At 36.2% G+C, this 144,179-nt stretch overlaps 1 protein-coding gene and 2 long non-coding RNA genes across 3 annotated transcripts; 1 reads left to right on the top strand and 2 right to left on the bottom strand.

The window, feature by feature from the left end:
• Positions 1–42,266: 42,266 nt before the first annotated feature.
• Positions 42,267–50,487, bottom strand: LOC109022591. The gene is made up of 2 exons (XR_002001608.1): positions 50,392–50,487; positions 42,267–42,316 (listed from the first exon to the last, which is right to left on the bottom strand). It is a non-coding gene; the product is annotated as an uncharacterized LOC109022591 (long non-coding RNA).
• A 6,846-nt stretch (positions 50,488–57,333) lies between these two features.
• Positions 57,334–127,041, top strand: VEGFC (vascular endothelial growth factor C). The gene is given in 9 exon segments (XM_015624651.3): positions 57,334–57,558; positions 57,560–57,891; positions 57,893–58,064; positions 109,427–109,640; positions 111,604–111,794; positions 118,950–119,101; positions 121,757–121,866; positions 122,101–122,431; positions 126,520–127,041. Coding segments are annotated over 9 exon segments (1,842 nt in total). The 3' UTR covers positions 126,635–127,041.
• On the bottom strand, positions 109,309–110,667 carry LOC117244231. The gene is made up of 2 exons (XR_004496904.1): positions 109,748–110,667; positions 109,309–109,633 (listed from the first exon to the last, which is right to left on the bottom strand). It is a non-coding gene; the product is annotated as an uncharacterized LOC117244231 (long non-coding RNA).
• Positions 127,042–144,179: the final 17,138 nt, after the last annotated feature.

The raw sequence follows: 144,179 nt of genomic DNA, 5'->3' as shown, positions 1-144,179 counted from the left end.
TTCTGCTTATTCCCTGTTTTGGGTTCCCCTTCTGCCTATACAAACAAAAACAAGTAAAACTGGAATCTATCACCTTGCTTCCAGGAAATGAGTGTACAGTTTATGACTACATTATACTTCGTCAGTTCAAGATATAATTTTATGATCCTTCTTAATGCATATAATTAGGTAAAATGTAGCAGTTACTAAAATCACTAGGTAATATCTACATCAAAGTTAGTGGACAGCTGTATATTTCAGAGCAACTTTAAATTGAAATATTCAGATACATATCTGTCTGCTTTGAAAATCAAATATCTTAGATCAAATTTAAAGGTAGATATGGTGAATCATTAAGAGAATTTGAGAGGACCGAGAAAGCAAGAGGAACATAGATATTGAATTCAAAGCCATTAGCTCATTCTTTATAGGACCAGAACTAAAATTAGGATTAGCTATATGCTCTGATTTGATGGATGCCTTTTTTGAAAAGATAATGACCATGTTTTCAAAAATGACTAATTTTCAAATTATTTTGGATAAAATACTATAGGAGTGATTTGGGTACCTAAGCAGAGATGTCTGCTGCCACTGACACTGTTCTTGTTCTTGTCTATAAGGGCACTCCCCAATTAGCCATAGCCTCAATGTCAAATCTACTCACCTTTGATAGACAACACTCTTCCAAAATTAATAATTTGACTTCATTTAATGATGGGCCCATTTTTCCTTCAATAACCTCAGTGCTCTTTCCGTCTTCCTCCACATGCCACTCCATCAATCTGGACATATTACTCTTCATTAAACATCTCCTGGAGCTGCTCTAAACTAGGATTCTGGGGGGAGCAGAAAATGGCACTTAACACCATTTTCCTGGCATGAAGCTTAGTTTTAATCCACAAAATTCAGTCTGTCTATGACCTTCTTTCTATCTAATATCTTTCCTCTTCAAATCACCCACCTTCCTTCAGGAGGGGACAAATGCCAACAAAACAAGCAGCTTTGCAGAGCAGCTCACAGACCATTTATAGTGACCTATTCTGGACTTTACCAGTATTCACTGGAGACACCAAATATCTGGAGAGAAACTTGATGTGAAAGATTTTTCTGTTAGGATAGAATTTTGGCTAGCATAGCTCCCAAACTCTGTAAGGGAAGATCCTGTAACATTGCCTGAAGTACTGAAAAAAACTGGCTTTGCATTTACCACTGAGACAGAAAGAAAAAATTTCATTAAAAATGTCATGCTGAGGAAATAACTTAAGTACTTCATATTTTTGTTATTAACTTTTATGTCATTTCTGGTATTGTCCCATTCTAACAACATGCAGAATACCCCCTTACACAGACTGAAGTTTAGTATGTCTGCATTTCCCAGCTGATAACTGAATTCCATACTGGTGTACTGGTAAGAGTCAGATATGGATGTGACAGGAAATTATGTAGATGTCCTTGAGAAGATCTTATTTTAGAAACAACTGATGCTTTGGAAGGAGCATGAAAACAGGCTAGACTATAGGAAAAGGCTCTTGTTTTGTTTTAAAATCACTAAATATTCAGATATTTAGACATGCTAAGCAGATGTGTTTTAAGACAACAGTATCTACTTTAAAATAAATTGTTGACTTCTAATATGTGGATCCTACAAGCGATTCCTGAAGTAGAATGAAAAGCCATCTTTTAATGGAAAAATGTAAAATATGCATTTGCATTGCCTAACAGAGGACAGCATGAAGGACAAATGAGGCACATGGAGTCTAATGTGTTGCTTCATCTACAGTTCAAAGAAACATTAACATTTTTTCTTATACTGTTTTTTTTTTTTAAGTCACTGTTGGCTGTTGCATTAATATCAAGACACAGTTTCAGCCTTATTTATAATTTGTTATTTAAATATATGTTTCAGATGCAAGCCTTGTTCCACCACTTGTCATATATTACATTGCTCTAGAGAGCATGGATATAATGTTTTAATATTCTGTGACAAGTTTCAATGATTCAATAATATTTGCTAGAGATAAAGACAGCATTCATTTTCAGTCCAGTTTTTATTGCTAATCCACTAATAGTGGAGATATGTTGGCTAATCCAAGCAGCTCTGTTTCAGATTCAGATACCCTTGGAAAAGGCATTATTTTCCATTTTTAGCTTAGCATTATGGCTTCTAAACTGAATCTTCTCCATGGAAAACATTCATTGACTAACACAATGACTGACAAACACACCTACACATGGCTGCTCTCTGATTTTCTCTTCAGTGAATCAGGGCAAAACAGCATTTTAGGTCAAGCAAAACATGTTGATATCAAAATCTCTCTGCAAACAATTTTACAGCAAATACTTATCATTAGTTGAAATTATCAGCTATTTATTTTGGGTTTTATCCACAAAATCTCGCCATTAGTATTTGAAGAATCAAATTGGCTACTGCAAAATCCTGCCAAAGACTACTTATTGCAGAAGTTGGTTTGGAATTAAAGGCAGGAAATGAGATAAAAGAATCCTTTGAAACATGCCAAGTGCTAAAACAAGTTTTATTTTTGAAAGTTGTACTTCAAACCCTCATAAAAATGAAGAAAATGAAAAAGAAAAAAATTAAACCACAATTTTTAAAGATATAATTTCCAAATATAATCGTGATTTAATTTTCTCAACTAGAAATGATGTGAGTTGTTCCATGAGAAATAGTCCAATAATAGTTACTTTGTTTAGACTTTTATTGGTCTTTTCAATAAACTAACAAATATCTTGTTAGGAAACAAAGAATCTTAATATAGTCCAGAAATATAATATATTTTAGAGAAAAATGTTTGAAGAGGCAATAGCTGTTTCTTTTCCTAATTCAAAAGTTAAAAATGTATCAAATACAAATAAAGTTATTATCTGTCAAAAGAAATTCCCTGGTGTTTAAAAAACCCTAACCACAGCTAATTGCACAATCTTTGTGCCATTGCTAGATCTTAAGTTTAACATTTATATAAAAGTGGACTTTGAGCAAAATGACAGAAATCCCATCCAAATGATGTGCAAACTTGATCAGACACAGAATTATAAAAACATTGATGGAGCTGAGCTAGAAGTCCTTGGAGGTTTTTTCTGTCTGTAATTCTGGGGACCTCTAGCTAAGAGGAGAGATATTTTTTTCTGTCTCTAAGAAAAGTAAGTGAGGTCTCTGGAAGCTAACCCCTTTTTTTGAAAATTAAATGCTATTATGGAATATCTTGTCCATTAACACTGTAATTCCTTGTCTAAGATTTCTGTATAGTTAATTTGGAATATCTTTGTCTAAAATAATTATTGAAGCAAATAAAAGATTATACTTTCTGAAGAGTCAGCTTTTATTTTTCCTGATTCTATGAGTTGTCTGTACCTAGATGAATAGTAGTATCATATATCCTACTATATTCTATTATGTACATGTATGCACTGTGTATCTTAAATATAGAGTATATAGATTATTACTGTAGACAGCTGGATATCCATAATTAATAGGCACATTTTGATATTTGACTATAATAATTTACAAGTAGATACCCGTTGGGTCATGCTGAGCAATACCAAGCCTAAATTTATTATATATCTTGCAGAAAAGCAACATGTAGTAAGTAATATGAAAATTGCTAAGCAGCAAAAAAACCCAAACTGATGTCACAATAAAATGAGCAACAAAATATTGTAGTCCTTAATTTTTATAACTTCAACTGATCTCAGTTAGAACCATGAACTACAGTACAGAAAAACACTCCAGCCTATTTCCTGAGATAAGAGTAATGTAAACAGACATATATACAGCCTTGGGAAAAAAAGTAAATGCCAATTTCCCACTGAAAGCCTGGCAAGAACTGCCAGCAATAGTGTCACTAAGCCTTTCAAAATGTGCAGCTATCAAAACATCTCCAAACTATCCCCAAAATACTGTAACCTTAAGAATTTTCAATGATGGATTACAAATCTACAATCCGGTTCTCAATCTCCATTGGATAGTAGCAGAAGTTAAAATACAAACTGAATTGGGCTGTTAGATAAAAAAAGCAAAACACACTTTGTCATGAATTTTGAAAGGCATATGTTTATACAAATTCATGTTTTCATATTGTATCAAAAACCAAAAAAAGAACTGTGTACTTGCTTCTGTTTCAACAGCCATCTAAAACTGAGATATTACATTATGCTAGAAATATTCTAATTTTTACTTAAAGATAATTTGTTTTTCCAGCAGTAGCAGGCATCTTGTTTCTATAGAAAGATGGTTTTTCAGAACATCTTGTCCAATATACTCATTTTATGAGGTAGAATAAAAACATATTCATTACTTTCAAGACTTTATGGTTCACTCCTGAAATTTTTACAGGAGTTGAATTGTTTGAATTTGGGTATTATTGCTATATGGATTAAGCAATCCTGTCTTTCTTTTCCAGAAATGATAAGTATCTTGCATTAAAATAAAATAAACACTATTTTACAATATTGACACCATTAAAATTAACTGTACTATGTTAAAAATATCACAAAAGTTAAAATTTAGTCTAAAGTTTCCTAGACACTCTAAAATCGCTACAGTCTTCAGTCTAAAAATAAGTTTTATGTGAAGTATTATTTTCAGAGATTAATTAGGTATGGAATTAAGTTCATATATAGTTTTTCATATGAAAGAATACTTGTCTGTCAGATTAAATGCACCACTGTCATCTAGGAATGCCTAACACATAGGAAATTATTCCTCATATCTAAGTTTTCTGATAGATGTGTCACAGAAGATTCATAATTTAAGGAAATTTGGATGTTGCCTTATTATTTAGTGAAATGAAAGTTATGAACAGTGTAAAATCTATGGCACTACCATTTAGCTTTTTCTCATGCTCTTCACATATTTTGCTGTCACATACTATGTACATAAATAACAAAGTAGTTCTAGCAGAATGTTCAAGATTTATCAGTACAGTTAATAGTTAAATTTAAGCAATAATTTTAAACACACGCTTTCAGAAAAATTCTGGGGTTTGTTTTTGTAAAAAAAAATATTGCTATGTTTGTCTTTTAGGGAAATACTTTATCAAAAATTCAGAGTACACAGTTTCTGCTGCACACAAAAATACTTAGTTTACATGTAATTTGTCACTCTATGTAAATTAAGATTTTATTTCAATTTTGAAAGTTGTCTTCAGCATGAGATCACATAGTCTAAGATAGAGAAAAAAGAGTGTGTGCTTGCTTGTTTAACTGATGCCTTGGACTGGGTCATTATGTTGTACTAGTTATAATAAAATTATTCTAACTTTTGCTTAATGAAAATCAGTCTTCCCAGGAGGGTTCTCTTAGGTGGCAGATGACTTGTTTATCTAGAGAAAGCTAATTCTTCAGATCATTTTGCCAAATACAGTCCTTTTGTGGGTCATAAGGAGATCGTCAAATTTTACAAATAAACTTCTGGATTACTTCTAGCTTCTGAATAAAAGCCAAAAGGCAATGCACTCAGACATTAAATGTTCTGAGAGAAAAAATTAGTAGATACAGGAAGTAATTAGAGTGTCTTGATAAATTTCAATACCCGCTAAAATATCCTGCTTGTTCAGGTTGATGTTTTCAAGGGTAAGTGATAAAAGAACTTGTCAGTCTTCAATAATAACAGCATTCAGTCAAGTCATTTTTCTGCATGTATCAAATCTATTCATCAAACTTGTTTACTGAGATTCACATGTTTTATTTTATATGCATATAGATATCATGCCAAGTATGAAGTGGACAACCCTTTGTAAATAACATGAGAGAGATGATAAATCAGCTCTTTAACCAGACTGAGGTTTCTAAACAGGCCAGTGGATAATTATGTGGGATACACATCACAAAATTAATGTGAAACTCATAGATTTTTCATGCTAACAGTCACAGTATCAAAAATAAACATTTTGCTTTCAGGAAAGTAATAATTTGGATACATTTTGTCCAGATTCAGAGTCTGATAAAATGTTCATTAATATTAACAAAATCTGTTGGTTGACTTAACTATTTGTCTATCAGGTTGCTAAGTTAGAGTTTTCATCTACAGTAGTAAAAATTAAATATGAAATATGAAATATTTTACCTTATTTGCTTTGTTCATCCCCATGTACATGATCTAAAATAGCAGAAGCATTCTGAACATTCTCAGTGCTGGAGAGTAGAAAAATATATATACTGAATGTATGTATACTGAATATGTAATATGTATACTCAAGAGGAATCGCTGAAATACTGTGCAGTCTTCCCCTCTCAACACAACAGTTGGGTTTGAAGCAGTAACAAAACATTTTGGAGTTCCCCCCACTAGAGAATGTTTTTTAGCTGAATGATGTAGTGATGTTAAACCAGGCCAGATAATGTTTCTAAGAAATAGTGATTCTTTCTTAGAATAAGAAGAGCTCATATTTTCAGCACTAAAATTTAAGAGAATATTTTTCAGTAAGTTTCTTATCTAGAAGTAATAATTTAGGTTCTGCTTTCCCTTTTTTAAACTTGTGATTTGATTAAGTGAAATTTGGATGGCTTTGATATAATTGAGAGTAGAGTTTGACCTAGCTGGGTTTTTTTCTACATTACTGAAATTTTGGCTAATCTCTCATAAACAACAAGAAAAATCTAGGGAGTAATAATACAGATAGGAATACTGAAAGTTTCATAAATCATGCAACTTCAGTCTGTATTTAAATTTGTTACTTCAGATACTGCTTCTCACTCAGATAAATTGTTCTTTTCCCACAAAGTTAAATTTAAAAATTATGGTTAGTACAATACACAATCATTATCTAAAAAGCACATACTATAATGAGATCTAGAGGTCCAAGAAATTATGTCATCAAATTACTGGAGATATTAAACATCTGTGTTAGTTATGCAAAGTTTATCAAGAAGCAGTCTCTAAGTAGAAAATGGAAATAAATAAGATTCAGTGGAACACATACAGAAAAAATTTAAAACCTATGTTCCCAATAAGAAGGTAAGATTTTTAGGCACATTCTCAAAACACTAATTATGTGACTAGATAGGATTTAGATACCTAAGTAATTCTGATAATCTAGATATTCTTCTGTGGAAATAAATCATGAGAATAAAGATATCAGAAGGATAAAAAAAAAAATTATTTAAAATATTAAAATCCCATGGTATTTAAGTTAAATTAATGATAATCTGCATAATGCTTTATGGAATCTCAGTAAAATATGAAAATTTTGGGCACTATCAGGATGAGAAGTATGTCAGTTTAAACAAAATTTGGCCATAATCTTTGGAAGTAAACTTAGACTTTGTTTTTTCCTTCATTCCTCCATCTCTTTTAACAGTTTATTAGTATACTACATTCCTGATGTGTGTTGAGCTGAAACAAATTTTAGTGCTAGAGCTTTTTCAACTTCAGAATGCTTCCTTTTCTCATGATGAAGAAATATCTACTTACAGATCAATCAAAGGCCACTCTGTTTTCCATCACTGCACTGGTTTAGTTGACTGCTCCCTTTTTATGTGTGGAGCACATATCGCTTCTAGTGCCTGGTTTTCTTTTATCATAAATCCAAGTCCCCATAGATTCAGAAGATATTTGTTCACATTACTTATGTTTTCAAGTAGGAACATGAAGTTCAAATTCTGAAATATGTTTGCAGAGAAAAGTCAGAGCTGTTGTTATTAGAAGGAATTCAAACTTCTTGTAACACTGACATGAAACATTGCACTCATTGTTATGGGAGAAGGTCAGTAGTTCAGATAGAATCTGTATTACAGACAGTTCCCAAAAAGAAATTAAACGATAATATATTTTTAAAGCACCTTTCACTGTGCTCACTTATATGTTATTCATAAAAATGTGGTGGCCTTGCATCATAGAGACAATCAAGGCAGTGATTTATATAACAGCCTTATCATAACATGCATTACGGAGTGAAATGAAAATGTAGTCCAAGATTTCATAGTCACTGCTGGCTTTTTAGGTAGTGTACAACAGTGAGAGGTTATTAATGGAGGAAAATTTGCTTTTAATGGATGGGGTCCTGACAGGAGAGGATGGGCATTTAGGAAAGCACTCGAGTGTTACAGACAAAATTATACCACTGGAATCCTACTAACAAGAGAGTGTAAAATATCACTGCAATGACTGGCTTACAAATGTGATTTGATCATATTATTAAATAATTAAATGCATTAATGATGTTTGGCCTTTCTTCTTAGTTATAGGAAACTATAATATGATATAGTTATAATAAAGTTAAAAGATCATTGCAATTCTTGGGCCAACAGAGATTATCTGAACTTTTCATTCTGTATGAATTTTTAAATATGTACACTAGGTTAAATGCTTTGTCTTCTATTTGCCAGGGAATTTTGAACAAAGATAGTAAAGTATATTGCAGTGTGCTCAACACAGGCAATTTCTACAATGTTTTGTTGATTTAGGCAATTCATCATATGTGAACATTTAATTACACCTGATATACACATCTCTGTCACAAAGAGCGGTGAGACACAGGACAAGATTTCCTAAGCAGTCAAGCCAAACAACTCTTGTTTCCTTACCTGGCATTATGACATCCTGTTCTCCTGTGTGTGCAGTGATCTGTTGCACCTTCAATTTTTTAAGTACCAGCCTATCACCTCCCCTTGGGTAAAATGATTGTGTTGATAACATTCTTTGTCAAACAGTAAAAAGATTAAATTTGATATCATGCTATAAAACAGTAATTATTTTTATGAGGGCTATAATTCATGTTGCATCAACCAACACAGTTGCGTGGGCATGTAGTTGAGGTGCAATAATTGGAAATATAACTAATTTTAATAGCAACTGAAACGTCTTACCAAAAAACTAAATTGCTGGATAACACATGACAACAATGTCTGTATGTTCCAAGTTCAATTTAAATGGAAAGATTATCTTTTACATTCTTTAAAAACCCACTTCAAACCTTTAATCCAATTACCCAAGCATCAGTCAGATGTATGCTCATATTTTCATTTCTGTATACTAATTGTTGAATTCTTTTGCTGGTAAAATACATTAATTGCAATTTATCAAAATCCTAAGTTCTCAATTCTTTTATTATTTTTTTTTCAAGTAGATAATACAGAATTAAGTTTAAATAAGAATTTTTGACTAGTTAAATGTGACTCTTCTAACCAGGCACTAGTAAGTGACTGGGGCTTTTTAGGTCTTTAAATTGATTAAATGGATCTCACTACTAAAAACACATTGTTTGGACTTACAAATGCCTTGGAATATTTGACAGTACACACTGAGTGTATGAGCAACACAGCTGTGGAGCTAGGTCTGGATCTGGAAAAATTTAAGCATTTCTTCCTTTAATGTCAAAATAACCAGCTGTTTTAGAATCTGTTACACATCCAATATTACTTAATGATGCAGAATTAAGTGAACAACTGCAGGCAGATAATTGAATGAAGTTGGGAAGATATACCCTATCATCTCTAGCTACTGTGACTATCAATAATACTAAAGAGAGAGCAGCATATGCTTTATCTTATGGCAGCAGTCAGTGTACATGTGGACATGATTTCTGAACCTGAGAGAATTTCGGCTCTCAGGGACCAACTGTTCCCAAGGGAAAGTCTTGGGAGCCCTTTCTCGCTCAAGGATTATTTGTGTAAATAAGGAATTACTTTCCCAAAACAAGACACAGATGTTCTGAGAGTGTTTTCTCTTTTATCCCACCAATGGGATGAGAGAGGTGTTGTTCCTTCTACCAATCAGGGTGACTTGGTTGTAACTGCTTATAAAAAGGGGTCTAAAACCCTGCAATAAAGGCTTTTTTTCACCTCAGGAAAAGCAGCTGTGTGTATGATTATCTCAGAACCCTCAAAATACTTTGTGTCCTCTAGAAACATGTACACTCTTCCCAAAGCCTTAGTTTGCTGGTTTCTTGCATGTCCTAAAGCTTGAGTTGCTGGTGGTTTGTGTTTTGTTACCTATATGAAGCTAGCTGAGGCATACATCAGAGTCACGACATCCCATGCTCTTGGAGATGCCCTAACAGGACTATTACAGCACCTTCACTGGGTAGGGGACTACACAAGGAAGAATGGCAACACCAGAGACCACTCTGGTGATGGTTGAGGCCACTTTCATCCTGAAAGTGATTTTTCCCAGATGTAGACTCAGACCTGAAGAATATTCTTCTCAGTCCCATACTTTACAAAAAAATCCAGACTAGTTAACTCAGGTGCTGAGCTATTCCCAGCCCTATAATGTTGCTTCTGACATGCAAACTCTTAATAAGTCTGCAAGGCACTGCACATTCACAGGTGCAAAGCTTAGAAGACATCTCTCTCTTATCCTGTCCATAGTTTAGGTGCCAGTTTAGGAGAGAGTCCAGAGTCCTGCAATTAGGTGTGCCTGAGCTGTTCTCACTTCAAAGGGAGGTTGTGCCTAATGCTCAATGAGATTGCACATCAGAGACTTAACACTGAAGTAAAAAAATACTCACAAACTTCTTTTTCCACTGCTTATTAGCCAAAAAATGGTCTTCCCTGGAGATTAAACACAAGAACCTGTTTACTTTTATCTTTTCCTACCTCCTAAGCTATGGTTTTCTCAATTAAATTTTGGCCATTTCTAAGTATTGCAAAGCCCTAATTTCTCACTACATAACTATCTTCATTCACAGAAGCTTAAATATTCAGTGATTTTAAGCACCCTCAGGGTTAGAACCTGAGACTGAAATTTTGGTGAAAAATTCAACCAAAAGAAGTTTAAATGCACAAATAGGTCATCTGTGTTCTTTGTGTACCCTTTCTATGAATCTAGGCCACAAATAACATTTTATCTTTCAGTAATCAACAAAAGTCATAATGAGTTGGAAGCTACTAACCTCACTCTCGTTATTTTACTGTTTTGCTTATTTATCTTTTACCAATTAGTCTTAAGTGGAGGAAAGAGTAGGAGGATTGAAAATCCATAAGCTTTCATTAATTTGGACCATTTCATTACCAATTGTAGATGTCAAAGAAATTTTCTTTGTTATAAGTAGAAATGATTTTTTTTTTCAGATTAGAGTTTTCTTTCTATTTTACTAACAATTTTCTTGTATTATAAAAAAAGTACCAGAAATTTTCAGCAAAAGTGTGAAATTTAATACAATTTTTTGTAGTATTAAATGACCCTTACTCAAAGATACATGGCCAGGTTAACACGTCTTCAGAAGGTTATATTGGAGTTGCTCATTTGCTTTCTGCTAACGCAGGACTCTGGCCAGCAGAGGTCATACTGAGTCAGTGGGATTTCATATTCCTACTTTTCTTAGTATCTCTTCAGGAAAAGTTTCCAGTAAAATACAAAATAATGCTTCCAACAAAAATATCTGATGGCTGTGAGACTATTCCTAGCATGGACTGAGCACTTCCTCCCATAGCTGCACGTTGCCAGTTATTAGTCTGTACTCTGAAGGTAGTGTCTTGTGATACTAGCAAAAATCCATTTGTTAGGCTTTGTTTGACTCCATTATTAATGTCAAGCTCTTCTCCATGACTGTCCATCCACACAGCTCAAATGAACTCACTGGCAGATGCCAGTCCTACAGCTAGCAAAACACAAGTCCATGGCAATGATGACTTTCTCAGGGCAACACAACAGCAAGAGACACAACTAGGGGTAGAACTTTGCCTCTTAAACCATAAATGAACCTGGAAATTACCAACCTACACAAATTTTCATCAGACTGCACAGCCTGGGTAGTTTGCCTCAAACTAAAAGACAAAAGAAATAGTCTAGGACTGCATAGACATCGGAAGACATTACTCCTTTCTCTGCAATAGCAGAGAATGCTTTGGGGGAGGGATGGATTGATCAAATGCATGGAACTGTACCAAAAATGAAACACTTATGCAAATTACTTCACAGTGGAGTAAAGGCAGGGATAGTGGTATTGCAAGTTTCTCTTCATAACTCTAGGGCAGCACCCAGGAACCAAGGCCAAAGCAAAGGTACCTGCTAGATCATTAATTCCAGGAGGCAGCTATGTCAGAAACTGAGAGAAGAGAAAAATGAGTACATAAGCTGATAAAAGAAAAGGAAAATGAGGCATCTGTGACCCCTCCTGAAAGGTGATCAGGGGAAAATCACCTTGAGCTATTTTGAACAGCAAAATAAGAAACAAGGCTAGAGTGGAGGGGCAGAAGTGTCTCCTTGTTTTTAAAAATAGATTAGTAGATACTATACTTATTTGTCCAGTCACTTTTAAATCTTGCTATTTATATTAGATGCTGCACCAACTCAGAAGATTCAAAATGTTGTTTTGAACATATGCAACAGTAAGCTTTATTATGATTAACTTAGCTCACCAGGCTGACCTATGGCTGCAAGATTGTTTACTGTTTCTTCAAACTGTGAGAGAATTCACACAGTAGTAGAGCAGTCTAGTCACTCAGAAAAAAAAAAAATCCTTCAGAAATGAAGGATGAAGAAGTTTTAGATGGTTATGGTTCTCATTCTCTTTGACAGAACCTATTGTGTATCCAGGAAAGAACACTTTTCCTACCAGATTTCTGACTGTAACTTTTTTTTCTTAAATTGTTTTTGGCAAGCTTTTGCTTTCATGACTTCCCTGTTGCCTAATAGTATAATTTTTGATCTCTTTGCTTGCACACCATATGTGAGCTGCAGCATGTGTTAAATACTTCTGGACTTTAACTTAATATAAAAGATATGGATCTCACAAAACACCAGTTATGGTTGGAATTCAGTCTGGTGCTAACTGGTTGGAACCCATACGAATGTCAAGGATTTCTTCTGAACATGAAATCTCCATTTTCTCTCATCTGGTGACCCTCAAAGCACCATTCATGTTTTGTTTATCTAGTTTATTGATAACTTGATCTTGAATCAAGTTTATTTACAGAAACTTCATTTAAGAACAATTACTGTCAAATGTTATGGGCCAACCTATATAATATTTATACTTACTAGTTGGTCCATCTCCTATGTTCTGTATACCATAAACTCTATACTATATTCTCTATGTCACATACACCTTATGAAGTTAATAATTAATCCTTTATACATGTATCTGTAGTGTTAATGATATATACAATATCTCAGTGAAACAATGGCTTTTTGGAATTAGAAATTTATGAATGCATGTGAATCATCTTGAATACAAAGACTTCCATTGAGTTTTATGATCAACAGAATCCAGCTTTACAGATTTAGGCTCCTACAGCAAATAGATTACTTTCTCCAATGTAGAATTTTTCCTGTAAGAAACTCATAAGTTCAGAACATAACACCAAGGGATGAAATTTTATATTCTGGTACTCTTATAGGACATACTACATGAAAAGAAAATACACAAATTTACATTTCAAGAAAATAGATCTGTAAATGGATCACACAGTCAATTCAACAAATAACGGTCCAGTACAAATTGTTTCATATTTGGTGTACAGCCAAAATATGCTGAAAGTATGAACATTATTTTTGGCAAAGCTTGAATGCAGCTTGGAGCATGCTACTGATTGCTTACTTTTGTCTTACCACAGTTCACATAACTACTGCATGCACTGAGTATAGTAGATAACATAAAGAATTGTAAACTGCATTGCTTGCTTGTAGCCCGCTAAAGAAAAAAACAAAGAGGACACTTGGAATGTGTGGGCTTTAAACTTCTCAGTCATTTCTGTGTAGTGCTGGCCTTTGTGGTATTCTGGGACATGTTAGGATTCAATTAGCAGGAGTCTGCTTTGTTTTCATTTTTAGTATAATGTAGAAGCATGACATTATCTAAATAAAACTTTAGTAGAAAAATAACCTCTTTCATAGTCAAATGATATGAACGTTGAAGAGTAAACAAAAGGAAAGAAAGGAAAGGATGCTGAACACAGAGAACAACTTCAGGAAACTCATTTCTATAGTATGGAAGCATTTTTGTTTCTATTATGCATATTAGGTCACTTCTGAAATGTCCTTTTTCTCCGGATAGCAAAATTATTTTAAGTACAGAAAGTACATTCTATTTCTACAGATGGCATTATACCTCAGAGCCCTGTTCAGGCTGAGGCTGAAAAATATTTCTGAAACAAAAAAATAGATTTTTACTGGAGATGACTTCTAACTATATAGAAACTAATTAAGTATATATTTTTATTTCCTTTGTGAAAAACAGATATTTATCTGTAGCCTGAAACATTATTTGAGTAGCAAATTCTTGGATAGATTTTTAAATTTCACTAAACTTATTGTCCATGTTTCATTTTGTTCTGAGATTCAATGTGGTCTTTACTGGAAGAAATTATGAGGCTTTTGAGGGTAATCTCTGAAGTGTTTTAAAGAGGTAGTAGTATAACTTTGTATCAGTTTGACCTACCACAGTTTTTAGTATTAGTCAGCAATGATTCTAAAGCAATCAGGTATAAATAAAAGGGCAAAAAGACAGGTTTCTCTGGCACCTCTTGTAGATTACATAGTAAAGGCATTCCATTAAAGATTACTGATAATATGTAACAGACAAAAATTCCTGTTTTGGTTAGCAAGAGAATTAAAGATGTTTGCTTACAAGCAAACTCAATTAACTCAGAATATATTTTCAGTGTGGACTAAACCCAGCTGTGTTTCTACTGTGCTAAAAGTGCCTAGTGGTCAGCTATCTTTACTTATAAAAACACCCATTTCCCAACAGTTGCCACACTGTGGGGTTTAAGATAATGCCTTTTACCCTTTCATTATTTCAGATACCACTTTGAACTGACTTAGTAAACGCAGACTTTTAGTGCTCAGCTGAGCTGTCCAAATATTTAATTGATCAAAAAATCATCTCTGTTTTCTTAGTTTAGTGGTATTTATATAGTACTAATAAATGAGAACCTAGGAAATTTCTCCAAGAGTTTTGTGCCATCTTCAGAATGGGAAGGAAAATTACAAACTATAGAGCATAGCTGTCAGCATCAGTAAATGAACAGCAAAACATGCTGTAATATTGGGTCACTGACAGCTTCTTGTCCAACTTGTGAGATGCAGACTTTAGAAGTCATTTCATCTAGCCAAACTTTAGCATACTGTGAGTATTCAACATCTATTTTATAAACATTTTTAAAATAATATTCTTGCAAAAGGCTACTTGCTTTATGCAATATGGTAATATTTTTGAAATATCATAATAATGAAGCTTAAATTTTAAGGTAAGAAGTGTAAGAAATGGCTTTGTTTATTTTTGGACCTACTGTATACAATTTATAAGAAATATATTTTACTTAGAACATTCCTAGAAGTTTCTCTGAAACAAACAAAATTAAGGAAAAGACATAAACCAAATTTAAAACATTATTGAAAAGTACAAATTAACATAAGTAGAATGTGACAATTTTTAAATGAGAAGGTAAAACGTTACTTTGCAGAACCACAATCACAGTGACTCATGTCTGTTGTAGCTCCTCATTAGAAACGTCTGTCTTGTGGTTATGGCAAGGATGTGTGACTCAGCAGATACACATTCAGTCTCTGGTGCTACTGGTTTTCCTGTGTAATATCTAGAATGGAATTTAAGGCCAGATTAACAAAACCAGGCAAACACAAACACACTTGATGCTGCAGTGCTGAGCAGCTTTGTGCTTAACTCACTTCATTGCCCCCAGTTTCTACACAGTGTTCAGCCACACTTTGAGCAGAGAAGCACTTTCTGCTGGCCCAACTAATCCTGAAAATGAGAATGTGGTTTAATTTAAACCCTTGCCCTATATTTAGATATTTTTCAAATTGCTGTAGAGGATGCCTCCCATTCCAACTGTACAGTCCAAATTCTACCTTCAGATAGCTGCCTGTATCCTTTGTTTCAAAACCTGTGTAAAAGTGGTGATAATGATGCCCTCTCACTTTTGCTTTATACAGTACCTTACTAGTTAAAGCACTCTCTTAAGATAACAAAGACCCAGGTTCAATACACTACTGACTGAGAAAACTAAAACAAAGTTCCTTTAGCCTTTCAATCTCCCTCCTAATGACCAACATAAAGCCCATGAAAAGATAAGTACAGTTTCTCCACACATGTTTTACCTATTCTGTTAGGGGAGGGAAAAAGAAAAGTTGTTAACTAGATCAGAGAATGCCACTAAGGCAAGCAGGCCTTCTAGCCTAGTAGTGAAAGTCTTTAGCTAGAGGCAGTAAGATAATAAAATCCTTTCTAAGACTTGATCCCTCGTTCTGCTGTCTGTGGAAAAGATTTCTTTCTCTATTTCCACTAGCCTGACCACTTTTGACAAGAAAGTCTACTGCCTATAATGGGAGTGCAGAAGCTACAGCAGTGCGCAGTACAGGGTACTGTACTGCAAAACTGTTATCACAGTTTTGTAGTCACATGTACCCCTACAGAATACGGGCAGAAATCACAGATAGAAACTGCATTTACATTGCATCTTGGAAATAAGTGAGAATACATGATTCTTGATAGATTTGAACTGTCTCTTTTGGCTCTAGTAATAATGCTTTACCAAATTGTTACAGATCTCTTAAGTTTATTCTACAAAAGAGATGAGCTCATCAGTGAGAAGTTTTAGAGTGGAAAGAAAGAAAATTTTACAGACAGCAATCTTAAGGTAAAAAGATGAGAACATCAGTTTCTTACTCTTAAAATCTTTTTAACTTGGAAATATTTGGTACTTTATATTAGATGTTTCTTAAAAGCTTGCAAAATATTTTTTTTAATCACGGTATTTTGATTTATGCAGTCTTTAGCATGGAGCAGTATTTATATTGCTGTACTTTTTTTTCTTTCTCTACTAATACTTTTCAATAAACACTCACTTACTTTCTGCTGATAACTATTAATTTCCAGTCAAGAATAGCTTTGCTGCTGGCAACAGTGGATTAATCTGACAAATAGAGTCCTATCAATAATACTTCAATAACAGCATGGGAATAGTCTTAAGTGTCTTAAGTCTTTTACCTAAAGAATTTTGACAACTCTATTGCATCTGAATTCTTCCACCAGAAATGCCTTCAAAAGGTAGGTTTGAGCAATGAAGGACACACCACAGAACTGAACTATATCTGATTCATAAAACAGAAAGTGTATTATATCCATTGACACATCTGGGTGTTCTTTCCTGAGGACAGTTTTTCTGACATTCTGCATTAAGCTGTCTGCCTCACTTCTTTCATTATGTCTTACTCAAATAACTGAATATCCTTAGACACCACAGGAGTCAGTGGGAATGGGGATTGTATTCTTTGAACTTCACAGAATTGCACCAGATTCTTTTAAAACTGAGCTCATTGTTTTCATTGCTTATTACATCCAACTTAAGTGCAAAGTGAAATGCAAAAAAGACGAATGTATATAAGCAACTTATTTATTTTGAAGCTTCAAAAGGTTGTTATTGTTTTAGAGAAGAGTTGGGTTATTTAACCTCTATATTCTACTTCTCTATTTTTTTTTGCATGATAACATCATATCTAAACTTCAACTTTATTAAATTTACCTATGCTTATGTTTCCTTCTTTGCTGCCAAACAAGGTTTTTTTTTTCCCAAGCAGGTAATTTGTAGATTTTTATCTCCACTCAGCATTATCTCACACATGCATCTCTTTTAAAAAAACAAACCACCTTTGTCATGAGAGCAATGCTATACCTAACAGTGATAAACTTCTTGTTGTTTAATACATTATCTGTTAATGAGGATGTACAGGTCTATAATGACAGACAGAAAGGATCTGCAACTTTATTCAAGTCTTGAAGACATAGGAAAGCATAATAATCTTATCTAGTAATGTGCAGCTGTATTTACTATATTTACTGTATTAAAAGTGTCCTTGCTACCCAGATCATTCAATCTGTTCTTACCTTGTTTGGGATGTTTCAGGCACACATAATCTGGAGAGGTGAAAATGGTGTTTTTATTCCCACTTCTTTCTATATGTATACCAAAGTAAGAATGCCACAAAGACAGGGATATGTTTCCTACTATTGCAAATGAACACTGCAAGGTTTAAAGATTCAAGAGAGCTCTCTTTTGTCCAATTGAATACTGTTCCCGTCTAATCTGTGGTTTATAAGATTACAGGAAACCACAAAGAGCATATTTCTCCTTAAAAATCTCCTACTTGGTAAATCAATACTTTTATATCAGCACTTAAAGTATTACAGAAACCTAAAACCCAAATACTATGAAACAAAATAATACCGTGTAGCTTGTTGACTCATAGCATTTATCATTTTCACATACATTTGCTTTGCATTGCATTTGAAAAGTGAACACCAAAAAGTTCTTGTAAAGATTGAAGGTTAATGGCATTAGTCTGCCCCTTGACTATAGGAAGCTGTCTATCTAATTTAAACTGACAGATGTGCTTTTACAGCTGGACCAATACAGAGATCTTTGAGTTTTGGCCTTCTGGGAGAAAGTACTGGGTAAAATAGCAAGAAATGCCACTGAAAAATTTTTCCAGAAAAGATTGATCTAAGTTTGGAATGTAGCATGACCTGAGAAGCCCCAAAAATTCACAGGAGTCTCTCGAAAACAATGTTTTTTGTTGACTGAAAAGTCAGTTTTACAAAATACAATAATGGAACCATATGATTATTGTATTATATGAATTTATCCAAACAATATTTATTTTGTTGATGGATTTTGTGCATTTGACAAACCCACTGAATAATTTCCTCTCTATATAATCTTTTTCAGGATTTTTTTTCTTAACTTAGAATGATTAAATATATGGGAAAAACTTTTAAAAATGAAAATTTTATGTTAATAAAAGAGTAAGTAATATGCAAGTTTTGATGTCAAAGCATGTGTTTTTCTGTCCAAGTTTATTTCCATGAAGGAGCTAAGTTATTTCTGCAAGGCTTTCTAATTTGTGTTTCATCTAAGAATCCTGAGATAAGTTTTATCTGATAATGGCTTCTATGAATTAAGTAAATTACTTTAAAAACCACTTTTAAGATGTAACTTCCTTCATTTGTGAAAGAGGTTATACAATGTACATTATATTACAATAGAAATGGTCTTGGTGTCCCAGAAAATCTAATTCAGTCCTGTCATATCCCAAATACGCATAAAAGTGGCTCTGAACTGAGAATTATTCATATCATAATGACTGAAATATTGCACATCTTATCTTCTCAGAAATAATTTTCAATATAGAATTTTTGCCTAACTTGGACTGTTCCCAGAGAACCAATAATTACAACTTGGAACTTAATGGATTTGAGAGTCATTTCCTCATTCTCTGTAGAAAGTGAAGAAAGTGGTGCAAAAAGTGCTACTGTTGATCTCTAAGGGCTAGCACTGAATTCCCCCGAGATAATACATAGATAGCATCTAAAAGTTTGTTTGGAGTAGAATTGCACTGAGGTCACTGTTCAAGACAACAAACTGTCTGCTGCATTCTCTGACCCCGAAAGGTTAGAGTTTAGGAATTTCCTGGAGAGATTCTGTTTGGTCTAACATTTTTATGAAAGTATCAAGGGGATAGTTAAGAGCAATAGTGAGGTTATTTTCCCCAGAGCTGTAAAACTCTTTTATCTAGCCAAAAATACTTTCAGGGAGATGCCTGATAGGTCTGTGTGAATGCAGAGGAGAGATCAGAACAAGGAAACTGTTTTTTGCAGGAGTCTAAGAATACACCAATTAAAAAAAAAAATAGTTTTGTGTTTACTTTAACTAAGTATATTAAGTACATTTATTTAAGTAGCATAGCACTTATGTTTATGTTTCATAACACATGAAAAGAAAGTTCTTTAACATTTACTCATATTTTTAATCTATTTTCATGTACAAAACTCTTTAAACATGGAAGAAAACAGATACATTTTTTTATTGATGTAATGAATTTTCTAATGATGTGTCCTGAAAAAACAGCTGGACACAGCTGACTGGACCCTTGATGATACAACTATATTCATGATAACTGGGAGGAAGTCAGAAGAAAGTAAACTTTGTCATAATTGCTTTTGTTCAATTTTCCTCTACTTGATTTGTGGAATATTTCAATCCTAAATGCGTATGGCACATCATGCCATAATGATATAAAAAATCTTTGTGAAGAAAGGAAATTATTGTAGCTTTGTACAGTCCATACTGGTGGTTTTACAGCAGAAAAATTGATTCTGTCTTTCAAGAGCATCCAAAAAGATAAATTTTCTGACAAACTCAGCATGTGTTCTTTATCAGTATCTAATTTAGGGTGTCTGTAATAGCTCATTAGTACATCTCCAGGCAGAATGTTTAGTGCAAATACTGACAGGTCGAGGCAGACAAGTCCTGAGGAACAGGACAGTGCCGGAGTCAAATGCTGATATGGTGGATAGCAGTTGATAGTGTGACTGCTGGGAGCACTGTACAGCCAACACTGGAGCTCAGCTCAGCCGAGTTTCACACGGACACACCACAGGTGCGTGCTCTAAACGAGGATACAGTGTGGACTTTCAAAGGACAAGCTGGGTGTAGATCCTTTAATGGACACTGTTATTCAGGAGCATCCTAATAACAAAGTCAGAAGAGGTTCTCAAAATATTGTTGTCTATTACACTGGCTGTGCCTGTTAGTAACCATTCACCTAAACTGTCCCACTGCTACATTCATTGTCTCCACTCACTGATGCACCTACAGCTTGAGTTATATTCGCATTTAACAAACTCTTCTTGATTAACTTGCAACGTGGTCTTGTTTTCTTTGATAACTTATTATTTATTGCTAAAGGCCTCTTCAGGTTGCAACTATATGTAATTTTGCTCTTGTTCACAAGTTTGCTTCATTGTTACCCTCAATCCATTAACCTGTTTTCCTTTTTCCATCCCCTTCTCCCACATTTTTCACTTAGGGCATTACTGAAGGCTGTTCTTAGAATTGAAATAGTTTCTTCAACCTTACTGCTTCATATGAATTCTCACATTTTGATTTTTTTCTGAGTCCTATAAATACAAATAATGAGCAGTAGTAGGATTATTCTCCATATAGGTTTACCACTGAATATTAATGGAATTCCGTTTCCTGTAGGCCTATTATTATTTCATTGCTTTCTCCTGGGGGTTTTGTAGGTGGTCACTTTCAATAAAAAGTTTCTTTGGAGGAGAAGAACTTTGTTTCTCAGTATCTTGGAGATATCTATAAGATCCTCAAGGCAGACACTATGTCTGCTTTCTATGCAGTCAAGCAAATCCCAATAAACTCCATCTTACAGCCATGCAAAGGGCAGTCCAGATTTCACACATAACAGAAGGAACATTTTGCTAGTTGGATCCAATTTTGGTTATCAGGACTAAAAACAAAACAAATGGTCCTTGTCCATCATGATTTTTCTCACTCCCCACAAGTGAAGGATGGTTAGATCAAACACATCTGATTGATCCAACCCAATGGAGTCTGTTCAGTTTAAGTCAATACTGAAGATCTGAGGTGGCTGTTACACAAAGAGAATCACTAAGCTTGAGCAATAGCTTCTTTCATGTCTATTTATTCCAAATAATACACTCATATCTCATTATCATATTATAAATGTAACAGATATTTTGCTATTTCTAGGCTTCTTATTTTAAAAGTATAATACGGCTTTCAGCTGACCAGTTGTGAGACGTTTGTGTGACTTCTAATGTGCTACTTACTGGCAAAAACTAATAGTAAAATTTGGACATTAGTGTGCAATTTGGACTTTTATATACAATAAGTCAAGGCTTGAATTATGTTTCACTCAACTGCTAAATTAATTAGTTCTATAAACCTTTTTAAAAACCTTTTTCTATATAAATCTGTAGAAACAGCCTACATTCTGACAAGGAGCTCACTGATTCAGAAAAGAATCAAGAACTTGTAAAAATAAGATCTGATACTGAATTTCCAAAGTCAAATAATATTCAGTTTATTCAGAGTGCTGCTATTTCTATTCATAAGATCTAAAGAAAAAAAAAATACTTGTGCTTTGGAATAAATTTTTTGTAGTATTTTTTTTTCCTCACCATTTTGTATTTATCAGCAAGGAGAATATTTATGTTAGCCACTTGTATTGATGAGTTCATTAGAGTAGAGTGAGGTAAAGACATTTAGTTTGCAGAAAGGAGAAGGCACAATAGCTCTCTGAGTTTACTCAGAGGGTTTGGGAAGAGGAAGCTGGTTACTAAAAGGTGGATGAAGGTAACCCTTAAAACTAGTAACAGGCAAGGTGAGAATTAGAACAGCCTGCTTACTAAGGACTGTTCGTGAGTATTTATTTTAGCCTCGATGTCTCCTGAGCGCTAAATGAGCTGTTACCATCGGCAATCAACTGCTCAATGAAATCAGACATTTTCTGCAACTGTGATTAAGGATGGAGGTAAGTGCCACTTGTGTACCAAACCAAATTTGGTAAGAAGGGAATTGTGACCTGTTACAGAGTTCTCAGAGGAATTAATGAATTTGAGTAACTGAATCATTAATTCTGAATTTAAAAAATCATGTTCTTTGTACTCCTACCGTATTGCTTTTCTCTCTGGAAGTGAGATTCCATTCTGCCATTAAATCAGTATTAACACACTCAATTTTGGTTTTTGGCTGCTGCCCCCAAGATTTCATGGCTCTTAAAAGACATTTTTGAAGACATCTTTCCTAACAGGAGACATAACAACTAACTGGGAAACTACAGGTTTTCCTAATGACCTTGCACTTGAATAGCTACCTTTGTCCCCAGGGATTTAGTGGCTCTTAAACTTAATAGCAGTGAAGTGCTTTAGAACAGGATGAAAAGAATCCTCCACCAGTTGAAACTGCATGATAGAAAGAGATGTTAAGTACTATTATTTCATAACTCCACCAATTTCAACAATTCAGGAAAGCATTCTGTAAAATATATGGAACAGAAAAGGAGATTGCTTTTTTCCTAAAATATGCCTGAGGAATTATGGATTTTAGTTGTAGTTGTCAATATCTGTTTTGTAACTTAGGTTTTGTCATTGATCCTTGCTTAGACTTTTTATTCTAAACAAAATAAAACCAATCTGCTAAATTCAAAATCAGCCTCAAAGACATACGTGAAAATTTAAAAATTCTGTCTTGCAAAAAATGTACTATAGGATCATAAATCTGAAATAGGTATGAACATCTTTCCCAGTTTGCATATCCAATCAGAATGAGCTCTAGATTTTCAGTTAGAAGGATTATATGTACATTCTATCTGAAATAAAAAGAAGTTCCTTTCCAAACTGAAATTTAACCTCAAGCAGTACACACATAGATGAAAAGTCTTCACTTTTCTGTTGCTGTTTTGTAGCCATTTAATGGGCAATTAAGCTTGGTCCCTAAATGCTGTACTGTGTAGTTTGTCCTTGAACTCTCAAGTGTTGCATTGGCCTCCAGCTGCTGGCAGTGGACCACACTAATATTAGCAAGAGGTATCATTAGGGCTACTAAATGTGAAAAGAAGAGAATTTAAGTTACCATGATCTGGAACATAAATAAACTGTTACTTCATATCCTCTATTCAACTACTCTCTATGGCAGTGTTTACATCTTCCTGCTGGGACTTATTATGGCATCCACTACAGTCCAAATTAGACATGCGTTCAAAGAGTGTCATGGTTCTCATCCAAATCAGAAGTCTGTGAAGAATAAAAACCAGGTCATGAGGAAAAAAAAAAAATAAAAGAAAAAAAATCAGGTCAATTTTCTTAGGTGTTTCTTCAAACACTATGACTGCAGTAACTCATAGGCATCCCAGTTCCTCAATTCTCTTATCTTTTATTTCTTTTTCACTTAGGTACTTTCAGAAATAGCAATTCTAGAACATTTAAATTGTTTTGTTGAGGAAAAAATAATTCTAATTTTAAAAATTACAGTAATTTAACTTTCACCAAAATGTAGCTTTTTACATAGCATAAATTAAGAAATGTTTTTATTCCCTTCATTATTTATTATTCATTCTACTCATTATCTCATAACTTTTTAAAAATTTTACAGTATGAACTTAATGTAGCAAGAGGCAAGATAGACTATATTTTTGAGCACTCCCTAGTTCCAAAAAACAATCCTGCACTCTGTCTCCTTTGAGCTATGGTTAAGTGAAAGTTACAACATGCTGCCCGATTTCACTGTTCCCTCCAGTATGGCATAACTCTGGCAACTTGGGAATGAAAGAAGATGTGAATAAAAAGTCTTGCATTCCAGAGCAAGGGAGTATACTAAAGAAAGGGGGAGCAGTAGGGAGAGGGAAACTAGGGCTTTGTCTTCCAAAGCATAACAGCATGTTTATAATAGAGGAAGCACATACCCTTTAAAAACTGACTTGATTGGAAGAAAATTACTTTTAGCCAGCTACTGAAATCCCTAAGCACATGCTGGTTTGTTTAATGGGAACCGATTTTGAAAGCATTTATGGAATGTATAGAGGGATCCTGTCTGAAAACATATACAAGGAAGGCATACCAGCTGCAGCTATTCCCTTCATCCTCACTGACATTAGCAATTTAAGATTTAGCCAAGCACAAAACACCCATGACCTTCTGAGCCATGCAGTCCCACAGAAAGCAGTCGACCTCTGCAGTTAGGCAAGCCATCATGAAGAAACATCACTGTACCACAGAAGACCTAAAATAAATCTGCAGAAGTATTGAAAACTGTGGGACACTCAAATAAGAAAAGTCATAAATCTGTGTTCTCTCTTGTCTGTTGCAATACTCTATTCTCAGGGTCTTTATCCCTGTGAAGCTAGCCAGAGAACAAGACTGAAGAGGACTATAATTCAGCATGTTTGGTTCCTATTGTTTTCCCTGACATCAATTTTTCTAGCTTTAAAAGTCATCCAAAAGCAAATTTTGAATCATGCTTCTACCTGGTTTCTGCCTTAAAAAATAATCCATGATTTACAGAGAAATCTCCATACTATATGAATTCCTTGCATGGCTGATCAGAAGCTTGTAGAAGTAGTGCCATTGCCATTCCAGCTCTCTAGCCTGCCCGTTTTTAAGAAGTATCAGCTCAATATAAAAATAATATAAAAATATATTATGGAAATAATATAGGCTGAGTAAAGTATTTTTCCCCCCAAAGTTAGTGCAGAATAACTAAAAATATACATAAGGAGGGTTTTTTATTCCTGAATTAAAGCTCCATTTTAGTAGTTGTCTTTGTTGTTGTTAATCAGAGCTTTTTCAGTGATCTAGTTTACAGCATGACTCTCCAGGCAGGGACATCACCATTTAATGAGAGGGTAGAAGTGAACAGAGTAAAGGAGAAAATGAGCTGGTGGAGAGATGGATGTGGGAAATTCCTAAGATAAATCAGTAATTTACAGTTCTAAAACTTACTCTAAACACACTAGTGGGACATTTTATTACAACTTGCTTAGTGGTTTTCTCAGATCGGAAGGATGTCAACAGAAGAAATTGAGAAAAACTCCCAAAGCAGATTTTTGCCTTTTACTTTTGAAAGGCAAAGTACTGTCTAGGAGGCAAGCATTCCTGCAGACTCCTAAGTCCCAGATGAATTACTTTCTCCCTCAGATACCCTAAGGAATATCACAACATGCCAGAATGTTCACTTTAAGTGTAAGTTATTCACCTATTCCAAGTGGAAAAAAAAAAAAAAAAAGGATTTTTTCTGGAATTAATGAAATTATTGTTCACAACAGAGAAAAGAAAAATATCCACCTAAACACCTGAATTAAAAGTTGTAAGCAAAGATTGACTCATTGAAATAAAAAATCTGTAATCTTTGCAAATATAGACTTGTAGGTGAAAATAGTTTTATGATACTTAAAGCAAAAGTTCTAGGCAAAATCCATCTTCATAATGAAACTAAATTTTCTCCTGGAAAAAAAAAAAAAAAAAGGATGGGAATTTGCCCAAATGGTTCTTGTGATCCCTCAGCATAATGCTTTTCTCCTTCCATAGGGAAAGTAGAAGGAATGATGATTAATGTTGCCAGCATTCTTGGCAGAATTGTAACATATATTTAGCCATTAAGTTCACATTTCTAAATAATGTTTTAACAAATGTGCTTCATTAGTGGTGTACATAGCATTATAAGACCTTTGGAAGTGAAAGTTCAAAAAATGCCCAAGGCGTCTGAACATGGGAGATTTGGGGGTGATTTTTTACTCTTATTTTAACAAGAAGTGTTCTTAATTAATGCATTAATCAATTAATTAATACAAAGCTTTTTCTTATCAGCATTTTCAAATACATATTTATTGATTAAAAGCTACAGTTTTAAATTAATTATTTTAGTGTGATTAAATTCACATCCCTTGTACTACCTTACCTTATTTGTATTTATTATTTCCCTTTCTAAGACATGACTGAGAAATAAGGACTTCTAGCCTTTTGCTATTGGCTTGAATATTTGTTTCACAGCTTCATAGCCTGAGAAAATTGTATTTCAAATGGAGAATGGGAAGAAAATCCCTTATCTTTAATATAAATTTCATGCCTCCTCCTATCTTCTCTTTAATAGACAGTCACGTTCTATGTTGAGAACTTCTGCCACAAAGGTTTCTTCATGCTCCTAATCATTTTCTTGAGCTATGACTATGTGCTGTGATTTTATTGTTTTTAATTTGAATGAGTGAGACTTTATTTTAGTAAGCAGCAGACCAGTCAGGTCTTGTTGAATACCCTTACTCCAGAACAAAGTTGATATATAATCTCTAACATGTTGGTAATACAAAAGCAATTTATTGAGGTTACTGAGGTTGGCATATTGGAACAATAGTAATTTCCCTTGGCAAATCTCTTTCACTGAATTGAAAGCAATCTTACTATAGGTATAGCTTCAGAAATGCTTTCAGATGATCCCTCTGTCGTGTGGTTAGGTCAGTCTAAAGCTAAGAGTTTGTAAATGCAGGCAAAGCCCACCTCCAAGGAGGATCAGCAGAGATTACAGTTATCTAACTCAAAGTACATGGAATAATAAGATGCTTTGTTGAATAGTTTTGGTCTGATAGCTGGCACTGATTGAGTAGAAGTTTTCACTGATATTCAATATATCAGTGAAAATATCAATATATATTTCACAAATATTCAATGCTTATCTTTCTAATCATCCTTCTTCCCTGAAAGATTAGCTACTTCTGATCACATACAATGTGAACAACATTTGGTATAGGGAGAAACCAATCTAAACATAAAATCCCTGAATGCAAATATGAAAGGAAAAAGCTGAAACTTTTTAGAGAATATGGAGAGTATTCAAAAATTGCCTTTATTTTTCATGGCATCTGACTAAGCTGCATAACTTAAGGTGTTTATCCAATTTAGTGAAAACTGTTAGAGCAAGGATGGAATCAATGGATCTCAGAAACTCACCAGGCTCAACCACTCTATATAAACAGGGTCAGCTAATCCTATGTAATTCCTAGAAGCTCTAGCCTTAAACATCCCCAGACAGATACACCATATATCTTCACATTCCAACCTGTTTCAGTCCTTAATTATGACCTACCATTGGATTCTTCTAACAACAAATGAAAATCCCTTGTTTCTTCTTTATTTTCTGCCAATACAGAGAATATATTACTCCCTTCCTCTTTTATGTGTCTGAATACTGTTTCCATGCCCACCATTGCTTTTCTCCTCCTCAGCCTAAACAATCACATTTTTGCGGTTTTTTTTCTTTGAAGTCATATTTCCAAAGCATCTGATAGACTCCTGCTGCAACAAGAGTTATGTACAGAATCTGCACTGTGCATTACTCCCCATAAATATAAATTAGGCAAGCAATCACATTGTCAAACAGGTACCACAAGAAGAAGAAAATAAGGAAGAAATTAAGCTTTTTCTAAATGAAGCTACTATACGCTATCTTTATAAAATGCTAGTTCTGTTATGTTGGGGGGGTAGGAGAAGTAGTCAGAAGTACCCATTTTTACATTAAAACCTTCTCCATTTCATGAATTCATTAGGAATTGCACGTGCTCCTCACATAGAAGACAGGAAACATTTATAATGAGGCTCTAAGGAAAGCTGAAGGAGTCTGAGTGCCCCCAGGAAAGCTGCTTTTGACCTATGGCAGAGGCTGAACAATTTTATTACCCTTTGAATTATAGATTGGCTAGAAGATCATAAAGAACAGATACACTTGCTGGTTGCTTTAAAGAAACATGAAAAATATTTCTGTTGTATGGGCCCAGAAACATTTTTGAAGCAATCAAAATTTTTTTAAGTGATTGAGAGTTAAGAAGAGAGATGTACTGGAGAGTTATGTTGTCAAATGTTTTTTCACCACTTGACACGTCAGCAACAGGATTTGGGTAGGTGCTATGGGAAAAACAAAGTATGTGTTTATGCACATTCAACACCCCTCTGCAGGCACTCTTGCCTCACACTGTCACACTGGGTTGCTTTCAGCACGTAATGTGCTTCACAGGGATAAAAATAGCATAGATGTATGATTTTGCAGAACACAGCAATGTTTGACAGGGAAAACTGAATAGCTTTGAAAAGAGCCATGTTACCTGGGCTAATGCTCAAAAAGGGGGAGGAGATGAATGCCAGTCCTCTACAATTGAGACATCTTTTCCTATGTGTGCCAATACAAAAAATAAATTACTGTATGGTGTATGCTGTTGCCAGTATGTCTGCTTCAACAGACAAGAAAGAGATTTCAAAAATACTTACAAATACCCATAGAGAAATTGATTTTTAGGTGCTCAGCAGTAGCTGAAGCTGCAATTCTAAGATTTTATAATGAGATATTTGAGAGGTTTTCTACACATCTCAAGAAATATTTGCTTTTTTTTCTAAGTAAATTTAGATAAAACTCATGTTTCCCAAAGGGAATTTATGACATTAGGATTCTTCTCTTGTTATTTGTTTGGGTTTTTGTTTTATTTTTTTGGGGGGTGGGGGATGGAGGATTGGATTTGATAGTTTTTGTTTGGGTTGTTTGGGGTTTTTTTCTTGAGTTTTTGATTTTGGAGTTTCTTGTTTGGTTTGTTTTTGCGGGGAGTTGGGGTTTTTTGTGGGGAGTTGATTTTTTGGTTTTGGGTATTGTTTTGGTGGTGGTGTTGGTATTTTGGTTTACTTCTGTAACAGATCATTTTCAAACTGAATGAAGTAGGTGGTGATTTTACACTCACTGCATGCAATAAAATAGAGATATCCAAACACAGACACATACCAATTTACTTACTAAGAAACTTTTCCAAATCAGAATTGATATTCAGCTGCATTGCAAAACCTGAAACCACAGAGAAATTAACAAAGGTTGTTGGTACAAGAACTGTCAGCATACTCTCCCTTTTGGAATCTAATATGACTTCTACAGTGCTAACAGATATATAATAATACAAAGTCACTAATTCAAAAAGAAAGACCTGAAAAATAGAAGTACTACCAAGGTCCTTTCTCAAATGAAGGAGGGACAATTTTTATTATGTGATTTATCAAAAGATCTCAGGAACATGATGAAATACGTGTTTAACCTTATACAGGAAGATTATTAAGAACTGAAAAAGCATGCACTTAGTGATCTTAAATAAAGAGTGACACTGAAGAAACTACTGCTTCTTGCCATCCATGCTAAAGATTGAAGTCCAATCAAGCAAAAGAATTCAATTAATTAAAAAGCAATGATGGATGTTTTTATTGATGCCTACATAAATATGAATTTAACCTTTTTGTAGACTGGTCTTAAGTCCTTGGTATAACTTTACTAGGAGTAATAAAAAAAGAAAAAAAACCCCAAAAAGCAAGACTGTGGTGTTTTAGTGGTAAGAGCAATTGTGAGTATTTTTTACTTAAATAAAGTTTGGACGTATCTCCACAAAAATATGATTACATATGTCTTTATCACCTCCTGACTCTACAGCAGATAAAGGCAAATGAATGTTTCTCATTAGAAACTAATCTGCAATTACTCTGGTCAGATAAGGAAGCAGATTTAAAAAAAAGTATCAATGTTTATATCTTAGATATGTAGAAGATTAAGAGGAAAAATACCAACTTGTTATATTCATTAATAACAGATGCATAACAGTACAAGGTCACTACCCTAGAAAGATACCTCAAAATATTTAGATCTTACTGATGTGTTTAGGTCAGCTATTTTTTTGTCTTGACTCATTGAAAAGCTTCCAGTTTCCTTATTGATTGCACAAAATCTTGTGTGCAAGTTGCTCAGGGGCTTAAAATCGTTAAGTCCATGTGAAGTATCCCAAGAGCATGAAACCAAGGCTTCCATGGAAGAAGGAAGGCTTTGCACTCTGTATTTTTTTCCAGTTAATGAAATGTAGAAAATCACCATTAGATGATGACTAATAGTTACAAGAAAAAAAACCTAAGAAAACAATTGGAAAAATCTTAGTAAGAAAACAGTAAATATGTATCCCATAATAATTCTGCTGATGTACCACATAAAAATATATAGTTGATTTGCAGAAGACCACTGTAACAGGTATTGATTGAGCTATTAATTGTCCTGTGTTGCAAGTCTCACATTAATTTTGAAGGAGGGAAAGCTGTGCAGAAACTCTGCTACCAAAAAACTGAGCTAACCCAAAACTGAGAAGCTAATTAACATGACTGGGGCAAGGACAGTGACTGTTCCTTCATGACTTGATCTCATATCTCCGATTTGAACCATGTATATTCATACAGACTTAGCCTGAAGGTTTATGTAAGATTTACCTGGCTTTATTACAAAACTGACAGAACACAGTTCTGTAGCCCTCTTGTAAGTCATCTAACTGAAAGTTGACCTTTTCTGTCTTTAATAAGTACTAATCACTTACAAAAAGCTGTTTGGTTTTTTTTTCCCTAAGGTGACAAGTCCCTGTTTGAACAGGAAAGGTAAAAGTACATTGCAAAGTACATTATTTTTATACAACCTTATAAAAGCTAGCAGTCAAGCTTCTGAAGGCTTATAATTGTGAGCTAGAAATATTCAAGTTTCATTGTTTGACAAACATATTCAGCAGCAAGCCAGACTCCAGTCCAGCCTGGTTCCTAGGTATGACTGCAATTTACTAGAATATATCTAGTAAAGCAAATAATACTAGATAACTGATAAAGTTACGTATGTGTTTACATGTCCTTTGAAGCAAAATCCAGTGGAATAAGGCTTGTGGCTTCCTGGGGGATACAGCTACTCTCACAATGAAAATAAATGCATTACAGAGAAGTTCTAATATAGTGTGGAAAGAATCGTTACCACATCATGAAAATTGGATCTTTTCTTTTAAGCTAAGTGCAATTATTTGGAACTGATACTGAAAATGGAATTGTCAGTTAAGAGATAGCTCACCTCAGCAGAGGGAAGAATGTACTTAGATGGAGGCTGTGAAGAACATCGTAAGTATTTGGAGTCTGCTCAAAGCCATTTCTATAATGGGAGAAATAGAGGACACTGGGAAATCACATAAACGTCCATATGGGGTATTTCATCCCAACAGAGTCTGTGTGGCCTCAGCGAACAAAGAGGGCTCATCTCTCCAGAGCTATACCAGTCTGTAAAAATGGCTACCTTCATACATATGTAAATATGTATGCCTTTTTTTCACTGTTGTCAAGTAGGTCCTTGTTAGAGCTGTAACATCTTTCATATGCTTGAAATGAACAAAATTAATCAGAATTGCTATCATAACAAAATTAATACAAATTATATAATACAATCAAAGCAATTGTTAAAAGGTAATATCTGAATTCTCTTTATCTTCTCTATTTTGGCATAATTTTTTCTGTTAGGGAATTCCCCAGTATCATCAAATTATGTAAAAAGTCCACATACTCCTTCAGGTTAATGAAAAGAAAGTAGTAACTTTGATGATCTGTGTTGTTCAACCTTGTTTCAATGCAAAGTTATTACATTCATTCCATTCTGGAAGGAATTAAGAAACAGCTGTCTTTAATTTTCTTTGCTGTTCTAGTCAATCACTGTTCCCCTCAGCAGCAGGGAAAGGAAGATTCAGGTGTTGACACGTGCTTCTGATTCCTGTGTGCTGATGAAGCACAGCTGCCCAGATGAGGCGCAAGTAGCGTGCTTTTCCAGGCCTGAGTTTTCCACTTGGGTATCATATCCATTGGCTAGTTTCTTGATTAATACAACAAAATTTTGTCATGTTTTTATTTGTTTCTGACAGTCTATGCCTATGTAAGGACAGATTAATATCCACATAAGGCTCGATTGAATGATAATTTCTTTGTATAAAATCTTGTTTGAACTCAAGCATAGTAGTCACATAGGTGAATTTATATTTCCTGAAAACCAGCCTAATTTGTCAGGGCCTTTTGTCACTGCATTTAGCTAAAATTCACTTCCTTTAGTATTACAGTGCTATATAGCATAGAGGCTGTAGGGAGTAAGTAGAAGTGAGGTAAAGAATTTTAATAGGTGTTTCACTTTAAATGTGCTTCAGTATTGGCATTCTCATTTCTCTATAGTAAAGGAATTGGAATGACAGAATCTCTGTTATTATAATAGTCTAATGTTTCAGTACTCTAGAAAAAGAGTGAGATTAAAGGTAAAAAGTCAACACTCTCTGTGAGAGAAATTACGGTGCCAGAAGTGGCTGACATTTGTACTAATTTTATATTAAAATATGGCCAGAAAACATGAACTAAACTTTAGGGACCAAAAAAAAAAAAAGGTTTGGGCAGTATTTTCTTGTTTCCAAAAGAAGTTTGTTTTGGTCCCTGGAAGAATATCAGATTGTACTTAATCTATATTAGATTGTTTTAAATCAGGTGGCTTTTAATTTATAATGTTATAAATGAATGTTTTAATCACTTATAATGTTTTAATCACTTAATGTTATAAATGAATGTGGATAATATTTCTTTTGATGACAGAATTTCTGCTGTAATGAGTGGGAAAAGAGTTTAGAAAAACTTACAAGGACTTAGTTCATAGGTTGCTGAGGAAGTACTTCCTCAGACACACATGTGCATTTAGCACCTGATTTTTATTATCAACTTTGGTAAAGTTCTTATTTGACAAGGAGTAAATCTTATGATGTATAATACCTTATTGAATGCTTGTTTTCTCATTTATGTGCTTTGTTGACTTCATAGAACCTTTAGGTAGAGAAGAAATGGAGCAGCGTGAAATACAAAAATCAAGGAAGAATAGCAATAAGACCACAAACAAGAAATACTTTTATGTTAGAAATCTAATTCACTGTTTCTGAAGAAATAATGTTTCAGTAACATTAAATAGATCAACAGGAGTAAATATGTTCTTATTTATATACCACAAGTTGCAAACAAAATCAGTACAGCTCTGTTATTATGACTAGTGCTGTTTTACAGTCTGGCTTATGTTTTCTCTTCCTAACCACTGAAGTCACTCAAGCTTATTACCTTGTCTAGCTTCTTAGCCAGACAGCTGTTACTGACACCACTTCACCTCAGTGAATTTTTTCCTATTTTCTTATTTTTCCAATTTTCTTATGTCTAACCCTATATAGTTTACTAATGGAGATTGTTCTTAAAAAAATAAGATTTTGCAAATGGAACCCAGTTTTAAATTGGTGCCATACAGAGACTGTGAAAGTAATTTTTTTTTTGTTGCCTTTTGATGGATTTTTAATTGGTGAAAATATTTCTGGAATTAGGAGGGAGATGGAATAAGATCCAGGGTAATTTCTGGAATGGTGAATGGTTATGGTAATCCTTTGGGATTTGGTGATTGGGTCAAAACGCAGGCAATCATACTACTTTGATACACTTATTCTTTTAAAGAATTTTCAATAGGTGTAGCAGATGTTTTCTAATGCAATTTGAGTGCCCCAATTAGTTTTAGCTAGTGGGTTGCTTTTTTTTAAAGTGAAAGGAGTTGGATGGGCAAATGAAAGAAACTATAGCTGACAATCTGTAACTGAAGGAAAACGAATGGAGTAAGTGAAGAGAAAAAATTAAATGAAATGAGATCTTCCTGTGAAAAGTGTTCTTTTTTTCTTCTCAGAGTGGAAATATGGTCATTAGAAAGGTGTTTTTCTTGTTTGAGATTGTAGCATTGATAATTCATTTTAGGTTGTTGTCTCTCTCTTACTAAAAATTTGTGACCTGAGTGTTTAAGTAATTACTGTTTTGTGCCTTACTCAGTGGATTTGGACAATTAATACAAAGCACACTACAAAAAGACAATTTTAAATGTGCAAAACATACTAATTTATAACCTGTAATTTGACTTTCCTCTCTTTTCTTGTGAGTAAAATTTAAACATAGGGAAAGAATACACAGAAAATAGTACTTTGATTTTCCTCATCACCCCTTTAGCACAACTAGCTGGTTAGCACCTAATTAACAAACCACTGGTATTGTTAAACTTTTTTTTTAACCTATTTTGATGTGCAATTTTATATTGAATTTTCTTCAATGCCATCAGATTTCTCAGAAGTAACTACTCCTGATTCCTGGAAAAGCTCAATGGAAGAGATCACAACAAAGCAAAATGTTACATCTTACATTGTCACGCTTTGGGCTGTTTTTATTGGATCTTGTACAACCCAACAGTCCAGGATGTTTATGTGCGGGCAAAATTTTGGCCAAAAATATAAACCAGAAAAAAGTTACCAAAACAGTCAGTCCAAGTGTATTTGCACTTGCAGTAAAGAGAGAGGGAACTGGTATTAAATATAATGAAGAGGGAGCTTGTTTCTTGATCTTAAAATGTTATTATATCATTAAACAACTCTGATATTCTAAAAAAAAACCCAAACCACTGTCAATGGTAACTCTTAAGTGTCTAATTTTGTAATAACTGTCAAAGGAGAAGGCATGATTTCGGTTGCCTAAACCTTGAAAATAAGGAAATGATGTCAGTTTCCCACCTCCTAAATGAGTTTTTCATTCAGTAGATCATAAATCTATTTTTAAATTTTATTCCCTGTTTTTGATCCAATAAGGCTTTATTTACTCTTTCAGGAACTCTCTCAGATCTAGAAAAACAGTTAAAAATACAGTCTGAATTTGGTTAATTATTAGTCTTCTGAGGAGAAGGACAAATCTTGTGACTTTTGCATCTTGAGTAAATGACCACAGCTATGGCTGGAACATACCTAAATGTTTGTTTATTGCTAGTGTTCTAACAGCTTAAGTCACATACCAAACATTAAAACAACAAGGAAAAAAAGGAAAATTTTTGTCCTCGCTCACTCTTTCTATTTTGAGCAAAGTGTTACTGAATCATAGGCTTGTGTCCTGTGACTTCGTTCTGTGTATAACTCGGAATATAGAGTACTGGATGCTGACATATCTCTTAATTCTTAGTGCTTTAAGGTGTTTCCTGAAGACACTGAAGTGAAGGAAAAAATAATAAGAGATAATGCAATTTAAAGGGTGAAAGTCATCATTCCAGCAGGAACCATCCCATTTCTCACTCTAATGTCTATTGAAACAGAACAGGGTTATATTTGCATGTTATTGGAGAAAAGCAATATAATTAGAGCTTCTGTTCTTTTCTTCTGGTGGAAGTGTAAGCTTCAAGTTGCCCCTTCAAACATTTTTTTGTTTGTTTGTTTTAGGCTCTGAATACATAAAATTGAGAGAAGGTACAGAACTTACTGTCAAAAAGAATTTGGCATACCTAGACAAGTTGCCAGTCTAATTTGCATTTTTCTCCTGTTTCATCATATTTTAAGTATTTATTTATATACATGTAAAAGAAATAGAATACTGAATTCATCTAAAGCAAAAATCACTCAAGCAAATTAGAGATTGATAACGGCTGTACTTTCTTTTTCATTTACTGTGTAATATTTCTAATTTAAAAAAAAATCTGAATCAAATATTCATGCTGACTCATACCAGATAAGTCCCTAAAATAACAAATCAGCTTCATTATCAGCAATTCTAGAACTCAATTGCCATGCCATTGATCAGGCATTATTTAAAAGGCTTAAGCAGACTTCCCAGGGAGGCTCATTTCCATCCAAATCAAATCTAGCAGGACTGTAACCTCACCTTATTTGTAATGCCTGGTGGGACACGTAGGGCTCCTGTTGTTTATGAAGTATTGCAGTGTAAGTAATTTGCCTGCGTAAGAAATCTATAGCTTGAAGGTCAAAGGTCTTGATTGCCTGTGACCCAGAAACAAGAAATGTTTAGCCTTTCTGTGTACATAAAGTTTGGCCACTTCAAAACCTTTTGAATGTGCCTGTGCTGTGCCGTGCCCCTGCAGCTTTATGTGGCTCTTCTCTCAACAGTAATTGTTTCAAAAATTCCTTTAAAAATATTTCCTTGCAGGAACTGCTTGGCCTTCCAGACTGTGAATAAAAAATATGTTTGCTGTCACATTTGAGCTCTTGGGAGTGAATGATACACTTACCTAAATATTTATTGCCTTAGGTTACTGTGAAAACAGTAGCTTAAATTGTAATTTCAGACAGTATTTATCTCCATGGTTTTAATTACCTGTGCAGCTTTGAGTATGGCAATTAGCCTTGGGAGTTTTTTTAGAAATTTTCAATAAAATCTCAGTTTACAATAATGCATTATGTATAAATAATGCATCTTGTCTTAAGAAAAGAACTTAGTTTGGTAAATTTCAGGTATCTCTCAGATGAAGAAAGGATTTTGCCAAATGATCTGGAATTTATCTCTGCAGCTGCTGGATCAGGCAGCAAGGGAAAATAATCCAAAAATATGATAAAAATTTGAACAAAACCTGGGATTTTAATGCAGTCTCTTTCCCAGTCTTGAGTGTGATCTCAGCAACATTTTAAATTTTTTTATATAAAATTAGCTAACGGTGGTGTGATGATCTCTCAAGGTTCTTGACAGTGAGATTTTTATAGTGAGTTGAATGTCCTGCCTTGGGCTTCTTTTTCTTTTTTTTTTGGTAGAGTACTTTTATGCCACTAAGAGGCCTGTTAGAAATATCTTAAATCCATTTTGGGGCAGAAAAGTTCTGAAGATGGTCAATCAAATATCCATAGGTCTCAAATTTGTAGATCTTTTCACTAATGAGTGGAGGCTAGTAACAAAATAGGGGTTTAAAAGCAAAAACCTGATTAATATGAAGAGCAGCAAATTGTGGGTTAATGGGAAGAGCGAAGCTCTTTATTCAACAACTGTTCAGGATATACAAATTTACTTTCAATGTTGAGTAGAAATGATATTACCCCAGCAAAGAGCATCTCTTACTCAGCTGTGCTGGTCTCTCTAGCTGAGTACAGGTGAAACATCAGGACATGCAGTAAGCAAGTGTGGGTGGAGTGCAAGTAGGATAAGAGCTAACACCTGAGAGCTGGTAGCAATTCTAGGTTAAGTCACCCAGATTTGGTGTTTAATGGATATTTTGCTGGGATAAGGTGTCCGTATTGCTCCAGTTACATGCTTATTTAGCTGATTTAAGGCATAAGCCAATTAAATTATTCAATTTGACTTAAGATTTTATGTAGGTTAAACCTCTGAGCTACTACCTTCTCAAATTTTCCCAAGCTTCTCTTTTTATACAACCTTTTCTTATGGAAGGAGTGACTAGAGAAAAACATATTTTGCCTATTTAAGCTTTTAAATTTTTTTCTCAAGGGCTGGAACAAAACTAGAGAGAAAACACTATTAAATGTGACTGTAAGCAATTAACAGTAGTCTATGTAAAGCAAATTTGTTGAATTATTGACTTAATCTTGTTATAAATTAGTTATTAGTGGTTCAATTCATTTTTGCTCCAGTTACCTCAATAAAAATTAGAAAAAATATGGCAATTAAGTTCATTATTTGAATTATTTTATTGTGTAAAGCCTTGTTATTGGACAGATGTTTATGAAGCTAAACTAATTCAAACTGTGGGGTTGAATGTATTTTTTCATGGTGTTTTAAAAGCTCTCTGTCCCCTTGAAGCTTTTGTTGTATCTGAGCTGGTTAAGGGTAGGATGGCAGCAGAAAACTAGATGGACAGAAAAAGTAGATACAGTTCTGTATGCAGTTTATAAATTATTCACATTGCCATTTCATTTGTTCTCATGGTATCTTTAAGAAAACTGCTGAAAATAGGAACATTATATGCTTTTCTAACTACATCTTTTTTTCATAGCCTATCACATTTTGGCAGCAAATACTAGTGTAGTCTTACATGGAAAATGTAAGTTACTTAGGATAAGCAGGTTTATTGTAATTCTGAGACAGACACAGGATTCCTGCCTTTACTGATTGTCACAGCTTAGCTAAATTTTATAGCTGACAATGTTTTATCTCTTTTGTACATGGACCTCAGTCTCCCATAGATTAGATCCAACTATTAATTTTCCTTGAAGGGACAGGGACTTACAGGTCAGTGCTGACTTTAAATTACCATTTATTTTGAAAGAAACTCAAGTAGTCAGCAGACCACATGGGCTGCTTTTCACTTCAGAAGATACCCATAATTGTAATGCTATTTGTCATTTTAAGACTAGGAATATGACCTAAGATCCCAGGCCCACATAGCAAATAAACACTCCATGTCTCTTGGGAGCAGCACTACCACTCCACTACTAACTTTGGCTCATTATACTGAGTTTGCTGAACATTTAGCCCTTTCAGTGTACTGTGCATGGTGATACATGAGAATGAGTGAGTGGGTGTTGCTTGCAAATGTCCTCTGTTCATCCATAATATAAACAGGCCATCCTTACTGGTCCTTAGGTAACCAGTTTCTGGCTCAGTGTTTAAGCTGCAGTCTCCTAGAAAGATGGTGTGTTGGACCAGGCTCTGTTTGTATTAGAAAATTATCTAGGATTTGTAGAAATTCTAATGATTTACTGTACATGATTCTAGCATATATAACCTAATTTGAATGCCCTGATAACTCCTTTACCCTATATATCATACATGCTTGAGCAATAGATCATTCTAATTCTTGGGTTTGACCCCTACAACATCTTTCCTTTGTCTTTTGGAGGCTTCAGCAAGCAAACTGAAGTTCATTAACTCATGGTTTAACAGTATTGTGCTAAACGCCTTCTCCATAATGTGTTACCATAATTTTTTAAAATATTTATTAATGATTCATATAGATTCACTATAATGATTTGAAAAAAAATATTTCTTCCCATTTTAAGTTCTTATCTGAGACTCCTAACATTAGAAAATGACAAATTATCAATCTTAGCATAATGGAGCCTTCATCTTACACTTTATTTTCCATTAGAATTTGGAAAAATGGTCAGGCACTTGGGAGAAACAAATTTCTATTTGATTGGAATTTTTTTGTTTGATTTAGAGTGGTTTTTTTGGCATTTGCAGAAAGAGAACTTTCAAGGTGAATTTTAGGACTTCCCTCTTACACTAAATTCTGGAGGTGTCTTCATCTGTGAAGTCCCTCTAGCTGATGTGTGTGATGTGCTCCAGCAGCACATATTACTGCCTGCAGAGTTGTACCAGGCCACTTTGGAGCCTTAGAGTCTTGTCTACTCTTGTAGCCTGTCCTCTCTTCTATTCTGTTTACTGCAGACCACACACTATCCAGCTCTTGTAATATTTATCAAACAAAAGCATTCTTTTCACCACAGAATCAACCATGAGAATTGCTTTCCTCTCTTACAATTGTTATATTGTCTTTTGTATTAGACCTGTGCTTCATCCATCACAAAACAGTACTGTAATTTCCTATCCTGCTCTAGCAGAGATAGATCTCTAGGTAAATGTTATCCTGAATATAATTTTGTAATGTTTCCTGATTTTCAGTAGGAGTGAATACCTCCTGTTTATCTGCACCCCAGGCACCCCTTGAGCACCATGTTGCCTCAGCAATCATGTCTCTGAGATATAGGCATTTCCCTGGAACTTAAAGTGTGCAAGCAGAGTGCACTACACAGTAATCTGGGAATTGGTTGTGATATGAATTTTTGGAAGACCACACTACTAGAGCATTTTCATTCTATTGCAGCTGTTAGATGCTCTTAAATGGCTATATTAGAATAAATGTGTGGGGAAAAAGCTTAATGAATTTCAGCCATGACCACAGATATATATATTTATGATAATTTCTATCATAAAACATTTTACATAGTGGTCAACGTAACAAAATATACAGTTCAACATATATTAGCATTAGTTTACACATATTAGCAACTAATGTCAGAGTATTCCAAAAAACTAACAGATTCCTTTTTTTTAGTTATATTTCACTTCTCTAAAGTTCACAGTTGTAGTATTTATTTCAGAACCCTTCTTGTTAGGTAGTACTTCAGAGACACTTCAAATAATAACCAAGAAGTAAAAAACTGCAAAAATGAGGCTTATAACCTACTTTTTTGCTTACTATTCACTTAGACAAATTGGCTTGTGAGTTCACCAGTGCATGTGGATCCATTTATTTCAGTTGAACTGCATTTGTATGGATGTTCCATGCTGAGCAACTGAAAAGGAGAGGCAGAGAAGTGGAAGTACAGGAAGCCACAACTGGCAGTTTGATAATTCAAGAGCTCTTACATGACAAGACACACAAGAACTCTTACAGGAAATGCACAGGACTCGTAAGATGAACACAGTTAAAATTGTTCTGATATTTCAGAGTCCATATTACTTACAAATTTTGGTGCTGTGACCTCGAAGAGTAACAAATATTTTCTGCTTTATAGCCTTTCTTTCCAAGTATTTTTGATGTCAAAAATACTAATAAATATGACATGTTCATACCTATACCTTCTGAGAAAAGGGTAGTAGGCCTTTCAGATCCTTCCCATGCATTTTGTATCTTTTGGCCTAGGAGAGCAAGGTCATCTGATTAAAAAAAGCACATAGCACTGATATGTAAATACTCTGTTTTTCTAGGAAACATTACAAGGAGTTAGAAGATGGAAAAGAATAAAATATATTTTTTGTTTTTCCAGATTTAAAGCTGATCAGATCAGCATAACACCATATGTAAGAATTTGTTAGCTTGAGTTTTGTAACCTAGAACACATCTTCAAAAATATCTAGATTTAACTAAAGAACTTGTAGTAACAGTTCTTTTCTATGAGCTCTGCATTCACTGAGTACAAGTTGTTTTCTTCTTTTTATTAGTACTTGCTTTAGTTTGTTGGTTGTCGTATATTTCTGCTACATGTTCTCATTTCTACCATTGACTTTTCATTTGTTTTAAGCTTCCAGGAGCCAAAGGTATGAAGTAAAGGCAACATAGGGGTTGCAACAAGACTCCATTTTATTTGTTCCGTTAAGATTTTCTGCTCTTTAACTAACCCTAAGTTCAAAGTGAAGATCACTTAAAATTATCTTTTATTGTATAATAGGAAACTCAAACTGAAAACCGTAAATCTTTTGAGAGCTGGGAGCAGGAAACATCTTGACCACAGCCCAACTGAATGTTTTATCTCCTATATACACATCTTTTCCTATGAATGTAATTTTCCAGAAATGACCGTCAGTTGAATGACTGTGACGGGTGTCACCGCCAGCGGCTCATTGGGCAAAACGTCCTCTGATACACTGACTGATACATCAGCAGCTCTTGCAGAAGATCCCTCAGCTGCTGCAAGCCTTGGTTCACACAGGGCATTAGTACAAATTACTCTCCATTACACAGAAAAATGCTGTGGGGTTTCTATGGGGTGACAGTAGCAGAGTGCCTGATCTTCTTCTAGCAGCAATAGCACTGGTTGTCCCTTTCAGGAGCTACAATGCATTGTTGAGCCGCTTCTTGTCCACAGAATGAAGGCCTAAAGTATTAGTGTGCCTTTATTTCTTATGATTCTGGATGGTCTGTATGAATCAGATAAAACTTTAGGAAGAACATATTATTGCAGCATTAGTATGCTGTCCTGGAAACACTAACACTACTACTTAGCAAGGACAGGTTTTGTGATACTATCAAACTGAGCACTTTTGTTCAAACATTGCTTGATTTCTACTGTAGATCTTTAGTAAAGATCTGTAACTTCACAATTGAGTCATAGGCTCGGCACAAAAAGCTGTATGACTCGCAAAATGAAAGCAAACTTTTGTTTGTTTAGATTTCTCTCCAAGAGCAAATTTTTATAACTATATGGGGAACATTTCTTGACTTAACAATTAGTAATAAAGTAAGAAATCAATGTTAAAAATTATTAAGAATATAATAAAGAAATTAAGTAGAAAACACCACTGTGATCATTTTTATCTCAGCAGACATACAAGAACTGTATACAATTCTTTTTTATTCATTTCAGTTATGCATGAAAAAAGATTTAGAGAAGGATGACAGAGAGAATCAAATATATAAAGCCATCATCTGGATGAGCAAAAAGCATACTGACTAGGACCCTTCACAAAAGAGAATGAAGAATATATGGAAGGAAGTTTACAAAATGAAGTGTGGAGGAGAAGGTGGATAGGGATTTATTTCAGTTCTGTCATAAGAATGAGAGGCATAAAATAATAAAATAAACCTAGTAGTATTCAGAGCAAACCAAGGAAAATATTTCTTCACACAACTTATTGAGCTGCCTCATGGTGTTATGGATAGTGAAAATCTACAGGATCTCAAACTATGACGGTTCTGATTCCTGGAAGAAAAATAAGAACAGTTACATAGAAAAATAGATAATGTTTCTGCTAAAGAAGTTTTTAAGCTGCATCTTGCTGAGGTTTAGATAATATTCTGAGAAAGTATATCTATGTCCTTGCTTTCAACTTCCTCAGGTTCCTGCTGTTGGTCACTGTAAGGGTCAAGATAGCAGGCTAGAGAGACCCTTTTTCCCCAGTATTTTCACTCAACATACAAGCTGCATCTATTCCAGAAATATTTGAGGGTACCTAACAAGAAAACAGAAAGCAGAAAAGCATTTTTTATAATATGTCAGTTAGTTACATCTAGAAAAAAATGTCTTACTTCCCTGAAAAAGAAACATTTCTGTGAGGATACAGCTGCCTGAAAAAGGCTGCATCATTTTCATGTTTATTGCTTCTCAGTCACTTTTGGTTCAAATAAGTTATTATTTCTCACTCAACCTATATAAGCAATATCATCTATGAAGAAAATTATAGGTTGATTTAGTCACTTTTAGAATAACTAATATATTTTATCAGAGAGAATTTTGCATTTTCTCAAAAATATGTGTTCAGATACTTTCATGTCCTTACTGGTTTTCTTGATGGACATTTTACATAGTTTTCATAGTTATTCTGATTGGACAACAATATATTCATATTCACCTTTTTAATTAGAAAATAAAAACCAAAATTGTAGTACTGTCTGTTAAATATGAGCAAAATAGCTCATCTAGTTTGATACATACTGCCTAATCTAGTAGTGTTATTATTTTTCTCTTCTCTTAATATCTTATTTCTTATTCTATAAGTTTTTTTCTAAGTTAAAATACTTTAGTAATAATTGAAGTAAAATAGCTGTTTTATTTAATTTTAATGGAGAAAATAAAGATATTTTCCTCTGTTAACTGCTTGGGTTTTGCTTTCTACTTTTTTTTGTCTTAACTGAGATCACTCATTATTTATTTACTAGTTTATTAGGTCTTTTTATTGTGACAAATGCTTTTGTTTGTTGTTTGTTAGTTTCTGGCATTTCCCCTGTTTTTCGCAGTAAGAAAGTTTGGGATTTTTGTCCCAAATGCAAATTCCTTTCAAATAATTCAATTTCATAGTCACACAAAAAAGTCCTTCAGAAGGATTGCATTTTCTTTGCAACACTGAATTATACATTTCACAATTTTTCTCTGCCTGGTCAAAGCAGTGTCATTAAAATTATTTAATATGAAACCTTAAAACTAAATATTCATTCTTATAAACGCCTGTACCTTCAGTTTATGGGCTGAGGTAGTGCACTGTCCATTATCCCTGAAAATAATAGACTCCCATCTTTCTCAATTTGTACTTATTACATTTTATGTGATACCGAGGAAAAGAAACTTGGTAATATGTGGTTTTGGTTTTTGGCTCATGCTCTATGGTGGTTTACTGTGGGTTCCCAGTAGTCATCTTTAACAGTATTGTTGGAGTTTTACAGAGGCTGGCAAGAATTCTCTGCCTCTGATGGATTTTTATGGCTTTTCAAATCCTGCTAAATCACCTTTACGAATTTTTATTCATGCAAAGTTTAAGAAGGAATTATTACATTTCTTTTAACAGAAAAAAACCGTGATGCTTGGCATCTGAAGAGAAAAATCCTGGGGTTTTATCAAATTTCCCATAGTGTATAGCATTTTATTTTTCTATTCCTCTTCTTCAAAGTTGCAAAACATTAATTTACATGCTTTATTTAAGGGAGGAGGAATATTTTGGTGGTTTTCTGGTTTTGCTTTCAGAACTATGTAGAAATATTTCCAGAGGCATTCAGTGGTATATGAGGTTTTCCCTGCTCCGTCAGCTGTGATTAGAGGGGAGAAAATATAGAAAAAAAGTCCTTTTTTTAACAGAGGGAAAACAAACAGTGGAGCCTTGCCCTCCACTTCTGAACATACACACCTGTAAGCTTCCACAGTTTAAAAAGAAATATTCTTGTGGAAGCTGTTTGTTAAAATAGTACAAACTGTCATGATTCTTGGCTTGTTTTCTTCTATTTAGAATAAGCACTAATTTTTAAAATGAAAACAAAGCCCTTTTGTAATGACAGAATCAGCTCAGTGTAAGCCTCATCTTGTCCCCATGTTACATTTTCATTCCTATAGAATGAAGAAATAGAAAGATATGTTGCTGAGTATGCCAAGTTGGAAAAGGAACACTTCTCTTGCTTTCAATACAGGACCTAACTTGATGGAGAATTAGCAATTGGTTTTGCAACACAAACACTGGTGCTATGTTGCTATCAGTTTTGCCAAGACCAATGCACTTGTAAAACCAAAATGTGTCTAGATTTCTTCATCATATGCTGTTCTGCCTAAAAAGCAAAACACTAGACTAGATGAAGCTTTCTCACTGAAGATTGTGGAAAACTTTTTTATTGATTTTTGGTAAATTTTGGATTTTATTACTATTGGAATATTGCTTTCCCCCTCATCCCCATCCCTGAGGCAAATGAGCACAAGGCACTAAATTATATCCAAAGTGTAACTTATAAACACTATGACTTGAGCCAGATTTTCAGGTAAATACTTGGTATTTTTTTCTGCAAATTAAGTACACCATAGGTGTTATTTCATTTTAACACTTTGGTTTTGGAATAAAAAATAAAATCTTACTGATGGGAAATGGGAAAAATCACAGAAATGGAGACAGAAAATCTTTAGAGTAGGACTAAGTGATTCTTAGAATTCTTAGAATTTTATTGGATGCCAAAAGGGGAAAATAACTTTCAAAATCCCATATTTGCAGGATCTTTACAGTTTTTCTGCAGGTAACTAATCTTAAGCAAAATTTTGGAATGGTTTATTATCTCATTTTAACTATTATGGTAGCATGCATTTGACTGAGCAGCAGGATATCTTTCATGTACACAACACCAAGTATTGGTAAATTGCATTCCTGTCAATCCATTATTTAAATAAAAGCAAAAAGAACTTAAAGGCCCTAGGAAAAACTGCTAAAGATTTGTGCTGCTTTCTACCAATACATGATGATTACAAGTGTGGGATGATATCAAGCTGAAAATTTCTGATATGTAAGTATAAATATTTTAATAAAATATAAATATACTGTAAGATTTTTAGTGTCATGCTTTCTACTTTCCACAGATGTCTTGTGGCCTTCTGCCTGATCTTTGGAAACAATAACTGTGACACTGATATATTCAGTGCTATTGTGCCTGTTGTATTAGAAAAAAAAAGACACTTCAGAATAAGATATTCTGCTTAAGACACATTTGGATGAACCTGGGGTAAATCTGCCTGGGAAAATGGGATTTAAGTGTCTAGAAAACAAGATTAGCCTTTTCCATTTGATCTTTGGTGAAATCATGTTGAACTGAGATGTTTTAGAGTTGACAGCTCCTAGTGAATTAGCTTTTTCTTCACATTACAGAATTGGAGAGCAGAGGCCACAGGCCCTGCTGCCCTTTTATTGTCTTACAGCTCTGTTGTGTCAATTCTCATGCAAGAACTTGTGTTGCATGTATTGAGTAGCTAAAGCTTCACTAATAGTATTTGACATTATAATAGATGTGTAGCCAAAATTATAGAAAAAGATTAGATGGATTCAAATCTCTGTGATTAATAGGATATGTAACTTCATGCAATATTTCTTCTTCTTTGAAGTAGGAATACATAATGAATGTTATAATGTAATTGTAATTTTTGCAGCTTCCTAGAACTGCTTTCTCAAATAGGTGGCACAAAAGGTAAAGACAACTACTTCTTCCTTGTTTTAATAAAAAGTGAAGCAGAAGACTCTGTAGTTAATAAAAGAGAAGGTTAAGTGCTATTTTATTTTCCTAATAATGTTATGCTGAAGGCTACATACATGGTACCATTTAAAAAAAAAATGCTATGTGGCAGACCAGCAAGATTCAGGAGAAAAAACTGCAGTGGAACTATTATCTGTTCATAATTCTTTAAGAGACAGTCAGCGCTCTATATACGAGATAAAAAGTACAGGGCTTGTGAAGAAGAGATCTCTCATGTGGAAATCATATCTTGGTTGGTGCTCTCTTTCTAGCCTGCTGTTAATTCAGTTGAGCAGTTTGGATTTACTGCACAAGAAACTTAGTAAATAAATCTGGAATTTCCTCATTCCCAGGAAGGATTTACCATTTGCAATGAGACTACCTATAGAGAAATTAGACACAATTTTCTGAGTCTCAAATACTAGAGAAATCAAGTGCTGCATTCAGATAAACTAAATTTAGTCCATAAAACACGAGACTTCTGAAAATCAGACCACTTATATGGAATGATTGATATTTAGCTATAAATGAAAGAATACCTGAATACCTGGAACACAGTTGTCTCATTTCCATTTAATTCTTGTGACATTCACAAAGGAAAAATAGTGCTGTTTAAATTATAACCATAAACATGGTTCCAACAGAAGAAATGGATCCACTTGTGGGGAGTTTTCACATGTGGTTTGCTAAAAACACCATCTCATCATACATTTAGATTGCAAGGACTACCACAGTGATCCGTGAGTAAGGGAACTCTGCGTGCTTCTCAACTAGTTAGTGAAAACCTGAGACTCTTATAGAAACCACCATTCCACCACAGTCTTCAAAAACCTGATCTGGACAATAATCAGTCCTGCATAACTGGAAAAGGACCTCGTATGATCAGAGCTTTGTTTTGAATCAGAGGTGTTTTTTTGCAAGAGATTGACATAGGTGATCATTTTGTCTCAGGTACCTATATTTCTAATTCAGAAGATTTCATAATTTTAAGTAAAATGCTTCATGTTTCACCCCTCCTCAAGCAGGGTTGGGGTTTTTTCCAGTTTTGGGGTTTTTTTAACCTTTCTTATTTCTGTTGGGAGCAGAATTCTAAATCTAGTCTGGAAGAGAGGAGATTAAGTGATGTTGGATTTTAATTCTTAATAGGTATGTTAGTCATCCATAATAACATCTAAGAGACTGTGTGAGATTTTATTATTTTTTTTTATCTACAATAAAATTGGACCTTTAAAATACCCAGCTGCACACTTTTTTACATGGCAGAGTATGTTTTGTATGTATAAAGTGATAGACAGCAATTCCAGGAATTAACATACTCCATAAAAACATAACAGTTCAATAGAAATCTCGTTCACTAAAAATAAAAAATAAAAAAATCAAACAGAGTCCAGCAAGGCACTTCACTGTGTTACATTAAAATCCTCATAAAGTTATGATTATCAAAAATACATGTTGTAAAAACTTGAAGCTGCAGTGCAAAGAAAAAAGGGTAGAAAAATGGCATGCTCTCTCTAATGGGAAAAAACAATCAACCTCTAAATGTTGTTTCTCCTGTATAAAATTGTAACCTTTACTTGTTGAGCAGTATCTGTTCACTTTGGTAACCAGAACACTTTGAATTTCATTATTTATTACTGCTGAAAAACCAAAGGAACCATAAAAGAGTCAGTTCCACCTATGTATAATAGACAATGAGATCACCAAAATTGTTAGCAAGTTTGTGTCACAACGTAGATTGCCATAAGAGAGGTTTTTTAACTAGAAAGAGATAAATTGGTTTTTAGTTTCCAGAGTTTAAAAGATTGGCAGGAAAAAAATGTGTGGGGGGAGATGTCAGGTTTTTCTGGGTCTAGGGGTATTAAATGAGAAACTTTTGACTCAGTCTATTACTCTAGTTAGGGTTATTTTAAAAAGACTTCATAATGATCAGATTAAATGTTGTTTCTTTCTCTTTTTTGACCTGGAATCTTCTTAATCTTTTTTTTTTTTTTGGTCTACCTCAACTTTTTAAGCTTTTTCCACACCTGCTGTGTCTCAATTGCAATTTCCTTCATTTAATCTGTAATCTACTTTCATAATTTGTAGATCATGTAGCTTTTTTAGTGGCGTATTTCCCAACAGATGACTGCATCCCAAAATTCAATCAGAATGTCAGACCATCTAGCAATATCCTATTTCTATATGGCTTGATTTTGACAGTCAAATGCCTCAGATAGAAATCAAAGTACTTCAGTAGAATTCACACCATGAGCAAGATGAGAATATTAAGGACATAACAACTTTTTTGTCTGACTTAACCAATTGCAATGTGAATTTTTTCATTCACTCATTTGATAATTCTCCAGTAAAACCTACTGACATGTCTAATCACCTTTTGTCACAACTTTTAATTTTTGTTCAATCAAGAGCTAAAAAGATGAGCAATACAACAAGTTTAATATGAAAGCATTATCAGTCAACAACCAAATACTCCCCTTATTTTATCAATTATGCCACTATAATGTTTTCTGTATTTTGGTAATCAAATGGCCATGCTAAGTTCCTGTCCCTCTTTCCACCTGTATTTATTTGGTGTACCCATATGGCACTGGATCTCCCCAGGTACAGACATTCTAATGTAGATCCTAAACATGAGACTTCATTTCTGTAACTTGAGGGATCTCAAAGTTAGTGTCCTTCTGTCACTAACTAAGAGAAAACATATTTTAGCACATGTCCTAAAGAAAGTGCCAAAGAAATAGAAAACTACTTCCTCCTTGGAAAGAGTCTGTTTTGTTTTTCATTGACTGTAATGAGCCATCAGACACTTGGCTTTAGACTGGAGCCTTAATTCTGGGATGACAGAAGGGAGATGAGATCCTCTCCTATTTGTTTTTCTCTTTCTGTGTACAGCTAGTTTTGATGAATATCTGCCCACACATGACTATTGTTGAAAACAATTTTAGTTCTCCTTTTGGATTGCACATTCTTTGGTCAGTAAATGTTGGCATGATGCAAGAGGAATATCAAGGCAACAATGCCCTTGAGGCATCCTGGCATTTGCTTGGATTTGAAGATTTCTATGTATTCTAAAGACTAAAACAAATATAGTTCAACTGATGACCTTAAGAAAATGTCAAGAAAGCAGAAACATTTCTTTTTTTTTTTTTTTTTTTTTTTTTTGCATGGTAAAAATTAGTAGAAATAGCCTGTAAATGTCTATTTTAAAGATAAACTATCTTTTTAATGAAAAAAAGCATTTAAACATGCTTTGAAATGTCAAACTGACAGCTCTGTTTTGTTAAAAGCAAATGGTTTGGCTTTGCATCTTAGGAAGGGCGAAAAAAGGAGTTTGCTTATAAGGTCAAGTGTTCAAGCCAACCTGAAAAAAAGAGTTGTGTTATAATTACTCCCACTGCTGTGGAAACATGAAGTTGACTGATGAAATGAGTCTTCTTAATTATGAACTTTGATATTGTATATTTCGGGTAAGCTTTTGAAAACTCACTGAGTTTGATCCCAGCTCTTTTTGACCTTGACTGAGAGTAGATTGAACTCTGTTGTTTTATTCCTACTGGCACTCAGCATTATTATTTAACAAGGGATCTGTTACACAGTTTAACTAAACAATAGGTCACACAATGTGCAGAAAATCCTTTGAATCTGCTGTACATCTAGACTTTGAAGTTCTGTTTTAAAAAAAAGGGACTCAAAGCAAATGACTTTTCAAGATCTGCTATGAATATTAACAGCAGCCTTGCTGTGAATATCTTTACATGAATACATCTTTCTCATTTGAATCTTAACCCTTTTGGCTTAGGTGATCAACATATGTGGATAAGGGCAAGAAAAGGAATAGGGATTTAGAAAATCAGATGTGATTTGAAAGAAGGCTATTACGATGTAAAAGGATATTATTTCAATGAAGTATGGCTCCTAACTACCTCCAGTTGTCTAAAGATTTCAGTGCAAAACTGCAGGCTATAAACATTAGCCTGTCAGGTGAATAGTTTCATAATTTTATGGAAACAAATATTTATTTGGACTACTTTGATTTTAATTTAGTTTATTCAGCTAGAATATTAGAACTCTATAGATCCACTAATAAACACCTATTTTCATTCTAAAGTATTAAAAACTTAATAGAAGTAACCCAAGAGCAAAAAGTGTGTGGTCACACCATCTGCTATCTGCAATGCCTTGGAAACAGAAAAATGCTTTTAAAACTATGGCATAACTTGTCTCATCTCTCTTGCTGCTGTCTTTGTAGTCTCAGCAGCAGCACCATGTAGTTAATTAGGGTTCCCTGAGCTTCACCAGGTTACTTACCTAATATGGCCAGATCCCAGAAAAACCATCCCGTCTCTTGTTTCTTCTATTTGCATACAGCTGAGCTCATGGGCTTGCAGAGGTTGTCCTTGACTGTATCCTAGTCCATATAACAGATCAAAGTAAGTTAACAGCAGGTGGTCTGACAGTCCCACCTCCTCTGTAGCTCCTCAGCTGGGGTAAGTCAGAGCCCAGCAGCCACACCAGCATGTTCCCTCATCCCAGAGTCCTTCTATAGCACAGGGGCTGCTCCTGACCGGTTGCATCTCAAGGAAACAGAAAAATATGATGGAAGGATGACTTGGACTTTGCTTGATCCTGCTTAAGCAAGATATCTGTGAGTGGCCATACAATTATATAAAAGGTAATTTTTGACTACTCTGAATTATAAGGCAGAAAAAGCAAGCAAGGGTCTTTGCATCTCTGAAAATTATTTTAATGTAATAATCCACAGTTTGGAACCTATAATTTTTATTTTTTTAATAAAATATTTGTAATTTCTAGTTTTTTAAATATACATGCTTGTCTCTCTACCTCCTCCTCCTCCTCTCTCCAGATCAGCTGGTTGCCCTGGGAAGATGCCATCACTGCAGGGAGTCTTACTAAGAAGCTGGGGTTAGTTATAGTTCTGAATACACTCAGGCTTATGTTCATTATCAATAGAGAAGATTAGGTTGAGTTCCACAGCTGGAACCTGCTCCTGAAAGTGGTCTGTTGATCTACCCTTTGCACTCAAGAATTTTATGCTGGGACAGATTACTTGAAGTGTCCCTGTGGAGTATGGTTGTAGGTTCGTGATGGGATAGGAATTCAAAAAATAGATTAGACCCAGCATGCTACCTGCTTTTTAGGCCAGCAGCAGCTGCTTGAATTCAAGTTAGAAAGAGATAAGCAACCAGAAGGACGATAAATGTGCTCTGTGCAGCCTGCTTTGCCCAGTGATGGTCTCATACCAGTTGCATCAGTTGCCCAGTTCAGCTTGAAGTGTTGAACATAAAGACTCTGGTCAGAGACAGATTAACAGGTTGTGCTGAAAGTAGGAAGTAGCAAGAACTGGTCTAAGCATGTCTCTTATTGCATAAATTCATTAATAATAATGGGGAGAATTAGCATGGCTTTCACTTTATTACAGGGAACTAAGACCTCTGTCACCCAGCTTTAAGTGTGTAGGAAAATGAAATTCTCTGGCTAGACAGTGAAGGAATTAATTATTTGGGGCCTCTGATGCAATCTCCATATCAGTGCCCCTTTGCTCTTTCATTTGGTGTCATTGATTTTCCTTGTTCTTTTTATTTGTTTTTTCTTAGCAGCTTTTGAAAAGTGAAAAGGTTCAGGGTTGAATTTTGAATTCTTAGAGATGTTGGTTCCTCTTCCTTCTAGGTTTGTGCCCAGGATGTACCCTGAGGTCTGATAGTAGCAATAATGCTCTTGATCCAGCAGAAAACATACAGCTTTTTGAAGAGAACGTGTCATGGTTTTTATTATTCAATTGTTTAGCAGAGAACAAAACCTTCTTAGTAACCAAATTATGCATGCTGTAAATTCAAACTTAGTAATGGCAACTTCCTGACTGAAAGTTGGTGTGCAGCTTTCTCATTTTTGTCTTATTTGTTATTAAAAAAAAAAAAAAAAAAAAAAAAAAGGAAATAAAATATCTGAAACTACTGCTTTATTGTTTTCCTGTGAGATGTATCCAAAAAGCTGAAACTTGAGTTTGGTTTAGGTTTCTTCTCTTTTTTGACTGAATGATTAAATCTAGTTTCGAAAGGAAAAGAAGGCAATAGCACTCTTTATTCATTTCATTGAAAATCATGAGGGCTATTTTACAGATTTGATTTCCTGTGTACTTCCTTTCAACCGTATCTATTGGACTGACTTTTGGTGTAATAATGATGTGTAAAAATAAATATTTTTGTTATGACTAAGTACAGTGGTCTGAACATGAGACTGCAAGACAAGAACAAATTTACTCTGTGGTTTGGACCTGAATCAATAAGAAATTGATTCAATATCCCTCAAAATATATGATATGTCCTATTGGCTCAGACAAACTATCTGTCTTGATTGTTTATCTATTTTTTTGTCTCCAACAGTTACAATTGAATATGCTTTTTAAGGAGAGCACAGTGACTGTCTTCTACTGCAGTCCATTTCCTTCATGCTTTTCCAGCATCTGTATTCATTGAATAAAGTATCCAACATTGGACTACTCCTACCTTTCACCCCTCCAGCTCCCTTTTACTTAAAAATCGTTTTCTGGTCCTGATGTCCAGAACTATGTCTGATGCATTTTTAAACCTCACAGTTTAAACCTCTCATAACAACAAATTCTAGAGGCTCCCTACCTGGTCTATCAAGGAAAACAAAAGAAAAACCCAACAAACCAACAAATCCAAACCAATATCAAACCCAAACCACAAATCTTTGGCAAAATCAGGGGAAACTGCATCTCTTTAAAGAAACAATTAGTTCTGCCACTGTTTTAGAAACTATATAGAAATGTGTCTTGCATTGATTTGAGACTGTCTTCCCCTGCTATTATACTACCAAATTTTGTAAATATAACTGAGAAGAAAAAGATTTTGAATATGTTATCTCATAGCTTGTCACTTAGAAAACTACCGCAGGAAGGTATGTATCATGCTAAGTGTTTGTATGTTTAGTGGTCATGTGTTGTTAGCTCCTAATATTTTTGTTGAATCTAAGACTGTTTATTTAGTGACATATCTTCAGCTATATACAGTTTAGATTGTGCACAGCTTTCAGTTAAGAGGCAGCATAAATTTCCCATCAGTCATTTTTTTGTTTATAGTCAGAAGTTGTAACAATGAACATCACCAGTTTACAGGATGCTAAATTAATATTAACAACCTGTTGTTATGTGAGACCTTACATTACAAGAGGGAAGAAAAACTATGGTAAGGAGAAAAATCCTAATGTAAGTCAGCTGGATAAAATTTGTGCTAGGGCTTTCCTCATTCTAAGCTTTAGAGATATGTAATTTGCTTTGGCTAATTCAAACACTTTTCTTGAGATGCAGCCTGGAGCTGTTCATTTTTGCATTATACTAACCTCTTATTATAGCAAGGGTTGGATGGGTTTTACACTACTGAGGTCATTTAGTCTGTAACACAGAGAAATTCTAATGTTAGATGGCAATGGTTTTGATTTTAACAGTTTAAAAAGGGAATCCCTGAGAACAAAGAAATCCCAATAATCCTGTAATCCTTGAATATCAACTGGTGTCAAAAAGCTGACTACTAAGGATTCTTGTCTTGTTAATTAATTTTCAAAAGGGACCAACTTTTATACAAAACAAAAGAGAAATTTCTGGATAACAAAGTGCAGGCTGCTAGGTTAAGCATTGCAGAAAATGATCTTGCAGCAATGATGTCTTTCTCATTGAAGCAAAGTTATTTGTCCTGGCAATAATGCGAATGAATGGATAAAACTACATTTCAGGAGTCCTAGCTGGAAGTTTGGTGCAGAACAGTTTCCCATGGGGTTTTACATATGAGTATGTCTGATCAAAGCCAAGGAAAATACTTCAGTAGCTATTGATGATCTCCAAGCCACCATGCTTATATCCTTTCCTAGGATTATGTAAGGAAATACTAAATGAGGGCCTGTACCAAGAAAAAGATGTGCTTTTGATGAGTGAGGAAGGACATTACTCTCAAAATCAGTAAAACTGGCAGTACTCCTAAATATTTCCATTAAATTATGTTTTATACAAATAAGAAAGGCAAAGAAGTGGACTACAGCCTCAAATCCACTGTACCCTCCTTTTTCAGTAGCCAAGTCTACTGTAAGGTTGGTTACTCTGAGTAGATGAGCAATATGAAAAGAAATGTGTAATAAAACTTTGGGTTGAATGATTCAATGGGAGAAAATGGATCAGTGAACAGTTGTGTTCAGTTTGGCACTGAATCTGAATTACCTTTTCTTTTTTTTTTTTCCCTAAACATTTATAGGTAATTTACGGTATCTGCATCAGATATTGATAGATCTGCATCAGACATTGATCAATACCCTTTTTCTGGTTTTTTAATCATGAGAGGAAATATGGTGGAGTCCCATCTGTAAAGGAACTAAGGAAGCTTACTTAGTGCCTTCATCTTTTGGGATGATTCCAGAATGGCACTTCTACAGCCTTTTGAGTTGCTGCACACAAGGAGCAATGTTTTCTACTTTTGAGTTTTCCATTAAATATAAATTCCACCGAAACTTACCAGCAAGACTGGGTGTATTAAAATAAAAACCATGGTATATGATTTTAACTTTTCAGTATGGCTCTGTCTGTCTGTTTAATAGGAGCATGAAAAGGAGACTGCTTTAAACCAAACATATTAATTGAAATATAAAAATAATGGAAATTACATTCTGTAAAAAGAAAACATTTGTTAGCATTTAATGCTACATTAAGAAAGTAAATCTCATTATGAAAGCATGCTACTGATTTTTCTTGCTGCTCTTAACTCTCTTCTGTTTCCAACTCGGCTCACATTTCTTGCAGTGAGTTTTCACACTGCTAACAAATGGATAGGAAACAGGCATTGAAATGCCATGTTTCAGAAGCAGAATGTATTTGAAAGGAACACATTGGGTATTTCTAGATACAGGAGAGGAGTGTTCTTGGCAGATGTACATTACACCAACTTGAACAAGGAATTGGGGCCTGGATTGTTAAAACAATATTAGAGAATTAATTTGAAAGAATCTCACTTCTGACATAAAAATTGTGTTTTTAATTTTCAACAGTAGCTACTGTTGTCATTGAAGCATATAGGGCAATAAGATCCAGACCTGTCACTATTAGGATATCTCTTTAGTCATCTGTGTTTATAAGGTCACTGTTAGTATACACAGTGTCACTTAGAATTTTAAATTATTTGTCCTGTAAGCTGATTTCTACTTTATTTGAAAACAAGAGGGGAAATATTAACCATTAGGTGGTGGAGAAAGTACAAAATATATTTTAATTTGTTTACCTTTAAATTAGCCATCTTTAATGGGATGGAGAGAAATACAGTATAGATTAAGGAAAACCTTGTTGTGCCAGAGCCAATGGAATATTTATGTCTGTACACAGAACATATAAACTACCATAGATTTCAACCACTTTCTTGTTAAAACTTTGATTAGACTGAGACTTGAGCCGCCATGACTATGATTACTAGCTTTCAATTATGACACTTTATACTTGCTATACAGGGCAGTTGGTAGAAATGCTCTATTGCATAAAAGCCTTTGATCCCATGATGGATGTTCCATGAATTGTGGGGGAAGAATGAAAGTGCTGGAGAACTGGGGAAATAAATAATGAAGCCAGCTGATATTATGATGGCACAGCAGGAGTGGTATGTTTCATCCTGTTTTGTGATTTAGTTACGCGGCTTCTCCTTGCACAGCACTCGTTTATTGAAATAATTATCTGTGCATGATTTGTCAGGCAGGTTTTAATAAAGTGCTGCAAAAGAACTTCCTCTCCATACCAGTCTGTGGTACTTTTGAGAGGTTTTTAATATGTTTAAACTCAAATCAGTAGTGCTGTATTTCTATTTAGATGGATTTTGCATCCTGGACTATGGTCTCTTTAGGCTTTAATCCTATGCTTTGATCTGAAGCGCTGTAAGGGTCCAGTGAAGAACAATGGTCTTTTTAATTTATGTATGCTATTTTGTATCTTCATAGCTGTTCTGTTTAACTTCTACCCCTGTCCTTATTTCATTGCTTTACTCTGTCTTGAAAGTATTTAGAAAAACATTAGTGCTTCAATAATTTTCTAATGACTATACAACCCTCCTAAAATACAGCTCTACTTAAACTATAGATTTCATTGTGATTGCAAATGAAGTGATTGCTTTCTAGCATTAAACTAATTGTGTTGCAGCATGCTGAAATACCATCTTGGAAATTATAACAAATAAATCAAAAAAACAAGGAGGTACCTGGAAGCCTGCTAGAGACACCTTTATGTATAACTTCCAGAATGTCACTCCCAGAATAGTAACATAATGGGATTCCCAAAGAATAAGAGCAGTGTAATATGAGCAGACTGCCAGCATCTAATCAAGGCAGTTAGGGATCTGCCCTCTCACTTGGTTCCCATACAGTATAATTACCAAAAGATGTACACAAGTTATGCAGAAAACAAATTAGAAGCTTTTTAAATATTTACACAAGGTTCAATAATCAAGCAAAACGAGTATAGGGAATATAACATTTTCCTTTTGCATAGCTGAGTTTTGAGCAGGATGTAGAGTGTTACTTTGAAAGCAATGTACATTCTTTTTAAACATAATCACAGTGTAACTGGAATACAGGATCTGTGCTCAGTTTCATTTAGGGCTCTGAATGGGGTGTTACTTCTCTTTGAAAACAGCTCTAAAATGTTATTGATTGGAAGCCTACAAATAATTATGGTGTTCTTTGGATCACTGTTTCTAACATGGCAAAATCTTTTTTTCTGCAGCCAAAAATAGCTGCATACTGTCTTAAGTGAAGCTGCCAACACTGCTCAACAAGTAACTGATTAGGAGTCACAGAAACTTTCTTGCACGATTTGTCTGCGTGAGTTTTACCGAACTTCCACCCCTTGGCTTCCGAGCCAAATTAAACGAGCCGGGCACTTTGCTTTTTCCTCGGGGCTAGGACCTGCCGCGGGCTTCATCTTCGCGGAGCCGAAGCTCGGGGCTGGAGGAGCCCAGCTCTGCGGGACGGGGCGCGTTCGCCTCCCCCTCCCGGCAGAGCCGCGGCTCGCCCCGGGCGGCCTCTTGCCCGCCGTGCGGAGCGATGGCTGCCCGGGGCGCCAGCGGCCGGCGGCGCCGCCGCGGCAGCCGCAGAGGCTGGAGGAGGAGGCAGAGGTGGCGGAGGAGGAGGAGGAAGGCGGCCGCCGGCCCCTCTCGGCGCGCAGAGGCGCAGGCAGAGGGCGCTTTCGCCATGCGCGGCCGCCGCCGCCGCCGCGCAGCCCCAGGCGCCGCGCACCCCCCGGCCGCGCCACCGCTGACAGGCGTCCGCACAGAGCGGCGGGCGGAGAGCGGCGGGACCCCCGGCACCGAGCCCCCGCGGCACCGAGCCCCCGGCCCGGCCCGGCCCGGCCCGCGCGAAGGGATCTCCCCGGGTGCTGCTGGACGCTCGGTCCCGCTCTGCTGCTCCCTGGCTCTCTCCCTCCTTCCCTTCCCTCCTCCTCCCTCTCCTCTCTGCGCTTTCCACCTCCCCTGCTCCTGAGTGAGCGCAGCCTCGGATGTCCGGTTTCCTGGTGGGTTTTTTACCTGGCAAACTCTGGATAACTTTGGTGAGAATTTGCAAAGCGGCTGGGAAAGTTGGGAACTTCCCCTGCCGGCGCATAGGAGCTGCTGCTACCGCATCTTCTCCATCCCACGGATTTTACTGCCTTGGATATTGCGAGGGGAGGGAGGGGGGAAAGGACAGCGAAAGAAGGGGGGAGAGGAAAAAAAGGAGCCTCATAATTTCGGCAGCATTTGTCCGACTGCCCCGCTCCGCGCCCGCTCTGCCATCCCTGCACCATGCACTTGCTGGAGGTGCTCTCCCTGAGCTGCTGCCTGGCTGCCGGTGCCGTGCTCCTGGGACCCCGGCAGCCGGCCGCTGCCGCCGCCTACGAGTCCGGCCAGGGCTACTACGAGGAGGAGCCCGAGGCGGGGGAGGCAAAGGTAAGCCCGTGCCCCCGCTGTAGATGCCAGCTCGCTCCTCTGGGCATGTAGCTGCGACTCCCTCTGAACAGACTGCTTGGGAAGTCCACCAAAGAAAAGATGTGGGAGAAGCCTTTTGAAGCGGAGGATTGCTTAAAAGCGGGGGAAGGAATTTTTTTAGAAGCGTCTTGAGTTTTTGGGGTTGTTGCAGGGTGGGTGGGCTGCACGAGGAACAACTGCGTTTACAGAGACCCGCGAAACACCTGATGAGCAGCGGCAGCCCGCGGGCTGCGCTCCCGCCGTGCAGCGGGGACTGCCCGCAGCGATCCCGGCTCGGCCGGGGGCAGCGGCCCTCGGGCTGCGGCTGCTGCCGGCCCTGGCAGCTGGGGCGCGGGCGCCTCCGAGCGGGGTCCGGAGCTGGGGAGCGCCGAGGGAGGGCGGGCTGAGAAACGCTCAGGGGAGCAGCTGGGCACAAGAGCCAAGCGGCCAGGGAGGCGTGGGAGGACGATGACAACAAAACCCTAGACTTTCCATTTGTTGAAAAGCCTCTTGGAGTTACTGACGCTTTGGGTGAGCTGCTGCTGCGTGACAGAGTTGACGGGAGGTGTAAGGTGACACTCCAGTCTGAAAACCTTAGTTCTGCCCAGACGCATGGCGAAGGTTGGGCTTAAATTCTCGGATTCCAGACACAAATACTTAAAATTCTCGGTTAATTTTTGTTTGCATATTAAGTTTCGTAACATAAAACTCAAGTACCTTTGGTACTTGTGGTTATGCAGTTCCTGGTATGCTGATGCGTAAAAAAGATGCATAGTGTGTGGTTGTATAAGCATGTGGCATTGTTAGGAAGACCTTTGATGTCTGTCTTACCCTCATCTCATTGTTTTGAAGATTTCTGACATACTTATTGAAAGCAATCATGACCTTGCTCATTCATTATTCATTTCACTGTGGGTCAGGGAGGGAGTTGTGTGGATTAAATTTAAACTAATATTCTGATTTTTTTTCCCCCCCTCTATGCTGTTTGTTTTACTGATTAAAAGTTTGGGACATTTTACTGTAACTATGTGGGAAGTCAAGTTTTGATAGTACACATTAGCTGCACTTCAGGTATGCACACTGTTGTACACCCTACATTGTACACAGAAGTCAGACTTTCATACTTTTCAAATAGTAATCTGCATGGAAAAGTTGATTGATTATACTGTAGTCTCACTTAAAATGTTTTAACTACAGCTGAATGCTTACATTGCAATATTCTTAGTGCTGATACGCTATCAGTGATTGAATTGCTTAAAAGTCTATAAAGTGTTTTTCACACTTAAAAGTAGGAACACAAAATCCATTCAGCTAGCCACTCTTACCACTTAGACTATTAATAAACAATAAAATAAAAAAAAAAGAAAAAAGAAAAAAAAAGAAAGTCAAAACTTAGTGAAGGGTAAAAATACCTCAACTCCTTCCAACCCATGACTGTAAGTCAGTTATTTACTGGGTAAAACTGGTGTTTGAGTTGTAAAGCCTCAGAATACCTTATGCTGGAAAAGTAGAAAGAATCCAAACTGGAGCACAGCACATATTTTGTGTACTTAGACTGCTGAGGTAGAACAGTTGATAGGGAAGGTACCCTCCTCAGCTATGCTTTGCATTCCCATACATATGGTGTGGAAAGTTACTCTGTTTCTCGAAGAAACCTCGAAGTCTTTGGGAGTTGCCACTGTAGCACATTGTGTATAAGTGCAAGTGCTCCCTGGAAAAAGAGGAACTGTCAGCAAAGTAAAGGAAGGAAAGGTCAAGAGACCAGGCAGTGGGATAGCATGTGTTAAGCAATTACGTTCATAGGAAAACGTTTTTGTGCCTGACTACTGCTGAGTAGTAAGTGGAGAAAGACTCTGGATCCAAGCAGACTTAGTCATGTTGGAAGTCTTTAGCTGTGAGTTTGTTGCTTTTGTTGGAACTGTTTGAGTGAGTACTGCACATATTTGTTTCTGTGAATGTTGAGATGAGTATCTTAAGTAATTATGAAAGGATTAAATAAGTAAACTGCAAGTAATTGTTTCAAGGAAAATATGATTGTATTGTCAGTATAAAGTCATCTGCTTGAACTTTGTTAACTTCAAAGAAGTTCATAGATGTTATGTTTTTACTTCCCATCAAGATGCCATGCTGCTGCATGTTAAACTGATGCCTAAGCGCAAGTCATGCAGGCCTTTGGGTCAGCTCTTAATACAATGTATTTATTTCTCTCCACTCCTATTTTAAGAGCTTTAGAAAACACTTTAAAAAGTGTGAATGAAGTTGAGGCTCCTCCAGCATAGGAGGAAAAGCTGTCCAGAAAATAGGGGTATTGTGTTTTTAAGCAAGTAATTGTCACGTATTAAACTTGTCTAGAGATTTGCAGTGACTTGGAAGTGTTACAGATATAAATAGTAGTAGTTCTTCATACACAGCTCTTGCAAGGGCACGTTCTGCAGCAAGTGGGCACTGATAAGCTTGTGCAACACTGCCTCATCCCTCTCCACCCCTACCCCCCCACCCCTACTCTTTTTTTTTTAGCCTAAGGCTAAAGTTCGTTATTTAACAGGCTTTCAGGGCCCAGATTAATACATTTCAGCTGAACTGTCAGCTCAGTGGGATGGGAATGAGCCCTGCCCGTAAATCACCTCTTGCGGATTTCCTGCAGCGCAGGGGGCTGTCCCGACGAGCTGACCCCCTGGCAGCCACACCCCGGCCCTGCCGGCGGGGCAGGAGCGCAGCCCCGGCCCCCTCTCTCCGACGGGGTGCCTTGTTGCGGAAGGCAGGCTGGTGCTTCACATGCCTCTCTGCTCAAGGAGGGCCCGGGGAATCAGCCCTCCTGGCACACATTTCACGCCCTTTGGCAGGGACCCGCCGCCCCGCAGGGATGCTCGGAGCAGCTGCAGCAAGGGGAGGGTGAGCTGTTTTACCACACCGGTGGCTTGAAACTTTAGCTGATTGTACTGTCTTTGACTGTTTTAATAATTCTTATGTTTGGTCTCTGGCTTTTGTTCTTTAGGTAATTTTGAATAGGGGATGTTGGGTGAGTATACGCTGTATACCTGGGAGAGTATTATTTAAAATAAATAAACAACTTCTTATTGTTTGTTTGCAGAAAGTTTAAAAATGAACTGAAGGAACTACGTGGGCATTCTATGCGGGAATTAAACTTAAAGTTATTGAAATGAAGATGTGGCAGTAGCATGTATCTAGACTTCATTAATGGCAATGAGATAACAATAGCAGGAATATTATGGTAACAATACCTGGAATGAAACTACACAGCTGGTGGGATTTGCCATAGCTGCACCATCGTTTTGTTGCAAAGTCTTTAGAATTATGTGGCTATGCAAAAGCAGTATTGGTCAATTGTCCCATGTAGTTCAAAAAGGTTTAAAACTATGTGCAAAGATTCTTAGTTTTGTATTGGAATGGGAACAGCAAATGAAAATGTATTTGTCTGTTCTAAAGTGCATCCCTAAAAAATTTGCTGGGGCCTTTTTACACAGACAGCAATAAAGTACAGGACGGTTTGTGCTGAGATTGTGTGATTTGGGTTATATGCAATGTAAATACATGTGCTTACTTGAGCTGCATTTTTCTTGGATGCTACCTGAGATACATCTTTTTAATTTTATTATTATAAAATTATTTGGAATCTGACCTAATGATGCAGTGCTGCTCAGTGATGGCTAAGAGAGTTCTATACTGTTAGTTAGTGGGAGTGTGAGGAAATGCAGAATGTCAGTTTCCCAGGTTTCCTGCTGTCACTGTACCTTCATGGCATAATCTCAAACCCATCAGTTTTATGGTCACCAGTGAGTTTATCAAGTGCCTTACTCTGTGTCCCATGCACAGGTGAGAGATGGGGCTGCCTTGTCTGTTCTGAAAACCAGTGCACACCTTGCTCCCTGTACTTGAGCAGTGCTCAATTGAGCATGTAGGGAGAAAGTTATTTTTTCCTGCTGCTGCTGTTTAGTCTGATGCAGATTTTCTTGTGTGTATGTGTGTAACCACTCTCTTTTCAGACACGTGAACACAAAAAGATGCTGGTCTTTTTTAGAAACATTATTTGTAGCAGATGCAACAGGATGAACATTGGCAGTGGTAATTATTTTAAAGACTAAGCAATGTTTCTGCAAACATAGATATTAAACTTTGGTCTAGCCTTTTGTGCGAGTAAAGCACAGGATTAAACTCAAAGAGCTCACTGCACTTTTTAGTTCTTGGAGTGCATTCCTGGGTGTCTAGTGTAGGCATTCTGGTGTGCCTGGGAGGGACTTCAGCTGTTTGTCAGCAGCAATCCCATGCATTTATGAAGGTTATAAAAAACTGTGGAGGTCATTTTAACTGCAGTGTTAGAGGCATACAGGAGGCATAAATCTCATCAAAAGTATTATTTTTATGCTCACTTAGGTTGTGTGTATTCAAAGTCTTGCCTGTTTTTCAAGGGTTTGTATTGACTTATTTTAGTAAAAACAAACCAGGACTTTGACTTCAGACTGTTGTAGCTGAGGCTGATGGTAATAATATTCTCTCATTCATACCCTGTATCCAGGATAGAAAGTCTGTTGAGAACCTTGTGTTCAGCTTCTCTTTTTTGGATGTGGTCAGTGATTCACTAAAAAAATTTCCTGGAAAAAGGGAATCCAACTAAAGTCACGCTGGTTTCCTATCAAATGTAATATCCTGTTTAATGTAAAAAAAAAAATAAATGTTACAACTGTTTGTAGAAGGAGTTATAAGAAATTCTGAGCAAGATTGTCCCAAGAAAGCTGCAAGCTCTTTCAAAGACTAAGTTGCATCTTAGGAGTTTTGTTTGGTAAAGTACTGAACTTTGCTTAGTGAGTAGGATAGGTATGATTGTTTTTGTAATCTATTATAAATGTTTATTACCTTTTAAACTTCACCTTAGTTCTGTTTAGAGTGATAATTTAATACCAAATTCCCCTCCATGTAAACATGTATCTACTTCAAAGACACTAATGGCCGCATAAATTGCACCAGCATTTTAATTTAAAACATTGATAACTTACAGGAGCGTGGACAATTGTTTGTTGAATTTTTCAACTTGTTTGTCTTGTTTTGTGTTTAGCTGTCTCCAGAAGTTCTTTTGGTGACAATAATTGTTGCTCTCCCTCTTCGAAGATTTCAGATTTTAGTTAGGAAATAGCTACACTGTAAATCATTTATTCTTCTATTCTTCCATTGTAATCATCATAATTTAATCCTTTTAGCTCAGTAGCAGTTTGTTGGGTTTTTTCTTTTGACATTTCCTGACTTGTCTAAGATACCTATAACTCCTTGTAAGTATTTAGTTGCCAGTGGAAGGAATAGATATTCTAGTAAGAAGTTCCTTTTTAGCAAAGTAACCAAGAGAAATGGTGTTTGGGGGAGGAGGAGAAAACATGGTGGAAAACTTCTGATTAGGAGAAGGAAAAAAATAATAGCACTTGGTGTATTTTGAGTCTTTATATTCTAGTCTTTACTGAGTGTAGATGAGTATGTTATTCTTCATTTAGTTACTAAGGCCATATATCACCTGCAGCCAACTTTTGGGGTCTTGATTATAGTTAACTTCAATAAAAAATGATTCCTTGGGGAAGTTAATGACATTAGTTACCTGACACTGCTGTCACCCTAAACCCTGTATTACTTCATACTGTTAACATAATGACTTTACCTACTCAGTTCTGATACATTGACCTTGAGAACACAGCTTAAAGACTGTTAAAGGCATTTTATAACTTGTTCCTTACTGAACTGAGCAGGATTTTTTATACTGGACAAGGGAAAATTCTGGTGAATAATATGAGAGTTTTTGGAAGGAGATGCCAGAAGATAACATTTGTTGGGAAGCAAATGACATGTGTATTTCTGTTGCTGTGAAGTGTGCCATCACCTGTGTTACTTCTCCTACCTTCTTGTGGCAGCACTGAGAAATAAGTAATTTAGGGAATCATGAAGAACAAAGTCCTTTACACCATTTTATGGTTAAATACTTTGATTTTCCTTACTCAATAGTTGTGTTCTGTTGAGAAAGAAAGAAGAGAGGAATTAAGCAGGAGGGTTAGCTTCTGAGAACAGATGCAACAATTGGCTATTTACTGATATTTTTCCCCAAAGATGACCTGTAATAACTCCCCCAACACAAGCATGTGTGGAAACTTCTAACATTTCTAAGATTTTTAGAAACAGTAGATGCCCCACTCTCATGCTGTATTTAGCATTGTTGTGGCCTCACCTGAGTTCTGTGTGCAGTTCTGAGCCCCAGAATGAATGCATCCCCTTGGATGCAGCCAGAGGGCAATAGAGCTGGTGATGGAGCTGGAAGGGATGGGGAGAGCAGCTGAGGACTCTCTAGCTTGGAGAGGAGTCTGAGGGGTGACTTCACTGCTCTCTCAGCTTTCTGGGGAGAGGAAGTTGAGAGAGAGGTGCTGATCTCTTCTCCCTCAGGTGCAGTGGTTGGATGCATGGGAGTGGTTAAAATTGCACCAGTGGAAGTCTAAACTGGACATTAGGAAGCATTTTTTACTGAGAGGGTGTTTAAACACTGGAACAGTCTTCTCAGAGAAGTAGTTGATGCCCTGAGCCTGTCAGTGTTTTGGGGGCATTTGGACAATGCCTGTAACAACATGCTCTATCTTTTGGTCAGCCCTGAAGTGGTCAGGCAGCTGGCCTAGATGATTGGTGTAGGTGTCTTCCAACTGAAATATTATATTCTATTTGAGATTGTTTAAAAGAAGCAAAACTACTGTTGTTGTCCTTCAACTTACTTCAACTGCCAAATTCAGCTGGCCAAATGTATTTGTGGTGAACTGCTCCAGCTGTCTAGAATGTACTTGTGGCATCAGTTACAGTATTTAGAGCCAAGAGAAAAACTGGCCAAGTGAGGCTTTACACCTTATCTGCTCGACTTACTCATGTTTGTGTAGACAATGAAATGTTTGGAGGGCTAGTTAGTTTGTTTCATGGGTGTATTTTTTTCAGAGGGAGAGAGAGAAAGTTAAAGCTGTAAACTTTCCAATCTGCGTAAGGAAAAGTCTCTTTGGTTTTCTTTGTTCCCTAAGAAAAAAAAAAAAAAAGGAGAGCATTTCTTGCCTCAGGTGTTGGAAGTAATTCTGAAAGGGTTTTGGTGGGTTTTTTTGGTAATTTTTTGTTGTTGTTGTTGTTTGATTTTGTGGGTTTTTAATTAATTTATTTTTTTAAATTAATTTTTTAAGTAATCTATTTTCTTTTAAAATGTTGCCTTTGGAGCCTTGTGAATTTACCAGTCTTGACCTGTTGTTCTTCTTGACTAACAACTGCGAAGTGTTGCACACTATGTGTCAGCTTTGTGACTGCTGTGAGTTGGAGGCTATGGTGATACTATAATAAGTTTCACTGGAAGTCAAGGACAATGCTTGTGTTTTGTACTCCTAAAAGGATAATTCTTTATTTGGTGTGCTGCTAAGGAGAGAATCTCTGCTTAATCGCACACTCACTATTACTTAGAATATACCACCCCTATTTCTTCTTAGAAATAATGAACTTAAATCATTCCAGGTCTACATATTTTTAACTACCCACAGATGCACTTGACAGAAACATAATTGGCCTGTAAAAGTAATAATATCAAGAGTCTTGGTGGAGATATTAGTATTATTTTTATAGAATTGCTACTTATGGTTAGATCAGCAGTGCAGCTAACTGTGAAAGGAAAATATAAAATAAACTTGTGAGATGATGCCTTATTGAGTTGGTCCCTTCCCTAGGGACAGATGTTTCCAAATTAAAACAGAGCCTGGGGACTTCCTCTTCACCCCACCCTCTCTCCAGCACATCTTGCATAATGGGCAGAGCGCTGCTGCAGCACAAATACAACAATTTACTTTGTTTCATTTGACTTATAAATGTTTAAATATTCGTGTTAAGCATTCAGTATCTCTGCCACAAGGATGTTTTTAGTTTTACCTTCTTTAATTCATTAGTACTGAAATATTTGTGATTTGGAGGAAATGAGATGATCTTGTTAATAAGCAGGCCTGCACAGTAGATTTAGTAAATACAGAGAATATTTTTTTTTCCAGAAAGGACAATTACTTTGACTTTCCAGTTGGATGTTGTTCTGGGTGGTTAGAGAAGGGCAAAATGTTGGTTTATTTAAAAATACCAAAATCTTGTTGTGCAACCCACAGGGCACGGCTTTCAGGAGAACATTAATAGCTGCTAAAAGTCCCACTGACGTGAGGCCCAATACGGTGGGTATTGGCATGTGTCCTTTGTAAAGTTTAGCTTTGTCTAAACTGCCAGCCAACAGAAGCAGGAGGCTCAAAATCCAATTCTCCAAGGGTTTCCTTGCTTGCTGGAGTGTCAGTGATGCTGAGTTTGTGCCTTCTGCCTTGTGTTCCCAGGCACACTCTGAGAGATGAGAACTTTTTTGAACACTTGCTTTGGAGTGGTCTGGGCTGTTTTTTGTGGCTCAGCAGAGCCCAGCAGGTGAGCAGCTCCTGGCTACCTCAGTGCAATTTGTTTCAGCTGCCGGGAATGCCATGTTAATAGTACTGGGCACATGAGAATGTCCCCTGAGAGGGGTTCAATGTTTGTGTGCCGAGGGAGGCAGTTTAAATTAACAGCTGGACTCAGACTGAGATCAGACCACCTTAGAGTGGCAAATTGGTTGATAAAGGGCTGCCTACAATTATGGCTCTCTCCAAGATTGTGGTGCTCAAGTCAGATGATAGGCAGCCTGTACAACTAAAAGTTGTAAAGTCTTTTGTGATAAAATGTTTTTTATCCAAGAAGAGCTGCTGATTTCTCTCTGATTATCAGTTATGAAAATTATGAAGATTTTTAAGATTAATATTTTTATTTTTTTTTTGTCCTTGTGGCAGGTGATCAAATCACTAAAAACAAATAAAGGAGTAAAAATCTGTAGAGGAGCTCTGAAGTACTTTCCTTTTTGAAATGTATGTGGATGGGCTGTAAAGCAGTAAAAGCACAATGAACCATGAATTTGGAACAGGAAGTAGGGGAAGGAGCAGAGAAGAATTTTCAGAGGGCAGGGCCATGCTTCAAAGGAAGGAAGAATTAGGCTGTTCTATTGCATCAGGTAGAACTAAAGATTTAGGCAAACTCTAAATTGAACAGTCACTACTAATCTGGATTAACAGCATAAAAAGACTCTTTGTAGTAATGAAACTCTTTGAATATCTTAGCTAGCAGTTTCAGAAAATTAATGAAATTTTCAAATCCTCATCTCATATGACAGATGAATGATCTCTGTTTTCACTTTGAGCCTGTAAGTTGCTGCTTTACTCCATGATTAGTTGGTTTATTCCATATATATATATATATAGAGTATTGAAGTCATACAAGAGTAGAAGAATATGTCTAGCTGGTCAGACAAAATGCCTGATTAGCCCTATATGCCATTCTCAACAACCTTGTTGGAGAGCCCGTGCTGCACAGACACTGAACTTAAACCCTGTGCCCCACTGATGTAGCAGAGGATGATTGCGGAGTGATGATGGAAACCTCACACAGAGTGCATCATGAGAAATGATCTGTCCCATCTTCCCCCTGACACACCCTTCTCCCCAGCTGCTTCCAGGTGAAGGCTGCCCTTTAGCCACAGCCATGTCTAGTCCTGTAAGAAGACAGCACTCAATGAGTCCTGCCCCAAAACGTTCCTTTTTTTTAATCCTCGATCATGTGAGCTGCCCTGACTGATTCACCTGTAGGGAGCTGGTTGCACAGCATCCAGCTGATTTGTCCTCAAACCACCTCATGGAAATGTTTTGGGAGATTTCTATTCCAAGGGTTGTTCCTTCACCCTTGCATCCCACAGACCACACTCAGGATAAATACCTGGTGTGTCAGCATGTACCTGCTGCTCACTCCTTGGCCAGCTGGGGACTTTTGTTAGAAAACTCAGCAGCAGGCATTTGTAGAATCCCCAAACTCATCATGTTTGTGAAAGGGCAGCCATGGCAACATGCACCTGGCTACAAGCACTCTTCTGGTCTTCCAGTACCTCTTAGTACTTTTTGGCTGGCCTTCTTTTCTTTTTATTTATGCCCTTACCATCCAAGGCCCTGCCAAATTACAGGATCTGCTTGACAACCTCCTTCTGAGCAGAGAAATGGAAAAGTGTCACTACATGCTGACAGGCTGTTGGCAGCAGCTTGTGGACTTCCTTGCCTTAAATGATGGGGTGTGTGTGTGTTATTTCGTTTTCTTTAATAGCTTTCAGTTGACTTTTCTCCAGGTGCTCGTTGGGCCCACAGAAGCTTTTCACATCAACACTTTTCTGTATCAACAAGTATGCCTTTAAGTGGATGTTCTGTTTACTATACATAATAGTAAATTCAAAAAAAACCCAAACAAAGGCTCAAGACAATGAAAAGATTGGTTCTGACACCTGCTTATTGAATATGAAACTTCCAGAGTCCCTCCTCTGGACAAGGCAGGGAGCAATTCTGTCCATACCACTTTTGGTTTTATTGAGTCCCCCTCTTCACTGTTCTTTTTCAGACTAAAGATCTTTTACCTATGTGACCTGCTTTTTGAAATAAAACTGTTCTTTACCTTTGATCACCTGAATTCATACCTTCTTAAATCTCTTTAAAACTGCAGAGCAAGGAGAGGGGAGAAGTGCACACAGGATTCCATATGTGGTACACAACATATGTGTGTAGGGACACAATGATGTTTTGTTCTCTTTCCTAGTAATTCCACTTGTGTATTTGTTTTAAAAAGTGTGTCTTGATATGCCAGTATTTTGTAACATGTCAGACATGAGTATGATTAAAATGCCTCCTTTAAAGAACTACCCATATTTATACTGAAGAACAGGATGGGGGAAGGCATTTCATAGTTATTACTACTTCCTCAAAATTCACATAAAAGCTGTTCTTAGGGGCCTGTTTCAAGATGATGTATGATTATTTAAACTTTTGTGTTCATTATGCTTTTAATGTGTTTTTCTGCCTGCCACATGTGCACAGTAAGAGATTTAATGGAACTAGCTATCTTTTGAGTTATAAACCATAAGCTGTATATTTAATGTCCTTAATGATTTTTCATTAAAAATGAGATGTGGTCTCAGTGTGATATGTGAGATATGTCAGCAGTCTTGCAAAGGCTGTTTATGCCTGCTAACAGCAAGATGTTACTGTCAGACAAGATTTGTGAGGGCTTGGTTATGTGCACTAATTAGGTGCATATGACCAAGCAAATTTTAAAACCTGCCCATGCTTGCAAATTTTTAGATAAATGTCAAGCCTAGCCTTAAGCATAAGAATATAGGAAATACCCCACTGGGACAAAGCAATGGTTTGCCTAGGCAAAGTGCCCTTTGTCATGTCAGCAGCACGTGCTGTTCTGTTTAAGGAGAATATTTGGACTTAATCAGTTTCTGCACTTCCCTCCCCTCCTACTCACCTCACATGCACAGTTATTGGATTGAGGATATTAGAAGACATGCCTCTGCCTCTTCAGTACCTCTTTAAGGATGTCTTGTGCTAAGTGTGGTCTGTTTTCATACTGGAGATGCTGTGAGCAGTTAGTAGATTCTGAGCTACATCAGGCCAGGATGGTGCTGGTTTGGGGGGCAGTGGAATGTCTTTGATTTTGTTGACTTGCAATGTGTGTAAAGACTTATTCTACAGTTAATATTGATTAATATTCTAAGATTTTTAATTTGAACCTTGTGTGTTACATAGGCACAGAAGTTATTTTCAGCACTTGAGGAAAAAAAATAGGATTTAATTTGAGGGTCTGGGTTATATGTCCTTAAATTTTTGAAGACCAAACTTAAAAAAAAAACCCCACCATAAATGGGTCATTTAATTATTTAATTCTGTATTTCAATCAAATAAAAATTTCATTCGTTCTTATATTTGTGCCAGTCAGAATGACTGAGTGCATTGGCAGATTTCTCTCACCCTCTTGCTTAAGAAATTGATTTTATTTTCATCTTTAGACCTTTATTAAATGTGTGGTATCTCTTTAGTCGCTGTCTGCCTGTGGCTTTTGCTATCCTGGGGAAATATTTTCCCTCTAGGTCAAAATTAAAATCTATTGCTCTTTTGAGGTGTTTATGGTGCCTGAAACCCTTATTAGGGATTTATTCGTAGGAAATTGCATATTCCAAATGCCATTTGATGAACAGTAGTGTGGTGCTGAGTACAGGGGCAATCCAGGAGAGCCTTTCTCTTGATGCCCTACTCCATAGAAAAGTGCAAGAACAGTTGAAAGGGTATTTAGAGGAAGGTGGTGGAGTTGGGTCACAAATTTCCCTTAATTCCCTGTTCTCATCTTCTAGGAGGAGGGAGAAGATAAGGGAATTAAGAGAAGCCCTTCAGATAAAGATTTTATATTGTGAGCTTTAGCAGACATTAAGTGTTACCCCTTTAGAAATATTGGTACTCGTCTGAAGAAGATTAAGTCACCTGGGGTTAGAATTTTTTTTATTTTTTTTTTTTTATCCTTGTATTGGTTGTTCCTCCTGTTTTGTGATATAGGGACACTTTTTCCTTCTTCTTCACTAGAAAAGTACCATGTTCTGCTGTATTTGAGAAATTTATGCATCTTGCCGGAGGTCCCATTGAAGTGTATTTTTTTAAAGCCTTTTTGTTATAATAGAGATATTATCTAACAAGGGAGATGTTGATTAAAATTGAAGTTCTTCTGGACAATAACATTTTTAAATTTTAAATATTTTTTGATATTTGTGCCAACCTACTGATTTCTGGTTTTGTTCTGCATACTTTATTACAATTGTGAAAACAATTACAATTGTATTTAGTTTTGATTTTGTTCTTTACTTCCTCAAAAGCATTGGTATGTGTATTAGGGGTCATAAAGCCCCTAATTTAGACTATTTAACATGTATTCTTGGAAAGACTTAAATTTTCGTCATCACTATACATATTTTTTTATCTTTAAACTGCCTAATGAGAAAGCTATTAAAAAAGCTTTTTCTGAACCAGAGTAGATTGTGTTCATTAGATAATTAATTTAATCAGAATGGGAATTTCCTTTTCACTTTGAGTTAGTGCAGTAGTGAAAAATTTAAAGTGCAAAGTTTTACTAAGATGCAAAATTAATTGCTTATCTTAAAAAACTTGCGCTGATACCTCAGCAGCAATCTTAAAAGAAAAACTGTATTAATAAATGAAAGAAAAATGGAATTAGTGACTTTGATAATTCTTAAAGTAACTGAAATTCATGTTTCAAGTAAAGTAACTGAATTTCATACAGAATTGCTCTAATCCATTGCTTACCAATTTTCCCATCTGCTTTCATAAAATCAGAATTAGTTTTGCAACCAGCCTCCTGATACTCTGATATGAAAGTGCTTTAGCTGGGCTGCAGCAATGGCTTCAAAGTCTTATAGAAGATTGAAAGAAAACAAAGAAGAAAACCCCACAACCTCTCTGACTGTAGCCAGCGAAGATCACAACAGTTTGACAAGTTTCTACTATCCTCTTTAAGGTCACTATAATATACAGAGCTGTACCTTGGAAGGACAAATTGTTTTATTCAATTATTTTTTCTTACTGAGTTTGCAGTGTTTTTACTCAAGTTGTCTAAAATACATTAGTTTTCTAGTATAATTATGCTCTGTAAACAAAACTGACACAAAGGTGTAATTGACTATTCCTGCCTGGGTCCAGCCCTAGTTGTTGAAGAGTTGTGTTGCATGTGAGTTGTGGAAAGTACTTTGGCAGAAAAGGTGCTCCAGCCAGAAGCCTGTCCCTGTTCTCCTAGTTCTTTCTCCTCTCTCTACATGCATTGGAAAGCTTGTAGTGGGAAGTACTCCTTTTGGTAGCAGCATGGATTTATGCTGGATTTACAGTAACTGTGCAACAGTTCATTTATGAGCACTTCAGGTAAATTTCTTCTAGTGGCTGATCTTGCTTTACTGTGTAGCAAAATTAAGTAAGAGTAGTTGTGTACCTGGATGCAGTGTTTCACAAACTCATCCTCATGAACCCTGACTACCAATGTGAAGATTATTCTAATAAAACTGTCTTCTTCATTTAATCTGTGTAGGTAATAAGGTTCTTATTAGCCAAGCTAATTTCACTGGTTTAGCTTTTTTTTTCTTTTTTTCCCCTCCTTACATACATATAAAATGCAGCAATATTGAAGTGGAGGGCTGGTAATTCTGGACTGATTGCTAATTTAATTAGTTAGCTATGCTTCCTGCAGAACGTGGCTCAGAAAGAACTATGAAGCACCAACTCAGGTTTCTTTGTGATTGGATAGTAACTGTGGTTGTGTTCTGTGTAGCGAGAAAGTGATCTGGCTAATGATATAATTGTAAACAGGTTAATTTTTGCAACAAATTCCATGTAGTTCATGAGCAGATAAACTTACATTGACAATTTTCAAGACTGTCCATTGGTGGGTTGTTTATGTTGAGCGAATTATTTCTGCAGAAATAACTAAATTACCAGAAGGACATATATATATTATTTGTCTTTTACTTTGTACTTGGACTTCCAGTGACACAAGTTTGGTGTCTGGGAATCTTTCTCTTGCTATGATATGAAGATTTATTATCAATGCCTTGCTGTCACTCCACATAAATAATATGTTAGACTAGAGCCAAGATAAATCTGGTAGTGCTGACAGGCATTGCAGTCACAAATGTATAAAGTATATGAATATAAACACTACAGCTTGTTACTTCAGTAAAAATAAAGCATTCAGAATTTGGACAGTGCTAATGTTAAATGTTTTTTTGTAGTGTTTAATGTTTTTTCTGATATACTTCTGATACTCGTTGGAGTTACCTGATGTTTAGGGACTTTGAAAAGATAAACAAAAATGCCTGAAGCTGTATTGTCCAAATCTAGAGGATGGCCTACAGCCTTCTACTGTAGAAGAACTGGGCTGGGAAGAAGCACCAGCCTAAGTGCTTCCACTTAACACCCTCACTTCAGCCCGTGAATTACATGTTGAACCTAATTTGAGGACTATGATTTGATACATAAGCTGTTCCAGCTGAAGAGATAGAAGCCTGTGTCTCTGAAGACCTTTGGGTGTTTTTTGCTCATTCAAGGCTGCTTTACTATTTACTGTAAATAGTAAAGTAGTTGAGGGGACAGCAGGCTTCTGTCCTTTAATATTCTTTGACCTGTGTTCTTGAGCAGTTCCTGTGTTTTAAATCTGTCTCTAGTTTCTCACTGTTTTCTCCACATCTTGCTTCTCATCTTCATCAAACTATGAAATAATCTGATGTCTCCCTTCTCCTCTTTGTGCACGTTACAGTTTTTAATTGCCCTTTCTCATGTGAATAAATGGCAATGAGGTTACACCAGCCTGCCACAGCTCTTTGATTCCTTTTCTACTTTTTCTCTGCATAGCAAATTCGTGCCAACCCGTGTCCCTTATGGAGTGTGTCTCTCCCCCATCTCCCTCACTAGATTCAGATCATAGCTTTCTTTTCCTGTTTCTCCCACTCTCTTCTTTAAGATCCAGGTTTCAGTTGCAAAGTTCAGATCTCTTCCTTGTATCCTTTCTTTTTCTCATTTTATTCTCAGGACAGACTGAGTCTTTTCTGTTTTGTGTTTCTTTACACTGAAGTTCATGCTTCTCGCTGCTGGTGCTTCATGACCTGCTGCAGACCAAAGCTGTACCTGCTCAGCAGGTCTTGTTCAGCAGGGAATATACACTGATTGTTCCTTAAACCTTTTTGTGTTTTAGCAGTGCAGTCTGCCAAAGTCTACTGGAAATTCATAAGCTGTGATGCTTATTTGTTGGCTAAATTTTGCTGGAGATTTTAAAAGTGTGCCCCTGAGACACCCTCCATTTTTTATTTATTTTCTCATCTTTCCATATCATACTTCCCTGTCAGTTTAAGGTGCTTCAGATCTTCAGTGGGGAGGCTGCACTATATTAATGTGGACAAGAAACAGACATTAGGACAGCTCCTCAGTGGGAAATCAAGCTTCAGGTTAAAGTCTGTCAAAACCTTTGAATAAACAGGTAGAAGCAAGGTCTTGAGGGTGGAAAAACCGGAGGTGTTCCAGCTGAAGTTAACTGCCAAAACCTGCATGGTTTGATGCTGATAGCCCAAATGGTATTCTCATTGCTCACTTGCCTTTTTGTCACCTGCACTGTCCCTTTCTGAGTGCCAGTATGTGGGAAGCTGAGTTGGGAACCTTATCTGAGCCACAGCTTGCCTGGGGGATGGGGTGAGAGGTAAAGAGTACTTGGTTGAACTGATTTGTTTTTTTCAGTCTGGTTTACTTTTTGGCTTCACGTGTACCTGTGTCTACCCAGGAGACAAGAATTTTTGGGAGGGCATGAATAAGCAGTTGGGAATAGAAAGAGTGAATGTGGGGTTTTTTTGTAATAGTCTGGGACATTTGTTGATCAATAACTTAGATCACAATGGTGCTGTTAACCCAGCTGTGAGGGCCTGTTTTCTTTTCACTTTGCAAAGTCCCATGAAAAAATAGCCCTAGAGCAGAAAATGCCTTGAAGGAGGCAGTAATTCTTTGAAAAACATCTGTGATTATTGTGCCTTAGCTGCTCAAAGTTTAAGCAGCTGAGTCACACTGTCTGCTCTTGTGCTGTAGGTACAAGACAGAGGCTGGCAGCTATGAAGAAGACATGGCATGGCCTTGGTAACTGCAGTTTCAAAGTATATTCACAAATTTCAGTTTTCAAAAGTTACCTTGATTAAATGGGCAGGCTGATTGTGGGGGAATATAACTGTGTACTTGCACATTTATCCTGTGTAACTAGAGCAACTCTTTTCAGTTGCATTTAATGTTTTCCATAGTCTCTTTGGTGAAATTGCTGAGGAATTTTTCTGAAGTATTGGAAACTTTTGTCCACAGATCAAACTCAGGTTTCTGCAGTATTGAACATTTGCTTGGTGTTTTTTGTTGGTGCTGAGTTATATGTAACAAGTAACTCAAGGAGAAGGTGAAAGGGATAAAGTAAAGCAGCAATGGAGAGATGGGAACTGCTATCCAGTTTATTCCTACTGCTCCAGTAACATTTATGCAGAAACTAAGGTTAATAGGAACACTGCATAACACTTTCTATGCTGAGTCTAGCATGTTTGAATTTTTTAAAAAAATAAATCTGTGTATAGATCAATGAATCTGATTCTTAGCACCAGCTGTTGTCTTGATTCCATTCACTGCTAATACAGTGGAATTAAAGGAGAGATAATTTTAGTATGGAATTTCCTGAGATCATATAGTTTTATTTTAAGGTATTGTTCTGTATCCGGATGCTGTTGCTTAGTTTAGATCTAGCTATAGAATATAATCATGCTGTTCCCACCCTTTTATGTATAGACACACAAACACACACATGTACATTCACAATATGTGTCTATATCTATATATACACATTGATTCTTTAAATAACTTGAAAATAAGAATACATATTTAAATGTGTATTTAAAACTATCAGCTAACAATTCTGCTGTAGCTGAATTAAAATTACTCTATCTTTTCCCATGAATTAATCTTTTCTAATTTTATGGTTTTCTTTCCAATAGGTAGTTGCGATTTAGAAAATATAGAATCCAAAAGCAGTTTTAAAATTAAAATAGTCTGAAAAACTGGTATTTACTTAGCAGCCTATTTTTACACGATGCCCAAAACTTTCATACTGTGTCATAGATTAACCCCAGCTGCCAACTAAGTACCACACAGCTACTCACTCCCCACTGCCCCCAGCTCCTAGTGGGATGGGGAGGAGAATCTGGAAAAAGAAAGGTAAAACTCATGGGTTGAGAACCCAAGATTAGTTGAATAATTGAACTCTTGAATTATAATAACAGTAATTCTAATGGAAAGGAGAAAGAAAGAGATGACTAAAACCAAAGAGACACAAGTGATGCACAGCACAAATTACTTCCCACCTGCTGCCGAGCCCATCCTTGAGCAGTGATTGGCTCCTCTCAGTTTCTACACCGTTTGTGATGTTTTCTGGTATGGAATATCCTTTTGGCCACTTTGGGTCAGCTGTTGTGGCTGTGCTCCCTCCCAGCCTCTTGTGCACCTGTTTGCTGGGAGAGCAAGGGAAACTAGAAAGTCCTTGGCTTAGGCTAAGCACTGCCCAGCAACATAGTGTGTTTTCCATGTCAGTCTCATACCAGATCCAAAACACAACCTGTACCAGCTGCTAAGAAGTGAACTCTGTCCCCAGTGAAAGTAGGATACTGACTCTGTTAAATGGTGAGGAGAGACTCAAATTGCAGATCAATAAGCTGTGAGACCCGAGTCACCTTTCTCACACTCATTGCATCCGAGTCAGAAATGTTTCATCTACTTCATTTTTTTGTCATATTACTTCATTTTTTTTGTCATATTTGCCCCAAACTATGTAGTATAATGTGTCTCTCTGCTTTTAACAGAAAACAAAGTTGCTTTCACTAGACCACAATTGCAATAAAACCCAGCTGACTAGCAGGTGAAGTGCAGTTCTTGCCTCAGCACTCCAAGTGATAGCTTCATAGAAAATGTGAAAAATGAGAAAAAATGAATGCAGCTCCTGATACTTCCCATTAATGTTTTTATGGCAAAAGGCTGTTAAATTTAATTAGAAAGGAAACCAAAAATGAATCAATTAAAACTCTTATCTCAGATCCATTGCAGTACCTTGATTTTATTCAACTTGGTATTCCTGACCCTGTTGGTCTTATGTTTATGATTGCTAATGTGCATTGACAGAAACAAAACATTGTAGAAAATGTATTCTTGAATGCCTGGAAACTGTAATTTGAAGAATGGTTCAACTGTCCTACCATGCTAGTGTAAAATGTCCTTATTAATAAATTTTAAGTGTTTTGTAAAGTGGTCTGTAAAATAACAACCTATAAAGATAGGGAGAACAATAAATAAACGTACATTCCTGCTGCAGAAGAGCTTCCTGTGTGGTTGTTATCTGCTATGTCACATTCAGAACCTTTCTTTACCTGCTGCAGTAAAAACTTGCACTCCCAAGTGTGAAAATTCATGACTCCAGCAAAGCAAAATAATGAAACTTTAAAATCATGATAGTTGACATAAAACTGTGATTTAACTTCTAGTATTTAAGATTGAATATACTTGTTGCATAGAAGACTAAATATTAAATAGTTCTAGAAGATTAATTTAAAACCCCCAGTAAGAAGTAATTTCTACATTCCAGTGTTGTCAATGAGACAGGATCATAAGAATCTTATGAATAAAAAAGGGAACAACAGTGAGTTGTAGCCCCATTCCCTCTTCTGCATGTGGCACTTAGTAAGGCAGGGACCGAGCTACTGTCTCCAATTTCAATTTCTACAGATGAACTTGTATTGAAAAACTGGATTGGGTGTAAGAGATGCATAATAGAGGGAAATAACTTCTAATAAGAGCTTAAAGAGTTTCTAATCAAAAGATGACTGGGAAACCACGTGGAAATCTTTGGAAAGGAGAAAATGTAACATGGTAGAAGGCATAAAACTGAAGTCAAAGACTTTGGTGTGGGCTTTTTTTTTGTTCTGAACTGTGAGAATGACTAATCTTTGGGAAAAAACTGTCAAGGGAAATGATGACTTTAATATCTATTCTGGTCCTTAGGTTTAGATGCTCTAAGACAGGAGCCCTTATGTTTCAAGATGTTTGATACAGTGCTGAGATAACGTAGGTGAAAATGGCTATTGCAAGCAAGAGGATGGAGTAACTTCCTTTGGTGTCTCTGGCTCTCCAAGCAGAAGACCTTTGTACCAACATGTATAGTATAGCATGCCAAAATCCTCTCTGGTATGATGACAAGTATGCCTTGGAAATACCCTGATGAAGTCTGGGTTAATATTTCATCTGCTTTTGATGATAATACTGAAAGATGGCATCTGAAGTGGAGATGATTTTTTTCCAGTTTTATCCCTTGGTTTCTGTCAGGCAGCAGATAAGGCCTGAGCCAGGGTAAGTAGCCCACCAAGTTTATTATCCAGTTATACATACACCCTCCCAAGTTTGTTGAATTCCTTTGTTGTGGCTGCTTGTAGCTGTTGCCTCCACAGAAATGAGTTTATTGCATCATGTAATTGAGTCTTAGAAGGGAGGTGGAAATTTCCTCTCCACCCCCTTAACTCTGTTATTCTATTGCTTTTATAGATTTTAAACAGTTCTGATTTTGTAATAAATAGTGTATAATTATTTTTGTGCTGCTATTCATGTTATTGTTTTACAGCTCTCATACAGAAACAGCGGGGTTGTGGCTCGTTTTTCTTGTCTTTTACTGTTCGCTTGTCAGATCATCTTTACATTTTGAAGTCGGGTGATCTGATTAGTGCAATTTGTGAAGAGAAAGTGGGCTATTAATGAGGTATGATCATACAAGACCAAAATGTAGTTATTTCTTGTTGAGACAGCTGGTAATAGCATTCAGTTTCTTTCAAGTGATGCATCCAAACATTATTTCAGCCCTATTATGCTAATCAGTGAGTAACACAGTTCTCTCCCCATTTTAATGATCATGTATCTCATCACATGATTGGAGGGTGTGTGCTGCCTCTTAAATGTCCTTCTTGTCCTTAATTGTCCTTGTACAAGCACACATGCTGCTTTTATGTAAGTGTATGTTAATCTGTCATAGATCAGTAAACCAGAGCAGGTATCATCCTGGCTTGCCTGTTTCTAGTTAAGAGAGAGAGAGGAGCTGTGATCCTTCCATAAATGTTATGACAGGGAGCAAGCCATGTGAGTAATTCATGCAGCCCCAGCTTGCCCTTATTTACATCTTGAAGTATCTGAAGAAGAGCACTGGATGGAGGAAGCTGTAGCTACGTGCAGAAGGAATTATTCTAGTGAGCCAAATCTGGTCAGTAATTTTGGGCATCTCAGTCCAAATGACCTTTCTGGCTCTGGAAGAAATATGTAATTTTTTAGAGTTTTTTGTCATTGCTGGGTTTTGTATAGAAACATATGTGGAAGTTTGAGTTGTGCCTCCAAAAGTTTAAATAAAACAGTAAAAGTTCTGTTTGAAGATGGAAATAAGATTTGGCAATATTGCTAACAGGAAAAGAAAAGCTTTCAAGCAGTGTATTTAGGAACAAAGATAATTTATTTTATAATTAAATATAAATGCACATTTCCTCGACTGAGCACGCTAAACCTGAAATACACTTGAATTTCAAAAATACGTGGCTTTTCTGATCTGTTAAGGATTATAAAAGTAATAAACTAAAGAAGTTAAATCTATAAATCTAAGAGTTATTTTGGCTTATGTTCTCTTATTTACTCAGTTTTATATCACAAATAAGTGTATTAGGTCAGTAGTTACTCTGGGCTTGCACTTATGTGGAAACAGAGTGCAATCCATGTTTTTGTCCCAGTCTGCAGACTTATGTCAGATCCACACATACAAAGAAACAAAATGTGGAGCCAACATCCACAATACAAGTCTCAAGTCTTTACTTGTGGCTATACTTTTGGGTAAAAGATCAAGGGCTTGATCTTTGTGGCAACAAAGTGGGGAAAAAAGGGCAACAAGGTGCTAAGGGCCAGATCCAGTGATCCAGCATGACTGCACTCATGGCTGGCCTCTTGGCACCGAGATGCTGGGTAGCTGCCTGGTGGGAAGCAAGACACTCTGATGATTGGGTGGCTGCTGAGACTCACTGGGTGGTTTTGAACTTGTGATAGAAACTCCTCTGAGATAACAGATGCCCATTTCCAAGGAAAGCATTCAGATAGCAGGCCATACATAGAGTGGTCACTGACCCCCTCTACTAAGTGCAATTTTTAGACAGAAGCACCCTCTACACCTTGCGCAAAACTCAAGCTTTCAGAGTGTGCCAAAGGGATCAGTTTCCTCAAACTCCTTGTGAGAGATTCTCCTTGTGAGTCCCAAAGAACTTCACGTGTGCAAATGGTGCTAGGACACGCTGTTGTTTCAAACTGGGAAGCAGGTGTGGGTAAGTGTGGTGAAACACCTTCGGGTATTGGGCATGGTTAGACAGAACTTGCAACTTCAGTTTCTTTTCTTGTCCCTGTAAATATAGCCAGATGGAATGCTGTCTTGTGTGGCATGTTATAGAAGTTGTTAGATGTACACCAAAGATGTTAGGTGCATCTTTGGTGTACATAATTTTCTATCATTGGCCAGAAGAAAACTTTTAGGAGGGATTTTTGGTTTTTGCCTTCTGAGAAGCACAGAGATGGTGTAGGTGGGTGGAGGGCAATGGCCAACCTTAAGGTCCTCTACCTCTAATTCACTCTACCAGGCTGTGCAGCAGCCTGCTGAGCGAATTAGAGCTGCTTCAAAATTTCAGGCCAGAGTAGCTCTGGTGTGGAAGTTCTTCCATGAGCATTTGTCCTCCTTCTTTCATTCCCTAAGAGGCTCTACTTAAAAAAACCTGTAGCACTTCATACAAAACACAAAACACTTCTGCTCTAGAAAATGTTCCTTAGAGCCATTGAGTCCCCTTCTCAGCCTGTGAATGCAGCTGCAGTGTCATGTACAGAGGGCAGACCAGGTCAGACTAATTCCCTCTTTGGGAAGCATGGGCACCAGCCAGAGACTTGAAATATGCAAAAAGCTAGTTTTGGAGAAGTCATGGACATGGTAGTGAGAGCTGGTGTAATTCTCTTCTTATTTATGGAAAACAAATGAAAAACCACAAACCCCAAAACTGCTGCATTGCTCAATGTGTACATATAAAGCCATAATAATTGCTGCAGAAAGTGGAGACCCAAAGAAACTCCTTTTGTTTTGCTTCTGTAATTTCCAACAACCTTTTAGTTAAGGTTAACAGTGGGAAGGGAAGTTTAGAAAGCAGTATTGTGAATTTATCAGAGGACACCTGTTCTTGAACCCCTGTTTAGGATAACTAATTGGGTATTTCTAGGCAGGTGGCTGGGGCAGGGTGCATCTCTGGGAGAGCCTGAATGAAGTTTCTTGGAAGGATTTTATCCATGCTTAGTTCTGTGTTGCAGCAGCCACTTCATTATTAGTGCTTCACCTGTTAGTGCCTTTACTAGGTAACTAATTTGCTGTTAACTTGTGCATCATCACAAACTACCTTCATTTTCTGTTGGAACTTGAAATAAGTGCTGTGATCAAATATATGGTAGGAACCATGAAGACAGTGACAGGCTTTCTTAATTCAGGTGTGTCACTACTGGTCTGGAGACTTACTTTGATATTCAGGTGGTGAATTACAGCTGTAATATATGCTTGGAATTCTAGTAAAAAAAAAAACAAACATAAATGTGGAAGTGTACTTCTTATCTCTGTATATGTAGTGTTGGCTATGCAAACTGTAAATTTGCAATATCAGGTTTTTTTCCTGCTTGCAGTCATAATTTTAATATCTGTAACCTCATGTTGAGTTTACGGGCTACATTTCTGGGTTGAACACCTTTGAACTGATGTCCCTGTACTGGAAGATTAGGAGCTCTCTAATAGTTATGAGGTTCAGGGTTTGATTCAGTTTCTGAAGTTAGCAAAAGACAATGGAATTTAGTAGGCTGTGATTTAGTCCTAGTGCACATAAATAGTTATTTTAATGGGAATAAAGTGTGTACTTAAATATCTTATAAAAAATAAAAGATACTGCCAAGAAGTTCTTTTGCCATTACTTATAAGATCAAATTAAAGATTGAAGTGCATTTGTTATTAGACAACTACATAGGGATATGTGAAAGCATGTTAAGCTATTTGTTTTCTTTTTAGTATCCTTTCTTTAGAAGGCAGCATAGAATAATTTCAAGTGAGTGGTGTCAACTTTTTTTCCACAGTCTAAAAAAAACAGTAATCTTCAGAAAATTAGGGATTTGCAAGTTTGTGGGCAAAGGAGTAGTTATTACCATTGGAGGACTTTAGTGTGCTTGTGAACTGAATTGCATTTTGAACACAGTCCAGCATCTGTGGGCATTTAGCCATGTGCTGTATTAGAAACTTGGTCACCCAAAGCTGTTGTGGGAGATCAGGGAAAGGGAACAGCTTCAAAGGATAAACCCATGCAAATTCTAAATTAGCCCCTGGAAGTTCTCTCTGCATGGACTAAGGAAGGCATTGGGAAACCTGAGAATACCTAGTGCCTGAAGTGGAATGTATGGTAATGTTGGATTTTTATTTTTTTTTTTTTTTTTTGCCTTGTTACAAAATGTTCTCTTTTTTGATAATAAAGGTCAAGTTCATTTCCTACATTGCTTCTATTGAGGCAGATTTAAAAATAGTGACCTTTTTGGCTCATGACTTGGATCCATTTTTTATTTGTTTGGATTTGGAGAGGTTTGGAGGTTTTTGAGTTTTTGTTTAATGGTCCCCTATTCATGGGTTTTCTGTGCCTAGATCTCATAGGATGAGTCTGCACAGGTTTCTGTTAATCAAGGTATGTTGAAGAAGCATTTTATCTTGCCCTGGTCTACCTCTAATCTCTTAAAGCAGGATTTTGAGACACCCTGGGCATCCAGTAGTTTAAACTTCTGCTTTCACAGGTATTTCTTCACTTCAGCTGAGATAGATGAGTCAATGAACAGCTTGGGGCTTTACAGAGATTTCTAAGAACTTTGGGTTCCAAAAAAATGCAAAAATATAAGTTGAGGCACTATTAGAGACCCCTCACCGTGTTCTTTTCTGCTTCAGTTCTTCTCCTCTACATAAGCTCTAGAGAGCAGCCAAGACTTCTCTGCTTCCTGGTGGCTGCTGAGATGGAAGTTCCTTCTTCCTTAGGTGGAGCTGTAACAGTCAAATATAAAAATCATTATGCTATGAAAGTATGTTCCTTCACTCTTCTCTGTTCTGTGATGGCATCCTGAAAAGTGGGTAAACCAGGCTGCAATATGAACTTATAATGCCATACATAATCCAACTATTCATTTAACCTTAGTATTTAATGAAACCAGCTTTAGTTAATGTATTTAATCAGATTTTTGTCCATATATATTTGTTTCTGAGATTTTGACCACTATTCTTTTGAGATTTCTTTTTGCAGATAGCTAACTGATCCAACTGCATTTTATGTTCTTTAAAATTGTCATATCTCTACTTTTTTTTGAAAAATCTTTATAAGCTTAAATCTTCTGAGAGCTCATTACCACTACAAACTCAATCACACCATATCGTGAGTTATGTAACAAATTCCAGCTTCTCCAAAGTCAAAACAATCGTATCAGGAATTAGCTTAAAAATTAGTACAGATGCCAAGTAAACATCAACAAAAAACTGATATGCATCACACATTTTAATTGACCTAATTTTATTTACTTTCTAACAAAGATTTATTTTCTGCTTAGTCAAAACCTAGTGGGTTTTTATGAGTGGAATTAATAGAAAGGAAAATAGCTGTTGCTCAGTATTGGAGTATGCACCTTGAAAGAATAAGAGTTTGATACTTTTTGCAGTGGAATTTTTCACATGCAGAAAATGAGATTAGTCCTTGGAATTTCATAATTTAATTTCTTTAGAAACTAGCTAGAGTTAAGATTCGATATGGACCTGTTTCAGAGATAATTTAAAATTGTCTTCAAGAGTTTGCGAGGGTTTAAAATTTTTACCAATTGTTTTAAATTAAAATTAAATTGTATTTAAAGTGGGACCAATAGTAATTTTTTTTTTTTTATTCTCCCTAAAACTATGTGGTTTAAAACAGAAACACATTTGATCTCAGTTACATAAATGTAACCTCAATCAAAGCTGAAATGCTGATGTCTTTATTATAGGGGGAAATTCTTTCTGAAAAGCCAAATGTTGCAGCTTTTTATGACTTCATGATATAAATTATTTTTACTGTAAATTGTCACGCAATTCAAATAAACTGATGATTTGATTTCCATAGCCCTCCTTTAGATTAAAGCCATAATATGGTACTGAGTAGGTTTTGATGGGATTAATTCATACTCTTAATTTTTAAAACTTTAAAACAGTTTTGCTGATTAGAAAATTGTGGTTTAAAATCAACCATGTCAAGTAAATCAAGTGTCTCTAACACAAAGGATTGGCTTCTGGTGAATGTCTGCATGACACGACCTACAAAGGAGGGTCATTTTGTCCCTAAACCATAGATCCATTTTTATATGGACCCAGTGCAGGGATGGAAGGCTTTTATCTGAATTCATGAATGGGAAAGGTAGCCAGCAATGTGTTTCTGCTCACTGAAAGATTACGTTTTGCTCTTGTGGCTGCCCTTGTGTTTTGTCTTCTTAAAGCCTAATTAGATTTCCCCTTTTTTTATTTTTGCTTTTATGCACACATATATGTTGCGTTACAAGATTGAGGTGTATTTTGTCTAAAAGTCATTGTAAATTTTGCACAACTATTAAGGAAACAAAAGAAAAAAGATACCTCCTCCATTTCAAAGTGTTTGGAATTGATCCATTAGTCAGAAAAAAATCTGTATCCCTTTTACTCCTTTCCTCTCCCACATCCTCTTAAACTACTGGGTGGCAATCCTGATTTTGGAACAGGTGTCCAAATAACATTTGTTAGGCTGCTTTGTAACTGCAACAAAAAGTTATAGTTCAGAAGTACTTTATGTATTTTCACAAGGTAATTTTGTTGGCTGGTTATATCCAACACCTTTAAGGAAAAATACTTCTATTGGATTATTTCTTGGGCATTTTTAACCAACTGTGTTGTCCTTTTATGTAATTAAATGTATTAGAGGGAAAGATTTTCTTGGAATCAGATTTTCATGTAGAGGTGTCCACATGAATTTTGCAGGAGTAACTTGGGTCACTCAATCTAGTTGAAGCTTCACAGTAAAAGAAATTTTGAATCAACATGTCCTTATTTTGTTGCATATGCTTGGAATATTTTCAAAAAATGCTAATGAGATATGCTCAGCTAGTTTCATTAGAGAAGTGTGTTGATTGCTTTCCCAATTTCATCTGTACTGTTTTACGACAAGATGAGCAGAAAGCAAGACACTGGTTAGATTCAAAGCCAACAAAAAAGCCTCAAAAAAAGTTTTCGTGTGACACAGCAAAGGGAGACTATTAACAGACAAAAGGAGAATTTGTTTAATATGGCTTCATATATAGATCTCTAGAAAATAAAATGATTCAGCAGAATTGTTTTTCCTAATATCCAGTGTAAATAACATGTGCTCTAAGTATAAATCTGGTACTCTTTGTCCAAGATAAGATGGATATGGAACATTACTTATTTCCTCTTTCCTTATATTTAGCTCTTAACTTCCCTCAATCTCCTCTTCTTTAGACTAAACACCGGTCTCTTCAGTGTGTTTTTAGTTTTTTAACTCATGTTCAGCTTGTGACTTATAGGTGGCTTTACTGGAGAGCTGCTACAAAGTTAGAACTTCTTCAGTTGTGTTTGTCCTTTTGAGTATTGGTGCTTGAAGGACTGAATTTAAAAGATTCTGAAGAGTAGAAGTGTCCTAACGAAATCTCGCTGTCTTTTTTTTTTTTTATTGACAAAGTTTCTTTTGAATTCTGATCCTGTCATCCAAACTTTTTACAGCCTACCACTATGCAGTCAGAAACATATTTTGGTAAACGTCTCTCCTCTTCAGCTACCCAAATCCAGAATGGGTACGTTCAGCTGCACAGCAGCAAGTGTGTTAACTTTGACAGTGAACACAGCTGTGTTCACTTTGACAGTGAAACATTGACAAACAATGTAGGGTACAGTTTTCCAGCAGTTTTGCTTCCCTCTTTGTAGTAACTTCCTCTAGACCATATTTCCTGCGTCTTAGAACATCAAGGAAAAAGCCTTACTAAAGTCAAAATAAATTACAGAGTAGACAAGATGAGGCTTGTAATTCTCACTGAGGTCACAAGCTTTCCAAGAAAACTGAGCTGACAGAAAAAAATTACACAAATTTTTTTTCTCAAGAAAAATCGTAAGAGGGAAGTGCAGCTCCATGACAACTGTTTGTATTTCTTGTACTCCTTAGCCAGTGCAACACATTGGAGAAAAGGCTGATTTTGCTAATCAGAATCTTTTAGTGGGTTCCTTTGACCACAGAACCCCTCAATACCATTCATGGGGCAGAATCATGGGGACAGGGGTTGGGGAAGCTGTTATACAGGTGCAGCCATATCAGGCTTTGGTTTCTGACTTTATTTAGGCTGCAGAAATAGTGAGTTTAAAATTATGCATGACCTGTCTTGCAGCAGAGGCTGTCTGGATCTGACTTGTAGCTGCATATACATGCAGACAGGGTGCAAGGCTGAGTTGCAGGCAAGCAGAGGGAGAGTATTCCTCATGTGACAATGTGACAGTGCTGCTTATTGCCATGTAGAAGGTTTCTCCTAACTCATCTAATCCATATTGCTCTGTCCTGATCAGGAAACCATTTCCCTGCCATAACAGGAAAAGATACTGATACTAATTTGATGTGATTGGTGTGTTACACATAACTGTAACAGATGTTTAAAATCTCTTGGGGGATAAGGGATAAGGACAACTCTTCATTTTCCTCCCAAAGAACTTGCAAATAACTTGTTTGTTTATTGTCTGCTCTAGTGTTTGTGCAGTTGGAATTAAGCCTGGGGTAGGAACTCTGGTTTTTTTTTTCTAGTCTCCTGAAACCACCAGTCCCCCAGGTTGGTTGTTCTCAAAGATGGCAAGTAATAGCCTGTTGTTCCTTCTGAAAAAATTGAAAATATCTTATAGAAAACTAGACAAAGTAATTTGATTTTTAAAGCATCCAGATTAATGCATAGGAGAATGCTTTCCCTATTTCAGTTGAAGCCCTTTGTTACTGTTACCCATGTCAGCTGCCTGGTTACAACTGACCTTTTTTAAACCCAAATATGAAGACTGAAATACATAAATATGTCTTCTCATCACCATCTGTCTATAAGTTGCTCTTCTCCTGACTAGGTAAAAGATCAACTTTACTTTGAAGGTTAATGCTCTATTTAATAGAAAACTGTTTCCTTCTTCACACTCTGGATTAAGTCCTCCCATGTAGTTTGAGTAGGCTTTAGCAATAGTTGCTCTCTAGTGATTTGCTCTATCCTCTGTACTGAAAATTGTGATAAGCACTTAACAGAAGCTTGCTGGACAATCTGTTCTGCTTCATTCTTTCTTCATCAGATGAGAGAGTTAAAGCACGTTTGTTTCTCGGTACTCATGTCCCATACATTGGGTGGTCGGATCGTGAGAGGCCAAGTCCTACTCATCTTTCTGTGGTTAACGTTCTTTCCACTGCCTTTATTCTTTTTATTCTGGTTACTATCCAGTTGCAGTGGATTGTGTGTTTAAAAACAACACATGCTGTAGTAGAGATAATGATGCACAAATTGGCATCTATTGCAGATAGAGTTTTAAAAAAAACACCCATCAGTGTTTTTGATGATCACTTGGTGATACTCTGATTTACCAGGTCTCATGTTCTCTGTGCAAGTCAATCACTTGTTTAAAAAAAAAAAGAAATTAACAAAAACCCCATAAAACGACAACAACAACAAAAAGACCAAAATCCACCCCCATCTGTAAAAGCTAAACTAGATAAATTTGTGTCTGGTATATAATTTGAACTGATTAGAAGCTAGAGGGCTGGATTTAGAGCTGTACCACTTTACATAAGCTAGCAATCTGGTCTAGGAAAGGAAAAACAGCTTTATATTTACAAGGACATAAGGTAGATTTATTAGAGTTTGTGTTTTTGGTGATTGATGTAGTACATAGCCATAATAAGTGCCAGCTGTTACTCCTCTGAAAATCAGAAACAATAATATTTCCTTTTATTTCAGTGTGAACTATCTGACTTGCTTGAATTCCTTTTTAATTCAAAGGACTTTATATTTGCAGTTACAAATTAGAAATATGTCTACACAAACAAATTAGAAACATTGCACTATAATACTATGATGGAACCTGAGAGCAGCATCCCAAATGTGTATTGTCATGGTTTGTTATCCTTCATGAGCTAGATCAAAAGCATTTTTCCATTTCTGCCCATGCTTTAGAAATAAGTACTTTCTCCATTAAAGCTGATGTGGTTTTGGCTGCTCACATCACTTGGTACTCTAGCTGTATATGGAAGCATAGTGTTTTTGTTAATGGAATTCAAACAGACTTAACTATTCTGTTCCTTTTTATCTCCACTTTGAAAGTTCATTCTTTGTTAGCAACTGTTAAATAACAGATTTACATATTTGGCATGAAAAAAATCAGAGTTTGATGTACTGTCAGATAAATGTAGTGAACTACACGCTACAAGTAGTTGTCATAAACTCATGATTTATCTGGTCTCTTTAGCCCTTAAGGAAACTGAATTTTCATAGTCTTTCTTTTCAGTTTTCTGTAACTAACTGACATCTTGAGAAATGGCATGTGTGGTATAACAGGTCCTAAAAATAAAATGTTGTGTTTGCATAGTGTAACTGTGTAAAATGGAAGAAAGTAAAGTTGAAATAAAACAATTGTTCAATATGCATAGTCATGTAATACAACAAGCACATTCCTGCAGCTTGTTAATAAATTCAATAAATGAGAGTTATCAACGGCTGGTATCTGCCTGTGTTGTTGTCTGAATGAACAAATGGTCCATGGTGACCTTTGATAGTTTATTTTAATTATATTTTAGTGGCTGTTTAGGGTTCTCAGACAGGTTTAGTTAATAAAAAAAAAATAGTCTTGCTGACATTCTTATAGATAATGAGTGTCTTACAGTGGTTCTCAGCCTTCAAGTTACACAACTTTTGCCTTTTTAAATGAGATCATGCTGCTGCTTGTAAAAGACACTGCTGCTCAGTTTATGTATGACAAGTGGCATCACTTTCTTTAAACAGCTTGCTGTGGTCCACTGATGCTTAATGTTTAGGCCCAATCCTGCTAACTAGTGTGTGCAAGTTTTACTGAACCTTAAACTCCAGATAAGGAGAGGTTACAGATTGTAAAAAGAAGACAATACTTACTTTTGGTTTGCACCTGAGTTCTTCTGCTTTAGAATATATGAAAAAAAATTATTACTTTTGTAGTTATTTGTGTCTTTATAATGTTCTGAAGTTTAAATAGAAATTAACGCATTTTTATTTCTGGAAACACACAAAATTGTCATTTGCTTTTCAATATGTATATGTAATATGTATATGTTTTGTTTTTAAACATACATATTTTGGATGTATTTTATTCTGTCATTCGTATCTGTTTACTCTTAAAAAAGATTATTAGAAGTCAAAATACAGAGGTGCTACCACTTAGAGATGTAAGCTGAAGCTTTGTTATTTTAGGACCTGTGCTTTTGAGAAATATGTTTCCCTAATTTGACCCTCAGTAACCCTTGAGAGTCTTAAGCGCAAGTTCCAAACTAATTACATTAATTGCTTTACTGGAACTAGCTAGGCATTTTCTGTTTATACATTAATGTAATATAAATATATCTCAGGCAACAAAAGCCCTTGGGGCAAATTTATGTCCCGAGTAACCCTGTTCTAGTGACCTCAACAGAATTACTCAAAGTCAAGACAGAATTTAAATTGGAAGACCAGATCTTCAGCTGCTGTTAATAGTCTCAACTCCACTAAAATCAGTGTAGCTCTGGTCACAACAGCCAGAAAGACAGAATGACTCCTTCAGTTATGTTTTTGGATTTGCAGGCACTTCTAGCAAAGGGATTGGACTGCCTTTTCATTCCAGGTTTAAAAATTAGCAGAATTTAGCTATAGAAAAAAATTTCATTTTAGTCTAGTAATTTTATAATTTATACAACCTTCTTTTTTCTGCATTTTGAAAAAAAGCCTTCATGGAATGGTGATGAACACAACCTCTTTATGTCCTGCATCTTTGGTTTTTCTGTGCCATTCTCTGCTCTATGATCTAGCATCTAAAAAAAGTTTCTCTAAACAAGCAATATATAGGAAGTTATACTTAACAGTTCCATGGTGTTGCTTAAGAGTCTGTATAAATATAGGAATAGTCACCTAGTAATATAAAGCTTTTTTCAAAAATAAATTTAAAATAAAGGCTAATCTGTACTCCAGTCCTACAGATGTCACTTTATTTTCACCTTGGGATTATCTCCTTGGTTTAATTAAAAAAAGATGGGTCAGAATTAAGTCTGGGTGAAAGAAGATTCTCTCATGGAAAGCTGAATTGTGAGTATTTGGTTTGGGAGGAACTGCAAGTGATCTACATTTTTTTACAATATTATAGCAATAACCTATCAATGGGAGTTGTTTGATAGAGTTTTCATTCAGTTGTCAACATAAACACTTTTTTTCCCAGCACATTGTATTGTGTCCCTATTCCTCCTCTCAGAGGTTTTTTGAACTAACTGTAGGGGTCAATAACATCTTGTTTTTTTTAAGTGACCTCCATTTGCTAAACAAATATTAAGTTACCCTCAGTCAGTTGACTTGCTGGAAGAGAAGCTGCATACACTTCTTATATGTTCTCTAAAGCTCTTCTGCAGGCTTAGCCAAGGAAGTGGAATTGTAGGTCAAGATGCAAGGCCGGTGATCCTCACTGTTGATTAATGTTTCAGTGTCTTGCTGGTCAGTATCCCCAGCAGAACTGAAGCCCTGCTGATTTTTTTGTCTCAGGAAATGTTTTCTGTCAAGACCTCTTGTCTATCAGGAGAGTCAACTGCACCTCCCAGCTAGGGTGCCTGTATTCTGATCCAGTGTGTATCCTGTGCCAAATGAGATGGAGTTAGGCAGTCTGAGAACTGCAAGCCGTAGATATTCCTAGGGTAACTTTTAACAGAGGTGGTTGGAGTACCAGTGCAGGATAGCTGTACTTATGTGGCTGTTTGATCAATTTCAGATAATATTTTTAGTATTCAGTTCTGGATTTTAAACCCAAAGTGTTAGATAGCTGAGATTTTTATCCTTGTTTGGCTAGGATAAAACATTTCTTCCCATTGCCTACAAATGTGTTGGACATGTTATTGCATAGACTTCTACAAGCTTTTCATAATGTTAACTTACAGCAGTACAGCTTCTCCCAGAATAGCAGTGCTAATTTGAAAGTGTGACAGCTGGCAGACAAACTTTGTGAGATTGTCTGTACACACTTTTTAATTAATGTTTTGTGACTGGAGTTGAGAGGGATGGACACAGATTTTAGAGAAGAAAAAGAGTTTGTTGGAAGAAAACAATCAAAATTTGGATGACAGACAGAAAAGTACTATCAGCAGATGGTCAAATCTGAGGAAGAACAACTCCAAAGCAAAACATAAATTTTCTGGTTTATAGACTGTCAGGGAAGAATTGCCTGCAGAGAGATGCACGCAGCCTAGGAATCAATCAGCAAGAGACAGACCTCTGCATGCAGACCTATCAATAAGGCATTGTTGGAACAGCTGTGATGGATGGATGTAGGAAGACTGGCAGGGAAGAAAGGAGTGGGGGTTTTCCTTTGCAAGCAGAAGCAGTTTGAGTGGGTGGGTTTCTTCATTAGGATCAGAGGAGGGGCAGGTTTGGGTGACATAATGGTGAGCGTAGGGATCACTTGCTTAGTACGAGAGTAAGAAAATATCATATTTAAACAGCTCCGAGACCCTTGTTCTTGGGATGGACTTTAGCCTCCCTCCTGCCTGCTGGAGGGACAGTGCATAAAGGCAGCCCAGGATGTTTCTGGAGACTGTCAAAAGGATGCTAATGAGGGTGCAATATATCTGAGTGAGAGTCCTCACAAAGAGCTGACCAAGAAGGCAATAATCAAAGACAGCCTTAGCTTGTAGCAACCAGGAATTACTGAAGCTCATGTGAGGAATTTGAGTTACAGGGTATCATCCTTCCCATGAAAAGAACCAACTTTGGGTTTAATTAGAGAACTGGTAAATGGGATATTTTTGGAGTCAGACTGTGAATGCTAAGGGTAAATCATGCTTGACTAATCTGATCACAGTCTCTGATGAAATTACTAGGTTTGTGGATGACAGCCCTCTCCTGGGATTTGTCGTGTTTTACTACAGTCACAGATCCACATGTTATTCTGAGTTGGAATGGACCCACAAGGATTGTTGAGTCCAATTCATAAGTGAATGACCCATACAGGGATCAAACCCACAACCTTGGTGTTACTGTGCTCTAACCACCTTTCTGTATCTTTGAAAGTTACAGAAGAAGAGGGTACATGATGGTGAACCAGAGCACACCCCCATATGGTTTTTGTATAGCAACAAACTGGAGGTGTGGAGGCAGTGAAACTGACAGGTTTGCCATTGAGAAGGGCTCAGGAACACTGGAAAAGTGGACTGACTGGAATCTGATGAGATTCAATAAAGACAAATGCAAATCCTTAACCTGGGATGGAAGAGCTCCTTGCAGTGATGGAGGCTGAGGTTCAGTGATTGAAAGAAATTCTGTGGGAAAGGACTTAGGGTTCCTGGTGCTGAACATGAGCCGGTGTTATGGTCTGCCAGCCATGCAGACTGACAGTGTCCTGGGCTCATCCAAAAGGAGTGTGGCCAGTAAATTGAGCAAAGTGGTTGCCTCTATTTGACCGTTAAACCACATGGGGAATACTGTGCTTGGTTTTCAGGAAAAAAAAAAAAACAAACAGCAAAACAGGAAAGATATTGATAAACTTGACTGAGCCTAGCAGTGGGCCACCAAGATGGGCTGAAACATCTGCCCAGTGAGAAGGATCTGAGAGAACTGGACCAAATAGTGGTCTTCCACTTAGAGGTTACTTCAGATATGGAACCAGGCTTTTCACTGAGGTGCATAGGCTTAGAACAAGAGGCAATGATCATATGTTGAAATCGGAGAGGCTTCCAAAGGATATAAGGGGGAAAATATATTTTCTATGGGGATGATTAAGCAATAGAACTAGTTTTGTAGAGAGACTGTGAATTTTTTTGTCCTTGGAAAATTTGAGATGTTGGACTAGACGGCTGTTGAGGACCTTTCCAATCTGTTACTCTATGAGGATTAGAAGGTAACCAGTACTAGTTGGCCATAGGCAAGCAAACAAACAAACAAACAAAGATACCCCCTCTGAAAAAACAAAGAAAACCAAACCCACACACATTTTTCCCTCCCAACCAGTCTCATAAATCTTCACTCGGGAGATTTTTAAGTGGAAATTATATTTCCAAGTTTTCAATTCTTCCCTTACTTACCAAAAATACTACCATGTGACCCAGTAATATATTGAAATCATTAAAATGGGAGTCACTAATATACCTGTGATAAATCTGAAATAATGAAAGAACACATATATAACTATATATTCATTTATGCCATTTATACCTTTGCATTTTTAATTTTTCTTTGTCATTTTAATTTTTCTTTGGAAAAAATAATAAACAGGTTTTTTTTAGAATAATGTGCCATATTTTCTGTCTAACAATGAATTTTCTGACATCTGTTTTTATCTAGAATAGTTCATGCTTTCTGAAAACCAGGTTAAATATAAATCTAGAGGCCATCACTTCAAATATAATGACAAATCAACATATTTTTGATATATTATACCTTCTGATTCAGGATATGATACCAAGTGTAACTTCTACACTTGGTATTAATCAGCAGATCCAGGTCTTTTGTCAGGAATATTGGTATAGTCAGTTAAAGACCACTTCCTGTTTGTATTTCCCAGAAAGGGTTAAAGTTTTGTGGCTTTAAATTTGGAGGTACTGCTAAACAAGTATAATTCTGCCCGCTAGTGATGTTTGCGTAACATGGCTGTCTCAATGAATTCATATGGGGCTTTAGTGTGTACTGGCACTGGGCAGAGCTCTAGGAGCTGAAGACTTATTGCTCCCTTTTCCATGTGTTCCCTGCAGTTTCTGTGTGATTTTCTACTAATGTGATTACTGTGTGATTTTTGTACTAATTTTATACAGGGAGAGTATCATGAAATGTTGCTGTTCATATAAGGAATGTCCATATGCTCTTCAAAACAACCTTCAAATGTGTTAAGCCCTAAGAAAGATGACTTTGCCTTACCCTAAGAAGGGTGCTGAGTCTGGCAGCACTGAAGTCTACCTGTGGGCAGAATCAGTAAGCACAAATAGCTTTGGCAGTCGGAGCTGGGAGACTTTAATACGTGTGTCATTTGGTTTTAAAGATAGTGGTGAGAAGTCTTAGGCAACTCATTAAGGAATGCTCTAAGGAAATGTTAGCATTGAGTTCAGCATGCCAGCATCATGTGGATGCAGAGAACAGGGATCCATCCTTAAATGCTGAGGTTTTGTTGAAAATCTGAAAAAGGCTGAGAACAGAATGTATCTGGACATGTCAGAGAATTATTTTCTGTTCTGAGTGCAGGCTGCAAAGCACCATGACTTAGTGCAGGCTTCACTGAAAGAAGGCCAAGATAAGACACACAAGAATTTCAATTCACAGAGAACACATTATTTGGAGTTCAGTTTAAAAACATGCAGTATTGCATGCATTTACTACCTGGGTGTCATGCACTTTGTTACCTTCTAAAATTTGGATTGTCCAGTTTTCATTCATATTCTCCATGTGTGTGCTTCATGTTGCTTGCAGTGAGGCTAGTGGGGTAACACCTCTTTCATTTAAGTTACAGCAGTCTAGACTTTGAACTGCATCACTCTGCTGGGTTATCCAGCCTCCCTTATTGTATATTATATTGTATAACAATTATACTACATTGGGTATCCCTTATTATATATTGTGGCATTTTGTCCCATGATACTGAAGAAAACGAAGTTGTTGTTCTGCAAAGCCCACAAGCTGGTCTGTACTGATCTGTACCTCATCCAGCAATTAGCTGTGCTCTTTACTGCAACTGTATGTGCCAGGGTGAAAAGAGTGGTCAAGGTGGTGCTTGAGCCCCAGAAGTTAACCACTGTTTCTGCATATGAGTCTAGCACCTGCTGACTGTAGCAGTGTCCCAAACTTACCGAGTTTGCATCCCTTTTTGTCAGTGGGAGTTAAGTGCTCTTTTGCATTTAAAGTAAATAGCTGATAAAATCTTCTGACTAGCATGTGCCTTTCAAGCATGAAAAATACCAGTTTGTATGTCATTTGGCAGTGACTGTTTCAAACTCTGTTGGAACATAAGGTAACCTTGAAAGTGGACCCCATTAAATAGTGCTCTTATCACTCACATAGTGATGTCACAGAAACTGCAAACCTTGAGCAGCAATTATACATTTGCTGCTACTTGCAACTCACTAGAGACTTTTTAACTAAATGCTCTGTGTGTTTAAGCTTTACCCAGTGTGTTGCTTTATGCTTCTGATCCTCATGTAAGCAATTCTTCATTTTTTGTCTGCTGCTCAAGAAATTTTGTTCAAATTACAGTAAAATGCTATTAAAAGCATGTTGGAGTATTGGCCTCTCGTAAGACAAAAATCAGTCAGTGAACTCAGTTTCTCAGTCTGCGGCTTACAGTTGACATCTTGCTCACAAGTCAGAAACTAATATTTATAATTGAGGCTAACAGAAACATTTGAAGTTACCCAAAGACCCGTCTGAGCTAAGGACTGTGGGCCTGCGTAGAAACAAAATCTATAGATTTAAAAATCTAAATGTTTAACATAATAATAATATTGAGTGCTCACTAACACATCTTTCTAATCAATAGAAAAAAAATACCTTTTTCTTGACAATGTATTAAGGAGGCATGTATTTCTTCAACATAAGATTTTATTTTTCCATATCTCTATTAAAAGTATTGTGCTACAAAGATGGAGATGATATCACTGATAACAGGAGTGTAGATAGGATGACCTAAGGTAGGATTACAAGTCTGAGGGAGTTCGGAGGGTGTGAGACAGTCATGTAATGGTTTCCTGTGATAAGACCAGTACGTGCTTGGCTTTCTACCTAGACAGCTTTGCTTGTGTTGTTTTTGTATTTTGCTTGAAATGTTTGCAGTGATAGAGGCTAAGTTTGTGATGTAAAAAGTCTTGCAGCGTTAATGTTTTTTTCTTTAATTCAGCAGACCATTTAGAATACAGGGGTCAGAGAAACTGAGGTAGCTACATTTCCACAAAGACCTTGCATGGGGAGGGACTATGGAGAAAAGCCCATTTCCTAAAAATGTATCTGATTAATATACAAATGCAACAGGGATTTATCATGTATTTATAAAGTTGATTAGACAAAACTAGGTCCCTGAAGCTGCTTGCCTTCCTTGTGATAGGACTTGCATGAGGAAGTCAGGGAGTCCAATTAAAGCCAAGCTTTACTTTGGGAGGTGTTAGGAGTTAATCAAGATTTTGACAAGGGTTGCACCAAATGCATCTCATATTCATGGCGTCTCTTAAGGAAGGAAAGGCTCCATTTAGGTGGGCTTTGTGGATTGTAATAGAGAGCAAACTCGAGCCCTCAAGCCTCATTGGTCTACCTAATGTCAAATGCTGCTGAGAGCAGGATGAGCACACACACTTGTCAGAGCATTTTTTCAGTACCCTCAGCTCCTGTTTAATGTCTCTGAGGCATAATTACTGTTTTTGTTGATTTGGAGGGTCTGTCAATTCAGAGAAACTTGGTTTGGTTGGGGACTATGAGTATAGTTTGGATTTTGAATTGTCAAGGTATGTGCTTCAGCCCCTTGGAAAGGTTTTTGTGTAGTGTTGTACTGCAGGTTGCATATCCTGGGAGGTGACAAAAGGGTTTTTTCTTGCTCGAGTAGCTGGAATGTGCTGGAGACAAGCTCGTGGTGTTTTGTTTTGTGCTATTAGAATCAGGCACTTGAGTGAACTGTCTTGTCAACTGTGTCTGGATTTCCTCATGTGTTCAGTTTGAATGAGGAAGAGACCAACAGGGCTGAACTGACAACATAGAAACACCCTTGTCTTTCAGTTGTACAGCTAGTCTGATAAAAAATTATGGCATTCACTTTGTCTAGATTGTAGTGTTTGCATAGTGATGAAAAAATGTTTCATGAACATACGTTGTGTGGGGTAAGCTAGGAAGACTGCAGGCAACCTGATGTAAACATGTTAAAAAAAATAGAATCGAGAATTAATCATACAAAACATGCCGTGGCAAGCAAAAATGTTTAGAGAAGTTAACAAAAGTTATTATGGGCATTGGTAAGATCATGTAAAAATCACCATATTGCTTTGATAAGGACCCAAAATGTAACCAAGAATTTAAGAGACTTTGGAGTAGGAAACTGTCTTTGGGTTTTAACAGAATGGCTGATATAGTAGTTAGGTCAGTAAAGGTTTAGAAAGCAAATTGGAATGTTTGAAATAAAAATTATACCAGCAGTAAGACAAAGATGAGTTTCCAGGTAACTATTTTTTAAAGTCCAATAGTGTTGACCATGGAAGAGCCAAAAAAAGAGAGGATGAAAACCAGAAACTGCATTTTAGGGCTTTGGAATAGTAAAAGTCTTAGAAAGTTCAACTTGATATTTAGGGCTAGTAAAACTACAGATACAGTAACCGTAGGGACTGAAGCACATTACACAAAGTGATGTATAGATGCAGTAGTTAAGCTAGGAGGCTGAATCCTGTAATCCTCACTAAACAAAAATCCCATTGAAGTCGGTAGAAGATTTGCGTGAACAAGGAATGTATAACCAGGCAATTAGAGACAAAGTTGCAGCCTGACCTTGAGTGGGCCTTTGTGCCTGTGATTAGCTGTACCCAGAGCATCTGGGCACATTTGTTTAAAGGCACAGTCAATTTTAATGACAGCTCAAAACAGAAATACAATTATGCCATACTTTAAGTTCTAATGGATCCAAATGACAAATGCAACTGTAAAGAGACGTATTAATGCAACACTTCTATAATCTTAGCCTTTTGAAACAGCAAATTCTGTGTTCTTTGTCCTTTCCTTCTCAGGAAAAACAGGAATTTAATAGATACTGCTCAAGTTTCGCCACTTATAATTGAGAGTGGCAGCTATTTGACTTTTCTTAAATGTAAGAGACCATGGGAGATTATTGTGTGAAGTGTCAGAAATAGCCTCTAGTTAAATTAATAAAAATATCTAATAGCATCTGCCATACATGTTGATAAAGCTAAATTAATAATTGCTCTCCAAATTGTTTTAGAACTATTTCAGTATGAAACAAAATGTCCTTAAAATTAATCCATTTACGTTTTTCCATCTTTTGCAATACTAGTTCAAATAAATTTGAAAATAAACAAAACACTTTCTTTTGAAGCAAACTTTAATTCAGCATACCAGAAATGTCATTCTCACTGCCAGTTACTCTAATGAGACATGTGTTCCTTGTGTCTGAATCTACTTTGTTTGAAAAGAGCTGCTGTTAAAGCATTGAGGAAATTGCAGTTCTCAGTAAAAGAAATGTTAGAAACATGCAAGAACAAACAGAAGTTGTTTCATGGTCTGGTCCTGTAAATGGTGACCTCAGTGACTACAATGGGCTCTTGGTATTACTAAGTGTGTGTCCAAAATTCCAGTGTCCAGGACTGCAATCCTGTAAATACATGTGTGCACTTTGTGGTACGTGCAATAAGCTACTGGAGAAAAAATTCAAAAGAATCCTTCTACTGCGTTATTTTTATGTGCACATAATTCTACCATGGTTTTATATGAAAACCATTATACATAATCTCTTCAGATTGTCTTTAGGAAGTAGTTTCATATGCTTAGAAAAGTACTACCTGAAGGGTTTCCAGTAGTGCTGAAGAATTTTAAATTTCTATCTTCATAAATTCTCCTGCTTTGACACTTTCTCCTGCTAAAATCCAAGAAAACCTCTAGAACCTTTGATTTTGAAGTTGATGAAAATGATAGGATCTATTTTTTCACAATGTTAAGAGCCTTTAGTTGGATTTTTTTTTCCCAATTTTTGTATCAGAATCTGTCATCTCAAGATGTGCACCTTTACTGCTGAAGAATAAAATCTCAGGGTGTTGCACAGTCATAGTACTAACCCACTTTTACTCTCTTTCTTCTTCTCCCATTCCTGTTTTCATGTCACAAATCTGACTGGTTTCTTTACCCAAAGTTCTTCTGTTCAAGGCTCTGTGACCAAGTGGCTACAAAATGCAATGATACAAATCCATTTTTTTAGTTAAAAAATTTGTTTGCTTCTACTAGTAGATAAAAAGCTTAACTTGACTAAATATTTCAATATAACATTAAGGTTTATGCCTATGCTTAGCTTAATTTTAAATATTTTTGTTATGTTTTTGTACAGACTTGGAATAACCAGAGCCCCTTTCTCCTGCTCTCTGTATGCCTCTTTTTAATATATATAACCCATAAGTCTGTTTTATTTTTCATAGTTTCTGGGTCTGGATAAGAATTGAGGCAGCTCAGCAAGGTGGTAGAGGATAAGTTTCAACTTATTTCAACTAATGTCAATTATCATGGATTTCAAGATGCAATGTTGTATCTTCCATCAGGGAATATATGTCTTCCTGCCATTCAATGGAAGTCGATAGCGCAGGGCATACTTGCAATAACTTCATTCGGAGATCAAGCCTCATTCAAAAACTCTTCTGATAGCATACTGTGTTCAGCACTGGATTACTCTGTCCTGTCAGTGTAAATTAGGATCTATTTTAATACTGCTGATGTTCCCTGATCCTTTTTAAGTAACATTGCTGTACAATACGCTATTCAGAATAATTTAAGCCAAAAATAATGGGCAACATACATTCTCCTGATTTAGTTGCATGAAAGGGAATTGTCACCAAGTCTCAATTTAGTTCTTGGATTTGCCATTCTCAAGGTTTCATTTGCCTTACTCTATCTCTCATGGCTTGCTGGCAAATCTCTTAATACCTGTCAGTTTTTACATGGTGCAATAAGCTTTCTCATTTAGTGATACACAAGCGTGATTTCTCTTTTTGTGATCAAAGACCCTGGGTTTTGGTTTTTTATAAATTTTTTCCTCCCCATCGTTCAGAACAGATGTGACAGCTCCACAGAACTACTGACTTTTATACTGTAGTTTGGAATGAAGTTAGCCAGTCAGGGAAAAGAAGTATTACAGTCTGAATGCCTAAACTAATGGGTTTGTCTCTGCGTAACTTATCTGTAACATTGTGGTCCAAAGGGTGTTTCATTCAGAATTCAGAGTAGAACAAATTTCCCACACAAATTACCAGGTTAGGCACAAGCGGGTTGTGGGTAGCAGGTCCTCTGAATTGTATACCTACTCAGGCTAAAAAAATTCAGATGAACTCTTCCTTTTGCCTGGATTAGCAAAGATCCTTTACATAAAATATTACAGTAATAGCTTGATAACAAAAATAAAATCTTCTTCTGCTACTTTTTTTATTAATGAAATCTCACAGTTTAATACCTTAGTTTCCAAACCTGTCTGATATGTTAATCTGGTGTGTTACTTTGGTTTATTAAATAGACTTGTGTCAAATTAACTGAAAAAACATGATGCTCAATAGCATAAACCAATAATAATTTAATGGCATATACTTAGAAACCCTAAAATATAATAAAATGCACAGGTTTCTGAGGCACTTTCTCTTTCCTCTTTCATGTATACAAAACCTGTTTGCAATAATTTAAAACTAAGATTTCTTTTTTAAAAAATAGAATTACTGTGTTATAGCTTACTCATTTTTCTTTAGCTCTTTGTTGAATTTTAAGTAGTGTGTTGTGTTTATGGCTGGAATATATTTTTAAATAGTGACAAAGTAGGTGGTCTTGTAATTAATAATTTTGTACAGATCTGTAAACTGTGCAAGATTTGTTTAACAAAACAAATCACGTCCTTTTAGATTAAGACATTTGTTTAGGAATAAAGTTCAAGTTTGTCTTTGAAATTCAATGATCTAGTTTCATAGCTTATGAAATTATTTGTTTTATGAACCCTTTTGAAAGTATAACTAATTCAAGAAATTTCTGCGACCTGTTGCTAAATATTTAGACCATGGATTAATTATGTTTTCTCAGTGTTTCAAATAGTGATTTAAAAAACTTAGTAAAAAGGTAAGTTAGTTAATAGTGAGAGAAATTATTCAACAATGATAAGACATGATGTATTCATGCAATTTTTCCCTCCTATAAGTGACTACATTTTCAAAAATTCAAGAATAATAAAGGTGTTGATTTAAAAACTAGTCTCATCACAGTGAGGACCTATGTGTTCAGCATAACTCAGAAAAATTCTTATAGATATGCAATTTGTTATTCTTGCCCTTAGTGAAACCTTCTTTTATGAATGATTGATCTGTAGAATAGAAAACATGATTTAAAAACTACCTACTGTTTTCTTGAAGCCAGTCCCTTGATACATAGCCAGAACTCCTACTCACTGACTAATTAAGACCTGGGATGTATTCATGTAGCACAGGTACTGGATCAAGCAGTGTCTCATTGTGCTGGCATTGAAATTAAAATGAAGGGGCTGCCCCTTACCTCCCCACTTAGGAACTTGATACTGAGGAAGTTTTTAATTCTCACTGCTGGTGTTAGACTTGCTCAATAATGGCAGCTCATTGCAGTGCTACCATGATAATAATTTTCTTCAAAAAAGGATGCTACATTTGATATTTTTTGAGAAAGCTAATGGTAGTTGTTAATAAAAGCAATGCAAAGTGGAAAGCTTTGTGTGGAAATTTTTTTTTTAGTGGAAGCTAAGCAAAGACAGAATAAGCAACCTTCTTTGAAAGGCATGATAATTTATTCTTTTGTACATATTTTGATGGGATACACGTGGATGCTGAAAGGAAAACAAGAGGTTGCAAGGTATTTTACTGGCATTTTATTTTAACTGGCATTTTATCTTTCTCTGAGAAGGATCTTATAATAAGGAGGATTTCTAGTAGTAGTATGAGTTTTTCTTTTCAGATTTGTGTGCTTTGTTTTTGTCAATGTTAGATGTTAAATGTTAAAATGTTAAAAGTTGCTTAAAAGCAACTTCAAAATGAACAATAGTTTTATAATGTGTCAAATTCTACTGCCATTCAGAACTGCCATGTGACAGCATCCCAGAAGTCATGTAGACAGAGCACACAGAGTCAGCACCAGAACCTTGCTGGCTGCAGTGGCTGGGCTGCAGAGGGCACTGGCATTCTCATTGTGTTAGTTGTCTCCTTTCTGGCAGGGCTCTGTGTCTGTTGATCACATTCATATCCCAGCAATCATCAGAGTGCTGTCCTTTATTTTCACTTTCCAAGTGTTTTTTACTTACAAAGGGCTTCCCCTTTCTTCTAGTCATGCATCTGGTCATGCATGGCTCTCCACACGTTTGTCGCCACTGGAGCAGCCGATGACCAAGAAAACAGACAAATCTCATCTTGTACAGATTGTGTTGCCTGATGTCTCCAAGATTTAATCAGATGTAAGCCTTTCAGCAGCAATAATCCAAATCCTTATTGATTCCAAATCTATCTGTAATTCTAGCTGGAAGCTTCAGTACAAGCCCTTGAATGAATTAAACAATCCAGATGCAGCTTCACTTAGACAGCAAATGGTTATCCCACATATCTGCAGCCTTTGACCTTTTTGTAGGCTTATCTAGTGAAAGCTCCTGAATAGTGAATTAAGTCTATTGATAATGGGTTTGATTTTTGTATTTTATTTTTCAATTACAATTTGCTATCCTCCTAGAAATAGTCTGCAGAGATTTAGGAACACTGAAGACTGCTGCTTTGGAACAATGCAGATTTTAAAGATCAGGCTGAAGTGTGTGAGAACAAAACCTTTCCTGATACTATCATCTAGTTGCGAAATTGCTTCCAAAAAAGAGTCTAGCTAAGGTGCCACAAATCCTGTTCTGAAAACTGCTCTCTGTTAGTTAGGAATGGTATTAATTGCCCAAGTTTGTAGAGACCTGTGAGAACTGGCTGTCCAAAATGAGTTTCTAAAGCAATCAGTCAACAGCCTATGGAGATGCTCCAGAAAGCAACTAGAATTTTTTTTCTTTTCTCTCCTCTTCCCAGGGAACTCAAACTCAGATTAAAAAAAGGGTACTTTCATAAGTAATTCCCATTGAATATATCAAAGTCCTGGCATTTTTTTAGTGAGGGTTGAGAACCACTGAGGAATGCAGGTACTTGAAGAGTAAGTACCAGCCAAGAAGCATTTTTCAGAACCTCAGCAGCAGCTAAATGTTTGACTAAAGGACTTAACGTAAGTACCTTTGTGCAAATCTATAAACTTTGATATATATTGCAGCATTTTCTAAGAATATCTAAATAAAATATTCCCTAAAAATGCTGACATGCATAAAATTGAATTTCCCTTAACATGGAAATTTTGCATTGCCTACTACCCCGCCTTAAATACTTATACTCATAAACAGGAGGAGTTAAATAGTATAAGCCTAGGATGATTTTCTAGCAGTTTATGCATCTTCCTTTAGAAAAATGGTCAAAACAAGAGAAAAAAAAGACATGATTTATAGTATAGAAGTGAAACTTCTGTAGTCCTAAGTTTATCCTTATAGCCAATGTCTTTTTCTTTCTTAGCAAATTCTCTTTTGAATGTCTTCCCAAATTACTTTGTTTTTCCTTGCCTATCAACTTTGTACATTCTCTCCCCTCACTCCTCCCATTTGTTTTCTTTCCCTGATGTTATTCTCAGTATTTAAAATGCCATAGTGAATAGAAGTCACTTAAAACATAATATAGTTCAGACTATTTTATTTATTTATTTTGTACTTTGATTCTTACTTATGTTAGTCTGATGTGCTTTGTAAACTCTGGAGCAGAGACTGATTCTAATCTCTCTTCTGTTGTCATGATGTTTTGATTTAGTTCATATTAATTGCAGTGGTCTTTCTACTTACTTGGAGTGATTTGAAATAAAATTTATGTTCACTGTTACTCTTTGGCTTCTGTAAGGCACTGTTTTGTTACTGTATTGAATGGTAACTTAAAAGTTTGCAACTACAGTCATCTAAGTTTGCTGGTGACAAATAAGTGCATGGGAGATTGAAATCAGGGCTTTTCTAGCAAGGTCATAGAAGTGGGCATAAAAGTTGAATTTAATCCTTAACTGTAACTACAATTTTTAATTAGAACATTTTCTTTTTACTGGCATCAACTTCTAAAAAACCTAGCATTGAAATACATGAAAATTGCAATAAATTATTATGCAAGTGAAGTGTTTATAAATACTTTTCTCATGCAATATTTCCATTTGCTTGCAAGTAATTTCAACATTCAGATTTAAATACATGATTTTAATCCATTTCAGTCAATGAATAAATACATAATATAAGCATCTTAAAATGGAGGGGTTTATAGATAGCATTTTCCTATTAAGAATTGTCCACAAAATCCTTGAAAATGAGCTGACAACTGTAGTCAGAACAGATACATAAGGTACCATTACAGCATATTGCACCATCAATTATGTGTCAAGCATGCTGCCAAATATTAAGTGTTCTGACCTTTGTTATTAATAATAGGGGCAAACACTAGGGACATGTGAAAGATAAGTAATGTAATGCATGGAAAATCTATTATACTTTTGACTTTGTTAATGGATATAGAGCCTATGTGGTATCATGCCCTTTCCCTTGCAAGCCATAATTTTATGAAAAACTGGACATACCATGTAATGGAAAACCACATTGTGGAAAACATACTTTGATAGAACAAAATATTCTGAAGTTAAATAAATAATAGCAAGAGAGCATTTGTCATCAAGCTTTACACCTTTATTTATATGTATTTGACATTTCCCCTGTTCCTCATGAAAAATATGAAATTAATGAAATGGACAATTGCATCTTTATTGTATTCTCCACTCATACTTGTATTTTTAGGTTGTCATTTTGCATAATATCACCTATTATCTTGTACAGTTTGGTTAGTCAAAGGTTTAATCAGTGTTTTTCTCTAGAATATACCTTCTAGCATTTTCAGGTGTTCATGCAGGACAACATTGATAATAGATAAAAATGACCAAAAAATTGTAGAATGGTCACCCAGAGGATGTAGATGAACACTTATGAAGGGAGTGGTGATGATTACAAAGAAGTTCAAATCTCAGTCCCTTAATTGACTTGAAAATGCCAAGAATATAGAAAGCCATGGGAGAGAGAAAACTCCTTCCTGTGCAATCACTCTTGGCACTATTTCCTGCTTCCTTCTAAATGTTAAACATAGATCCCAGAATGCATTACCAGTAAAACATTAAGCAGTTAGTCCACAATTTCATCAAGAGCACTCTGTAATTATATGAAAATCAACAGTCTGTTTAAATTTATCAAAAGACTTTCTTGAGTCCTAAAAATCATGGAATTGCTCTTATTACAACCTGTGCTAATGTTCTATTACTTTTTTTTTTTCCTTCCTCCCTTTGAACTTAACATTTGGGAATAACTAGCTTGGTGACAGTAATTGCAGCTACAAGCCATATTTTTTTCTGAACTTCAGTAATCTGCACTTGCAAAAGAGGAATGAAAAATGAGAACCCCTCTGATCTCTCGTGCATTTTTGTCGATGTTACTTTCTTTGTGTTGTCATATATTCTAAACATGTGCTTAAATCTCAAATTTGTTTTGCATTGGAAATCCAGTGTCCTAAACTACAAGCCAATGCATACTTAAGAAAGAGCAAAGAATAAAAGATATGGACCAAGACTGTCTATTTTTGTGAAATTACCAAAATTCGCACAGCAGCAAAAATGTTGCCAGACTACTATTATATTTACAGAAGCAGATACATTCTTCTCTTAAAAAATAGGAAACTCTTTCTGACAATTCTTAATGAACTGATGGTTATCCTGTATGCAGGACACACTCTTATAATCGTCCAAAACTTAAGATTTCATTTGATGTTTGTGTCAACAAGACATTTGGCTATTCTACAAAATTAAATCACAAGTTCCTTAAGTAAATGTTCTTATAAACAGTTTTTTTCAGAGATGACAGTCATTTGCTGCAGTTAAAAAATACATAGATGTACAGGAAGAAATTGTTGATCTGTATCTCAAGGTAACACTGTAAGCATATTGAAAAGTCAACATATATTTTCTATTTTTTTTTGTTCTCTAACTCTGGGGAAGTGTATCTAGGTGTAGTGTATTTAGTACAGATATATTAATTTCCTTCTCCTTTTCTTTGTAAATTGGAAGAGGGGAGAGAACAAAAGTCTCTAGTGATCAAATTTTTTTCCATGGTGTAAATTTGAATTGAAGCCATCTTTACAAGCAAATGGCTTTATTAAGCTAAGCAGAAAATACTTCAGATGCAATAATGATGATTTTTTTTTTTAAAGTAACTTTATATGTCTGCTCCAGAAATTGTTTTCCCTTTGTTTATATTGAGTATTCAGAGAATCATAGAATAAACTGAATTGGAAGGGATCCATCACGATCAGTCAAGTCCGACTCCTGGCTCTGTGCAGAACCGCCTCGAGAGTCACACAATGTCCTGAGAGCATTGTCCAACACTCCTTGAACTCAGACAGCCTTGGTGCTGTGACCACTTCCCCGGGGAGCCTGTTCCAGTGCCCAACCCACCCTCTGGGTGAAGAACCTTTTACTGGGATCCAAATTAAACCTCCCCCAACTCAGCTTCAGTGACAGGATTTGAGGAAATGGCCTGATCTTGTGATAAGATCAATGTCTGCCCTTCTGCGTCTCCTCATGAGGATGTTGAAGACCACAATGAAGTCTCCCCTCACCAAGTGTTCTCAGTCACTTCAGACCCTTCACCAACCTTGTGGCCCTCCTTTGGATGCTCTTTAATAGCTTGATTCTTTTTTTCTTTTTAATTGGGGGCACCCAAAACTGCCCCCAGCACTCAAGGTGGGGCTGCCCCTCAGAGCAGAGAGGGACAATCCCCTCTCTTTCCCAGCTGGCAATGCTGTGCCTGATGTACCCCAGACATGGGTGATTCCCCTGGCAGCCAGGGCACTGCTGATTCATGTTCAACTTGCCATCAACCAGGACCCACAGGTCCTTTTCTACACTGCTGCTCTCAAGCCTCTCCTTCCTTAATCTACACACACAATGAAGGCTGCCTTGTCTCAGGTTGTAGGCATATGGTGCTATACCCATGGAATATCTAGGGTAAAGCAATACTTTATTATGTTTGATACAATGCTTAATTTAAGCCGTTAATTTCTTCATATTTTGCATTTTGTTCATGCATATTTAATATATGTATAAAATTTTTTGTGTCCAGTTGAAAAGACATGATTTGATTGTGTGAACAAAGTGGAATTAATCAGCATGCATTATTTTCAACAATTTCTCTTTCCTGCTTCGTGCCTGACTTTTTACCAACAAAATAATATTGAGTTTCATTACTTATTTTCCTGATGCTCTAAGCCTGTACTTTGAATATCTGCAACAGCAATAGCCAATGTTTTGTCTACTGTGGGCTGTACAGGCTTTCAAGGATTCATCAAAGGTGGCAAAGCTTTGGTTGAATTCTCCTTCCATGTTACCCCATGATCTGCTAGGACTTTCTAGGATCAGCTGCTGGATGGCTGATGGCACTGGATGGCACAGGTTTTCTTCCTGTGCCTTTTATATAACAGACTGGCTTCCAGCCTTGTGACAGGATAAACACTCTGTGCCATGCATATCCCCATCACGTGGCAGACATGCATCCGCAACGCTGGCATTGTGCTGGTGCAGCAAATTGCTTCCCATTACTCAAGGGCCATGCGCTGCAGCACCCTCAGAAAACAGTTTGGCAGGAGTGAGGGTGCTCAAACTCTGTGCTCTCACCTCTCAAGAGGTGTAAGCAGTGAGTACCCAAATTAATTTTTGTTAAGCTGGGATTTTTGTCTGTGACCCACTGACTGAGACCCTGAGTGGCATGCTGCAAGGAGAGCAGAAGTGAGGAGTGAAATTCTGTGTTAGCATTAAATTTGAAGGCAAAGCTCTTGGAAACTTCTTGATGCATGGCTTGGGTCAGGGATAGCCCTTCCAGTGGTGGCGAGGAGCGAGATGAACATCTGCATGGGCACATTTCTGAGACAATAGCTTGGTTGGTGGAACCTCCCAGGACAAAGTCATCTGCAAGGACACTGTGGTTAGCAAGGTTTCAGTGAAAACATTTTTTTAACTTCATAATGCCTTGTCAAATAAAATTAATCTTAAATTTATATTAGAATAATAGAATCACTGAGTGGCCTGATTTGTAAGGGCCCTTAAAGATCATCTAGCTCCAGGTCCCCTGCCATGTACAGGTACATCTTTCATTACACCAGGTTGCTTAGAGCTACATCCAGCCTGCCCTTGAACAATTCCAGGGATCAGACATCCACAGCTTCTCTGAGTGACCTATTCCCATGCCTCATCCCCTTCAGTTCCCTCTGTAGTTCTGTATATGATTGTATGTACAGAAATGAGTTCTGTGAATTTGCCCTGTCCTGAGGTGTTTCTGCTGTATTTGACACCAGATAAGGATGCAACCAAACATGCCATTTTATACCCTCATAGTTGTTTGTGAGACATGGAGCTGTTTTGATTCAGGTGGGATCATTCTAAACTACCTGTTTTACTCACGTAATGTTCAAAATCATTGAACTGAAAGAGTTTATTTTTTGTTAGTAGCGGAGTTGGATAAGAAATTATAAATTTCAGTTCATATAGTTTTGTATTTCTGCATTGGGACGTGTTTTACACCCTTACAGCCTGGTAGTTTTTTGAGTAGAGCAACAGTTTTGTAGGAAACTTCAGAGTCTCCAGCCAGTTGATGCATTTTGTACAAAGTGTACCTCTATATTTCGTGTCTCATACTGCCATCTAAGGGCCATCTAGGCTGAGAAGGTGGCTAAAGGTTCTTCAATACTCTTCCTTCTCCATTCTGCCCTTCCCTTTGGGAATTCAGCAATTCATCAATGAGAAAGGTGGGCAGGGAATAAACACCAGTCTTTTGATGCAGTATGTTTCATCTAAGAGAAACAAGATTCTTCCTGATAAGTGATAAACTGGAATGTAAATCTCAGTCATTTAGAAAATTGTAATTGCAAAGAGTTTGTGTAAGGGCCAGAGAATAAGAAAGCGAGATTACAGGATTTAAGTCTACTCCTGAAACAGAAAGGGAGTGTGAGGTTTAGTTACTTCAAGGTACCAAAGTCCTCATTTCCTACTGATTTAAAGATTAATGTTTTATAATAGAATTTGCTTATTAAGTTTTTCCCTAGAAATGTACTAAATAACATGAATTAGTTTCTTGGTTTGGTGTTTTGTTTGGTTGGGTTTTTTTTAACTGGTTTTGCATTTCTGGGTGTGTTTAGATTTTCTGGGACTAAGGGAAAATGGGAAAAACTGGGTGTTACTTTAGGAGTATATGATATTAAATAACATGCATATTATTTAAATATTTTGGGGTTTAAGCATTCAAAATTTTATCGCAAAAACTTATCTTTCCAGGATAAAAATGCATGGTTTATAATCTTCAAACTGTGTTTGTATGGGCTTAATTCTATAGCTCTTTTCTTACACAGATATTTTTAACTACAAGGGTGATAAAGAAGTGCTGGAGGAAGCAAAACATTTTATTATTTGTCAATATAGTAATGTTGGCAATGACTGACAGATGCAGTTTTTATAATGAGGATCCCTTTATTTTAAAACGTATGAGTTGTTTTTCAGGCTAGTTTCCAGCATACCTTGTGTACTAGAGAAAGTAATTAATCTTGCACGTTACTTTGACAGGCTCATGGAAGCAAAGACCTGGAAGAGCAGTTGCGGTCTGTGTCCAGTGTGGATGAACTCATGACAGTACTTTACCCAGAATACTGGAAAATGTTCAAATGTCAGTTGAGGAGAGGAGGTTGGCAGCACAACAGGGAACACTCCAGCTTTGACACGAGATCAGATGATTCCATTAAATTTGCCGCAGCGCACTATAATGCAGAGATCCTGAAAAGTAAGTACAGGACACAATCTGTGTTCCAACACACAATAAATGAAAATCTGAAGGTTTTTCAGTTGTGTCAAAAATATTTAAAAGCTAAGCATTGTCAGTAAACCAACCTCGGCAGTTTGAGAGGACATGTTGTCTATAATATAAAGTGTTTGATAGTCAGCCTTTCATAATGAATCAAATCACTCTACAGACGTATTTTAGGTATGTCCATTGTAAGAAAGTGCTTTCTCAGCTCAGTAGAGAAAGTGAAGTGCTTGCCTTCAAGTATAAGGAATCCTGCTTTGTAGAGGCTGTAACAATTTTGTAGAAAGCAAAGAGGATGCTAATAGTTGGATTAATTGAACTATTTCTTCTCATTTTCTGCAATTGCATCACGGCTGATAATGCTTTCTTCTCTTTGGCATTATGGCTGTGGAGCGCCAAATAATCCACCTGAAACATTTTCCTGTCACAGAGGATAGTTGTAATGATGTTGTGCTAAAACAAGCAAAGCAGTTTTCAAACCAATGTGTTTGAATACCTTTCAGTGTTTCAGATAGCTTGGATGAAAATATATTAACTTGCAGTTTAAGCAAGTGCTTGTAGGCAGAGAAATGCAGGATTTATAGCAGGTATATTTTTTGACATAATATTGGAAATCATATACCTTAATGGAGAGTTTAAAATACACATAACGCAAAATTTCCATTTTTGTTGAATAGCTTACCAAAATCTAGTGCCAAAAAGGAATAAAGGGACATGTACAGCTGCAAGTCTCAGGGCTGTTTAGTGTAAGATTATATTTAGAAAAATTCTGTATAACACGAGTCTTTGCCCAAATTTGTGTGGATAATTGGGCACAAAAATCATCCATCAGATTAAATCACATGCTGCACATAATTGTTAAAGAGTAAGCTTTTGCTTTAAATTATACCCTTCTAGTTAACAAACTAAACATGTATTTAAATTAATTTAAAGTATATACATTAAATGTATAAAATTTAATATTCTAATATATCCAAACGAAATGCTGTGTGGGGCTGGTTAAAATTACTTTGCAGAAGTGTGTAGTACTGAAGTTCAGACTTTACTGAAGATGAGGCTTGACCCAGGTGAAGAAAGGACATGTAGAGCTTTAGCTGCTGGCCAACAGTTTGAGGGAGGTGACTGCATCCCTCCCTTTGCTCTAGTGAGACCCCATCTGCAGTACTGTGTCCACAGTGTCCAGCTCAGGGGCCCCCAACACCAGAAGGATGTGGAATTGTTGGAGCAGTTTCAGGAGAGAGCTGTGAGGATGTTCTGAGGGCTGGAGCACTTCTTCTGTGAAGATGGGCTGAGAGAGCTGGGCCTGCTCAGCCTGGAGAAGAGTCCCAGGAGTTCTTATAGCAGCCTTCCAGAACCTAAAGAAGGTCTGTAAGAAAGATGAGGAGAGATGTTTTAGCAGGTCCTGTTGTTTTAGGACAAGGGTAATAATTTTAAACTAAAGAAAGTAGATTTATACTTGATAAAGGGGAGAAACTTTATAGTAAGGCTGGTGATTTACTGTGACAGGTTGCCCAGTGAGGTGATGCATCCCTTGAAGCATTCAAGGTCATTCAAGTTTGGATGGGGCTCTGAGTAACCTGATCTGCTTGAAGATGTCCTTGTCCATTACAAGGGGGTTGGACTAGGTGAACTTTAAAGGTCCTTCCCAACACAAGCCAGGCTATGATTCTGTGCTTTAAGGTCTCCCCTGCCTGTTAGGTTCCCTTTAAGCTCCACTTTGACTTTTCATCTGCTCCATGATGATATATCATGTCCCTGTGAAGAAGAAAAATCAGCAAGAAGGTAACATAGAGAGATGTGTGTTTCACTGACTGAAGGGTGTGACTCTAGAAATTCATATTCTGGTTTTGAAGTTTAAAAAGGAATCCTAATTTACTGCAGGATAGTTTTGACTTTAAACAGTTATTTATAACATATGAAATTCCCTGTAACTTGGCAGGTATTGATACTGAATGGAGAAAAACTCAGTGCATGCCACGTGAAGTGTGTGTGGATGTGGGAAAAGAGTTTGGAGCAACTACAAACACCTTCTTTAAACCCCCATGTGTATCCATCTACAGATGTGGAGGTTGCTGCAATAGTGAAGGACTTCAGTGTATGAATATCAGCACAAATTACATCAGCAAGACAGTAAGTTCTCACTCTTTTATTACCGTTCATGTACTCCTTGCAAATGCATTTATGGTCATGCATATTTTAAACCTTCTCATTTCTACTATAACAAAGGAAATAGTTGATTCCAAAATGTACAGAAAAAACAGCTGAAGACACTACTGCCTGGAAAAAATGTGTTTAACGCTCTTTTCCCCAAAATATTTTTATTTTTCAGGGGACAAAATAAATTTTGATGTCCCATTCTTCCATTCTTAATTTTGAGATTATCCATGAAACTTAATTCTCTCTCTCTCTCTTTTTTTTCTTATTTTTTTCCTTCTGCCTTATGGCTGTAATGGGGCATGCACTCAGTAGAGAACTAGCCTGTAATTTTATTAGTGTAGACTGCTACAGGACATGTACAGACAGGATACATTTTTCAAATAAAGCCTTTTAGGGAAGGGTGTTATACCATATTAAGACATATTAGCATTATGCACCTATTTGTTTTGTTGTAATGCATCTTCTTCCAGGTGTATGTGCAGGTTGTGTTCTTAAGTTCAGGGTTAGTGATCAGGTAGGAATATGCAGAGATCATGCACTGAGACTGTGAGCTGACTTTAAAGCAGCACATACCACATTATTCTAAGTAGATACAGGAATTATCACAATTATCTTTCAATATTTCCCTCAAAAATCATGTAAAAATAGTCATACTTAAAACCATTCCTAGGGTATTTTCCTGTTATTATAGTAGCTGGTTTTTGTTGGTTGTGGGCTTTTTCACTTTTTAGTGTAAATCTTAGTTTCTTTTTCAAGAGGGTTCATGTAGCTGAAGATGCAGTATGTATTTATAATGAAGACCAAAAACTGTATAGCCAGTTATGAAACTGAAGCCCTTAGAAATGTCACTCCCTTACCATAAAACTTCTTAGTGGTATGATATGCTCTAAGATTTTCAGGGTGAATTAAGAAAAGGGAATGTAAAGAAAACAGCAAAAACCTGTTAATTTTGTAGAGTGCATTTTCTGCCATTATTCTCACCAAATCTGTCTGTCTGAAATGGTACATCCATTGAAGAATTTTCAATCCTAAATTTAGCTTACTGGGAGACAACCATGCAGCACAGGAATAATGTAACTCAAATAGCTTAGATGAGGCCAACTACTACTTTGACTTTGTTCAAGCCTTACTGTTTTTCTCATTATTAGGAGAAACCATTGTCTCAATTCCACTTGCTTGAAAGGTGCAAATATATTTTTAATTTTAAAACCCAAGAAATGGGACTATTTTTTTTTTCCACATATCTGTAAAGTTTAGTTTGCCAAAACAAATAATTCTCATCACAGAGAGAGCTGTTCCACATAACACAGATTTCCTAGTTTTTGAGCACTATGTCAGTTTGGACTAAATCATGTCTTTCTCTTCATCTTACTGTTCACATCTATCAAGTGAGGTAACTTTTTTACCCAGTAGAACAAGTTTAGCAATGAGTTTCCTTTTGAAATTCTTGATGTTATTGGTGATGATATGGCAGGAGTAGTTAAAGATTTGAGAGCCTCTGAAAAGGAAGATCTTAAAGGTCTTATTAGAAAGAATAGGCAATAACAATGTTTTGTTTTCTTATTCTGTAAAAGCAAGCAATTGTATCTATGAGTTTTTTGTCTTGCATCTGATTTCCAGTTTTATCTGGTCCTTGACAGAATGCAGTTTTTAAAAAGCCCTTAATAAAGGAACAGACCTATAGCTATATGTGTCACCATCTCAGATTTTTTAAAATGATGTGACCAGAGTTTACTCTGAGAGTTTACATGAGAGTTAGGAAGAGAAAAATATTGGATTCAAGGCCTTCTGTGGAATTAAGGTACCATACACATCTATTTTCACCACAGTTTCTCTTACTTCCTGAAAAATGATAACAAAGAGTTTTCTCATAATTCAACAATTTTTAGCTTTATTTTTTATGCATAAACTCCATAAGATAACTTCATACTGTTCGCCCTGCAGAAAAAGTGCTTAATGGGAAATTAATTTTTCAGCTGGAGTTCTTACTGTGAGGGCAAGCTCTAACATTGGTTCCAGACATTAAAATATAAAGCAAGATTATATCAGCTTTCATCAAAATTAATTAAAAATAAAAGAACTAAGCACAGAAATTATTTTTATAGAGGGCAAATAATTGATTTCCAGGAGAATGGACCAGGTCAGATGTTCCCAGATTGCCTTGTGGAACATAGTGGTGGTCCAGAGCAGGGTCAATTGTTTTCTAGTTCAGGCCACGTTCCTCCTTTCTATCTACTTTATTGGGAGAAAAGTACAAAAGTATTCTGCGTTGTTTTTAATACAGTTTTTCCCCAAACCCTTTTTTGTAGTTGCTAAGGGGTGTTTATACAACCAGAATTTAGATATGAGACAACTTCTTAAGATACACTACAAGATCTATGACAGTATTTGAAGACTCTCTAGGCTAATTCACAAACTGCAGTAGATCCTCTCCTGACTGCAGTAGCCCAGTTTGTAAGTGGTGGCTTTTCTAGTAAGGATATGTGGGAAATGTGACTGGTTGGGTTTTCATTCTTTGGTGTGGTTGTTTGGGTTTTTTCTCTAATTTGTTATCAAGCAGCTGTTCTCTGTTTCCAGGGCACAAATAATTCAACAGTGCTAACAAAGATTGTGGAGCTACGTGTTGCAGCTACAGCCTGTCCTTCAGCAGCACTATTTTATGCCCCACCTATAGGCACTTGCTAATAGGCTGAAGGGAAGCAGAGGGCAGATGTCAAAGAGCTGTTTCATCCCATTCTCCTTCTTGGCTGTCAGGAGGGACATTTTTTTGGCTTCTTTATGATCACTTTGTGTAAAGGTCCTAAATCATCTTGTTTCACGGTTACAGTTATAGTCCCTCAAGGGAAAACATCTATCCAAGCAGATCAAAATTAGATTTAGAGGAGATTTTCTCACAGGAAACAAGTTAATAGCTTGAAATTTTTTGCCCATTTTGGGATCTATGTGGTGATCTTTTTCACAATTCAGAGATACACCACAAGAATATTCCACCATTTTCAACATTACCATTTCTACTTTTTCCCGTGCACTTTTCTGTTAATTACAGTGATATAGTACATACTTTTAATAGTGGGAGATATATAAGTTCCAAATGTTTTTCGTTAATATTTCTGGGAAAAGAAAGAATAAAGATAAAATAGAAAAAGATAGAATAAGGAACCCAAGCATATTAAATAAATATGGATTTATTGTATTACGTACCTATTGTTTCATCCCACATAAACCTTGAAATAGTTTTACAAGAAAGTTCAACAGTAACATAATGATAACGTGCCATTTCTCAAATAGTTTATTTTTATTCTTTTCAATATAGAGATGTTTAGTTTTGAAATCAGTCTTATGTCCTTAGTTTAAAAAACTCTTTAGACACATTGTACTGTGTTACACTGGTTATATTTGGCTGGCCTTACTGACACTTTGGAAAGTACAAAAATCACAAGTGATGGAAACTTAGGCTCAATCAGTTTAAGAGAAACTTGCCAAAATAAACCACAAGCCATAAGAAGAATACGGGGTAATTAATGTAAATTTTTGGGGAAAAAACATACATAAATCCTGTATTTGAAAAGTGTCTAGAATGGTGGCCTTCCCACATAATAACAATTTTGATATATTTCAGAAGGCAGTAAGCATAATAATAATTTTATGTGCACTGATACAATGGTTATTGGCACATACGATGACAGTGCTGAATAAATTAATTTAGCCACTGAAGCAAAGAAATACTTTGTATAAAAAGCCTCAGTTTTTCTGGTAAGTATGCCATGAAATCTAGTGTAAAGAAGAAGCCTTCAAAGCCATGGATCAAAATTTTGGGGCTTTTAGTAACCTGCTCTAAGGAAAGGTGTCTGCCCATGGCAGAAGGGCTCTAATTAGTTGATCTCTAAGGTCCTTTCCAAACCAAACCATTCTGTGATTCTAAGGATCAGAGAGAAGGAATTAATGGAAAATTGTTTTTTTTCAGGAGTTCTGATAACACTTTTTGTCAACACATTCAGAGATTTCCATCTCCTGTTAGATTTTTTCTTTTTTTCTAGGTTTTTTTTTTTTTCCTAAGTTCAAAATCATATTAAGTTCTAGATTCTGGACAGCACTTGGAAGAGAAACCCTAGAAATGATGCAAAAGACTGGAAGACCTGCCATCTGGCTCTCTGTGATAAAACAGCCTTAGACTGGCTGAATGGCAGGTGTTGAATTCATATGAAGTGCGTTAATTATTTATGGCTCTCAATTGTTCTTCAGTTACACAAAGCTTCTGTTAATATGTGCTGTAATCTGAGGTTAACAATGTATTACTGATTTATGTTTACAATTAGCAGCTTCTCTGGAGGAGGACAGAGCTTTTTGATTATGTGGGTGTGGGTTTTTTTGGGTTTTTTTGATTGGTTGGTTTTTTGTTGTAATATTTATTACTTTTTAGTTATACAATCACTTATTGCTTCTGTTGTTGCTTTCCACTGGTTTCATGATAATGCAGTGTTGGTGGCAAAAAGATAAAGGACAGCATGGATAAGTTGAGCCTATTTTTTCTTATATTTGCCTCTGACTGGAGAAATACTTCTAAATTGCTGTTTTATTTATTATAACTACTAACATTTTTCAGAGCAATAGAAACTCTCCACTTTTTGAAGACTTCTCTAATCCCTACTGCTATCAGATCTTACGTTCCTCTGGGGACTGAAGCTCATTTGTTGTAGTCTTTGGTACTGAATAGCTGTCTTTAGGCATTGGTACCTAAAGGAAATAGCTTTTCCCTTTAGAGTGAGTTAATCTGGTTTTTATTATAATTTAAAGTTGGAAAGGAAGAGAAGATTTGGGCTTCTAAGAATGCAGTAAATCCAATCTTTTAGAGAATGAGAGTTCAAACAGAAATATAAGTTATTTGGTCTCCAAGAAGAATTACCATTTGGGCCATGTGGGTGCCAGCAATAGTAGCCACAGCAAACAATGGTGCCAGAAAAATAATTGAAAACCAGCCTCATACATAGATGTTATGAGGTATTTTTCATAGAAATATCCTTTCTAGGTATTGATATTTGACTGTTAAATGTTGCCAGACATGCCCTGTAGTGACAGCAGATGTTGAGCTTATTGTTCTGGTGGATGAGGAAGGTGAGCAAAAATTAAATTGTATATGTTATCAAAAGCATGAAGTATTGCTTATGGTCAGTTTTACATAGCCTGAAATGTTTTACTTAGATGAGGATTCAAACATAACTTATGCATGTTGAGAGTTTATTCACTTAAATAGTTTCATTGAATAAACAGTAGCAACTCTTGGGTGATATAAAATACATTACTATTAAGAGAATTTATTTGAACAAGCTGGAGGTAATTTGTGGAGGTCAAGGAAGGCTAGTCTACCTTTATATTGTTTAACTATACCTTTTTCTCACTGCACCACTGAAGTGTTGATGGGAATAGTTGTTAGCAATGTTCATCTCCAAACTGATACCATTCACAACTTTAATGGAAGGATAAATGTTAATTAATTCACGTTCACCATCATTTCCATTACCATGATTGATACATCTCAGCTGTTTGTGTGAAATTTCTATCAGCGATCTCCTGAAGCTGAATAGGACAGTTGGGCAGGGACCTACCTCTTTTAGGTTCTGTGGAAATGTAGCAGCTGTCCTATGCTGCCATCCCCAGTGGTCTGGAGTCTGCTATGCTTTGCACCATGACAAATTGATCTACTGCAAGAATACAGGAAGAACATGCACTTGCTTTCCAGCTGCAGTTAGGTCCTTTCAGACTCACGCGTATTTCATTTTCTAAGATTTAGCAGCTCTCTCTGTAGCAGGTTTTTATTTCAGCTTCAGAAAAGCAAGTTCATAACTGTCATGAGAGAGCAGAAAAAACAAGATTCTCCTTACATGTGCATTATTGTAGTTAAGTTCATAATCTTTTTTTCTGTCCATCAATTAATACATATCTTCTAAGAGTCAGCTTTCTAAGCAGGTAAACACATCCCATAATGCTGTATTTTATATTTTGAAGCATTTAAAATTACCAGTTCTGATTACATTTGCATGCTGCCTATATGACATACTCTAAGGTTACAGATTTTTAAAGAGCATTGCAAACACATCTCACCTAAAAATTAGTATTTTTATACAATCTTACTGTCTGGAACAGAAATAAAAATGAATGACCATTTTTAAAGGTATTAAAGTCCCCACAGGATGCAGAAATATTCTTAAATGTATTTGGAAGAGTGACTGAACACCTAAAAGACAACAGTAGACTGTTGCTTTTCTTAAACACTATCAAAAAACAGCCTTTAAGACTTTGACCTAGTGTTTTTGTTGTAACTTTTCAGGAGATTATTGAGACTTGAGTTTTACAGCAAAACTTACTTAATTTGATAAAGTAGATGTCCTGAACTGAAAATTGAAATTAGTCTCTCTGTTTTCCTGTTATCACTCTTCAATTTTACTACAAGGTATCACTGAAGTTGTCCTCTTTCACAAGTTGAACTATAATTCCCTCTAAAATTAAGGTTTTGTTAATTCACATACAGATTATTTTATCAATAGTGGGTATTTCTTAATACTTTGGGGAAAAAAAATAATAGTTCAAGATATATTCCATCAGGATAGGCATATAACTTGCACAGTTACAAATAATAAAAATTTGAAAAATGCAGTGTGCTATAGTTCAAATGTTATTCATCCAGAGCTGGTTTGATCAAAGTCCACCATACCGCTGTTTCACATAAGCTTTTGTAATTGTGCAACTGATGTATTAGGTGGTAACTTACTGTCTTATATTATTCTTCTGCTTTCCAAAGCACCTTCCAAATGTTTCATTTTGTATTTTTTTAAAATGCCGCCAATTTGAAGTCAACACCTCTAGAAAAACGAGTTCTTTGAACACTCTTCTCTTGTATATTAAATGTTGTAGTAAGCAAACCGGCTTGTAACAGGGTTTAACACTAAAAATGTCAGTTGTCGTACCATAGCTGTTGTATTCATTTTGCACACAGTAATTATTTAGCAGTATAATTGAATGCTGGAAGACAACAAAAAGACCTGAACTTAAATTTGTGGTAGGTTTTTTGCATGTCCTTACATTGGTTTTAGCTGGATCTATATAAGGAGTGTTTTGCTTTGCCGTTTGTAGCTGTTTGAGATCACAGTGCCTCTGTCGCACGGCCCCAAGCCCGTCACCGTCAGTTTTGCCAATCACACGTCCTGCCGGTGCATGTCCAAGCTGGATGTTTACAGACAAGTCCACTCCATCATCAGACGTTCCCTGCCAACAGCACAAACTCAGTGAGTATGAGGCTTCTCTTTCCTTTCACATTAGGAGCAAGACTATATAATTCAGATTTAAAACACTGCCGTGGAGTTGTCACAGATAAGGTAGGCAAGCTATGCATAGCAGTAGCAGAATGCATTCTGCAAGGGAGCTGCTATTACTTCACACAAAGAGAATTTTACTAAGTTAACATCACCTTTTTTACCCAGTAGATAAACTGGAGCAAGATGATTTAAAACTGAAGAATAGTGTGTGTGGGATTTGCTTGATGAAAGAGCTACAATCCAATTGAGACTTAAAGAAAATATCAGAAAAATCAATTTCTTTTTTAAAAAAAGCTAAAAATATCTTTGTAAATAATTAGGAGACAACATTTCTCTTTCAATCTGTATTTTCATATTTTAAATGCTTTTTTTAAAGGCTTGTTTTTTAGGGAATCTTTAACTTACAAATGTTTTTTGACATCTTCATATGCCAGAGGTGCATGTAAAATAGAATGGAAGGGGAAAATAAAGGGTTTATTGGCATTCCACAGAAGTAGCATATGAATTATTTTTGTGTGTGTGATTTTGAATGAAAAATGTCACAGAACAATCTGGCATGAGAAATATTTTAAGATTTTGAGGGTTTTTTTTCTTTAAGTTATTTAAACACTTGAAGATCTTCTTCCTTAATTTAGAGGTCTGAGTGATGATTTTATGTTGTATAAATATTTAGGAGGTCAAAAATACATAATAGACTAACAGTTGCTTTGAGGAAGAATCAATAACTAGAAGCCAAACTGGAATGAATTAACATTTTTAATAATGTGAATTTGTAGAACAAATTTCTCAGAGGTGTTAAGCATTTTCCTCAGTAGTTTCATTCAGTTTAAGTCTGGATGTGTTCTGATACAGTCCTAAACATAGATTACATTTTATTTTGGTTTAATTTATTTAATTCATTTATGAAAATATGAATCAGAAACAGTGGCTTGGAAATAAATCCATTAATAATTTGTTTAATTACTTAACAGATTATAAGAAAAAAAACAAACCAAGGAGTCAATAAGAAAGTCAAATTATGTTGGCTCTCCCCGGCTTCTCAGTGTTTCTATGTTAAGAGCAGTTGTAATGATCAGTGCAAGAGTTAATTCTAGCCAGTAAACAGCTACCTGTAGTTGAGGGAGGTGAGAGTACAGACACCAGACTTAGACCAGCGCTCACAGGTAGCTGTTTGTCCTGTGCCTAGGGAATCACGCTTCAACAGAGGAGATACAACATAGTACTAGATCAGAATATATATAGGTCTTCTCTACAGTAATTTTCTGGATTTTAGTTTAGAATCTATGGCTCTGTGCAACAAAACAGGCAGGCTGGTTTGTTTTTTTGTTATTGCTTGGTTTGATTTTGTTGGTTTTTAAAGCAGAATTCAACATGTCTGTAAATTATCCATACTATTTCTCAGGCAGAATTGGAAGGCAGGCTGAAGGAAATGTGTGCCAAGTGAGGCAGCGAGAGTGAGATCATTAGTGTAATGAAATCAGGAAACACCAGTTTGATAAAATGTGATGCGAAGCAGGGTGATATTAAACCACAGCAGTCTTTACAAGTGGAGTAATTTAGTGTGTTGAAGGGGAGTGGTCTGCTTGAATGATGATTATGGAAGAATGTCCCAGCACCTGCACTTTTGAATGTGTGAGCAATGGTGCTCGGGGGAATGAAAAGTGCATCAAATATATAATATAGGTATTGTCTTGAAAGATTAGTAAGATTATAGAAATACTACAGAAATGATGAATAAATGACACAGCCTGGATGGATGAAGTTAGGCTTGACTTGTTCAAAGTTGTAATGTCAGCTGTGGTGATACAGAAATTGCAAGCAAGGAAGATGAGATAATACACATAAATATTCTATCTCTGATTCACCAGATAGCTCAGTTCACTCATTCTTTTTTTAAAAGGCAGCAGCTGCTGTTTGGATTTTTTTGCTTTCTTTGGTACCACTACCTTGGCTGCGAACTGCAACAGGAAAAGAGGACTGAAGTGTTAATTTGGTTATTGGCTTTCTTTTTAAAGTGAAGAGGCATCACTGCTGAAGACAAACCTTTATGTTCAAGAAGGCTGGCCAGAACGAGTAACTGATGAGAAAATCTCAGCGAATGGCACATAATTTTCACATAAAGACATTAAGTGGATTCTGATAAAGTGATTTTATTTTCTAAAGTTTTGCCTACAGCATTAATTCAGAAACTATTATCTGCTGTCTTTTGACATCTTAAATTTGAAAATATTTTTCTACTACAAAAAACTACTTGGAAAATGATGCCTGTTACTACGCAGTATCTGGCATGTGAAGAATTTTTATACTCTTCTATATTAGGCTTATGTTCTAGGGTTAGGTCTGTTTCCAAACAACATCAGCAAAGTACAAATATCAGCTTCTAGAAGGTGGAGCTAAAACTTAAAATGTGAGAATGTTTCTTCAACAAATGGTTGAAAATCTCTATAGTGGGGAGAACGTTTAGTAACAGATTTGACAGGAATAAAAATAAAATTATGAATGAGCTGACACTTAGGAAGATATTTGCAGTGGAGAGAAGCTAAAGCAAACAACAGCTAAAATAGATTTTTCTTTTTCTCCTTGAGTTCTTATGGTAGTAAATCAACAGCATTTTTAATTTGACAGGTGTCATGTGGCAAACAAGACCTGTCCGAAAAATCATATTTGGAATAATCAAATTTGCAGATGTTTGTCACAGCATGATTTTGGCTTCTCTTCTCACCTTGGAGATTCTGGTAAGCACTTTCCATTAAACCATCAAATGTCATCCTAAAGACAAGAAGTTGTAGTAATTATTTGTATAATTTTTCTGTATCAGTGCAACTACCAGTTGTTGCCTGTCTTTTGACATATGCTTGTTTTTGAAACACCATAAAAGGTGTGGATTTGCTCATTTCTTCACATAAAAATAGGTGACAGAGTAGACACAAAATTCTGGAACTAGTGTAACTTCTCTGCTGCTTTTCTAGACACATCTGAGGGATTCCATATTTGTGGACCAAACAAGGAGCTGGATGAAGAAACCTGTCAATGTGTCTGCAAAGGAGGCGTACGGCCCTCGAGCTGTGGACCTCACAAAGAGTTAGACAGATCATCGTGTCAGTGCATGTGCAAAAACAAACTTATCCCTGCTTCCTGCGGGCCCAACAAGGAATTTGATGAAGAAAAGTGCCAGTGTGTATGTAAAAAGACCTGTCCTAGACATCAGCCGCTAAATCCTGCAAAATGCGTCTGTGAATGTATAGAATCTCCCAATAAATGTTTCTTGAAAGGAAAAAGGTTCCATCACCAGACATGCAGGTAAAACCTCAGTTTTTATTTCTTTCATTGTGTTCAAGGCCTAAAATTTTGGGTTGTGACATCAGCTGTTTTGTTGATTTTCTTCGTAGTCAAGTAAACAGTAAGACTGGCATCAGTTCAGTTTCATCTTCTATGATTTCTGTAATCTCTAGGAGAAAGCTACTAGGTGTAATAAGTATTCTAAAGCATGTTTAGTTTCTAGTACTCTTATGACTGCTTCCTGGAACTTTTCTTCCTTTTCCTTTTTTTTCCTGATGAAATTGAACTGTATGTTCAAGCTTGCTATGTCCGATTGTATTTAAAATCACACTCCATTTTTTTCCAAGAACTGAATATTGCAATTCAAGTACCTCAAATATTCAGATAACTCAAATATTCCTAATTAGATTTCAGTGCTTAGTTCCAGAGAAAACATCTTTCGTTTCCACCTCCTAGATTTTGGAATCACCTAACTCTGGGTGATTTTTGTGAAAAGGAGACATATATAACTATAAAACAGACTGCCTTCATTCACCATTTAAAATAAAATTTAGTCAGGAAGAAAATTCTGCAATTTCTTTATATACCCCAAGACCTTTTCCTTCCATGACTGCTACACCCATTAGCAGTTTATAAAATGTGAATGACTTTGGTTTATGAGAATCAAACAGTATTATTTTTGCTTTGTATATTACGTGATGAAAGTTTTCCTTTAAAGTTCTCTTGTAAATTCCTTGAACAAATTTCTTAGTTAATTATTTAATTTTTTTTTTTACATTTCCTACACAAAATGCCATTTGGAGAAGAAAGATCACTTATTTCTAATATAGGGGAAGTATTTCTATTATATGGATGACAAATAATTCAGGCACTGCAAATGGAAAATAGCAAATTGGAACATTTAAAAAACATTCAGAACTGGAGAAATCAGGCACTTAAGAAGATAAGAAATGTCATATTAAATATCTGACGTTGATTTCAATATCTCTGTTGATTTAAAGACTTAGTATTTGAGGGAGGAAATTAAGTTCAGCCTTTCTCTGTTGTGTTGTGGTCAAATATGATAAAGAGTTTGAATCACTTTCTCACTTCCAAGGACAGTATGGTACAGGATGCTTTTACCCATTTTCTAAGATGTTTTTCTTTTCTCTTTGAGTGCAGAAGGAAAGGTTTGTATATGTTGTTACCCTATACCTCTAGAATCAATAGTCCTGTAGATGTCAAGGAAAATGGAGGCGACAATCTCTCCTCTTTAAGAAAAGAGTTAGCATAAATTTCTCACATTTTGGCTCTGTCCAGCGCAAACTGTCTCTAAAAAGAATAAAAATCCTGCAACATCCTTTTTATCTCTGAAAGATCCCTTGCTCATTTAAAACAGCATCAATTATACTACTTAATTAATATAATAAAACTATGAAATATATTAATTATACAAATTTATTAAAAATAAATAGAAGTACCACTCTGTTTAGCACTGTGCTAGACGTGTGAGCCCTAGACATGAGCAAAATCCTGTAGTCATGTCCTAGATGGCTCCCTGTCCTACAAGCAGTGCTTGTAGCTTCTTGTTTTGGAGCACTCATCTTTTTATGCACTGTACTTAAAATGCCTCTGCCTCTAGTGTTACACCCTGCTTTAGATGAAAGGAATACAACATCATCTACAAAGCACAGGATGGGAAGGGAAAAAAGGCTCTCAGCATACTGCTTTTTAAGGTGATTATGCTGTTTATCAGCCCACAAAGTAGTGTTTCCTCTGTGGAGTTGTTAGACTGCCCACAGTGACAATCTGGGCATTCTGCACATCAAAAAATCACAGTTACTGACCATAAAGAGAAAGATGCTGCTGCTTAGCTCAGCACTACAAATAGTGACTCAAGATGTATCTTAGCTCCACCATGCTCAGATTATCCTCATTGAAACAGACCTCTGTCACATGAAACCACTCCGTAAACACCATTCAGACCCAATCTCTTGAAAGACCTGGTCTATTGTTCAGCAGTTTCCTAAGGAAACTACATTTATATAGTTACAATGACTTTGCTGCTATTCACCCTGTGCTACCACCTCCAAAATTTATTTTGGTCAGTTTTGGCTGGGCCAGATAACTTAGGAACTTCATCTGCTAAGCACTTTAGAGGAGGAGAGGGACTTTCTTGCTCTGCTGAAATGTCCCAAATAAGGATAAGACTGAAGTAACCTGACCTTGACTGCCACTAGACACAAACTCACATGGGAGAGGTGCTGTACAGCACTCCCAGCTGCAAGCTGAAGTTCACAAGGAGGCATGAATCCTATACAAAGTGAACTGCTCCTGCTTAGTCTTTGCATGACTGCTTTTCATTGTGTACAGTCATAGGTGTGTGGAAGAGTTTGGCTTTGCCTCTTTTTCTTCTTATCTTATTTAATTTTACTGTCATTCAGTACATGAAATGGTCTGAACTTTTCATGGCAGAGACAGCAAAAAGGTGAGTTGAGTGTTTCATCCATTGCATCTCTGTGGAGTACATTTTTCCCAGAACAGATCTACTGCTGGTTGCCTATTCACTCACAATATTAGATCCTTTCACAAACCTTTTTGTTGCCTTTTAGCACTATTTCCAAACCTTTTGGGGAATAAGTCAGTAGGGCTTTGAGAGATTCCCATGAGCTGCTACACTGATTTCAAATATCTATTAAGTGGCACAAAATAATGTTATTCCCTTAGTTACAGAGACCACAGTGGTGAACTAATCTATGAGAAATGACATTGAAAACACTGAGCATGATGTGACTAGTTAATAAATGTCCCATTTGCAGTCTTCCTCATTCCTTATTGCTTTCCTCATTGCCAGATTCACTTGTCGAACTAGACAGTGTGAATTAATCTAACTATTGTGGCACACCTCATATCATAAATTATTGCAGGGCAGTAAATTACTATCCAAAACAAGAACACAACATACTAACTTACTTGCAACACCAGTAAGAGTAGCCACAGACCTGAAACAAGAATTATCCAGGGAAGAGGAGAGTGATGTTGCACAATTTAGCCTGCTCTATAGATGTAAGTAAGAGTTATCATAATACATCATAATATCGGTGTTTCACAAACAGGCACACATTATTTAAGTACAAGTTTTAAGTAAAACTGTGCTGAAATTCAAGACATATACTTTTGTCTTTTGACTCATTGCCAGTGTCTGAAAAAATCACAGACTTGTACTTTGTCTCCATTATACACCAGAAAGTATTTAGCATTGTTATTGTAAGGTTATTTTGGGTCAAGTTCTTGTTTTAACAGAAAAATTAAATAGGAAAAGGAAGGGTTCAGGGACAACCAGAGATATTATCTTCGTATAAGTTCTATTTTTCAGTCAAGGAATTGGTCAGGAAAACTTCTGCTGCTGCATAGGGAGATGTGATTTGTGGTTCAATGCTGCATTCCTGTTAAACTTATTTTAATCAGGGAGACACTAATTCTGTTCTTTTTCCATTAAGATTTATCAGAAACGTGATAAATAGGCTTTTTCTTCAGAATGCACACAGATGCAATATGAATGTAGATGTATTCCCACTGGCTCAGAGGCTGACTGTGGGAATTTTCAACCGGAAAGGAAGAGTGTTCTCATTTTCCATATCAGAGCCACAGTGTAACATATGTAGACAAACCTACTGAAGTAATCAGTAAGATGAGAAACAGTCCTAGGTAGGAGGATGATAGATTTAGTTATCACCATTCTGGATTACCACCTCCAATTTGCAGCATGCAGTAGGTTATAAAAAAACAATTTGAGTACAGAAATATATCCTATGTTCAAACTAAAACTTTAAAAAATACTACTCAAGATTAGAATGCGACTGCAACCATCAGTGTGATAAAAAAGATCGGTATGTATCTGTTGCAATAGAATAATTTCTCTTCAGTATCATTCGTTATTGTTTCATTGTCTTTTGTGAAGAATTGTTCAACTAAAATTGTTGCAAGAACATAAAAAGTTAAAATTCCAATTTGTAGGAATTAAATATTCCATTGAGAAATGGCAATGTGAAGGCACACAGATTTCTGCTCAAGTTAAATATAAATGATCATGTTATATTAATGCCTGTTTTTTCCCCCCCTTTCTTTAGTTGTTACAGACCTCCGTGTACAGTGCGGACGAAACGCTGCGAGGCTGGATTTTACTTCAGTGAAGAAGTGTGCCGCTGTGTACCCACATATTGGAAAAGACCACTTATGAACTAGCAAAGAGAGCACTACTTGCCATGTTGGTGTACATTTTTCCATTAGATCAAAAGAACAGCGGAAACTTTGCTAATATTTGGAATTAAATGTTCACCAGAGACCCTGTGGGGCTTTCAGAGACAGACTCGTGCTTTTCTCAAGACGTGGAAAGCAAATGCAGAAGACAACTGAGGTTCACGTTTTGTAAAGAACTCAATAAGGACTTATTTTCTGTCAATGACCAAACAGCCTAGGTTCTCCTTCTTGTGATTTTTTTTTTTTAAGAGATAATGACTATATAATTTATTTCCACTAAAACCATCGTGCAGCATTTCTGTTTATAGCAGTAACAATTGTTAAAGCTCACTGTGATCAATATTTTTATATCATGCAAAGTATGTTTAAAATAAAATGGAAATCATATTATATAATGGTGAGAATGTTTAATCATCAGCCAAAAAAGGAACTCAGATTCAGCTCTATTTTCTGGATTCTTAACAGGGGAAGAAGCAATAAGGAAAAAGCACTTTTATGAAGGAAGGCTGCAGACAGTTTCTTGTACCTGTTGGGCTTGCCATTTGGAGTAGAGTTATACTGAGGGTTTTGTGAGCCAGTGGTATTTCTGTCTCTAGAATGAAAGTAGCAAAGAAAGTACAGTTAATAAAAGGAGAACATTGGAGATTCTGTACATTGCCTAAGTATAAGAACTATGTTTAAAGCACAGCAGCAACTACTCACATTCCAATATATTCATCTCCTATTTTATATCTTGGTTCCATTCCCAAGAAAAAGTATAAAATTATGTCTGTTCAAGGTTATTGGTATGAAAGTGCAAATACCAACACGGCTTTTTATTTAGTATTACAGGCTACGTTATAAATTTTACAGCTAAATCTTTCAAAATGCTTTGATGAGCTTAACCCTTATGTAGTCAATCAGATCTCTTGATCAATGTAAACAGAGGCAAATATATTTTGAAGGGGAAAAAATATACTCCAATGGGGACATGAAAGGATTGATACCAGTCTGCTGTGGATTGACACAGTCTCTATATTAAAAAAGTCTCTTTCAGAAAATGTGAAATCAGACATCTACAATTTTAAAACAAGGTAAGATTTTTAACTTGCATGGGAAGGCCAATCTATTCAGAATTAAAATAGACGTTGGAAGGAAGTTCTTTACTTACAGAAACTTTGTTGGGTGCAGAGTGGATCAAGCAAAGCTGCAAAGCAGGAGTTTTGTGACAGGAATGGCCAGATCTGTAAAAAAAATTGTGCTGGATCTAAGCAGCTGTTCTTAAAAGAGTTATTAATGAAGTAGTATTACATCCTAGAGCGTTGGCCAGGAGGGGTTGCTTTTCTAGATTCTTTGTATTTCATAGCTCTTAAAACTGAGTGGAAGTTCCTGTTAGTTACTCAGTCCCCATCGTGGGTTGAGGCAGAGGATGAGAGATACTTTGAGACTTCACACTTTCCACTGTCTGCCTGCTATGCTCAGTATTCTTCCTAAGAGGCCAGCTATTTATTATCCAAACAGGATAATAGGGTGAAATTTAGGCATGCAAATATGAAATAACGTCTTTATTGCTATATTGTTTCAGTAAACAAATGCAGGTAGAAATGTGGATGACAATTTAACACTGATGTACAACTTTAGCTGTTATAACAACTCACACTTCCCATCAGTAGGATTAGTAGTCACGCAAATCATCAGTGTCTAAAATGACAATGTTGACATAATAGCTAGAGGTTAACGATCAAACTTAATTCAGTATTCAAAAAAAATCCAAGCATCCACTTCTGTAGGTTACCTGCTTGAAGGAAGCCTAAAATACCTTAAAAATAATTAAATAAATTAAATTACTGCTGTGACTCCAATTTTTTAAAGGCTTCATGAAAACAGCTAATAAACCATTGTGGCTAAGCAGGTACTTGCATTTCTACTGAGTGAGCATACCATACTCCAAAATGGTAAAACCCATCTGAGTAGGGAAGGGAAGATGGGAAGTTCAAAAATGAGACCAATGAACAAGAAACTTCAACTTTATCACAAACACCAACAAAAGAATTACTTTCTTGAATGCATGTTTTTTCTGGTTCTTAAATTTCCAAGTATTGAGACTTTTGGGGGTAAATTAGGCCAGTCTAAGTAAAATAAGATTTATAGAGAGCAAATTCCTGAATTATAAAGGTTACCATAAAATCAGGTTTACATCTGAGCAAAATGACTAGTTAACCATTCTCAAAATTATGCAGATGCACAGAATAATACATACAAGCAGTTGGTAGCATTTTCTGATAATCAAAATCTCCAGTTCTACTTTCCATGAGCATAGTGTTATAAAAATGCATTATATGTAATACAAACACCAGAATTATTATCATTACTATTGGATAGACTCTGCAGATTCCATGTGATAAATATTATCCCATTTATCTACATACTGTCATTAAATAATCTGTAGAACAGATCTTCCTTGCATTTATTACATAAAGTAGCTTATGGGTCTACACCATTTTCAGTTTTGAAGCGATACGTGATTATGATCTCTTTGAAATTTTCATCTTCATTTCAAACCTTGATAGTTTTAAAAATATATAAAAACGGGTTATACTTACAAGGAGATTCTAAAAGATAGATGATAATTCTATATGCAAGTTATTCTGCACTAACTCCAAATAAAAAGTTTTTATTGTTATTTATCTAAAATCCCTGTACCTTGTACAAAAATTACAAGGTGGCTGGGAGAGGGAGGGTGCGGTAAATCACATTTAATAGTAAACAGACTTACGCTTGCATTTCATCAGGAATTTACAGCAGTTTCTGTAGTCTTTCAATACTGAACTCTAGGGAGACCATAAATTAAGCAGGGTAAGCCCTTTTTACCTGCACTACCAGAAGGACATGCTATTTACAGTGAGAGTGCTGTTAGTCAGCTGACATGTTTGTTTAATTCATGCTGAACAAGTTGATAGTAAATCAGGTCTCTCAGCTCTATTTGAAAGACCAGCATGAAATCTTGCACATGTACTGTATCATCTTGAAAGGCTTAGTGATAGGATTGCTTTCAGTATTCTCATTTTCAGTCTTTAGATCTCAGTTACAATTCCAGCTGCCCTTGAATTTTAGCATATCCCATTTTTTTGAGGCATAACCAGCTATCACATCTATGCCAAAAGACAGGAATGGAATAATTTATGCAGTCACTAAGCTTGTCAACAGATTAGTCTGAAGAATAGAATGTGTTCTTTTAAATATTATTTATTTTGATATTTAATTTAAGGATATATTCTAAAAAAATAGTGATATAATTATATTTAATTTTGCATCATTTGGAGGTACAAATGGTTGCTGTCAGGTAGAAAAGTTTAAACGTGGCCAATTCTGAATTTTCAGAATGTTTTAATTTAGAAAATTTAGGAATTCTTTATAGGTTTTTTGTTTCCTCGAGCAAATAAAAATAATAGTTGATAATTTATTTAATAGCTTCTTTTTGTTCTCTTTCTCTTTTCCTCTTGCATTGCAGATAAAACTGTGGGAAAGAACACAGGACAACCTTCTAACTGAACGATGAAATAATAAGATAAAATGGACCAGGTATTTAATTTTTTTAAATTTAATTAATACTAATGGTTAATAAGAACTAATGAAATTAGGCCACATAAATATGAGTGTAAGACTCCACAATACACTAGAGGTCTCAAAAACTCTGGAGAGATGAAAATCTTTTTATAGAACACATGTCTGGACTTATTTTATCTATACTTTCTTGTCCAAATGTTGTAATGGAATGTGGATAGTAGAAGCATTAGGAGGTCACCAATTTTACGTTTACAAGTTCTAAAATTTCAGTAATTTATCATTAATATTTATTTTTTTTTCTGTAGTCTGGATCTGTGAATCAGGGGACCTTATTTCAGCTTGAGAATGTTCTTAATTACAAGTAGCACATTCCAGAAAAAATAATAAAAATCTTAAAACACAGTTCTTTGATCTTGTGTATAAGCATTTCTACTTCTGACCTACAGAAACCTCTAATAATTGTGTATTGCCATTTATTTCCTTTTCTTCTCAGCAAAACCTTATCATGAAAATACCATCCTGTAGATTCAGGTATTTTTCCTTTTCCTGGGTAAGGCTATTGTATCTATTCATGACAGTCACTGACTTTTCAACTATGTTTCAGCAAGCTCTTCATCTCTTTTCTACATTTATAATGACCTATGTGGTCAATGAACTCTTCCCCTTTGCTGACTTTCTCGACTTAAATTACTTCTCTTAGATTTCTGGACCATATCTCAGTCTCCCCATAAGAATATCTGTATTTCCCCATCAGCCTTTTTCACATATCACTGTTAACTCTAACCCTTCTATTTCTCTCTAATACCCAATCTCTCATTAAAAACAGCATTACTTTCTTCTCTATTATCATTAACACCGCTTTCTTCTCTCTTCCTCAAATAATCATGCCAACAGTGGGATTAATCTCGTTTTAGAAACCTAGAGTTACTCTTCACTACACATATGTGAAAGCAAGAGTCAGAAACTACACATTCCAAGTTTGCAAATCCAGTCTGTCCAAGCAAGTAATAACAATCAAAATAATTACAGTTGAAAGGTCCAAAGCAAAACAGCAAAAAAAAGACAACTGATGCATTGGTCACCCTAGCAGATACCACTTGAAACAGAAAGGGCAATCTATAAATAAAAAAAAAAAAAAACAGTTTATAATATCACTCTCCCAGTAAAAAAAAAAAAATAAAAAAAATCTAGCTTTAGTTCTGCTGGATTCTGCATACTACCCCTGCAGTTTTACAGTGCACTCACCCAGTCCTCAATGTCCAGCCCAGCATTTGAAACTAAATTCAGCCTTGTTATTGATTTAATGTTCACATCTCATTCATGCTGTGAGGGGAATAAAAACTTGGGTTCAAGGGCAGGTAAGGAGACTTCTCATATATACCACAAAAACCCTGAGGTCTGTTCTCTGCCTTAGGACAGATGCACCCACCACCTGCTTTACAGCACTGTAGATGATGTAACAGGGAGAAGTGAAGACAGGTGAAATGGGGTTATGGAATTTTTCCCAGAAGGATAATGCCATTTCTAAGGATAAATACTATTTGTAAGCTCAAATCTTACATCTTATGGATGTACTTTTCACTGGCCTACACCCTGTCCAGTAATTTGGATGCAGAATACTTTTGGGTCAATACAGTCCGTGGGTTACCATCAGGGTAGACACCATTGGTTTCAGCTTATCCAATCAGTTTTTGTAAATTATTTAAGAGAGACTTACTTTAAAGTACAGCAAATAGCTTCTAACTAAAGCACAAAAACACCTTGGACTTGTAATGCTTTCAGAAAAACAACAAAAACAAAAACACAGAACCAACAACAACAAAAACAAACTAACAAAAAAACTAATCATATGAGAGACACACTGCCTGGAGGCTTAGTTTAAAATAAACTCAAGCAAAATTCAGGAAACTGTTAAAAAAACAAACACTGAAATATACTTCTGATATTAAATCAAGTAAGTTACATCCACTAGAGGTAGAGCTAATACTAAGATCTAACTTAACTTCCAAACTATGGACAAAATACAAATATATGCTTTATGTAGAGATTAATCTTTTATCAAATGTAATTTCCAAAAATATGAGAGTGAGTTTTCAAATACATATTGGTGTAATCTGTCAGGAAACTAGAAGGCTGTGTGACAGCGCTCTCGTGTATTTATTTGAAAGAACAGGCTGTGCAGCAAGGAGATGTCTTGATATTGCTCCAAGTAAAATATATAGATATTATATATAAAAGTTAAGTATTCTTTTGAAAGATTGATAATAGTGGGTTATGCTTTAGAGAGTCCAAGTGGTAGAAGTTTCTCTGTTCATTCAGCACATTATTGCATTAACTTAAAAAACATTCAGCTTTCATAATCACAAGTTTTTGTGTTTCAAAGATCTACAAGTTAACATTTCCTTTTATTATGTCATTGTTCCTTGAAATATGTAAGAAATATCTGTAACTTAACTGTAACTTTGAGAAGCAGTTACTAAAATAACTATTTTTATTTTAATAACTCTAGCAATGATAAACAACCAGTGGGTGAACAAAACTTCACTTTTCTCAGGCTACAGTCTCAGTTCAGTTATTCACTCTATCTCCAGTCAGGGTCCTGCAGAACTGTGCACATGGATTCCTAAACCAGCATCCTCTCTCTGAGTGGTTTCAAATTGGGAATGCAGCTGCAGCCACCAGTGCTGACAGATTCTGGCTTCTACCGTGACTTACCCATCTGGCAGCTTCTAGGGCCAGATTGGAATGAAGATCATCTGTGTTAGGGAGATCCTCAAACTCCCAGGAAGAAAGACCAATACTCAAAAAAGTAAAAATAAATTAATTACTAAATAAATAAATAATAATCTTGGCCACTGAGAAGAATAATATCAAGAGGCTAGCTAAAGGCAAGTCGGTACCATACATCTGCAGGAGGAGGCTTGTTGCTGACATCACCAATTCCTCCTTCTCATGTGAATGGTATTACTCATTTCAATGGCACCATTGTAAGACTGTGATCAGTCTTCAGAGCAGCAAGGCCTGGTAAATGTTGTCAAGCACTCTTGTTTCTTTACAGGTTGTTCTAACATCATTGATTACTGAAGAAGGGAAGAGCTACATTTACTCAGGAGCATTTTACCTGAAAACACCAGGTTTCACAGATTAATAACCATAGCTGTTACAACCTAGCATGAGATGACATCACCCATAAGATTTGTTCCTGTTTTCATGCAGAATGAAGCAGGAGATATCTACTGGGATTTCTTGTTAGCTCTCACAGAGAGTGACAGAAACACTGTGAAGCTCAAAGCATGTCTCATGGAAAAAGGACTGAGAAAATAAGAGAGAGAAAACTGAAAATCTCACCATTTATGAAGTGCTAATTAAGAGCATTTGAAACAACTTCCACTGACAGCAAAACCATTCATATGAGGTTTGGGAAGTTGTGAAATAAACAGCTTAAACCAACTTGTGGTTGTTCCTGCCATGAGAGTTTGCAACACAGTGAAATGCCACACCAAAACATAGCTAAGCCTTAAGCATACTCACCAGTCTGTGCCTAAAATTTCCTTCTCACTGAAGAATCTGTAAAGAGTAAGATAAAAGGATACATAAGGGAAAAATGCACAATTAATTAGATTCACAACCGATTTTATAATCACTGAGCAATACCTAAATTCTAAACTAAGACCAAAATAATTCCTCTTTCTTAGCTCCCATTCATACAAGGCAATTTCTGAGGTAATTTTCCGAAACCTGAAAATTCACTTTGGCAAATGCTTAGAATGCAGGATATAGACCTAAACTCAATCAAGGCATGTAAACTGATGACTTCTCTATTTAATCTGTGAAATAAAATACAGTAGATATTCATAAAGTTCTAACAGCTGTATGCCCAAAACTCACATGAAAGGCTCACTTAGTTCTGTTTAAATTTTTATACTTCATATGAAATAAGTAAGTAAGATTCAAGTCATAAATGGAGACCATAATATTCTAAATATGTGGTTGACTTGACCAGGATTCCAGAACTATTTATCTGGCCATCATGTTCTTGTAGCAGAGCACCAGATGTAAGAGAAGGGACTGAACTGTCCTGGACGTTACCACCAGGTAACTGCTTTAAGCCAGCAGTTCTGGAACTCTTACAAGTATGGGAATAAATCCTTTTCATCTAGTTCATGTGACTAATCTCTCACTTTTGTCATGCTTCTCTTCTGTAGGATATGACACACTTTGCTCTCTTAGAGTAAGTGAGATCCTATGGTTCTTCAATGTGCAAAAAAACTCCACATCTTTTCATATTTCTGCTGTGATTTCATTAATTTGTAGGGTAAATTGACACAGTTAGAACTTGTTTATACTTAAATTTTCAGCTGCCTTGCCAGGTATGCCCTTGATTATTTTGGAGAATTTCCTGGTTTACAATACACATTTCATGATTATTTAATACTTTATATATACCTTGATGAAAGCACTACATTTCCATTCCCTGAACTGTCATCTTCATGTGCAGTAAGGTACAACCACTAAAATAATTCAAAAAAGGAAACCATTTTGAATAAAAAAGCCTTTTTACTTGAACTTCAATGGTTTAAAATCTATTAAAGAGTTAAATAAGACAGTAGCAACTCCACTTATGTTAGTAATAAAAGCTTGATTTTTTTTTTCCTTCAAACCATTCAGGAAAATCAAAGATCTGAAAGGTAAAATAATACATGATTTATATACATGAATATATATGAATATATGTCAAGCAGTCATCCCTGAGATTATCAGTAATCTCATGGCAACAGCTTGGGGCTAAAGTCAGGGCAAGTTCCAATTTGATGTGAGTAGAGGAGCACAAACTCCCCTTTGGCTGAGTGTGACACCCTCCCTGTGAGTGCTGCAGAGCTCAGGGCTGCAGCTGCCGTGTTCTGGGCATTTTGGCCAATTCACGCGGTGAGCTCTGCATCTTCCACTCAAGGTACAAAAGATGCTTTCTTCAAATAACTTCTGTAAGGATTTATGGATGCTCATGCAAACCAAGAGCACATTTTAATGTAGTGCTTGGTATGAAAGAATGAAATACACTTGTATATTCACAGTGATTAGCAGCAATATGAAGTCATTGACACATGACAGTCTGGTGGGATGATTGTAGGTGAGGAATGTTTAAATTGTTTTACAGATGTGAGAAAAAAAGGTGGAAAATACATCTTTTTACTTCCCATCACCCACTTTGAAAATACAAGACTCTAAGGAAAAGACTGGATTTACAAATCTAGCAATTCTCTTAGTGAATTTAATAATTTTTCAGTTTTTCAAAATACTTAATCTGAATTTATGTGAGATAAAGATCTATGCGTCAACCATGAAACTATTTTACATCTTATTTACATTGTTTCTGATGAAGCTGTCTACTAAATGAGAAAACTTAACTTTACATTTTCCTGCAGTAAAAATTGCAGCATTTAGATGTCACTGAAGCAATTAGATAATGTTCTTCTTGCCTGTCTTCAAGACCCAAATGTGTAAATTGATGCTTAATGCGCACATGTCCAAATTTATCTTAGCAGAAATGAAAAAACAAAAGTAATAGCCTTTCAAAGACAAAAACAACATTCAGGAATTGATGAGAGGTGATCTGGTCTACCTCTAAAGCATTGAATGTTTGTTTTTCCCCTTTGATAACATTGATTTATCCTTATTATTTGCATTGTCTACATTTTCTTTTGTCTTTACACCAAATAAAACAATCATTGACCTAACCTGTCATCTGCTGAGTGGAAAACTATAAGCAGAGAAGGTTGCTCAACTGGATCATTCCATCTGCTGAGATGAGAAAAGTATCAATACAATATGCCTTCAATGCACTGAAAAATAATGTTATGAAAGCTAATTTCTTTCTTTAGTTAGAATTCTGATACATTCTGTTTTACTTCCAGATTACACCAAACAGAATGCATTTCTAACAGATCTGGTCTCCCTCTCATGCCAAAATACAGAAAAAAATGTTAAATGTACTCTTTAGAGATACTTAACTACAAATAAAACAGAGAGCACTGCAAGATTTTCATATAACTCCATAAAAACATAATTCCAGTACTATTCATATATTTCCTACATTTTTCAATAGATGAAAAAATATGTTTAATTGAAAAATAAACAAAATAGAAATAGCTTTCTCTTGCATAAGCCATTTCAGACTAGAATTAGGCTGTTTTCTAAACAGTCCATAAACAGCAGACTAATTCCCATGACAAGATGCAAACAAGACATATCCTCTCTTTCACTGCAAACTTTGATGAGAATGAAAATTCTAAAAAGGTACTAAAATCTGGTATCCAGCACTAGTGAGATAGGCTATCTCACTATATAGTGTCTAATTCATATATAATTTACAGTTTATATATAGTCTGATCCCCTATTAATGTTTACAATATAGCCACTTAGCCAGATTTTCTGATCCATTTCTAACATTTTTCTGCAGCTACTGTTTCTGTGAGAAACACCAGGATCTTCTCAAGAGCAGAGCAACAATCTCCCTTCTGGCTCAGCTGGGTTCATGCAATCTTCTGTATGGAATCTCATAACCCCACATCTGTACACATCCTGCTAAGAAGCATCCAAAAAAATCTGTGTTGTGGTCCAGAAAATGGGAGTTGTTGTCTTTGAAAGACAAGACGAGAGACACTGAGAGAAAATAATGAATAACAGTCCTGGATCTGTAGTAAAACCATCTTTTCCCATTCCCTCAAGGGTGCCAGAATTGTAGCTCAGTAGAGCTATTTCTTTTCTTCCCATTGCTTTCTATTGAAATTAATTATTTCAGTCAATTTGTGTGGAGAAATAGGTCTTGAATTCTAACATGCTTCAATTGGAATGTGCTTCCCAGACAGAATTTATATACCCACATCCAAGTCAAGCAAAAAGATGCCTAGCTCTTGGTGACCTCTCACAATTATGTCCTTTTTTTTAATGACAAATCAAGAGAATAACTACATTCTTATTTATTTTTTTAAAAAAATAATAAAAATTTAACATTCTCTTCAAAATATAGAATATAGCTGTTTTTTATAAATATTACCAGCATTTTCTAAATTCCTACAGATATATTTAGATAACCAATAAAACTTTTATGTCTCTACAGAAATAAATATATGCATAAATAAATAAATGAATATGAAATATATATAAAGGTAACCAGAATAAAAAAATAAAAATCAGAGATTTGATTTTGAAGGGAAATCTGAGGTAAAACTGTTGTTTTGAACTCATTCCTATTTTGCTAGATTAAATGCCATTACAGATACATACAAAAATAAAATTGCCAAGAATAAAAAAAATCTCTTTCCAGCTACCATAATTTTCTTACAAGTAGAGATGAGAATTTTAACCTGAGTGAAGAAATTATCCTTCTGCTAGGTCTTAGAGCAGATAATCTCAGATACTGCAGCAGTTTTCAGACTTATTCAAGTGTGTCCCATGATACATGATCTCTTCAGTAAATATTATGACTGACTTAGAGAAAATGGGAGGTTTTTACCTATTATTATACAATGAGAAAGAGAACATATATTTAGCTTTTTGTAAGAAATTATATTTTAGTAGTAGAACTTGAAATTAATTTTATGTAAAATGGTACATCAACTCTTGCTGAGTTTCTGTCACCTTTTAGCTTCACTACTTCATTTCTTATGCAATCACTCTATAGGGATTTCTCTCCCAGTATTGTTTCTGTAGTTGTTAGTTGATAACCTATTCATCTCCCCACTTCCAAAACTGAGGCCAGATGCTGTTTGCCCCTGGATCACACCACAGTCAGTGTTGGAGCATCCAGCCTCTTTGATATTTTTTTCTGCCTATAGTGATAGCAGGCTGTCATAAGAAAGGACTGAATGTGGCATCACATAGTTTTTCTCCTAGGAAAGCAGCTCAAACCCAAAATTGAGCACAGTGATTTTAAACTTCAGATATTTACATTGCAGGACATTCAGCATCTCCTCTAATGAGACTCACCTTCTCTTTGTTGTGGTAATGAAAATATCAGTCTTCCCACAATTCTACATACAGCTTCTCCCACTTTGAATTAGTTATTGAGCAATGGAGATCAAACTCTCAATTCTAGTCTCTGTAGCAAATTTCTAGATTTGTGAAGGTGGATAATAAAAAGTGCTCTTCTGAATGCAGTTTTGCCTTTCAAATTCCAGTTTACATGCTAGCTGCACACTAAATATGACTGAAAACAAGAAGTTATGCCACTGGGCATAAATTCTGATTAAAATGGCATGTTTCTCATGATTACATAGGGCATAGATACACTGACAAATTAGTAAGTAGTTTTAGTTTTTTTAAGCACATGCACAAATATTTTCGAGCTCATTTGCTTTCTGAATACAAAGTTGTATAGTAGTTGCTTACAGTGGGTATATAATTCCAGCTGCCTTTCCACACAGCATGGTGAAACTGTACAACCTGAAAACAGGAAAAATGATTACTTTGGATCAAAGCCCTCCACATTTTTTCTATGGTAAGAGCATAGGAAAATTATGTGATGTTATACTCCATTCATTAGTATCACGTTTTCTCAGTAGTCAAGTAACCACTTGTTCCTAAGTGGATGACTGTGCCAGCAGCATTTTTTGGACATAAATTAAACGCATATTTAACACTTAGTTCTGTGGCACTTAGAATGCTTTCCAGAAATATTTCAAATAGTAAGTTTAGGAATGCTAATTATGTGTCATTCAGCATTACAAAATGTATTTTTCAGCAATTACTGTCTTTAAATATTTAATCCAGTTTTACCCAATATTTGGAATAGGAAATAACTGAACAATCTCATTTTCAGCCTCAAAGTATTGGCAAAATTAATTTCCTAAGAAAGCTGCCTATAAGATCTTAATAGGGCAATAACAGTCCTACCCAGATATGTGCCCAGCTGGCTCCAGAGAAACCTTCTAATTTGTTAAAGCATTTCAAAAGTCAAGAGGAAATCTAAATCAGATATCCAAAAACTCATAAAAGATGATGGGATTCATAGTCTGACTGAAGTACATCTGCACCAATGCACGCCACATGGACAACAACCAAGAGGAGCTGGAAGTCATTGTGTGTCTGTTGCCATCACAGAAACAGATCTGTTTTCTCAGTACAAGTGAGACATTGAGGGGCTGGAGCGAGTCCAGAGAACGGCAACAAAGCTGGTGGAGGGCTTGGAGAACAAGTTTTATGGGGAGCAGCTGAAGGAGCTGGGGATGTTTCACCTGGAGGAAAGGAGTCTCAGGGGAGATGATCTGGCTCTCTACAACTGCCTGAAAGGGGGTTTCAGTGATGTGGGAAGAGAGCTCCCAAGTAACAAGCAATAGGCTGAGGGGAAATGGCCTCAAATTGCACCAGAGGAGGTTTAGATTGGACAGTATGAAAAATTTCTTCACCAAAAGAGTTTTCAAGCACTGGAACAGGCTGACACAGGGAAGTGGTTAAGTCACCATTGCTGGAGATATTTAAGACACGTAGATGTGGCGCTCAAGGACATGGCTTAGTGATGAACTTGGCAGAGTTTAGTTTGGACTTGATGATTTTAGAGGTTTTTTCCAACCTAAATGATTCTATGATTCCTTGGACACAGACATCTTCCCAAACATTGCACACAGAAGATTTTGGCGCAGAAGAGAAATTACACTCAGCTGTGGCCAAAAGTGCTTAAGAAAGAAGGGTGGTATTAAATCTCAGATGTTTAACAATTTTGTTGAGCTATCCAGAAGAAGTGATCTTATTCATGCTGTTTTATTAACTACTGACCAGAGTACACAAATACTATTGATTAGTTAGTAAAATATTAAAAGGTGATTTCTGAGACTAAACACAGCAAGAGTCTTGTTTCAGACACCAAGCATAGCTGACACTTCAAGACTGTCAGGTGTAAGTGCAAGGCCTAGAGAAGACCAGGATTCACTTAGATATTTAAGATGCCACTGGACGTCTCTCTCCCTAAGCATTTGGATTGAACATTGAACTTTTACTTTGAACATTGAACTTTTACTTTCTCAATAAATTTTTTATTACATTATTTTTTTTGTTGTTGTTTCTGTCTGACATACTTAATTATTCCATTATATTACTTAACTAATTTAGATATTATTAAAATTTTATTATGTTCTTATCCTAAGTGGATTCAGTACATAGTTTTAATATTGTTTCATCTCCACAATAATTGATAAATTTCCCAAATGCCGAGTAGTCTATTTAACCATGTCAGTATTTTTATGCATATTCAAAGACACCCCTTGTGAGAAACACTTATTTTAGGAATATTATCTCATACAAATTTCATATTAGCAACCTTCTCTGCTACTGCCTCTAATCCCACTAAAAACATTTCGAATATATTCCATCATTGTCTGTGCCTCTTGTTACACCTGAGAAGGCATTTGATCTCATACAATATGTAGCACTTGCTATTGTTCTAAAAATTGCCTCTATTGGCTTTTCTGTGTGAACAGTTTCTGAAAATTATGATGGTTGAATTTGTGGTAAAGTCAGTCATTCTGAGAAAGCTCATAAAATCCCGAGAGACTTGCAAAGAACAATCAATCCCTACATCAGGAAGCAAAAAGGAAGTGCCAACCCAGTGGAAATTTATTTATGACATGTTTGAAGTCTGTTGAAATAACAAAACGTTGGACTTAACCATCAAACAGGGCATATACAAAGGCAGTGAAATTAAATCTTATTTTCAACAAGGGAACGTATTCAAGAAACTATTAAAAAATTGGTTCTTTTTTTATAAAGTCACTCCTGGAAAAGTTAAAATGAAAAGGTAAATGGGATCATATAAATTACATTAGGCATCAGTGAGAAACTTTCCTTGAACTATATCCTTGCAGGAAACTGGCTAAATGTAGCCCCTTGGCGCCAAGGAGGTCATGAGCTCTGCGTCACTGCTAATTCATTTTTTCTGACCGCATTGTGTTGGGAAATCCTGATTCCCTATGCTGAAGTGTAAAACAAGACTTTGAACTCTATGGGATTATGCATATAATATGCCAAACATTAATGAAATTTCATTTCCTTAAACATGCAAGGAGTGTATTTACGCAGAAAATGTTCCACGTATCAGTAATTTTTTTTTTTTTGCAAAAGTTTCAGACAATTTCTCTTCTGAAATGAAGATTGTATTTGGAACTAAAATACTTAACAAAATGCTATTCTTTTCTGTTATGTTTTTTGTTTTTCTCCAGAGATATAATCCAAATTACCCAAATTAAAACATTCTTAAAGCAAAAATAGCCTTTAAACTAACCACCTTTCAAGAATCTGTCAATGGCAAACAGGTATTCACCAGAAAAAAAAAAAAAAAGAAAAAGAAAGAAGAGGATAATTCTTATTTACAAGACCACAAAAATAATTAATCCAAGTGTGAGCACAGTAGAGACCAAAACTACCATGCCAAGAGGCTTTACCTCCAAGTCAAACTTGCATTTAAGCCCTAGTTTCTGCTTAATAGAAGACAGTCTGGAACATAAGTCCTCAGAAGCTGAATATTATATAGATATCTCAGCAATTAAACACCACAGTTAAAAACCTGCAAGTTCTATTTTCCAGATAAATCAATAGATGAATAAAAGTGACAAAGACTGTGATAAAATATTCTCAAAGGTAAAGGTTCATCATGCTTACAGCACACATCCCTCCACAGACCACCTGCAGCACTCTACTAGCACTGGCTCTGAGTATGCCAAGCTTTAGGTTATACAGTGAATGTTGTTTAATAAACATGTTGTTTAATAAAATTTGGGATAATTCTGGAATGTTTCACTTCAGAGAGAAAAAATAATGCTCTTTTCACCCAATATGCAACTAATGTGCATGTGTAGAAAATGGCTAGAATTCAGGACACTGTAAAGCAGCTTTACAAATTTTCAAATCTTTGCAGACCCTCCTTGAAGACTACCAACAGTTCTTCACTGCTTCACCTGCCCCATGAATCAGTGTTTAATGTTTGTCTAGACAGAGCTGTGTTGAACTACTTCTAATCTATGCTCAGCTTCCTCTACAAAAGGGAATAGGAAGGACATGCAGCAAGTAGTCCTAAACAAGTCATGGGAGTCATTTTTTCTCTCCACTGCAGGTAGTGAGCTTTGCAGAGTCACACCTGCAATGGCATACCAGGCACACTTCTCCTGCATCCACTGCCACCCACAATCAGTCTTCTGAAATGGCTCTTGCAGAATCTGGGAAAAAAGGGATGTCTTAAGCAGCAGACCACAGAGATTTAGATAAGGCAGAGTATCTTTTCCTAGTGCTAAAATGCTGTGACAGGGTATACAGTAGGACACATAGTAGTACACATAGGAGTTCTAAGGTTTTGGACATATATCAATCACTGGCAAGGAGGAGGGTCAATCCCGCCAAAACATGCATAAACTGTAAAGTCATTCTAGGAGGATGAAGTATATTTCTCCACCATGGCAAGAATTGTAAGTCTAGGGGATGTTAGGGAACATGTTGGCTGCTAATCACATGCAGGAGGTGATCTCTTTCTCTCCCTTGTGTGGCACTTGCATGCTGACAGGCAGATAATAGCTGTCACAAATAAAATAAAAATTTGCAAGCACCCCACCCCTTGGTGAAAAAGTCATGAAAGCTTTTGTTGTCAAGGTGTCTATCCTCTCCTTTCTCTGAAAACAGTAGCTAATACCTCTTGAAAAAATAAAAGTCTAATAAAATTTGTCTCCAGTTGCTTGTGAAAAGGCAGTAGTAGTTTAGAGCTGTTGGCTCTTTTCCACAGTGTCTTAAATTCTGCCTTTGGAAAGCAGATTTTCTCCAAGCTCTTTGGAGAAACATAGTTTCTCACTAAAGTCAGAGCAGTAACTTCTACTAATAACCAGTGTGCCAAATGAGTTATAACCCAGCCTTTAAATCCCTCCCAGGCATCATTGCTTGGTTCTTGTGAGCAAGAAGCCATTTACTATTATATTGTATCCATGAGCTGTCCAAGAAGGACATTCAGGAAATACTGGGTCACAGCAGCAAAGGCAAGGATAGCTGTTTGTGTATTTGTACACAGAATCATTTAGGTTGGAACACAATTCTGAGGCCATTGAGTCCAACCATTAACACGACACTGCCACATCCACTACCACACCACATCTCCTGCACCAAGTGCACAAGTTTGTGAACACTTCCAAGGACAGGGATTCTCCCCCATCCCTGAGCATCCTGTTCCAGTGCTTGACTATCTTTTCAGTAAAGAAAGTTTTCCTAATATCCAGTACCTAAACCTCCCCTGGCACAATATGAGGTCATTTCCTCTTGTGCTATTGGTTGTTACCTGGGACAAAAGCACCCTCGGAGAAGAGACCGTGAACATACACAGAACATGTCTTTTGGTTGGAAGAAAACAGAGGAGTTTAAGCAGCACTGTGTACAAGATTTCCTTCCCAGAATCAAATCAAGCCAGCAAAAAGAAGTTTTTGAGTCCATGGAATGAAAGTTTTGACTCTCATCACAAAACAAGGCATAAAACACTCCATTGCTCCACAGCATGTTTAGAGTGTTTAATACAAAACACAAACTCCACAGCTGGAACAGAAGGGATGTGACTTATGTTTGAACTGAGTTAGGGATATTAAAAAAATAACTTCTATTCCTGGTAATGTGATCGGGTATCTAAGCTTATATTACTTTAGGAAGATACATAATTGAAAACCACAAATTATACTTTATTCTACTTTTTTTCCCCCTTTACTTTTCATCCCAATTTCCTAAACAGCTGCTACCAGACTGAAATGGCAAAACTCTTGAGAGCACCTATCCTATTCCCACCCATAATCCATGTAGCATATGTTACATACTGAGCTTATTGTACCATCATTAGGGGGTGCTTTCCATTGCCACATGTCCATAAGCATTAGCTGTCATTGTGCAGATTTTTAGCATCATTATTTAAAAGTGATTCAAAATACTACTCTTATTTGGGGCCAATACAGGTTACCTCATGCGAACAGAGCTT

The sequence above is a fragment of the Parus major genome, chromosome 4 (assembly GCF_001522545.3).
Source record: "Parus major isolate Abel chromosome 4, Parus_major1.1, whole genome shotgun sequence".
NCBI classification, from domain to species: domain Eukaryota; kingdom Metazoa; phylum Chordata; class Aves; order Passeriformes; family Paridae; genus Parus; species Parus major.
This window is presented reverse-complemented; position numbering and strand designations above follow the sequence as displayed.